The 137,605-nt window shown below is 67.1% G+C and overlaps 3 protein-coding genes across 4 annotated transcripts; 1 reads left to right on the top strand and 2 right to left on the bottom strand.

Annotated features, from left to right (window-relative positions):
* Nucleotides 1-65,188: 65,188 nt before the first annotated feature.
* On the bottom strand, nt 65,189-85,979 carry FBXO31 (F-box protein 31; the record flags this gene model as incomplete). Its single annotated transcript, XM_084257312.1, is given in 12 exon segments — nt 65,189-65,600; nt 67,053-67,390; nt 67,754-67,907; nt 68,242-68,351; nt 71,181-71,255; nt 71,765-71,932; nt 72,998-73,074; nt 76,270-76,285; nt 76,290-76,352; nt 77,838; nt 77,840-77,909; nt 85,646-85,979. Coding segments are annotated over 12 exon segments (1,629 nt in total). The 3' UTR covers nt 65,189-65,377.
* Nucleotides 85,980-91,222: 5,243 nt separating this feature from the next.
* MAP1LC3B (microtubule associated protein 1 light chain 3 beta) lies at nt 91,223-97,389 on the top strand (the record flags this gene model as incomplete). Its single annotated transcript, XM_084256637.1, has 4 exons — nt 91,223-91,262; nt 95,038-95,093; nt 96,691-96,797; nt 97,215-97,389. The coding sequence occupies 4 exons, from the start codon at nt 91,223-91,225 to the stop codon at nt 97,387-97,389; spliced, it is 378 nt and encodes a 125-aa protein (XP_084112763.1).
* Nucleotides 97,390-102,350: 4,961 nt separating this feature from the next.
* ZCCHC14 (zinc finger CCHC-type containing 14) lies at nt 102,351-124,217 on the bottom strand (the record flags this gene model as incomplete). 2 transcript variants are annotated; one of them, XM_084257572.1, is made up of 13 exons in its annotated part: nt 102,351-102,406; nt 103,081-104,523; nt 104,598-104,738; nt 105,317-105,444; nt 105,625-105,716; nt 107,003-107,264; nt 107,960-108,014; nt 108,095-108,189; nt 108,374-108,483; nt 110,320-110,391; nt 111,535-111,608; nt 112,331-112,454; nt 123,651-124,217. In XM_084257572.1, the coding sequence occupies 13 exons, from the start codon at nt 124,215-124,217 to the stop codon at nt 102,351-102,353; spliced, it is 3,219 nt and encodes a 1,072-aa protein (XP_084113698.1). The 2 variants fall into 2 exon arrangements, with proteins under 2 accessions (XP_084113698.1, XP_084113697.1); XM_084257571.1 differs by lacking the exon at nt 102,351-102,406 and having other exon boundaries at nt 102,999-104,523.
* Nucleotides 124,218-137,605: the final 13,388 nt, after the last annotated feature.

Genomic DNA, 137,605 nt, shown 5'->3' with positions numbered 1-137,605 from the left:
TCCGTGGCAGTGCGAGGTGAAGGTGAGGCCTCTGCCCCGGGACACCCCAAGACGCTACTGCGCCCCTCCCGCTGGCGAAGGGGGCCCGCGCGGCACCTGTGTTTGCAACTCTGCTCAGCGCCCGTGGCCCGTGGCCCGTGGCCATGCTGTGCTGAGCCCCGCTCCCGCCATCTAGAAGCGCCTCATGCACAGGCATGACTAGCGCAGCTGGGGCCCCGGGCCCCCCGGCGTGCAAAACAGGCACATCCGGGTCAGCCGCCTCCTGCTGGGACCCCCCCCCCAGGCGCCCCCGCCCCATCTTTCCTCATCACAGATGGTGCGTCGTCAGCTACTCGTGCCACGGACGTCTCCCCGCGGGGCACCGCGACGACACTGAGCTCATGGTGGCCCCACTGCCGCCCGACGCTTAGCGAGCACCCCGTGCCGCCTCCCCAGGGGAGCCTTGGCTGAGCCCCAGGTGAGGAAGCCGAGGCTCGGGAGGCGGCTGGCCGCTGGTGAGGGCAGGGCTGGGCCGCAGCTGCTCCCGGGACCAGGCCTGTGCCCGCGGCCAGCCGGAGGCCCCACCACACCGCCGGGCGGGGGGGCGCCCCCCAACGTCCTGGGATTTATGGGCTGCCAGTCTGGAAATGCTGCTTACAGAAAATACATATGTAAAGTTTTGCTCAAGAGCAGAATGTAAAATAACCATAAATAAATATCTCCCTCCCTCCCCTCGGCCTCCGAGGCCACATTCACCCTGATTTATGGACACGGCTCCCTGCAACAAGACACGCTGGAAAGTTTGAGGTTGACTCAAGAAAAACGTGGAGTATGTTCATTTCAAGGCAAATTAATTAAAATGCAACCCAAACTCTGGGCAACAACACAGAAGCAGCATTCAGGGTGCAGCGTCCGTGCTCACCTGCGCGCCGGCATCGCCCCCTCGGCTTCTCCACCCTGCAGCTCGGGGCTGGGTCTGGCCCGGCCGCTGTGTGGCTGCGGAAGACCGGGGTGGGCTGAGCCGGGGGGCACGGGGGAGGGGGAGCAGAGCCCAAGGGCAGCAGCGGGCGGGGCAGCAGCCCCATAATGGAGCAGGGGCTCAGCTCCTGCGGGGGTGGCGGGGCAGGCGCCAGACCCCAGGAGGTAGCAACCACCCCCGCCCCCTTGCCAAGTCCAAGCGGGAGCCCAGAGTGAGGAGCCCTAGCCTGGCCCAGCCAGTGGCACGGGTGGGGGCGTCCCCAGGGCAAACACAGACCCCTGCAGGTGGCGTCACCCACCCCCATGCACGCGCCGAGCCAGGGACCCCGCTCTGAGGCCTGGACGTCCCTCCTGGAACGTGGAAGCGGCTGAGCCTGGCGCTGGGGAGGGGCTCACGGGCTGTCAGCCGGCCCTGGCCGTTCCCGTGGAGACGAATGAGACTCAGCTGCTGGCCGAGGGCCCCTACCCTCCCGCGCTCCCCTCACCCCGGAGGCCTCGTGCCACACGGTGCCCTCTGCACCCGGGCGGGGGGGGGCGCAGTCCTGGGGTGTTCCATCCTAGGTCTGGGAGGGTGAGGCCGGCCCTCCACAACCACAGCCAGGGCTGAGAAGGGGTGTCCCGGGACAGCAGGCCATGCTGACCCAGAGCGGGCACAGCCCAGGCAGAGGCTGCAGCCCCCGACCCAGCCGGAGGGCTTGGGGGGCACAGGGCGGAGCTCCCAGGAGAGGACAGGCCGAGCCGTCCTGGAGCTTCCAGAAGGCCCAAAGCGTCACGTGTGGAGAGCTGCCCCCGACCCGTCCCCGCCGTGACCTCCCACTCCCGTCACGGCCACACAGACGAGGGTTAGGGTCACACTCGTGCCTAGAAACGGGCCGTGCCCGCACAAGTCCGCACTCCCGCCCCACTCTCGCCTAACAGAGCCCCCGCGGGCTGGCGCAGGGCACACGGCCCCCCGCTCCTGTCCCCGAGGGCGCCCGCCACCCAGGCATCTCGTCTGCCCGCTCCGTCTTTGGAGGTTGGTGCTTGTGGGAAGCTGGCTTGAGGCCTGCAAGTCTGAGCCGGCGGCCCTGCTTCTGGGTGCACCAGGCGGCACGAGGACGGGCTGCCCACTCCCGGGGCGAGGCCGCCAGCCCAGACGCACATCACAGCCCCGGGGATCACCCCTGGGGCACCCCGGCCCTCACCCACAGCCCGCCCCAACTCGGCAACGGGGAGCCGCACCATGTTAGAAATCCGTCCTGGTTCTGCTCGGCCCCCGGGATGTGTCGACACGGGGACACGGCGGCAAAGGTTTACCTGGTCTCCGCGGAGGCCACACGGCCCCGGGCCGGCGGGAACCGTCATCTTCTGGAAGCACAAGCTGACCCCGCCGCACTCGGGAAGCTGCCCTGCCCTGGGCCAGACCACGCCTGGGCGGGCAGAGAGGAGCTGGGTGAGGGCAGGGGGTCCCTGCAGACGCCTGAGCCTCCCGGGCTGTCCCGACCCATCCTCTAGCTTCCCCGCCTGTTTATCGGCCCCAGGGGCAGCAGGTCCCGCCCACAGAGCGGGTTCTCTGGGAAAATGGGCGATCGGGCCTCTCTAGTCCACGCAGCCAGCGACGGCCAGAGGGGCGACAGCAGAGAGCCGGGCGGGCCCAGGGCGGGGCACGCCCGCTGCTGCCTGCACAACCTCCCCTCGCGCATAGGGCCCACAGCCACCAGCTCACGCCTCACTCTGCTCACGGCCGTCACGCGCCCAGGCCCCACGCGGGCTGACGGGCATCATGAAGAGGCCCCGCCCAGGGCATGCCGGCCGCACCAGCCAGCAGCGACGGCCCCACAGGCGAGGACGGCACAGCCAGGGCAGCGCTGACCAGAGGCACCGGCACACAGCTGGCTGGGGCGGGCCCGAGAGGGTGCCGGGTGCCGAGGGAGCCTAGGCCCAACACGCACCCGCCCCCGCCCTGGCCTAGGCCCGGGGCCCCTCAGCTCCAGCCGGCCAAGGCATGAGCCCCACCCACTTGGCGGCCCTGGCGCCGGGGCGCAAACGCTGGCCACGGGTAGGCCTCGGCGACCAGACACCTGCCTCCCGCCAGAGGGGCCGACTCCGGGCAGCCGAGCAGAGACGGCCGCCCCGGCCCACAGGCCCCGCCCCAAGGACGCGGACGCCCGCGGCTGCCCTCCCCTCCCACCTCACCCACGCTGTCGCCACTCGAAGAGGGCCGCCGCTCTCCCGCGCCTCTCCCTCGCACCTCCACCGTCAGCTTGGCGTGAGCCCCACGGGCGGGGGCGGCAGCCCACCGTGCACTGGACGTGGGCCCTGAAGACAGTGCTGGCAAGGGCGGCCTGGTGGGTTCCAGCCCTGGGCGAGCCTACTCGGGCATGGAGGGCGCCCGGCCCGCGCCAGCCTGCGCCAGGAAGCGAGCCAGGCTGCCCGCTGGGGAGGGCCCTGGACGCCAGGCCCGGTGATCTGTTTCTCATTCCAGGCGCTGCAGCTGACCCTCCGCCCGCGGCCCGCACGCCTCCGGCTCGCACGCTGAGCACACGCTGTGGCCACAGCCCACGGGCAGGACAAGGCGTTCCATTGTTCCCCGCTGCGGGCGAGAGCATCTCCGAGAGGCCGGGAAGGAAAACATCCCCCAGGCCAGGTCTCCCACCAGGCGGACAGAGCCTTCTGGGGTGGGGCCCGCCGTCACCAAGCAGAGCTCTCGCCTCCCTCGGGGAAATTAACCTCAAAATGGGGGCGAGTCCGAGGGGCCGTCCACCCTGACTCCCCGGGGAGGCCACGCTGCGTGTCGGGACATCCGTCCCCCCTGAAGACCCCAGTCGCTGGATTTGGGGTCACCCGGCCCAGCAGGAGCTCCCCGTTTCCAAACAAGACCCTACCCATGGGTTCTGGCAGTTATGATTCTGGGGTGACACCCCCCCCCCGCACCTTCCACTCAACCGACGTTCAGACACCAGAGGCGGGTGGTTTCAGAGCCAGCCGACACGCTGTTTTCAGAGCCCAGGCTGGTGTGAGTGGACAGCGGCTAGGCCGGGCGGGAACTAGGGGAGCGGGGGCTGGGGGACGGCGGAACCGTGGGGTGGGGGCCCAAGAACAGCAGCTCCCTTAAACCGCCTGGGTCGCCCACGCCACCTGGCAGCTGGTGAGCGGCCTGCAGCCTCCCGTGGCCCTGGCCACGAACCCCCCACGACAGCGTCCCCCTTGTGACAGCGCTGTGACCGCCACCTGGGGCCTGGAGGGGCAGGGCCTGCACCGCCCCAGAGGCAGCAGCTCCCATGCCACGCACCTGGCCAGCCCCTGCTCCCTGACATGCACCAAGTCCCAGGCCACACTCCGCCAGCCTGCAGCCCCAAGGCAGGCCGCACAGCGCCAGGGAAACCAATGCTCTCGCCCACGCGTGCTCTGAGTCCTCGCCCACCAGGACTCCCGCCACGCGGTGGCTGCCTGGCTGAGGGCAGTGACGGCACAGGCATCCTGCAAACCAAGGCCCTTCCCTGGGGAGGGAGGCGGGGAGGGGAGGCTGCTGCAGCAGTGTGGCCAGCCGTGCGTGGTGAGGGGCAGGGGCGTTCCCCAGGAGCCCGGCCTGGAGCACGCCGGCTCCCACGCATCCGTGAGGGGGGCTCAGGCCTGCGGAGCAGAGGGGCCTGGGCTCGGGCCTGTGTGCGGCGTCCACTCTGCACTGCCTCGAGCCTGACGGTGCCTGCGCCCGTGCAGCACCCCAGCAAGCCCACAGGGTCTCTTGTTCTGCATTGTACAGGAAGGGAGAGGGCGCCCCGAGGGCTCGAGTCACAGATGTAAGTCCCAGAGCCGATGCAGGGGCTCCTGGGCCCGGCGTGCAGATGGGCAGCAGGACGTGGCACCAAGGCAGCCACCCCAGGCAGCTCCGTCCTGCCCCCTGAGCCACAGGCTTGTCACCCTTGAGTGGGGAGGCCGTCGGGAGATCCGGGCTGGCCACTGCCCTCCAGGCCGCCTGGCGGGAGGGCAGGAGGGGGAGCCATAAGTCAGGGCGCCGGCCTCGAGGGTGGGGGCAGCCCGCCGTTCTGGAGGGCGGGGGATGTGGGGCCATGGACAGGGACAGCTCCCACACGCCCGGGGCCCGGCGCGGCGCTGGGAGGCAGGCAGGCCGCCACTGACAACAGGCCCGCTCCCGGGCTCCTGGGGCGGGGTGGCCGCCTCCCTGCTCCTGCTGCCCGGCTCCCGGCCCTGGCGCCGGCCCTGCCTCAGGCTCTGAAAAATGAGAAAGGGCTCGGCTGGGGAGCCAGAGGCAACTGAGCTCTTTAAAGCAGCCGGAGCTTTTTTTAATTGAAAATTAAAAGTAAATCATCAGCAACTTCGGAAAAAAAATTCTCTCCAATCCAGAGATTCTTCACCTTTGGGAGACCTTGAATCCCTCTGACATCTTACGAAACCAAAGAGCTCCTTCGAATGTTTTGAAATACCTCCCACTCGCCGGGTGCCACGGGAACAGGACATCGGAATACCGCGACCGGACGCTCCGCATCGGGGCGCACCCCGACGTGCTCCTCCAGAAACACGGCCCCAAGGAGCCAGCGGCTTCTCCCCGGGCCATGGGGCGCTGTGAGGAGGACCCCGCAGAGCCCCGGGCCACCTGCCGGCCGCCTTGCCCATGATGTCAGGAATGCGAGCTCCAGCTAGGGTTACAGAAAATGAAGAGGTGGTGTTTTCCACCCAGGTTCATGGATTCCCTGACTTCTCTCCCTGGACGCCGGGAATGGGGCCCACTCCCCGCCCCCTCTTGCGTGGAGCCAGCAGGGAGCGGCCCTCGGCGCACCAGAGACCTCCCCGTGGGTCGCTGCGTGACCCTCACCACCGCCACTGAGGGCAGCTGGCGCGGTCCCGAGGCCAGGCCTCTGGGGCTCAGCCGGCCCGGGCAGGGTCTCGGGGGCGGACCTCAGAATGGAGACCGGGTGCCGTCCCATCTGAAGGCTCGACCGGGGCCCAAAGACACACTTGGGGGGCCCTTGCAGGGCTGCCCGGGGCCCAAGTTTCTCTCTCCAGCCTGACCGGCTGCGTCCTAGAGGCCGAGATGCGGGTGACGTCCTGGCCTCCCTGTTTGCCTGCCCCGACTTCTGACTCATAGACTCAAAATGCAAACTTCAGTGACACGACTTCTGGCAGCTTCCAAGACTATGGCTGTGGTTCCACGCTGGGCTGAGGTGTGAGTGAGGGAGAGAGGCTCCCTGGGGCCCCGGCAGCCCCAGGGAGGGGCGGAGGGGCGCCAGGACAAGAATCCGAGCAGAGGGACACAGGCATGGAAAGGCCGGCACTGGGCCGAGGGCTGACGCTAGGGCCCAGGGTCCAGCGAGGAATTCCGCACTGGGAGAGGCCCGGCCTCCTTCCAGCTGGTCCGCTGTGAGCCGGTCAGACGCGTGTTTACTTGGGCTCTGCCTGCGCGGGGCCTGGGGCCCACGGGGCGCCCCCATCATCCAGGCTCTGACACGCCCCTCGCGGGGTCCCGGGGCAGCCACGGCCTCCGCCACTTCCCCAGACACGGGTGTGCCGGCCCCAGCGCGAGGCTGGGCGGGTCGACTATAACAGACATGAGGATTCTTCTTTTCTTGTTTTCAAAACCCGAAACTTAACTTCTCCGAGGCCCGCTTGCCTGCTGCGGTTTATCACTATCGGAGCGTTTTAGCAGCGTTCACGCTGAACCCGTCTCATGAGGGGAAACCTCCAACGCTGACGGCGCGGAGCAGCACCGGGGAAGCCGCCTCGCCTCCCTCGGCCTCCGCCTGGCCGGCCGGGCTGGTCCCCTGACTCGTGTTCTGGGACTGACTTTTCTCATTCGATGCTGATTTGTCAGTTTGGGGAGCTCGGGGGCCTCAGAGTGCCGGTGCTCACTCCTCAGCTCAGGCCCCCTCCCTGCCGCCCGCTCGTCTCTGCCAGGAGCCCCGCGGGGTGGCGCTCCTGCACCCCCCGCCTGCGGGGCTCTGCGCTGACCACAGGCGGGCAGGGCCCTCCGCAGGGCCCCCCAGTGCCTCGGCACTGCTGCTGGATCCTGTGGGCCTTCCTTTCTCTTTTCCCAAGGAATCCTGGTACATTTCCACTGCAGCTGCAGCAAATCCCACCCCCACCACCGTGGGCGGCCCCAGGCCCTGGCCCGCAGGCGCGGCAGCCCCCCCCCGGAGGCTGTTGCAGGGCACAGGGTCTCTTTCGGGGTCTGACAGGCGCTCGAATAAGTGACGCCTCTTTCCTCTCTGAAGCCCGCCACGCTGCAGATTCGCAGGCCTCGAGAGCCGACGGCTGCCCCGCCTGTCACCCAGGGCAGCCGCACCCTGAGTGGCTCAGAGGCGCGTGTCTCTGGCTGGACGCAGTGGCTTTGACCGCTCCGAGCTGCGTGTCCGCATGGGGTGCACAGCTAATGCACCCTGAGACGCTGGCAGCCCCACAGCACACAGCTCACCGCCCCACGTTGCCCCGCAGTGCACAGCTCAGACCGCGGCCCAGGCGCGCGGGGACTCGCCACCACGAGGAGAACACGGCCGCACACCGGGGCGAGCACTCGGGGCCGTGCAGCCGCTCCCCTGGGGCAGCCCCCTCTTATCACACAGGCCTAACAGGGACGGGGGCTGTGGTTCCACCACCCTGCGCCGCGCAAGCTGCCACCACCACCCGTCCTCCCCCTAGCGCCCCCCAATCACCCACCTATCATTTCCATTGCCCCCCAACGGCCCCCCGTCACCCCCCACCACACACCTACCGCCCACCTACCTACTGCTGAGGGGAGGTGGCCCCCCTGGAGGGAAGGGACACGCAGGCCCAAACACATGCATCAGGGCCCGCAGGGAGCACGCGCGCCACGCCAGCAACGACCTAAACGATGGGGCAAGTCACCACTTTCCTCCTGCGCCTGCCCTGCGCCCGGCCACCCACAGCGTGAGCGCACGTCCCAGGGGCACCAGCCTCTGCCCTGCGCCGCCCCGGCTGCCCTGGGGTCTCACAGCGGCCCTCAGCCCGTCCGGGAGCTGCCTGCAGCGGGGAGGCTCACCCCCAGGGCCGACGGCGCCTCTCATCGGAGGGCCAGGGGCCGGGCGGCCGCTCTTCTGGCCCCGCCACTCCTCGCCCCGGCCACCCCGGCCGCCCCGGGCCCGCTGAGGACCGCCCCTCTTGAACCCTCTCCGAAGAAGGGGCTGAGGGCCTGTCTTCCCGGCTCCTGACACAGCCGAGCACGCCCAGCCTAACCCTGGGCCGCCGCAGCCTGGAAGCAGCGGGTGGGATTCCAGAACAGCTCCAGGCCCCCCGCTGGCCAGCACAGCAGCCTTGCGGGCCACACGGGTCGCAGCAGTGTCACAGGGGGCCCCGGCATTGGCCCAGGCCCCAGGAGCCGCAGAGGAGGCGGGCACGGCTGCTGGGCCTAAGTGAGCCAGCACCGCCCTGGCCAGGCCGCTCGGCCGCCCCCTCTGGAATCCCCAGCCCCCGACCCTCAGGCAAGTGGAGCCCCCAGGGCCCGGGCCTTCCGCGTGTGGTCAGGCCGCACGGCAGGGCACAGGGGATGTGTCCAGCGGGGCGAAAATGCCGGACCCCGAAGACGAGTCTCCTGGAAGAGGGGGGCTGGGACAGCTGCTTTCATTGCTTCTGAGCTCGCGCTCCCCCCGCGGGGGAACAGCTTTAATCGAGCTGAGGCTGCCCTGGTGGTCCGGGCGGGGGCCACCTCCTCTCTACCCTGGGATGGAGCTGCAGTTGGGTCAGCGACCGCTGGTGGAGGGCAGGAGAGGGGGCGGCTCAGGCTCTGCTATTCCCGCTGCTCTCAGAGGAAGGCGGCCCCCGCCAGGAGGAGGTGAGGAGGGGAGGGAGAGGGAGGGAGAGGGAGGGACAGAGGGAGGGAGAGGGAGGGACAGAGGGAGGGGGGAGGAGGGAGGGGGAGGAGGGAAGGGGAGGAGGGAGAGGGAAGGAGGGAAGGGGCAGCAGACAGTCCCTCCAGAACACAGAGCTCATTTCCACCAGGTGTAAACTGCCCCGAAGTCCAGCTGGCAAGTGGGCGAGCAGAGCGTGGCGGCCACACGGCGGAAGCCGACGGCCACTGACAGAGAAGATAGTGGGCGCAAGGCCACGGGCCGGGACACCTCAGGGACGGGGCAGGCGAGCCGGAGCAGCCCTGAGTCCTGCTTTGGGCGGGCAGAGGGCCAAGGGCCCGCAGAAGGTGACAGGACTGCTCCAAAATGACGCCCCGCTTTGCACAGCCCCATAAAGCTGCCCAAACCACGGGCTGGGTCACTTTGCAGGAGCTGCGTGTCCTGCGGGCAGGGCAGGGCAAAACCCAAGTTGACCACTTAAAAGCTGTGTGACCCGGGGCAGGGGACTGACCTCTCTGCGCCTGTATTTTTTCACCCTGGAAGGAAAGCGCCCAGTCCTCTGAGGGCCCCTCTTCTGCTGAACCCCCCACACCCCAATTCACAGGTAGCAGAGGCTGGCGTCCAGCCACCAAGCACACGCCTGCGTCTCATCGCCTTAGGGAATAGCTACGGGGCGAGAGGACCCTGTTTTTGCTGCACCCAAGTTCACAGGGAAAGTTAGAGGCACGCTGGGACTTAAATTCAGGTCCCCAGCTCCCCCTCAGGACCTGTCTTAACACTCGACTTCCGGTGGAGACCCCAGCCAGAGTGGCCCACGGCCGCCCCGGAGCCTCTTCGTGCGCAGACCCAAAGGGGTGGGGGCTGCAGAGACACTCGTCCAGGAAGGGCCCCGAGCCGCTGCATCCTCGGGTCTGAGTCGGCACCCGCCGCCCCCCTCACCCCGGCCTGGGGCCCCAAGGCCAAGGGAGCGTGAGGGCTCGCCTGGCTTTAGGACAAGCCCCAACGGCAGCATTCCCCGGGCAGGATGCAGGTATCTGAGGACACCAAGAGGCATCCCTGGCCCGTTCTAAGCGGGTGATCCTAAAGAGCCGGGTCCCGGGTCCCGCGGGGCACCTTCCCGGGGATCCCACGTCGACAAGGACAAACCAGCGACTGGTTTGGAGGATTCAAGGGGACGCTGGAGACTTCAGCAGCTTTAACTGCTGCTCTCAGTGAAAGCAACATCCTCGAGTCCAATCAAGGGAGCAGTTAAAGGTTCCTGGAGAAAGGGGGGGCTGCGGGGGGCCGTGGTCACTCTCTGCTCCGAGCTGTCAAACTACTCTGCTCGGGGAAGGAGGCAGTTTCAGGGGAGGCTGTTACTTCTGGGACAGCGGGAAGTAAGGGCGTGCTGGGCGCCCACCAGGGCCGTGGCGCCTACTGCTTAACTGCTGGTGTGGCCGTGGACTGCGAGGGGTCTGCCTGGCCCCCGCCCTGCACAGCCTGGCCCCTCGAGCCTTCCCCTTTGACCTGAGCAGATACACAGGCTGCTCGCCGGGACCAGGGGCTCACCCAGAACGGCCTCTCCTCTCTGCGCCGGGACCAGGTGGGTCCTGGCCCAAAGGCCAGCGCGGGACCCCTTTCCATGGCAGTGGTTCCGGGAACACTGGGGCCGTGTGATTTATTATGTTAAACATTTCCCCTCCCTAAAAAAATAAATTGTGGTGGAGGAAGCACCGGAGCGCGGGGCAGGTGGCTCGAGCGAGCAGGCCCAGCCCAGGGCAGCCAGGGAGGGGCCGAGGGGCGGTTTCAGATGTCTTCAGATTTTTCCAAAGTGAGAACAAAGCAAAGTTTTGAAAGTTCCCTGAAGACTGGGGGACTGGCTGGATCACATCCTAGCTGGAGGCCGTGGAGGCCGAGCAGGCCGCATGTGGGGCTCCGGGCCCAGCAGGCCAGGGCGGGGCGGCAGGGGCAGGGAGGCCGTGAGGACAAGGACGCCGGACCCCCCGCACCCCACAGCTGCAGCTGCCTGTTTTGTTTTCATATCAGATTCTGTGACGGGTTTCACTCGGAGAAAGTTATCTGGGGCAAACAAAAGTTTAAAAATGTACGTCTTCTCCGCCCTTCTCCTTTTCCAGATGAAGAACATGAAGTCGGGGGGTGGGGGGGGGGTGACGGGCAGACCGGGGAGCCTGGGGCCGGAAGGTCACATACTTGTTCTCCACGTAGCGTGTCCCGACGGGTCCTCCCATCCCCTCCTGAGCCTGGTGACAGCGCCCCAGCGGCGGCCACACACCGGGCCCAGCCCACCGTGTTGTGCCTCTGCCAGCGCGTCCCTGCCGGCCAGACCAGAGGGCCCGTGGAGACGCAGACGAAGCCCGAGTCCCCGAGGGGCCGTGTGGCGCAGAGGTCAGGAGCAACAGCACGGCCATCTTAAAACCTCCAGGCTGCACGGAGCCCGGAGATCGCCCTCCCGAGCACTTCCCTCTGTGGGCGATGCTCGGCGCTCAGACGGTCTCTAGCTCAATCGGCAGGCAGCAAACAACTGAGAGTTTATGCCTCTGTTTCCTGAAACCCTGGTGGAGCGTCAACACGGTGCGTTAAAGCTGCCACCCCGCATGCCCGCTGACGTATTCATAAGAGCAGAAACGCAGCGGCCAGGACACGGGGGACAGGTCAACGCTCGGTCACGAAGCCTCTGAGACAGTGGCCACCCATCACAGCCGATGGCCGAGGGTAGACAAGCGCCCTCAGACTTGCTTCTTTTTGGCTCATCGTGCCCCTCCCCATCCACGTCACCTCTTGGTTTCCACGCGTCTATTTCCTTCCTCTCTCATTAGTTCACCCTCCTGTCGATCAAGATGCCCCGCCCTCCATGAGCGGGGGCGGGCCCAGGACGCCAAGGTCCCCGGCAGCGCGGCCCCCTCTGTCCTGGGACTCAGTACAGCGGCCGAGTGACAGGCCCCGGCTCTGCCCTGGCACGTGCGCCCTGGCTCCCCGTCCTCTCCGAGTCGGAACGGCTCAGCTGCGCCCCTGCTCCCCCCAGACCCTCCCGTGCTGTTTGCTCGCTTTTCTTGAAGTTTCCCGAGTTCGCTTCTATTCCTTGCCACGACCATGAAAACCAGAAGCGGAAGGCCAAGGCCTGCGTCACAGAAAGGAGAGCTGCGGCCGGCTGGCTGACGCACTGTCAGAAGGCGCCGTCAGAGGCGCTGCCGGGTTTAAGCCTCTCCCCGCTGCCAGCAGACGAGAAGCCGCTTGTCACCCGGCCACCGGGAGCCGAGAGCCGCCCAGACCCCTCGCCCATCAGTGCGGCCACGGCTATCAGGTGTGGGAGGCTGCCCTCCGGGTGGTGGCCTGTGGGGGCGCACACCTTTCACTGTGCTTCTCAGTGAAAAACTCATGCGTGTAAATTCTTTAAAAGGTTTTTAGTTTCTTTCCCTGACCCTGTGTTCAGTTTCTCTGTGCTCCACACATGGGCGAAGCCATCTGGTATTTGTCTCTCTCCTTCTGACTTACTTTGCTGAGCATCACCCTTTCCAGCTCCATCCATGGTGCTGCACCTTTTTGATGGCTGAGTAGTATTCCATTGTGCAGCTCCTCACCTCAGATCCACTCACCTGGGGGCATTTAGATTGTTTTCATATCTTGGTTATCATTAACAGCACTGCAGTGCAGTCCAAAAATTGACAGCAATGTAAGAAAATAAATGCATTTTAAAAAATAAGAGATAAAAAAAAGAAAAGATCTTCAGTTTCCCTTATCACCAGACGACTTTTACTCCTTAAATCCCCATGTCAGAACTCGTCTGTGACTGCGGGTCAGTCACCCACAGACCTCTCGATGCCTGTTGGCTTCTCGGTGGTGGATATGACTCCATGGGCTGGTGTGAGTGTTTAGGGTGCACGCCCTTCCTCTTGGCATCCGTAGCCCTCGGCACATGTGAGTCCCCTGCAGGGAGGCTCCCAGACGCGACGTCGCTAGGCCAGCAAGCACAGGAGTCATCGCCACACGTGATGGGACCCATTCCCCTGGCGGGTGCCCTGGTTCGTGCTGAGGGAGACGCAGTCCGAGGAGGCTGGCAGTGGCCGGGCAACGTGAGAGGCAGCTGGGGGGGCGGCTGGGGTGGTGGGTGCTGTGGCCAGAGCGTAGGTTCCCTGCCTTTGCCCATGAAATGCCAAGGCTGCAGCTTTTGACCACCAGGACCCAAGGCATGGGCCCCGAATCCGTATAACAAACAGGGGAGCCCAAACAAACATGCCCCCAGCCCGGCGTGAGCACACAGGGGCTGGGAGAACGCTGGCTTGGATTACCGGAAAGCAACGTGGGCTGTAAACAGGCCTGAGACTTTTTATGAGGAAGCCATGGGATGCTTTTACTGCCCTCACAGCAGTAAATGTCCACATCGATTTCTTTATGTGCTGCTTCCCAGCCTGCCCCTCCCCCAGAGGAGCAACACCGGCCTGCGCCCCGCCCGTGGGCCGCCAGGGTCCTGACCCAGCGTGGGGGGCGCCATCCCCACAGAGGCCTGACACGGGGCTTCCAGCCAGGGCCCCAGGCCCCCCCAACAGCCTCCCATCATTGCATCACTGCCAAGTGAAGCTGCAACTCCCAACACACACGCACACACACGCACATACACACGCACGCACGCACGCACACACGTGTGCACACACATGTTCTCCTCTCAGCTCCATGACCCTGGGAGGCGGTGGCTGGCCACCCTCACTGTCGGGGACTGGGGCCGGCGCGGGGGGAGCGGGGCGACCTGGAAGAGGCGGGACACTCGCAAGGCCTGGGCGGGCGGCCTCCAGGCTCGCTCACCAGACGCCCAGCGGCCCGCTCGGCCGGCCACCGTGCAGAGTGACAGTCACACCTGCCTCCGCGCCTCCCCACGCTCCTGCAGCTCCCCTTGGGGCCGCCGGAGTGACAGTGACTTTTGGAAATCGGGGGGTTGGCTGCCGTGGGCCTTCATCCCTCCCCCCCACGGGGCCGGGGGACAGAGGCTGAAGCTACAGCCGAGTCCTGCCGCCCCCACACCTCCTCCACCTGGCCGTCCTCAGCGACGTCCGCGCCCCATGAACAGACCCACCAGCGGTGGAGACTTCGAGGGCAAGTCCAGGCACAGCACAGGTGACCCCTGGAACCGCACAGCTGGCGCCTGGGGCGCAGGGAACCAGCCCTCCCCGGGGACCTGGCGCTGTCTCCACGAGGAAGGGGTGGGAACTGGGCGCGCTGCAGGCCACCCAGCGGGGTGAGAGAACCGCCTGGGGAGGGGGACCCCCACACACCGGGAGCGGGGCCAGGCCCTCGGGACCGCCGCACTGCCTGAGAGTCTCTCGCCCCGGCTCCCGCCGGCTCCTGAATCTCTCTCAAGATTTTTCTCGTATGTCACCTCAGAGAGGCTTCGGGCACCGTCCTGCCGGAGCGGCCCGCCCTCCCGCCCCGTGCTCTCTCCGCTTGCACGCCTGCTGTTGGCTCCCGGCGCGAGTCACCGGGACACGCGGTACACGGCCTTGACTGCCTTTCCTTTGCCCCCAGGTTTGTTTTCAGTTTTGCGTTTGCTCCTCGACACGACTCCTGCGGGTCACAGAGGCAGCGCCAGGCGGCTCGGGAGGGTGGGCAGGGGTGACAGAGACACTGCAGCAAGCGGGCCGGTCTGTGCCCACCCCACCCCAGAAGAGCACATTTCCCAGGCTCCCTTGCAGCGAGGGGGGCCATGGGACCGATTGTGACCAATGGGGTGTGGGCAGAGGGTCCCGAGCCCCTCCCCGGCCTTGTCTCTGAGCTCCCCCCCCCCGCAGGGCCCAGCTCTCCCCCCCCCCCCCGCCGCTGCCGTGACCTTGGCGGCCCCCTGGCCAGGGCGGGCGGCCGGCGAGCAGCTGGGTCCCTGACCTGAGCCTGCGCCAGAGCGACGTGACCAGGGAGTCTGAGGCTGACGTGACGCCGGGCTTACCTGTCGCCGCAGCCAAGCCTCGCCCGTGTGGCTACAGCGCGCAGGGGTGGTGTGGGGAGCGCACGTCAGAGCCCGCCTCTCCGCGCGCTGAACCCCCGCCCTCTGCCAAACCGCCTAACAGCACCACAGGCTTGTAAGGAAACGTGGGCTGAGCTTGGCTCCCAAACCTTCATCAGGGACGCGCGACGGAGCCGACGACAGGAGCCCTAAACGGCGCCACAACCCTGAGGAAGACCCGAGCTTGCTGGGGAAGGGGCTTCAGAGGGCGGCAGCCGCCGAGTTCTCACAGGGGTGAAGGCAGAGTGTCTGCATTCTTCATCTAGAAGGTTCTAGAAAGTTATGTATGAGCCCTCGGGCCAAACTGGACACACGTATTTGGCAAATAAGCCTGTTCGTTCGCATTTTGTCTACGGCTGCTTCGCCACACGCCACCCTGGCCACGGCGGCAGCAGAGGCAGCAAAGCCTAAAACATTTACTCTCTGGCCCTTCACTCTCTGCCCCCGGGCCCCCGCGGGGAGCGCCACCTCCACACCCCGCTCTGCTGGGAGTGCGGGGCCCCGGCCGGGTCTGCGCCCTCCAGCACGAGCAGGGAGGAGGTGTGGACACACACACGCTACGGCCAGGCCTCGTCTGCGGTATCGGCCAAGCCCCGCCCAGGCACCGGCCCACATCGGGGGTGCCTGGCTCCCCACCCCACGCCAGTGCCCTCGGGTCAGCCCACGCCCACCCGGCCGGGGCGCACTCCAGTGGGCGCTTCCCTTTCCCCTTCCTCCCGGGGGACGCCCCGGACGCCCGCCGTCTGGGGGCTGGGGGCGGAGGGCAGGCCGTGCGCGTGACCTCGAGTCAAGTGCAGCCCGCCCAGACTAAACATCCTTAATTAAGCCCCACGGAGGTCACGCGGCCACGAGGCTGCCCGGGCAGGGCTGGATTAGGCCGTCTGGCCCTTGACCCTCCCGGCCGGGGCCCCTCCCGATCTGAGCCCGCCCCAGCCACCCACTCCGGTTTCCCAGCCGGGCCAGGCCTCAGTTTCCCAGCCCAGGGTCAGGTCCCCCTCGGGAGCTGGAAACAGACATGACGGCGCCACCCGCCGCGCCTGCAGGCGAGCACCCAGGAGGGCGAGAACACCGCCAGGCAGGATTGGCCCCTCGGCCCATACCCGCGGCCCCCAGGTGCTCCCTCGGAGTAGATGCCAGCTGCCCCGGCACCCCACAGCCCCCCTTGCCTGGGCCACCCTGCCCCTGCCAACGGCCCTCCTCACTTAGGACGAGTACCAGGGCCAGAGCCCCAGGACTCCCTGGCCGCTGCGCTCAGCGCGACAGCCACTCTGGGCAGATCTCCCGGCCCACGACCCGACTTTGCCGGCTCTGCTTCCTCCGCGGGGGGCTGCGCCAAGACATCGGCTCAGTCTCTGCGCCCAGCCCATAGCACCTGCCTCTCGCCTGATCCTCTTCCAAAGCAGCGCACTGCGCGCCCCTGCCCAACCCCACACGGCACAGCCGCCCCCAGCTGCACCCACGCTCCCCCGTGCCTCCCCCAACAGCGAGTCTGCTCAGAAGCGCCCGCCTGGGCCGTGCAGACACAAGCGTCTAGGAGCCGGGGGCACGAAGGGCTTCTCCCCGGGGCCCCAGTGACCAGCAGTACCCTTTGACAGGCAGGAACCAAGTCTCAGGAGCTCGGGGCCCAGGAAACAGCAATGAAGTGGTGGGATTCAAACCCAGGCCGGGCGGCCCTCACCTGGCTCTCGCCCACACGGGCGACGGCGGCCCCAGCGGGCCTCAGCGCTGGTCACTCAGGCACGCCCACCCGCGCTCGGGCCCCCGTACTGGGCCCCCCGGCCCGGCAGCGTGTCTCTGAGGTTCCGCACGCCCCGCAGGCAGGACCTGTTCTTCTCCACTGAACGCCTAACGTGGGCAGCCTCCAAGCATGGACGGAACACCACGCAGGGCCGCTGCAGACCCAGGAGACACGCTGCACTGGTTTGCCACGTGTGCCAGCATCCTTGCCCTGACACCCGCAGTGAGCGGGATCCCCACAGGCCACCTCGCCCTTGAGCCTCACCCTTGAGGCCTGGCAGACAGGGGCCGCGTGACAGTCTCCCGGGCCAGGCTCCCCACAGCAACAAGGGCCACCCGTGACGGCAGCTGCCCCGCTGTGGACACCGTGAAGGCCTAGTGGGGGTCTTGGGTGTGCCCTGGCTGCTCCACTGCCCAGAGCCGCTCCCAGAGCGGGAGTCTCTGCAGACCCAGCTGCTGGCAGCCTGCACTGAGGGCCGTGTGCCACGCTCAAGGCTGGGGCCTTCTGGCCACACACACGCCACATGACCACCTGGGAGCCCCTCATGAGCACCTTTGGGGGCACCTCTTTCAGGCCTGGGGGCGCCACACAGTCACCGTTTAGCAGAACAGGCCTGCAGGCGCTCAGTGACCAGGCCCGGGCTGGGCGGGCAGACCCGAGTGGGGGCTACAGAGGAGAGGCAGAGCAGAGGCCCCCGGGCAGAGCAGAGGCCAGCGCCTGCGCACCTGGAGCGGGGCGGGAAGGACAAGGGAGCCGCTGCTCACACGCCCCCCCCCAGCGTCGGGCGCCAGGAACCCCCAGTGGGGAACACCCAGTTTGATGCCCTCAAAGGCCCAGTCCTCCTCCCGCTGCCGTGACCTCTCACCCTGCTGACCAACGGAGACCACCAGGGAAGCGAGGTCAGCCAGCGAGGGGTCGCAGGGGCAAGGGCACTTCCAGGAGGGCGCTTCTGGGGGGTCTCTGGGAGGGGGCACTGGATGTCACAGGCAGGGGTGGGCTCCGGGGCCTCTGGAGGGTCGTCCCTCAGCCTCTGGCTTCCTGCTTCTCGCAGTGCCTCTGCTGGGGAGGCCAGGGGGGTGGAAGGCCAGGACACACAGAGGAGCGGACGGACAGAAGCAACAGAACATAAAGGGGGGCCCTCGGGGGAGACACAGCAAAGGGGGGCAGACCAAGGGGCCGGTGGCGGGAGAGGCACGGCAAGGGAGCTGGGAGGAGCGAGCAGCCCTCACAGAGACCCGTGCGGGACTTCCCCAGGCTGGTGGAGGAAAGCCCAGGGCGCCAGCTCACAGCACCCCAGCAGGACAGAGCTGCGCCCAGGCCCCCCACGGTCCTGTCCCCTCCCACCCCCTCCTCTCTGCCCCCTGCCTCTCAGGTGAGGAGGGGCCGAGGGACAGGGGCGGGGGGCGGGGGAGAGGGAGGAAGCTGGCGGCCTGCTCCTCATTAACTCCTCGGCCTCACGACCCAACACTAATTACGAGGAGCACGTCACGTTATTTTGATTCATATTTCCTGTCTGGAAAACAGACTGGCGTGTTGGGCCCTGGGCCAGGGCGAGGCCAGGAGGGCAGGGCCGCGCCTGCCCCGCGCTGACCAGAGCCCTTGCAGGAACCGCTTTCGGAGCTCCCTGCCTGTGGCCACCCCGGTGCCGGGAAGGGGCGGGGCTGCCCGAGGCCTCTCTGTGTCCCTGCCCCGAGGCCCTGCCCGCAGCACAGTCGCGGGAGCGCAGGGTCCGGGGTCCTCGCCCCACTGTTGCCCAGTAGCGCCCCGCGGCAGCGTGGAACCTCAGCGCCACCCCTGCAGCGCCTCACGGTTGGCAACGCAGCCCAGCGCTAACACCCCGCCTCCGCCACCCGCCCTGCCGCCTACCCTCTGCCCACCATCCGTGTATCCGTCCACCCCCAAGTAAGCCCATGAGCCGCAGGCCGCTCGGCACGCTCATGGCGGGCGGGCTAAAGCAGCTGGGACCTGACGGGACTGGGTGAACCACGGGCCCAGGCAACCTGGTGTAGACCCACCTCGGGACATGCCGCCTGCGTGGCCTCGAGCAGCTCCCGCCACCCCACTGTGAGGCAGCCGTGTCCCGCAAGCCACCGACAGGCCCTGGAGAGCAGAAAGCACACGTGGGACAGTGGCCCTCGTCAAGGCTGTCCTGTGACCCACCTCAGGGGCAGCCCCTCTTTCCAGAACCCCTCGCAGGTGGAGTCCGCTGCAGGGTCTGCATGTGGGGTCTGCGGCGGGCGCTGGAAGCAAGAGAAAGGCCGGCTCTGATTGGCACCTGGGGCCCACCAGGACGGACGCCAGGTGAAGGCTACGCGGCCAGGCCAGCTGCCGACGTGGGGGGCGGGCCTTGGGGACAGTCCTGCCAGTCACCCCTTCTGACCACGCAGCGGCTCTTAAAGATGTCCCGAGGCACCCAGGAAGCCCCCAGCGCAACCCAGGCACCCGGAGGGGAACCCCAGGGCGCAGAGAAGCGGTGCCCAAGCCGGGCGCCCTCCTCCTCCCTGAGTGGGGGCAAAGACCTCATCAAAGCCACACGTTGAACGAAAGACGCACATTCAGTGTTTTGTTTTTTTTTTTTAAATTTTCTAGAGGCATGTCTTATTTATTTATTTGTTTGTTTGTTTGTTTGGTTTATACCAGCACTGGGTACAGTCAGAAGCGCGGGAGGGTGAGAGAATTCACCAGAGCCAGAGCGGGGAGCAGAGCAGGCAGAAGGACCGAAGGACACTGCTGAGGGGAGCAGCGGGCGGCAGGAGAGGTCTGCGCGCCATGGGGGACCCTCCTGCGGTGGCCGGGGAGCAGCCGGGGATCGAACCGGCACCGCAGTGGCCGCGGGCAGCCTCGCAACCCAGCGCTCAACCGCTGCGCCACATTCAGTGTTTAGTTACAGCGCGGCTGACGGTTTACGGGCCGGGCTGAGCCTTCCTATGTGCTCACGACGTGGTCCTTCCCGCCTGCCACACCAGGCTGCGCAGGCACGGCCGACGCCGAGTGATTAACAATTATTACCTTTACAGTCATTTTTGGCCCCAGCACGCTTTTTTGGTGGCCTTATAATTTCAAAACAGGGGCCTTTGAAATCGAACCCCGAGGCCGGGGGCCTGTGGAGGGCACTTCCTCTCTCCGAGCGGAGTCCGGCGGGTCCCTTTGTGAACAGCCCTCCACCCCGCAGGCCGCAGCGCGCACGGAAGCTCAGGGCCTGTGGGACAGACCCGCGTGAGGCCTCGGAGGTGCTGGGGGCAGGCCAAGGACAGCACCAGGTTGGGAGGGACGGGCTCAGCAGGGACGTGGGTGGCCTTGCTGTCATCCCCAGGCTGGCCTGAGAGCACACAGAGCCCCCACAAGACCCCTGGCCCTCAGCCCCACGGCCTGGGCACCCGCACAGAGCGCCCCTGAACAGGGCGGCCTGGCTCACGACCCAGGAGGGCACAACCAGACCAGGGTGGGGTCCGTGTGTGCACACGGGTGTGCACGTGTGTGTGCCCGAGTGAGTGCAGGGTGGAGAGAGAGCTCCTAACCCCCGGTTCTCTTGCTGCTCCGCTGCCTTTAACATCTATGTGGAAGATCAACGGGAAAAAAAGCAAAACCTGCTCTTCTTCCTTTCGGGCCCTCGGAAATCAAGCGCTCGGCTCCGGGCGTGGGTGCTCCGAGGCCGAGCCCGGGTACGGGGGCACAGTCCCGTTTCCTGCCGCGACTCGGCGCTGTCTGAGGAGCTGCTTGTCAGCGGTGACAGCGCCTGAATCCCACTGCAGGACGAGAGCGGGGTGTGGCAGCCCTGTGGTCATAAGAGGGGGCGCTGGCCTGAGGCGGAAGACCTGGACTCGGGTCCCTGGCGCCAAGGAGGGCAGAAAGTTCCTGGAAGTCACAGGACCTGCCTGTGGCCCTGTCTGTTCACCCCACCCCTCCGCACCCCAACGAGGGTGGCCAGGGGGCGGGACATCCCCGGAGGCGGCGGCTCTGGGCTGGGGCTGGGCTGGGGCGAGCACGGCCAGCGACAGTGCTCCAGGCCCCCAGTCCTGGCCGCGCCATCACCTGAGGCCCAGGCAGGCCGGGCTCCCTTGAGGGGCTCTTTCCTGTCTGTGAAGCGGAGGACGTGCGTGGAGTAGGCGAAAGCACCGCCCAGGGGACATGGAGTCCCTGGTCGGAGGCCTCGGCCGCTGCGCGGGAGCCCTGGGCAGGCCCCGTCTGCGCTGACCTTGCGCAGCAGGCGATCGGCTCCAGGAACAGGCCGGGGCTGGGGGGACAGAACAACAGCGCCTGCACCCTCGAAATCAAAAGGCAGCATTTCAAACTGACCAACGTGACGGGCAGAAAAACAACCCCCGCGGCGTGTGGCCAGCCCGGAGCAGCAGAGCAAGGTCGTTCCTGGCGAGAGCACGTGCGGGGAGAAAGCGGGGCTTCCAGCCCGTGAATACAGCGCGTCCTTCTGGAGGCGATGATTATATACAGGAAGGCAATTAAGGTTTTAATAATTTAATTACCTTCCTGCACACCCATCAGGGGAAAACATGGAGTGAAAACACGTCGGAGGCCGGCAGCCACGCGGCGGCCATCAGAGGCCCTGAGACGGCCCTGAGATCGCGGGCCGCGGGCAGCTGACACATGGATTCTCGGGGCTGACCAGCGCCATTACCACAGGCACGAGATGAGAGGGCTCCCCACGGTGGGGGGCCACTGCTGACGCCTGATGCTCCGGCAGACGCAGGTTGGCTTCTCTCTGGAACCTGCCGTGTCGGCCGTGACCTCCATTTGGCTGGGCCGGGAGGCTTCCCGGGGGGGTGGGGGGGGCGCCCGCTGGGGCGGCCGTGTGGGCACATCAGCGAGAGCCCTCGGGCGGAGATCAAAGGGAGTCCAGCCGGGACCCGCGGCACTGGCGGGCGCACGCAGGGGGGGGACCCCCAGCCGGGCCCCCCGCCACCCCAGCAGGACGTCGGCCACTTAACACCGAGAGCGCCCACTGCCCTGCCGAGGCGCTGCTGTTCTTACTGTCGCAAACACGCGTCTGAAACTCGCCGCTTCCAGGGCCCGATCACCTCTGCCGGGCCTGCGTCCCCTGCTCCCCGGCGTCTTCATCCTGAGACAGAGCTCCAGGGCACGGCACGGGGCCGCCTGGCCCCTCCCCAACCCCCGTCGGCCCCGGGGTGGGGGGGACCCCACTGCCGTCTGAGCCGCAGCGGGTGTCTGGAAGGAAGCCTGGAATCGTGGTTGTCTGCAGAAAGTGCGTCCCTGCCTCAGGCGGAGAACCACCGACCCCGAGACCCTGGAGATGCCCCAGTGCCCGGGCACCTGCCGCACCCCTCACCTCGGCCAGCCGCGCCCGTGGGAGCGCCGGCACCTGCCCCGTCTGCCCGCCTTTCCCTCCAAGGCCACCTCCCGGGGGTCCATCTCCCTGCCCTCCCCTCTGTCCTTTGGAGAAGTTCCCGAGGCAGAAAGGACAAGGATGCAGCTGGTGGACGCAGGACTGGCCACCGACGTGGACTGGGCCCCAGGACACGGCCTTACCGGGTCCGCTGGGATTCACTTCCCGTCGGCGCGTGAGCTCCCGCGCCCTCCTCACAACACCGCTCCCCGCACTCCCCGCAGACAGACGGGCGGGATGTCCCCTGCTGCCATCAGCCAGAGCCGACACCCGAGCCTCTGGGACCACCCGGACCCGCATCCGCCCCTGGGCCCGCCAGCTGGCGCTGGGAAGGGCCGCACGTCCACGTGGCTTTCACTCGCGATCCCCGGGAAGATTCCTGCCTCCACGTCTCAGGTGAGGGCCAGCCTCGGGGAGGCTGTGGGGCTGCACGGCGGGGTGCAAGGCCAGGGCTCGCCCCTCGTGGGCTCCGTGGCCAGGACCTGTCCCCACCCCTGCCGCCCAAGGGCGAGTCCCTCAAGGCGGGGCTGGTCCTGCTGATGGAGTGGAACCTCCTGGCAGACGTGCCCCCCAGGCGCCCCGCCTGAGTCCTCGCGTGGCCGCCAGCACGCACAAGCATCTGCGCAACTGCTGGCTGGGACCCTCCCACCTGCCCCCGGCGCAGCCCAGCACGGGGGAGGCAGGGCAGGACCAACAGCCAGGTCGTGCTCCCGCACCCCGGGACCCCACGGCTCTGCAGCTCCCCAGGGCCCCCTTTCTCTAGGAGTCACAGTGGGGCCAAGGACGACCTGTGCCAGCACTAAGGGCATCAAGGGGACCAGAGAACGGGGTGCTGACTGACTGAGCACGCAGACCTGGGGGTAACCAGAACCACCCGCCAGCTCCGGGCTCAGGGCCGGCAGAACACCCCCGCAGTCCCCCGTGGCTTTTCAGGGTGTCGGGTGCCGATCGCAGGTGCACAGAGTGTCCCTGGGACAATCTGGGCAGTCCCTCCAGAGCCCGCAGGACGCACAGGAGCAGGGCCCGGCTCAGCACTGGGGCGAGGAAGGGCTGCGGCTCCATCATCGCTCAGAGGCACACGGGGCGCCCTCCACGGGCAGCCTGCTTGGAGCCGGCAGATCCACGTGCCCCCTCACCCCTCCTCCGGGCGGACCCCCAGTCCTGCTGCCCTGGGCCCAGCCCTGAGCTGAGGTGAGGTGGGGTCATGGAGCTGCAGCTAAGCCTCCCTCCCACTGGGGACACTGCCCCGGGGATAAGCAGATTCCAGAGCCAGCTCCCCGCCCAGCTCCCTAGGAGCCAACAAACCGCTGCCTGGCTTCTCTGTTCCCCTCCGAGTCCCCCGGCCCACGTTTGCTGAGCCGGGCTCTGATGCCTGCTTGGGCTAAGGCTGAAAGTTCAGGCCCGGGAGACGCTCGGCTTGCCCCGGCACAGGACCTCTCCCGCGCCCGGGAACCAGCGAGGGAGCGGGTGAGGGAGGGCGGAGACAGGCGCGGGGCAGCCCCAGGGTCACGCGCTGAGCCGGGTAAGACAGCACCGCCGGGACGGATCAGGGCCCAGCGCAGGGAGCAGGGAGAGGAAAGGGGCGTGAGTCATCTTGCCACAGCTGCCTTCCGGGAGGAGCTGTTAGCTGCAAACGACGGAGACCGTCTCTGGTCAGCTCAAGCCCGAGCTGGTACTGGCGCGGCAGCAGTAACCTGCCACACGGCAGTGCCGCCCGGGGCTGCGCCCTGCTGGCCCCTCCCAAGAGCGCACTCCTCACAAGTGCGTCAGGGCCCGTCATCATCTGAGGTTGGAGGCGCGGCCCAGCAGTTCCACCCCCTCGTGGATGAGCCCTGGGAAGTCCGGGGGTTCCATCAAGGGGCATCAGGACACAGGAATCTCCCTAGCACCATTGTTGGCAAACACTAACCCACCCCGTGACGGTCAGCAGCAGAACGTACCGCGGCACGATGGAATATTACGCAGCCCAGAAAATGAACAAACACTAGGCACGTGGCAGCCACATGGAGGAATCTCATGGGTGGCATTGGCAGAAACATCACAGAGCTCATGTGCGTTCCACTTACACAGGGTTCAAAACCAGGTCAAGGCCCACTACAGTCTCTGGGGTCAGAGATGTGGGTGGCCAAAGGCACAGGCTCCAGGCCAAGTGGAACTGGAGGGGGAGGGCAGGAGAAGGAAGGGGAAGCTGGGGGTCAGGCTGCATAGTGCAGAGGGGCATCTCCATGCCAATGAGAACAGAAGCCTCCTGCCAGTCACACAAACTCCATGGGATTGACAGACAAGACCACGAAGGCTGCCCTGTGAATGTGCCTGGGCTGTGCAGTGCGCAGCCTGTGCAACTGTGCTCAGCAGCCTAAGCAGCCCAGATGCCCCGGATGCTGAAGGAAATCAGCTGGGCCCGCTATGAGGCTTTAAAGTGTTCAAGCAGAACATGCACAAGGACCTCGGCAGCTGGAGAGAGTGGAGCCACGTCCGTTAATGGGGGGCATGAAATGCCTCCATCTCCCTGGGACACAGCGTGGCAGCTCCTCCAAAGGCTGAACACAGAAGCACCACATCGCCCAGCAACTGAGGCTCGTCCCCAAGAGAATGCAAACAGCGGCATGAGGACGCTCGGCCCCAGAGGCTCACGTGGGCTCCCGGCCCGTCTCTCCCGGCCTCTCCCTTCTCCCCCAACCGTTCCAGGGTCCTTGCACAGGGCAGCAAGGAGCCTTGGCAGCCCCATGCCATGTTCCAGCAGAAGAGCCCCCAGGGCTCCCTGCGCTCGTCCAGGTCACAGGTCAGCTCCGAGCAGTGTATGGGCAGGAAGGTGCCGCCCCTGGGTCTCCCGCCCGCTCCGCCAGGGGACTGGGGGCGAGGGGGACGGGCAGGGAAGAGAAGTCCTTGAAGTGAATTCAGTGCCACTGGCAGGAGGTGGGGGCGCGGGATGGGCAGTTCCCCGGGAGGTGCAGCGAGGCCGCCCGGCGCGGGAGGAAGAGTGGTTTAGCCGGTGCCAGCTCACAGCAGGCCGCGGCCTCGCTGCAGAGAAGAGTGGGTGCCCCACGGCGGCCGGGGTGAGGACCCAGCCCTCCTGACTCCCCTGAGGATTAGGAGCCGGAGGGTCACCAGGGAAGCGAGCCCACCCACAGCCTTCCGGCGAGCAGGAGACGCTGGGTGGCCTGCGGCAAGGTAGCTGGGCCGCTGTTCTCACAGGGCCTGGAGCCAGCCCGGCAGGGGCAAAGGTCGGCCCCCAAGAGCCCTGGGTTTTCATTCTTCTCCACTGACATCATGAGGCGTCTTCTGGAGGAGGAAGGAAGCGGCTTCCCCGGACATGGCCTAGCGGTTTCTGGGGGAGGCAGATGACGGGCTGCAGGGGGTGGGGCGGGTGTGAGGGGTGTGATGTGCTGAGCTGCCGCGCGTGGGGGCCGCACGGGAGGAGGAGGAGCAGGACACTTAGGTGGTCTCAGCTCCTGACCCTTGGAGCCGAAGCCCACCAGTGCCCCAGCCGGACAGGGCAGGGAGGCGGCCACTCAGAGGGGCCCGGGCCCAGGGAGGCCTGTGACGCCGCCCGCACAGCCTCTGGGACTCAGACCCATGTCTGCACCATCCCAAAGCCCGGCCTCACCCCAGAGCCAGTGGCCCCCTCCCTGTGTCTCATGGAGGACGAGGACAGCGCCGAGGGACCACCGGGCTGGACTCCCCCCACCCTGGGCCTCCTGGGCCACCTCTCCGTGCACCCCAGCTCCGGCCCGCAAGAGCCCGGAGGCACTAGAGGCTGCGGGTCCCCACCCAGGTCCGATGGTGCTCCTGGCCCTGGGCCCCGCCCCAGCCCCTAGAGAGACGCCCCCTGCAGACACCCATGTGACGCCATGGGAGCGCGAGAAGGGGGGGGTGATGGCCGGTGAGGGTGAGGGGGCTCAACTCAGGAAGCACAGGCCACGGCCGTGAGGCTGCACGGGGGAGAGACTGGGCTCAAGTTGAACATCGAGGCAAAGGAGGGATCTGCAGCCAGGGGCAGGGGTCATGGAGGGAGATGGGGAGGGAGGAAGCCGGGGGACGGGTACCGGCCGCACCCACGGAGCAGGCTCTTGCTGGAGGCGGCCTGGCCCCCTAGTCTGGGGAAGGAGGGGATGAGGGGGTCCAGCCCACCCGACTTAGCAGGGTTCTTGCTAAAACCGGGGTCTGGAGGACATGCCCCAAGAGGAGGCCCAGAGAGGAGGGAGAGGAAGGGGAAGGGAGAGGTGAGGCGAGGGGAGGGGAGGGGAGGGGAGGGGAGGGGAGGGGAGGGTGTTGGGGGAGGCGGGCGGAAGCCAGGGCTGTGCGACTTGCCAGCTCCCCGCTGGCCAATGGCGCGGCAGGAAACCAGGGTCAACCATTCCTTTCCCCATCAGCAAGGAAATGCCTTGAAGCCTAGAAGCCTGGGCAGCCACGCCCGCCCGCTCGCCTGCTGGGCCCGCAGAGGCAGCTGAGCCCTCGCGCCCCATCCCGGGGAGCGCGGCTCCTCCTCATCACGCAACAAACCCAGCCAGAGCTGGCCTGAGACCAGCTCCCGGGGCAGCGGGCGTCTGCCCTCTCGTGGGCTGGGCCCGAGCCCCTGCTCCTCGCCCCCTGCCAGCTAAAGCCGCCAGCCAAGACCTTGGGGTTACGCTCACGTGGTGGAGGTAGCCTTGGCGAGTCCCGTGGCTGGCCCCGAGCCACCGGCAGAGGTGCGGGCCGGGACGGCCCTGGGGCAGGCGGGAAGGAGGGTGTGGGCGCTGGCAGGGACGGGCCACAGGGCGGGTGCCCTCTGGACAGGGCGGCCGCCAGCAGACATCCTAGCCAGCCAGGCAGCCGGTCTGAGCAAGCAGGCGGCCGAGTCTTGACTTACAGCTTTTCTTGGCCCTTCAGGGAGAAAGCGGCTGCTTGAAAACAGGGCCCTGCCGGGGGTGAAGAGCACCCCGAAGGTGGCCTGGGCGCAGGGCCGGGCGGGAGAGCTGCAGCCTCAGCAGCTGCAGGGACATGCACCTGCCTGTGGCCTCTAGAACCTTCTTCTTGCCGCGTGCCAGCAGCAGGGCGACCAGAACCCCTCCGCCCTCCGCCTTCCACCCTTCACCCTCCGCCAAGGCGCTGGAAAGAGCCTCCCAGGCAGCTGGGAAGACGCCGCAGGCTCCAAGCCCCTCTTCCCGGGCATCTGCCCAAGCCTGGGCTGGAGGACGCTGCCACTGCCGGGCCCAGCACCCGTGAGCGGCTGTCACAGGTGTAGGGGTGGCTCCCCAGCTCGGCCCCAGGCATTTTTCGAGGCTGACACAGGCCCTGGGGCGGGAGACTTTCTGGGGCTTCTGAGAGTTGCCCCTGCCCAGGGGTAGGCACCAGGGAGGAAGCTGGAATGTGGACTGGAAAATGCAAATCTCTGTTAATGAGGAGTCAGAGCAGGTGGGAACCCGCTCTGGAAGGGGCCTTGGGGAAAGCCAAGCTCAGAGTGGCTCGAGGCATCATCCATAAAATGGGGGGGTGGGTGGAGGTGGTGCCCGGTCCAGGCCACCCCAGGTGTGAACCAAGGAGAGCCAGGCTCAGACCCCTGACCCCACCCAGGCTCTGCCCAAGCCCGGCAGCTGCGCAGCGGGAGGGGCCGGGGAAGTGTGTCTGCTGCCCGGGAGGGGTCTCAGCGGCCGACCCGCACCTCCGACCCAACCTCCTCCATTGGCGGGCAGCATTCTGCGGGGCCCAGGATGTGCAGTGTGTGTGTGCACGTGTGCACGTGTGTGCTCGTGTCGGGTGCAGGTGGCCGGCCCCAAGCCCTGGAGGACGCCTAGGTGGTGACTGCCCCCGAAGACACCCTGCTCTGGGGCCCGGGAGGTGAGACACAGCAAAGAAAGTTCACGAAGAAGAAAGTTCACGAAGGAGAATGCAGAGCTCGAGGACCGCAAGGAGCGTAGATGCGGAACAGCAGGGGCCCGAGGCCCTGGAGGGGCAGGGCAGGGCAGACAGCAGGAGCCCGGGAGTGGGGCGCCCCACGCTGCTTTCAGGGAGAAGACTGTGCTTTCCCGTGTGAGGCCGCGGCGGGCGCAGGGCGGACGGCCCAAGGCGGCCTGAAGGGCAATGCAGCTGTCAAAGGGTTCCCTGGGCTGAACCCCAGCACGGCCTCCCTCCCTCACCTGCCGTCCCCACCTCCCAGAGGGTATGGGGCGCGATGCTCCAAGTCCCCCTGGCCTGTCAGGAAGGCCGAAGGACCCTTGGGGAAGCAACCAGCAGGAAGCCCACCACCACGCAAGGGACTTAAGCCCCCACCTCCCTCAGGGCCAAAAGCAGCCCCCAGACGCCCGTCTAAGCGGCGCATGGAGACCCAGACAGAAGAGTGCTTGGAAGAAACGCCTGAAGACGGCCTTCCCAAATTTTAAGGAGTTTTTCAACAAAAGGTGGAGGCACAAACCACAGGACAAAGTGGGCACATCGGGGTGCCGGGGGTCGCTGTGAGAACTCAGTCCCGGCAAGTCATCCGAGAGGGCCTGTCTCCCCGACCCACGTGCCAGACCAGCAGGGAACACACGCCGCCCCCACGGGTGCCAGGTCACACCCGTCGCCGTGGCCACGTCGGCACAGCGCTGGCCCTCCCGCCCTGGCCCCGCCGGCTCACCACACACTCCGCAGAGCTCCAGGAGGCCACTGGGGTGCAGGGCTCTGCAGGGCGGGGGGCGCTGAGTCCGATTTCACACGACCCTGTCCTCACGGGCTGAGGGAAAAGCTTTTCCCTAAGTTTAGAGACACAGACCACCGCTGACTACTGCCCCAGGGCATCGTCACACCAGCACGAGGTGAGCCTGCTGGGAAGGGCGGGGCTGCACCGGTGGGGAGGGGGGGGAGGGGTGGGGGGGTAGGGAGGGGCGCAGGAGAAAGCTGTTTTTGCAGGTGGAAAGGGATTACATTCCGAGCGGGATCGGGTTCCGCAGGCCGTGCCAGGGCTCGGCGCCCGCGTGGCACACATTGTGGCTGGCCCACTTCCTGCCCACAGCCCGTTCTGCAGCTCTTTGGATATTAAAAAAAGGAAAAGAAAAATTCACAAGATAAATTCACAAGATAAACTCAACTGGAACCCACACGAGCAGATCCACTCCCGGCCCCAGGCCGCGCGAGGGAGTTTACAGCCGGCCCCGCGAGTCCTGCACGCGTCTACTTGCAAGCGCTGCCAACTTACCCACCAGAATTGACCGCGTGGAGCCCGCTGCGAAGCCCCATCTAGGGACTCACAGCGAACCAGGCAGTGAAAGGCGCGGTCGGCACAGACGTGGCGGGTCCGCCCCCCGTGTCCCCCCACCCCCCAGCCCCCCACTCCCCCACCCCCCACGACCCCCCACCCCCCCTGCCCTCCCCACAGGGCTTGGCCTCCTCCTGCCACGCTGGCCGGCCCGTCCTGCGCAGGAGCCAGGAACCGCCGGGCGGGGGTGGCCAAGTGAGGTCTGGCGGCGAGAATGGAGGCTCCCTGCTCCAGATGCCCTTTGCAACCCACAGACTAGCCAGCCCCTCCCGCCAGCCGGGAGCCTCACCGCAGCCCCGGGACAGGGTGTCACCACGTCACAGATGTGGCACAGAGAGGCCAAGCACGCTGCCCACAGCCACGCGGCCAGCAGGCGGCAGAGCTGGGTTCTGCCCGGCCTCCCGTGGGTGCCCGCAGCAGGGCCACACCTGGAGACAGGTGCTCTGCTGCCAGCAACACGGATGACAGATGGACCCATTCCCCCGACACAGCCCCCTCCCTCCACACACAGCAGGCGGCGACCACCCGTCCTCGGCCCCCACGCGTTTGGCTTCTCCTGAGCCCTCGCAGGAGGGAACCCCGAGTGCTCTCGGCATCTGGCCATCCTGCCTCACGTGCCACCGCAGGGCCCCCCCAATCCCACCTGCCGCCTCCCTTTTCTGCAGGACCCTGGCCCCTCAAACGCGGCCTGACCAAGGCAGCACCCGCCCACGCCATCATCCTTGGCGCCGTGGCCTCGTCTGTCGAGTCGTCTTTCCATTGCCCAGATCTGCAGAGCGAGGGGCAGGCAATGCATGTGCCGGGCCGCCCAGCTCCTGGGGCCCCAGAGGACTGACCCCTGTGTCTGCAGAGAGCGAGGCTGGGGCGGGGCGAGCGGCTGCTGCCCTGCGATCGCCCCACAAGGGCGCAGTTAGAGGCGCCGTGACCTGGGCTGGGCACAGCGGGCCGAGACAGAGGCCAGTCTCCAGCCCACGCGGCAGCCCCGGGCGAGGGAGGCGCCCACCTCTAGGGCCCCCGGGAGTAAGCCCCGGGCAAACCAGCTTTTTCCCTGGAGTCCTCCGATTCTTGGGGAGACTGGGGCAGCACAGCAGTACTTCTGCGCCGTCCTCCAGCCCGCAGGCTCGGGGCTGGCAGTGGCACCCAGCGTTCCCTGGCCCAGTGCCCATGGACGGCGCGGGCGCAGCCTGGGGGCGGCCCCGGGACACGAGCTGTGCCGCCTCTAGGACAGGAGCGCACCCAGCAAGGGCTGGAGGAGGGCAGGGGTGCCCGTCCCCCCCAGCCCGGGCCAGCAACACGGGGTCACACACAGCCGTGCTCAAAACCAGGCAAGGGCGGTGAACTCCGGTATGGCACGCTCAATGAAAGACGGCACCTTAAAACCAGCTCGTTTACTTCACAGGCAGGTGAAAGGCAACCCCATGCCATAAAACCACAGCACTCCCCACCTTCGGCAAAGCCGCACCGGAGCAAGTGCGGAGCGCGTGGCCCAGGCCAGGGCAGGACGGGGCAGGCGCCGCCCTGGGGGGCCGGGAGGCGTGCAGAGAGGGCAGGGAACCCTGGCTGGCTGCTTGGGCATGGAGACGGCTCGGAGGCCCCACGGGCTCTGCACAGGGCTCTGCCGGGCGCCGCGACAGGAACCGCGCAGCCACCCCACGCGGCCCCCCGACCGCCGGGCTCTTCTCTGAACAAACGTCGCCCGACAGCGAGCCTTTGGGAATGGGCTGATCCCCCGGCGCCAGGGCCGCCCTCCCGAGGCCTGGGTCCCGCTCCCGGAGGCCTCCCCGCCCCTCCCCCGGCCTGGGCTCTTGCGCGGGTCGCACCTGCTTTCCCAACAGGGCGCGCGCCGACCGGTTGTCACAGACCTTTTCAGGGTGAAACCAAAGGGCAGGTCCCGCGTCTGCACAGAACAGCCAACGTGGCCTCCGGAGACGGCGGGGGCTGGGGGCCGCTGTGAGGGCACAGCCCTGGAGGGCATGTCCACCTTCGGTGATTGCCCCACAAGGGAGGCGGCCCCCCTGCACATGCAGAGGCCGCAGCCCCAGACCGCAGCCCCGACCCCTCCTGCTGGCAGAGCTGGCTCAGCCGAGGCCGCCAGCAGCCGGGCCACAGGGCCGAGGAACGGGCCAGCTCACTGGGGGGGGCGGGGGGCGGGAGGCATGGCCGCTGTGGAGGAGGGAGGAGTCTCGCCATCAGGAGAACCTGGGATGCACCCCGAGAAGCAGCCGCTCCGGCAGCCAGCTCAGGACACCGGCCAGGGCGGGGGCAGCGTCCGGACCACGGGCTGCTGGGCTGTGCCCTGCCCTGTGGTGACGTGGGCCCCTGGCCACCAAGCAGCAGAAAAGCCAGCGGGGCCTGGTCCCACTCATGACCTATTGTCTGTGCTCCCGACTCCTCCCGCCGCTTCATGGCGCGGGAGGGACAGACCTAAGTCTAGGCGGAGCTGGGGCGCGGCTGCCTGGTCCCTGGGCGAGGGACGGTCTCTTTGGAGGGCATCTCGCCCGGAGCCTCCTTCCAGGACCTCGCCCTGCAGACACACCCCACACAGCCCACTGCCGGCTTTCGGGGTCCCCTCGCGGGCGGCAGCGCTGTATATCAGCATCCAGTACAAAGTGGGGCTCGCTTGGGAGTGGGGGGAGCAGTTACTGGGGAGGTAGCCAGGCCGGGTGACCAGGGGCCATTGCCTGGGGGCTCCACTGATCCGCTGGGCAAAGCGCACTGCCGCTGGCCTCTTCCCAGCTGGCTTTCTGCGACCCCTTCCCAGCAGGTATTCCGCTGCCTGCGGGCGAGGGGCTGCGTGCGGGGAGAGGCCGCTGCTGCTGTATTTGCTCAGGAGGCGGGGGGAGGGGTGGCCCCCCAACCCACCGCACCTGTCGGGAAACACGGACCCCACTGCGGAGTCTGGATTTACGCGGACTCTGTATAACACCTTGTAAAGGGGCCGCTGCTGCGCGGGTTAAAGACCCCACGAGGTCGCGGCCTTATTTCTTCTGGGACGGAGAGGGCTGGAGGCCGCGGGAGGGCGCCGAGTTACTGGCTCTGCCTTGGGGGCCAGGCCTCGCTCCCAGAGCCGCCCCCGGCAGCACCGGCGGTTTATAAGGTGTAAATGTTGGGGGGAGCCAGCGCCCGCCGGAGGGAAGCTCGGGCAGTCGCACGGGTCCGAATGGAAAATCAACGCCCATAAAAGCTCGCGAGGCCGCCTGGCCTGGGCCCCTGGGACGTGAGGCCAGCCCAGCCCCACGAGTCCCAGCCTCCTGGGCGGAATGTGTGTGGAGGCCCTGCCCTGCGGGGCGGCCTGTCTCTTTATGGAGATCTGCAGAGCCCTCCCGAGCCCCGGGCCTGCGCTCCAGGGGGAAGCAGCCCCTTTGTTGCTGGCCGCTGCGTGGCTGTGTGGCTGCGTGGAGTGGCGGAAGGAGGCATGTCACGCCGGGACTGGAGGGCGCGGGCCCTGGGCCCCGGGGGCAGCTCTGGGCCTGTTCCCTGGGCTTTGGGGAACAAGTGGGTCTCAGCAAAGCCCCCGGACCAGCAGGCACAGGAGCGCCTGGAGCCCACGGAGCCAAGAGCGGGGGCGCTGGCGACGCACGAGGCGGGCACCCACCACGCAGCACCGTGTGCCCCTCGCTCGCCGCCCGTCCTGGGCGTCCTCTGCCTCTGGCATTCCCAACAGCGCTGCAACATGCGCACGTTAGTGTTCTCGTGTCTTGCAGTAAGTTCCTGGAAGCGGGGTGAGGGGCCACGGAGTGGAGCTATCTACGTGTCCTGAGGGCCCCCCACCACCTCCCAAAGGGCTGTGCCCAGCAGTGCGCCGGCCCCTTCTCCCCACACCCTCAGCAGCACCTACTACTTCTTGACTCCATGTCGGCGCCGTTGCAACGGCTGCTGCCGCGTCCCATCCCACCAAATGCTTTTGAGGATCCAAACGCGCATCGTGGCCAGGTTACGCCGTGCGGGCATGTCCGGAATCACCACAAAGCCTCAGGGAGCCATGGGAAGTCTCCAGTCAAGAGACTCCTGGGCTGACCTGTGACTCGTAGACGTGCCTTGAGGCAGAGGTGGCGCCTGCCCTGGGCTGCCTCCTCAGTTGCTCCTGAGATAGGGTGCGGAAGCGGCAGCCCTGAGAAGACTCGGGGAGCTCTAAGCACCACGTGACTGCCTAGAAAACGTGCGAACACCTCCCCCGCGACGGGCCGAGAGGACGGCGGCAGCACGACCCCACACACGAGAGACAGAGCCGAGCCTGAACCTCCTGTCGCGTGTCCAGGCAACCCCCGGGGCCCCCACCTCTGGGGCCGACTGTGTGCTGTGGACACGAGGCTTGTACATGACCAGCCCTCAGAGGAGCAGCAGAGCCCCGGCCGGCAGGGACGAGCGTCCTGTGCCTGCGAACCAGCGTGGCCTGGCGAGAAACACCTCTCGCCCTCCGCGGCCAGAGACGGCCTGTGCCTCACGCTCTCCTTTGAGCTGCCGTAACATCTTACTGTGCCCTAGGAAATCACTCACGGGTGTTGCCTTCATGTAACGCTGCACACGGCTAACTCGGAGGGGCGCGGACACAGCTGGACGTGGAGAGGGCCGGAGGTGCCGGGCTGGGGGCCGAGCACGTCAGGGAGCAGGGCCGGAAGCGGCGATGGGTCGAGGAGAGGGCCCAGCGGCCAGTGGCGTGCAGGATGGGTCGGCTCTTGTATTGGTCTCTGCTGACCCCGAGGACAGAGCAGAGCAAAGCCCGGGCCCCAAGTCCCAACGGCTCCTTCCGCGCCTTCGGCCGCCTTGGGCTGCACGCGCGTCTGGGGACGGAATTAGTTCAGCGTCTGGTGAGCCTCAGGCGGGCAGGTCGGGCTCAGGTCTCTGCAGGCCCTGGGGTCCCTGCCCGCGAGGGGCCAGCAGGCTGGAGGCGCGGCGAGAGCGGGCGGGTGCATGCCGACCTGGGCAGTGGCAGTAGAGGGAACCAACTTCTTGCCTTGACTTGGACGAAGTGTCCCGAGTGTGCTCGAGTCCGAGGCAGTGTGAGCCCATGTGCTGGCCACGGCGGGCTCTGTTCCTGACGCATCTCTGTGGTCAGTGCCATGCTCATACCATGACAGCTGGACAGCAGGGCCTGTGGGCTGGTGGCCGGCAAGGGATGTGGGCGCTGGGATGTAGGGCTGGGGCGCTGCCCAGAGGCCGTCCTTGAGTCCACCCGGGCCTGAGCCCCAGTGCAGGAGAAGGAAGGGTCCCCGGGGCAGGGTGGCAGCTCCGGGGCCAGGAAGTCGCTTCCTGGAGAGCGGCAGGGTGGGCGGGACCTGCACCGCCTGGTGCCCCAGAGCAGCTGGGGGTTCCCCAGAGGTCCCTGGGAGGCCTCTGGTCCCTGTACCCACCCACCTGCACTAGAACTAAACCATCTGTCCCGGAGACCAGACCCCAATGCCCGCTGCGGCACCCCAGGACCCTGTACTGAGAGAAGCTCCATGCGGGCGAGGGGACGCGGGGCAGAGGACAGACTCCCGCCGGGAGAGACAGCCGCACCAGCCACGGTGGGGGCCACTGAGATCACAAACCGCTCTCCGGGCCCGCTGGCAGAGGCCACATCTGCCTGGTTTCCGTTTGCGCAGGAGGCACCGGCCATGCAGCGTCGGCCGCGACTTGACTGCGTGCCCGCGGGCGCTAGGCCACTTCTCGGGCACCGCGGCCCCTGGGGAGCAGGGAGGGAGAAGCCCGCGTCTGCAGAGGGACAGAAGCTGCGCCTGTGTCGGCTGTGGACGCCGGGCCCAGCTCAGCTCGGCCAACAGAAGGCCCTTCATTAGGCTCTCAGGAGACGGTGCAAAAAAAAAGCAAAGTCAGGCAGAGCCTTTCAAAGAAACGTCAGCCCTCAGCAAAAGTTGGCTTCAAAAAAATTTTTTAATCAATTTTTGTGCTCTCAATAAAAGCAAAGGGTTCTGTGGTTTTCCCTCAAATTTTTCCACCATGTTCCATAAAAACAAAAGCCAATGTTTGAAACAATTTTTCCCCCAGTGAAAGGGGCAGCGCTTTTGAGTGTCCAGAAATACCTGTTAGGGTAAGACAGATGATCCAAAACTCCAAAAATCTTTGCAGCGAAGGCTTAGGAAATTCTTGATGAAACAAAGTTGGTTTTTTTTTTTTTTTTTCTTTCAATAAACATTGGTCAAGCGCCTCTCCGTTACCGGCATGGGCGGCGGCTCCGTGAGCAAGAGAGAGAAAGACTGACCCCGGCAGAGCCCCAAGGCCCGGGCCCGGGCCTCAGGAAGGAGAGGAGCCCAGGCCGGAGGCTGGAGCTGACGCGAGATGCAGCCCGGCCCCTCCCGGAGCCGGCTCCCGCGAGCAGAGCAAGCAGACGGCCCCCTAAGCTGAGCAGCTAATGCAGCCTTTAGCTCCGCAGGTGGCGTGGGGGGGGCCTGGCCGGCGCCGCCCGCTGGCATCCTGGGCACACGCTGGCGTCCGCCGAAACGCTCCTGTCGAACCAGCGCTTTCCCTGGAATCGGGGCCACGGGACAGGCTTGGGGTCTAGAACACGAGTTTTCTGGGTGTGGTGGAGAGCGGCTGGTTGCACTATGTTGAGATCATCTTAGTGGTGAGCGCGGGTGGACCTGTGTAAGGAAGACTTACTGGGACTGTTTCCCCCCAGGTGAGAGCCGGCAGGTGCGCGCACTCTCGGGCGGACTGAAGACTCGGCTCATCGGGAGTGGGACTGGGGTCCAGGGAAAACATCTCGCGCCTGCTGAGTCTGCCGAGGCTGCCTGTCTGCCCTGCTCCTGGGAACGGTCGGCTTCCACAGAGGAGGATTAACCGCCGCGCGCGGCGGACCCGACTGCCCCGAGCCGCGCGCCGGCCTGGCGTGGGGTTAGGCTCTGGCTTTATGTGACGGCCCGAGAGGAAACGGCTCCAGCCGCTGCTCGAGAGCGGGGCAGGGCCCTCCCGCGCCAGGGCTGGGATGGAGCGCGCGGGACAGAGACACCAGCTTCCCGCGGGCGCCCCTCCGTCCGCGTGCCTCTGGCTGCACCACGGGGCTGGGCCTCCCCAAGCTGACACCAGGGCAGAGGTGCCCTCGCGCTGTGGGCGGCGCCCAGGGCCCGGGGGCACCGTCCCCCCCTTTCCAGATGAGGCGGCCAGGCACTGCGAAGGCGAACATGCCGCCCTCCCTGCCGCGAGCTGGGCCTGGGGGGGGACGGGACGTCTGCGGGAACGGCCGGACATCCAGACGGCGGTGAGGCTGGGCTACTGCCAGGCGCTGGGCCGAAGCCAGGGGTCCCGTCTGAGGTCAGGTCACTGGTGCAGCAGCCTGAGGCCTGGCGAGCTGGGTGCGGAGGCAGCTGTGGGCTCCAGTTTGAACATAGAGCAATGAAGGCGCCTCCAGGAAGCCCACGTGGCGGGCTGGGCTGACCAGTCCTCGCAGGACTGGGTACAGACGGCACAGGAGGCCCATAAGGCGTATCTGACAGCACACGACGCTCCTGAGCTGCCCTGTGGAGTGGCTGACTCGAGCGGGCTGGGGGCCGCGCCCCATGTGACACTGCGACCCCCGTGACACTGCCACCCTGGCCCGGGGACCCTTCCTTCTCCTGCACTGGGGCTCAGGCCCGGGTGGACTCAAGGACGGCCTCTGGGCAGCGCCCCAGCCCTACAGGGCGGGAGCTTCTGCAGGAAACCCAGGACCCAGCAGACGAGCCCCAGGGAGGCTGCTTTGGGGAGCTGACCATATCCAGCAGCCCACCACGCCCTTCCCTGCCCAGCCCCCGGGGGCCCACCTGCCAGGTGGGCGTGCTCGCCCCTCCGACCTGGTGTCTTCATTCTGAAGCACTGCTTCTTCTTGATGCGTCACAAACATGCCCCGCCACCCCTTTCCCGGGGTGTCTCCCCAAACTCTGCTCTCTCGGGGGCTCCCCACGCACATGTGTGTAACCCAGAGCAAATGTGGCCAGAGGAGCCCCAGCCGCAGTCTCCACAAAGGGCCGGGGGAGTGTGATAGTCCAGGGACGTGCGGCTTGGGGAGAACGGCGAAGCAGCCCCCCGCAACGGTGCTTCCAGACCCCCACGTGCAGCCCACAAGGCCTGGGGTCCGCTCCTTGGAAGCCTGCACCGAGGCCCACCCAGGGGGACGAGATCACCACAGCGCGCCAGTGCCACCTGCAGAGACGGCGGTATTAGCTACGGCTGATCTGGGTGCTTCCGGGGCTGCACGGACGGTGTAAGCACAGACCCCGCACCCACAGCGCCGGGGCCAGCGCGGCAGCACGGGGTAGGCGGCCACACGTTCTCTGGCCTGCAGGAGATGCGCCTGCTGCCCCTCACCTCACACAGCGCCACAGGCCCTTGGTTGTGGCCACACCCCTCAGGCCCTGCCCCATCCTCAGTGCCCCCACAGTGTCCCCTCCTCTTAGATGGACACTGATCACAGCTGCCCAAGTGATCTCAGGTGAACCTGATCGTGGACCCTGCTCCCAAGCAAGGTCCTCTCCCGGGCCCAGGGCCAGGACTGAGCGGACAGCTCCAGGGGCCGGCTCACTCTCAGTCCTGTTTGCAGAAAATAAAGCAGGAGAGACCCGGCTGGGGACGGAGGCCCAGGCAGGCCACGAGCGAGGGGCCAGCCCCTCAGGCCCCTGGAATCCCGCCGCCCCCTTCCCCTTCCACGGGGCTGCGTTGGCAGCTGAGACTGAGTCCCCACGAGCCCCGCGGCCACAGGCCCCACTTGGGCCACCTTCTGGGCTGGAGCACGCGTCCAGCTCCGGGGCGAGGGCCCTTGGCAGTCGGGCTTGGCAAGAAGTGGACACGTGTCCAGCGTGGCTGCCCCTGAGCATGGCCTGTTTCCCGCCCCAGCCGGCGGCCTGCACCCGCTTCCACGCCTCTCCGAGCGCTCCGGAGACACTGCAACCCCGCCTCTGGCGCTCCGGGCTGGTCCCCCAACCCCTGGTGCCCGTGGCTGGTCTTCAAGGCTCTCTTGTCCCTCCCCTTCCATATCTGATTGGGGCACTCGTCACCGGGGCTAGCGTGCACCCAAGACGTCTCCCAAAACCTTTAATGGCTGCATTTGCAAGAATGTTTTTTCCAAGGAGGGCACACTCACAGCACCCTGGGGTGAGGCCCCGTCTTCCTGGGGATGCCGCTACCCACTAAGGACCCTACCCCACAGCACTCTGAAGCCTCCCGCAGCCACAGTCCTTCCTCCTAAGTCCCCGGCCTCCAGGTCGGGAGAGAAGGCAGGGGCGGCTGCTGGTCCCTTCCAGCCTGAGATGGCTCCAGCCAACGGCTCCAGGGCACCTCGGTCTACTCTCCCCCACCCCAGCCCGAGTCTGCCTCTGGATGCACCCCCGGCACAGGACATCATCGGTGTGAGAAGCCTCTGGGTACACTGACAGAGGGCCGGGCCATCCTGCAGTGGCAGAGGGAGACAGGAGGTCCCCCGGCATCCTCACAGCCAGCGGGGATCCCAGCCCTCCAGGCCCCCAAGGAACAAAGGCCTCCTTGTTAAGCCAGCCAGGGCCAGGCGCCTCAACACGCGTCTGCAAACAGCTCACTGACATGCCACCCCCGCCCCACCTCCCCACCCTCCCCCCACCCCGGTGCTGCAGGGCTGGCCAGACGCGGCCACATGCTTGGAGAGCTGGGGACAGCCCTGGGCCAGAGCAGCTGACAGCCGCTGTGTGACGGTCCCCACGTGGTCGGCGCCCCAGCGAACAAACACAAGCCCACCCCTTGCTCCCCTGCCGAGGGCCTGGGAGGAGGCCCCACACTGCCCAGCGCCCTGCTCTCCAGACCCCTGGCAGCCCCAGACACCGGGAGGCTGGGGTCTGGCAGAAATGGCGCCCCTGGGACCATGCAGTGGCCCCACAGAGGCTGGCAGTCCTGGCTGAGGCTACTCTGCTCCCACCTGAGAACAGGGACCCCAGGGTGTCCTCAGGGGCATGTGAAAGTGCCACAAGTCAACGCTGCAAGGCCCCGGCGTGCAAGTTGTTACTTTCATTCTTGCTGTTACCCTTGAGCTTTGAAAATATTAATGCCCTTTGACCCAGAAATTCCACCTCAGGGGTCTGTCCCTAAGAAAGCAATTCCAAACGCAGGGCCAGGGTGGTTCCTCGTCACCGTCCTCCTGTGCTGGGCGGCAATGTGGAAAGCTGGGGCAGCCCCCCGGTGAGTGAGCCGCAGCCCCCGGGAGCGGAGTACTACGCAGCCAACAAAAATAAAGGCGGTGAACATCTGAGGAAATGCTGAAGGCAGGGGGAAGGCAGATACAAAACTGTACTTAGCAAACTAGGAGGGGGGGTGTATGCACTGCAGGGGTACTTCACATCTATTGGGGTGTACCTGGCAGTGCATTTCAGATGGAGGCGCCTTTCTTTAATGAGCACACGTGCTGCACACAGCAGGCCACACAAAGAAAGGCCCCCACCTGAGAAAATCAAATGTAAAGTTGTAACGGGGGGTCCCCAGGGAAAGAGGGGACTCCGGGCCCCAGGCCCCACCAGAGGGGGTGGAGCCGAGCAGGGAGGAGAGGCCGGAGAGGAGGCTGGAGAAGGGAGCAGGAGGACGGGGAGCCGGGAGGAGGCCGGAGGCGGCGCGTGGCAAGAGAGACACGTGAAGACGCGCGTGGGCTTCTCGGCCTCGGCCTCGGCCCGGGACGCGGGGACGCGGCGGGAGACACCTGCAGAGACGGACACTGGGGAGAGCCCGCGGGGAGCCCGGCAGTGGCAGCCTTTGTCCTGATGTCGAGTTCGCGCTTTTCCTTGCAGATGGCCTGGCCCCTCTGTCCCTTCCTGCGGGCCCCGCCGGCAGGTGCCTCGGAGGCGTGGCAAGGGTGGGAGGGGCACCGCAGGCTCCTTCCCACGGGGGGCCTCCCGGGTCACGCCCCCAAGCCCCTCCCACCCCGGGGCTTGCTCAGGCACGGCCCACCCGGCACCCACTCACACCTCCCTCCTTCGGGGTCCACCAGCACCTCCAGCGGAGGCCCCTTCTCCAAACGCACACACCGGCACCCCACCTCCCCGCCACTCTGGGCCGGTGGTATTCGTGAGCCTCGCTGGCCTGGGCGCTGCAGGAGCAGGGTCTGGGCGCTGCGGGCCCCGGGCCGCACTCAGGAGTGACACAAGCACCTCCCGGGCAGCTCCGTGGAGCACAGGGACGACCACGCGTCACGGGCGCCGGGAAGACCAGCGTCGCAGCCCGCCAGCCCTCTCGCTGTCCAGACGGAGCAAGTGAGGCAAAGTGAATCCACACTAAGGACTAAGCTCTCTTTTAAAAAGTGTTTCAGGCCTCCCTGGTGGCGCAGCGGGTTGAGCGCAGCGCTGTGAAGCTGCCCGCAGCCTGGGTTCGATCCCCGCCGGCCAGGAGAATCCCACATGGCGCAGCGGAGCTCTCCTGTCTCCCCGCTGCTCCCCTCAGCAGTGCACTTCGGTCCTTCTGCCTGCTCTGCTCCCCGCTCTGGCTCTGGGGGATTCTCTCACCCTCCCGCGCCTCTACCTGAACCCCAGTTCTTGTATAAATAAATAAATCTTAACCAAAAAAAGTTAAAAAAAAATAAAAAGGGTTTCAGTGACTGATGTATTTAATTAGCACCGAAAACAGTAAAGTTATATTGTCCGTTTTACGCGCGCCACCGCAGCACACGTGTGCACATCGCCTCTCCGGGAGCCGCGGCGCTTTCACAATCTGCTTTCAATATCTCCCCATTGTTCCCACGTAATATTTTTGCTATTAAAATACGTAATAAAGTTCTAGAGAGCAAAAGTCGCTTAAGCAAGTAGAAGCCGGAGCCGAAGGGCCTGTAAAACCACTTGTTCCTCTGTCCTTGACGAAGGGAGGGCGTGAGGTTTACTCTACCTCCTGGATGATGAAAACGTGTCGAAACCATTCTGGACCGGCCGAACCTGGACTTGTCGGCTTCTCCCTGCAAGTCCAGGGGCTCAGCCCACACAGCCCCGCGGACGGCGGCACAGGAGGCATCTGAAAGGCCCGCCCTCCCGGGAGCCCGGCTCGAGGCCACTGCCAACCGCCTGGGTGTAAACTCCCGCGGCGGCTGACGTCAAGCCGCCGACACAGAGTGCACAGGCTGCACGCAGGCCACACCCCAGGCAGCCCGTGGGCACCCAGCTCGTGATAGGGTACACCCAGGGCCAGCCAATTCCACCCAGACGGCGCCCCGATGTCAGAGCCAGGGCTCAGTGGCCGCCGTTTCTTTAGTGATTGCTCTGCAGGGCCGGGCCGGCACCGGGGCCTCTGCACCCTGTCTCCCAGGCTGCCCGACGTGTTCTGAGCGCAGGGGGGCCTGGACAGAGCGACCGGCACCCCCGCCTCTCCACGGGCTAGATTCTGAGTCCCGCTCATCTCCCTGAGCCTGGGGCCCACATGAAGCAAAGGCCCCCCGCCATCCTGGAACTGATGGAAGCTTCTAGAGACTCAAAAGTCCCCATTAGAGAGCCCAGCGAGGTGAGGCTCCACGGGCGCTTCCCCGGGCCTGGAGCCAGCAGGCACAGCTCGCCCACGCGGCAGGCCACGCAGACCCACGCGGCAGATGCCCATTTCTCAGTCTGGGCACCCGAAGTCCCCACATGGCCCACACAGAGGCAGCAGCGCTAGGTCCTGTCCCCGCCTTTCAAGGACGCTAATGCCATCCGCGACCCACCCTCACGAGCTTGTCCAGCCGGATCGCCTCCCGAAGGCGGCACCTCCAAACCCCGCCACGTGGGGGAGACCCTTGGGGAAATGGGAGACACGAACATGCGGCCCATGATGCCCGTCGGCGTTTTTAAAGTTGATCGCAGGCTGAAAGGTGAACATTTTGGCCACGTCGGGTTGAACAAAACAGAGTATTAAAGTCGGTTTCCCTTCACTCTCCAAAGTGGCCGCGGGAAGTTTGATTGTTCTGCCTCCTCTGAGCAGCACGGTGCGCCCGCCCGCAGGGTGCACTGCTGGCTCCACTAGCGAGGAAAGTGCGCTTCCCTGACGCGTCACCCGGCGCCTCACCGGCGAGCAGCCTCCGCGCGGCCCTCCCGGGACAGGGGGAGCCGCTGGCCTCGCTCCTTCTCGCCTCTTCCCCTGGTCCTGGCAGTCTGGGGGCTCCGCGTGGTGACGAGACTGGCAGGAGACAGGAGGAAACAAGCTGGAGGAGGAAAGGCCCAAAGGACACTCGGCCACCGGCGTCAGGCGAGCGGGACCCAGCGTCCACCCGGTGTTTCTGTTCACACACACACACGCACAGGTGCATGCACACGCGGGCGCACACACGCACAGTGCACTCACATGGGTGCACACGGCAGGCACACCCTGTGCACACACGCAGAGGAACCCATGCATGCTCATGCACACGCGCGACAGATACACGAGTGCACAACTGTGCCTTGGCACACACTGTGCACGTGCGCTTGGGTGCACACACACTGCACACAACGCAGCCGAGAAACTCCTAAAGCGAACAGACCCCAAAACGAAGGTCAGGAGAGCAGCCCCCAGGACCCGATGGTGTCTGCGCCGGGTTCTCTGCGTGTGCTTAAGCACTCGGCCACGGACAGCGGGGAACAGGCTCTGGGGAGCGGCTCCGTCACGCGCGCAGAAGCCCCTGCCAGACGGCCGCCCCAGCACCCCCGCACGGTCAGTGCCTGTGGGCTCGCCGGCCCCGCTCGTGGGGTCACTCTGGCTCCAGCGATCAGACCTCAGTGCCGAGGCCCATCACACTCAGCGCCCGCAGTCCAGCGGCCGAGGGCCGGGCCCCAGCAGCAGCACGCCCGCCTCCCCGGGCTGGGCTGGGCCTCTGGCGAGTGCCAGCCTCTGGGCCCTGCGGCTGGCGGCGGCTGTGCCGGGGGAGCCAGGGTGGCTCTCAGCAGCCCGAGGAGGGCACACACACGAACCCGCGTGCTCTCAGCAGTGCCTACCCCACAGCCCTGACCGTGATGGGGGTGCGAGGCTCAGAAACGCCGCCCCAGCCCAGACCCACCGGCCGCAGCTGCGGGCGCGGGAGGAGCGGCCGGCGGGAGTCACCTGGGCGGGGAGCTGTGCCCCGGGTCCACACACGGGGCCCTGGGCTGGGTCTTCCTGCTGGCCCGGGTCCTGGGTCCCGAGTCCCACGGCGGGCGGCAGTGCGCCGGCCGAGAACACGCTGTGCGGGGGAGCCTCTGTAGCTCCCAGCCCCTTCTCGCCCCTAGGACGTCCCGCTGCCGGCAGCAGACCCCCACCTCCGCCGCCCCGACTTCCCGCAGACCCCTCTCATGGGTGGGCCGACAGGCGCGTCCTGCTGGGACCCCGCAGGCACCAGCCGCTCCACACCCAGCTCCCCCGAAGCCCAGGCGGCCCCACCCTCGCCTCGTTGTGCCGAGACAGCAGAGCACCTGCTGGACGAGGGAGGCGCCCAGCCTGGCGCCCCTCCACAGCTGCGGGCAGGTACAGGCGCCGACTGTGCGCAGCGTGGACGCAGGAAGGCCCCGGAGTCCAGGAACCCGTGCCTCCAGCTTGGACCGGGTCTGCCATCGCCCCAGAGGTCCAGGGCAGGAACCTGGCACTCGGGTCCTTATGGAGGGCCCAGAGTGGGGACGGCAAGGACCTCACCTGCACTGATGCAGCCGCTGCTCCTCTGCAGACCCCGGGGTGGCCACAGCCCTCCCAGCAGCGCCCGGACTCCTGCGTGAAAAGACGTCGCACGGCCACGGCGTCGGCGGCCACCTGCCCCACGGGGTGTAAAGCCCTCCTCGGGCATCAGACCTGCATCTGGGCTTCACACAGGAGACCGGCTCGGAGGACACAGCCGGCGGGCGAGCTGGTCACTAGGAACCGGGTCGGGTCCTCAGCCCCGTCAGCCTCTCCTGCAGGCTCCAGACCGCAACGAAATCCCCTTTCCAGCGTACCCCGCGTGCGCGGAGCCCAGACCTGCCGCAGGCCCCAGCGGAGGCCAGCGCGTCTCCAGACAAGGGCCCCGAGGCGAGGCGAGGCAAGACCAGACTCCCCGCCTGGGGAGAAAACGGGACCGGACCGCGCGGCTCTCCTAGGGGCGCGGCGCGGGGGGACAGCGCCACCTGCTGGCCAGCGGGCGCAGGGCGGCCAGCGGGGAGGGCCGGGCGCGGCAGCCCTGGGACCCTGAGCAGCAGCCCTTGTCTTTCCCTGGGAGGGCAGGGAAGGAGCCGGGGGGGGGGGGGGGGGGGCTCGCTGCGCTGCTGTGGGGTCGGGACCCCGCAGGGCCTCCGGGCTGCCGGGCAGTCAGGCTGGGCCGCCGCCCCAGGCAGCCCAAAGAGGGCGGCAGCCAGGCCCAAGTTACCCCGACCCTGCAAAGCTGGGGGGCCCAGAGCTCCCCCTCACTGCCCAGCAGGGGACTGGGCAGGGGGCGGCCCCCACCGACCCATGAGCCGCTCTGGGGCGTGCCGGGCGCACGTGAGGCAGCAGCGCCCCATGGAAGTGGGGGGGCTAAGCACAGGCAGAGGTGAGAGGACCAGGGAGTTGGTCGCCGCGGGTGGGGGCTCCCGGCCGCCTGCCCCTGTAGCCGGCACGCTGCAGGCCTTGACGGAGGCGGTCTCCCCGCAGCGGGACATCAGCCCCTCTTTCTGCTTGCTCTGGGGTCTGCTCTCCACACACAGCCCGAGATTCCTTTAACAAGGAGGTGGAAGCCGGTGCGCGCGGAAGAACGAAGCCGGGCCCGGCCTCACCCCAGCAGATGCCAGGACGACCGCCGCGAGGCCTGAGGGGAGCCCCGCCTGCCGACGGGGGCTGCCGCGGCTGGAGCGGGCCGCCGAGAGCACAGGCAGCAAGAGTCGGGCTTCGGGCTTGATAAAATGTGACGTTTCAAAGGACACACGCGAATGGCGAACAGAGAACCCTCCTGGCGAGCGGTGGGAGGGGCCGTCGGCACAGCCCCTCCGGGCACGGAGCCGCCCGGCCCCTCCCGTGGGCCTTCTGCCCCTGCCACCTGGCGCTCGGGCGCCACGCACGCGTCCCCGGGTGCGAAGAGGGCTGGCTAAGGGCAGCCCTGACTCGGCGGCCTGGGGGGCTGTGCCCTGGCCCACAGGCCACACACTGAGTCTCAGGGGTCCCACAGACCCACTCGCTGTCGCCAACGGTGGCCTGAGAAGTCCACGCTGCTCAGTCACGCCTCGCGCTGCCCACCAAGCAGGGCAGGGGTGGGACCCGCCCCTTGGTGTGAGTCAGACTCCAGGCGTCGGGAGCTGGGGAGAGGGGCCGCGTCTGACAGGGGGAGGACAGTGCTGGCTCAGGGCGAGCAAGGGCCCCTCTCCACCCGCCCCTCCTCCGGGGCCTGAGTCGGCGGCAGCCAGGTCTGCACTGCGGGGCGGGGCGCAGGGGCAAGGGCACGAGGGGAGGGCGGGGGCTCAGTGCCGGCAGAGCGCCTCCCGCCCGCGCCGCCGCCGCCTCCCCGATCGCCAGGCCCCTCCGCCACGAAGACACAAGGGTCAGGAGAAAGCGAGGGCTGGCCAAGTCCACAGAGGCCACGCTGGCCGGGGGTCCGCCCCCGACCTGGTCAGGTTCTCCCGGGTCTTGAAGGCTGAGCGCTCACGCAAGAGGGGGCGCGCGGCATTGTGTGAGATGGCCGTTTCTAGAAATCAAAATATCCCAATTAATTTGGGAAAGCTGACTGCAGAAAGCAGAGACTGGGTGAGGGAAGGCGGTGAAGATGGTGTGGGGGCAAGAATTTTCCAGAAAGAGGATCTGAAGGGATGGAATTAATGGTTTCGGATTGTTCATTTATTTTAACGAACCAGCAGGACCCGGTCACCGGAGCATTAAATAAGCACCCACAGCCTGAGCCAGGCGTGGGGTGCAGGGGAGAGAGGGATCTGCCTTTATTCCCTCACAACCAGCCTTTCCTCCATTTCACATGTGAGGAGACCGGAGCTCGGAGAGGAGGCGACGCCGGCTCCGTAGGGCCCCCAAGTCCGCAGTCACGGGACCCACGGGCACGTGGGCGACTCCCGGGCCGCTCAGGCGCGTCAAGTGCAAGCTCCGATGACCCGTGGGCGGAGAACGTATCTGCTGCGTTGTCAGCGCTGGCCTCGAGACAGAGGCGCACACGCCACCTTCAGCCGCGGAGCCGCGGAGCCGGGACTCCGGCGAGCGCCGGCTACAAATACAAACTACAAACGTAGAGACACACACGTTTGCGGTAAGAGATGATCGTGATGACAGACATCAGGTTTATCCCGCCGCCTTGCAACGTGAGAGAGTCACGCCCGAGGGAGGAAAAGGGCGGAGCCCCACGGGGTGAGCGCACGGCTGCAGAGCAGCAGGTTCCACAGAGCGGAGACAAGTGTCAGTGCACTTGAAGACTGGGGAGCGCTTAAGGGGGACGAGGACAACAAGGAGGAGGAGTTTCCAGCACACTTGGGACGTCACAAATAACCTGAGGTGCGTGTAACTGAGACCCCAGGAGGAAAAGGAGAGAGGTAACAGCACTAGGAGGAGACGGCTGGGAATTTTACAAAAGTAAAATTTCACAAGATATCAAGCCTTAAACCCAAAAAGATCAGAGAACCCCAAGCGAGTTTATTAAAAGATAAAAGAAAAAAAAAGTAAGACGCATCATATTTAAAACACTGACAAAGGGGAAATCTTAAAGGAGCGCTTCAGGCACAAGCGTAAAGGTGGCAGAAACGACACAGCTCAGAAGAGCGCGAAGTGTCTGTCATCTTGAAAGTGCTGAGTCAAAAATAACTCAACACAGAATTCCACCCCAGGGGAAAAGACGTTCATAGTGAAAGCAAAAATATTTAATGTTTCAGAAAAACAGAATCTTGAAATACGACAAACCCAGGAGACCAGGGTTGACCCGGGTGGCGGACCCTCACCTGCGGAACACAGGACACCACCCCAAAAGCAGGGACCCGGGGAAATAACAAGAATGGGATTCATTTACACAGGGAGTGAGAAAAGGGAGCGCTGGGCGGGAGAGAGTGTTCACAGGTGGGCTCACGGCCAGATGCCGGCTGTCCACGCCGCTCAGCATCCGCCCGGCAGAGAACGAGGTCCAAGCCAAAGCCGCGGGTGCTGATACGGCGGCTTCTCCACAGACACCCCCCTCACCCGCGGTTTATCTGTCAGAAGCCCAGAGCTCAACTGCCTGAAGACCAGGCCCGCTCCACCTTCCATCAGCCCCTGCTCGGGGAGCGGGGTTGGAAAGCGCCTCCGTCTACCGTCCAGGCGGCTCAGGCGCCACCTGCTGGCGGGGGGGGGGCGCGCGTCCCCTCTCCCCTGACAAGCAGAGGCGCCATCGCCTGCGGCCGCGCTGCAGTGAATCCGCTCTACGCTGCAAGAGGGCACGGGACGTTTTTCAGGTAGAAGGAATTCGAAACCAGAAAGAAGCTGCACAGAGAAATGAATTGCTCTGGAAACTGTTAAAATGAAGTAAAGTATAGAAGACCTTTTAAACCACTAAACTACTGAGTGTCCACAGCAAAAACAGAAGCCAAGAACTGTGGACTTCCAGCATGTGCGGAAGAAAATGCACACCACCACCAGCACGGCCGAGGGGGCACCCTCTGCAGGAGACTGCTCAGCTCTCACATGGCGACGGGGCAAGAAGCGAAGAACAGACACGAGAGATGCGCCAGCCCAGACAACAGCATTAGCTGCTTCCCAAAAACAGGACGCCGACGTCCTGCAGCGCACAGAACACGCGTAGGAGGGAAACACAAGGAAACAGCGCAAAGGTCTTGGCCTCCCTGACCAGCCGCGCACCTCTGCAGAACGGGGCTCCCGGCGGCGTCCTGAGGACAGCACGGCGGGGCCGCACCTGGACGGCACCGGGCCACGCCTGGCGGGCAGCAGTGCTCGGGGAGTGCTTGCTGCCGGGGTCCGGGCGCGCTGCAGCCCACATCCCGTCCTTTATGTAACAGAGTTAGGCTGTCTTGTCAAGCAGAGACCTACACACACACACACACACACACACACACACACAAATCCAGCCCTGGATGCAGATGTCTGGCCCAGCGCTCACAGGAAGTGGTGAACTGCCGCAGCTCATGTCTCCACAGCCCGGTCTGTAACATAATCGTGACCCCCCTCAGCCCTCACCAGACCCAAGACATGTTTCTGTGGGCACACCACGTGTAACACATCACCCCAAAACTCAGCCATGTGAGGCAGTAAGTGCTTTTAAAATGTGTGTGTGTGTGCGTGTGTGCATACATATATATATTTATTTATGCATACAAGAGCTGGGGTACAGGCCAGAGGTGAAGGGGGTGAAAAGACTCCCCAGAGACAGAGCGGGGAACAGAACAAGTGGATCCACTGAAATCCACTGCTGAGGGGAGCAGCAGGGAGACAGGAGGGGTCTGCTGCGCCCTGTGGGTCAGCTCCCTGGCCGGGGATGGAACTCCTGCCACGGTGGCTGCCGACAGCTTGATAGTGCTGAGACTTTAGCCCCTTGTGCCACCAGGGAGGCCCCAGTAAGTGCTTTTTTTCTCACACAGATTTTGCTGGTCAGAAATCCAGGAGCGGCTAACCCAGGTGTTTGTGGCTCACAAGGCTGCGGTCAAGTTGACCATTAGGGCCATGGGCATCCGAGGGCTAGACGGGCCCGAAGCACCCACTTCCAGACCCACTCGGGTGGCTGCGGAGGTCTGAGTCTTTACACGCAGCCGCCGCAGAGCTGTTCCTGGACGGCAGCTGGCCTCCCTGGGGCACGAGAGTGGGTGGGGGGCGGGAAGGCAGCCAGGGAGCACCACTTCTGTGGACATTACCGGTCACAGACTGGCCCTCACGCAGGAGTGAGCTCCAGGAAGCCGGGGCTTGCGAGCAAAGGGGAGGGCCTCGCTGACACCGGGCTCTCAAGGAGCTGCAGGGTCATGGCCGCCGGGCCCCGCGGTGTGAACACCTCCGCCAGCCCGGGGCAGCGACTCCTGCGCATTAGCAGGCTGGGCCTCCCCCGCATCTCCGGACCTCTGCCAAGAATCAGGTCGGCGGCCAGGCCTGCCAGTCACTTCAGGTGTTCTTAGGGTTCATTTCAGAAGGAAGAGCTGGGGACTGTGCAAACGGGGGCCGCCTGGGCCTGCACAGGTCTAATCAGCTTTTTTCTCACGTGGAAGGACGGAAAGAAGGAAAGTTTAGAAACGTTCAACAACCTTGGCGTGAGAAGCGGGGAAGGAAATAAGCTGTTAAACAGGAAAGTAGGCAATGGAGGGGCAGTGGTTTTGATTTTAATCTCTGAACCCTTTACAGAGACAGAACGTAACCGCCTCTGGCTTCCTCCCACGTGCGCCCACAGAACCTGGGCCCTAAGGGGAGCCCCAGGGATCCAAAGCCAAAATGTCACAGTGTCTAGAATAAGTCGCCCACAGGGAGCAGGTGGATCCACAGGGTGGATGCGTCAGGGATGGGTGGAAGGGTGGGTGGTAGCTGGGTGACGGATGGATGACGGACGGAGGATGGCTGGACGGAGGGTGGGCGGATGGACAGGAGGATGGCTGGACGGAGGGTGGATGGACAAGAGGGTGGGTGGATGGATGGTGGATGGAAGAGTAATGGGTGGGTGGATTCATGGGTGTGGCGGTGGGTGAGTGGACGGACGGACAGGCTAGTGGGTGGGGAGATGGTGAGAGAGACAGGTGAGTGCACAGGTGCACTGGCTGACAGATGAACACATCGGCGGAGGGGGAGCAGCATCGCTGCTCTGCGTGTGACGTGCTGCCTCCTTCCTTTAGGACAACTACTGGAAATTTCCATCTCTGCTTTCTGCAGTCTTTGACCACAGTTCCACACGAGAGTAAGCTTGAGCTGTGAAACGCCTCTGCTTTTTCTGTGGAGAAACACCTTTTTCTTTCTTGCAAGTGACGCAAAACATTTCACACAGTCACAAACAGATCTGGCACCTCGGGGTCAGGAGCTGGGAACTTCACCAAACACACACATCATTGAGGTTCCCCTGAAATTACAGTTGCCGCTGCTCTGTGCCCGGGAACAAAGCAGTAAGCAAATACCGAGGCCGAGACAGCTCATTACCCGGGGCTGTTAAGTGGCGCGGGAAGACCAGGACTCTGTTTGAAACCAATTAAGAGGCCTCGCTCTGGGTGTTGGAACCACACAAGGGGCTGGCACATTCCCCAGCACGTAGTAGGCACCTCGTAAAACAGAATCCCCTGCCCCAGAGATCAGCTGACCCGCCAAGGCGTCTGTCGCAGATCCCAGAGCCCGCCGTACCCGAGCCTGCCTGGGACGCGGGCGCCACGCTCCGCGCTGCGGACATGCGGACAGTCCAGGCCACGGCAGAGGCAGCGGATCTGCTGCTTCCGTTCCTGCTCTTTACCGCACGGTGCGCACACATAACGCCGACCACCTCGGCCATTTTTCAGTGTACAAAGACCTCGCCCACGGCCCCGCTCGTGCGCACAGGCCGGCCCCTCCCTGGCACCCCCTGGAGAAAGCTTGCGCCGCGCTGCCAGCCACACTGTGCAGGGCACGGTCAGCATCTGGTCCCGGGGCCGGATCCCAGGGGGCGCTGCCCAAGGCGGGGAGAAGAGGCGCACAATGCAGGGGAGGGCCCGTGAGGAAGGCCGAGCTGCCTCCCGCCCAGAATGACTAGAAAACTGGACAGACCCCTGCAGCGGCTTTTCTAGACCAGTCCCCTGACGACTGTGGGGGAGAGAAGACACTCGGCACGGGGCAAGCTATGCAGGCTCCCGCCGTTATCCAGGCTAGGGCTGGTGTCTGCGCCCCACCACCCCCTCGCAGCCGCGCGGGCACACGCAGTCCGGACTGTCTGGGCACCTGAGCAGGCAGCCGGGGCGGGCCAGGCGGAAGCGAGGGCGGGTGGGCGGGAAGGCCTTTTCCCAGCTGTCACCCAGACGGAGGCAACAGGAAGCAGCCAGGTGAGGGGCGGCCCCAGGGGGCGGGTCTGGCACTCTGTGGGGATGGAGGAGCCAGGAGGGGCACACGTGGGAAACGAGGGGCCTAGGCCGAGGTCGTGCTTCCCCACGCGGAGGCGCGGCGGGGGCTCAATGCCCAGCACTCAGCCCTGACGCGGGCCAGCATGTGGACGCGGGAGCGGCTCTCGCTTGGGGGCAGGGCGATGTGGGGCTTGGGAACAGGCCAGGAGCCGCCCCGCCCGCCACTGTCCATCCGCGACGTCTGCGGGGCTCCGGTGGCGCTGCGCGGAGCAAGAGTCCAGACACGGCAGCGTCGTCCCGGGGCGCCCGGCTCGCTCCCTTTATTGAACCGCAGGCAGGGCCTCCCCGGCCCGGACTCCGGCCGCCCGCCGCCCCCGGGTGAGGAGCGGGGCCAGGCGCCCACTCGCCGGATGGCCGATGACCCTCAGGATGGCCTGGACGAAGCTCCGGAGGCTGAGGCCGAGGGGGGCGCCGCGGGCCGGGGGGCTGGCTCCCCAGCCCGGTGCGGGCAGCTCCTGCTGGTGGAGGGCCTGCAGCTGCCGCCACTTGCTCAGGCGGAGCCCGGCCGCGCACACGCGCCAGCGGTTGTAGCGGGAGCGCTGGTCCAGGCGGTCTAGGCAGGAAGGAGGAGTCAGCAAGGCGGGCGACGGCGCCGCCCCCGTCTGCCCCGACCCAGGCCCGTGAGGAGGCGGGAGGCGGCGGGCGGCCCGGGTGAGGCTGGACAGCCCAGGACAGGACGGCGAGCTGGCCCCAGGCTGTGGTTCCGCCTCCTCCCCGAGAGCCCCCGTGGCCGCCACTTCCACGAGCGTCTCTGTGTAGCGTGGGGCGCGGAGGGCGCGCCCGAGGTCAGGCTGGCGGAGCTGATGCGACGGAGCAGGTGACGGGAGCTGGGGTGGATCCGAGCATTTGAAAGTTCCCGCCAATAAAGGCAGCAGCACCCCAACACGGCCCCGGCGTCTGCGCCCCCACCCCCAGCAGGCTCCAGGCTGCTCCGGCCGACGCGTCGCCTCCTGCGGCCCCGTCCTCCGGCCCTGTCCTCCTCCCGCCGGGGGCTCCTCGCCATGAGCGCAAACGCCCGCGCCGGGCGTCCTGACGCGAAGATGCGCTGTTGAGGTATTTCCCTTATTAAAAAATTCTACCACATGCATATCCACCATGGAGTATCACTCAGCATTCAGAGAAGACAAGCACACGCAGTCTGCAGCGGCGCGGATGGCGCTGGCTGGGATCATGCTCCGCGAAACAAGCCAGAAAGAAAAAGAAAAATACCGGCTGGTCTCACTCAGAGCAGGACTCTAGAAAACCTACATAAGGGACCAGAAAAAAGAACAACTATAAGAAAGAAAATATAAAAAAATCAACAAACAACTATGAACCAGAGACCCACTGGGGGGAGGGGGGCGGGGCAGGGAATGGAGGGCAGGGGTCAAAATCAGGGGGTTGCAATTGCACGAGGAATATAAAAATTAAAAAAAAAATTTTTTCACTAAAAAAAAAGTACCTTATACTGTTTATCAAAAAAAAAAAAAGAAACAAAAACAGCGTCCTTAAACATACCATCCCGGTTTCAAAGATGATAAAACTGAAACCCAAAATATGCATCTTAAAATGGATGGACGACCGCCCTGACGCGTGCAGAATTGAGTGAGTAACCCAGGTCGAATCCTGCACGTGTCATCCTGAGCTAATCATTGTAATTTTCATTGTCTTGAAATTAGAAAATAAAACCATAGGACTTGCAGAAAAATAAAAATTCTACCACAAAAGCATAGAGAGGACAGGACGTACACCCTGTTTATAACGAAGATAAAAGAAATACAGATTTTTCTCTCTAACATGGGTCTGCGTAGACGGAGGCCGAAGGGCCCGTCTCCTGGAGCCGGAGGACGCGCGTGAGCTCGGGAGGGCACCGCAGTCTCCCGGGACCGTGGGCCCTGCCCTAACCCCGTGCTGCACAACCTTGTGCGGGTTTGCGGTTTGAGACAGCCCGGGAGAAGCGCCTGCAGGATGAAACCACGCTGGGACAGACGGTCCCCCCGCCCGCCAAAGCGCACAGGCCGGCGCGCGCTTCCGCAAGAAGCCGACGGGCTCCGGGCTCTTCCTCCCAGAGAACTCACACCCCAGGGTCGCCGGCAGGAGCACACCATCACGGGCGGCTCCGACCCGACACACGAGCTCCTGCTTCTGTTTGGTCATGAAGCACCCCACACCCCCTCTTTGTGGGGTCTTTACCACCCCTTCCTGGCCTGCAAGGTCCCTGCGTCTGTCAGCTCAGACATGTGCCGCCGACACGGGACTTGGGCCCTGTAGGCGCCCGACCGTAGTCTCGTCACAGCTCCGCGGAGCCTGCCCTCCACGCCGTGCACCCCGGGCACCTTGCCAGTCACCCCGCTGGTGCACGCACGGTGTCTAGCAGCAGTGTCCACGCAGTGACAGATGCCGTGTCCAAAATGCGCCCCACTCTGCCCACTTGCCCACTGAGAGACATGGTGCTTCCAATCTGTGGCCGTGGAGTCCCCGCTGTGGTGGGCGTGGGGTGGAGTCTCCAAGACAACACCCACGAGCGGGTCTGCTGGGCCTGAGTCGCGTGCATTAACAAGGGGACAGAACCTTCCCAGAACCCACAAATGCCGGGACAGCAGCGTGACGAGGTGGGTGTGGCCGGTGGGGTTCATCCCACGCACCCCCAGGCCACCCACGCCCCTTGGCTCAGGGCTCAAGTCCCTCGTGCTCTCAAGCCCCATGCCCGTCATCCGTTCTGGCATCCGTCCACCCCCTCGGGTCCTGCCGCAGGGACGCGCTACACAGAGCCGCGCCCAGCAGGCCCAGGGGAGGGCACGAGCCCATGAGCCACACCCACGTGCAATACAGGGAGAGCAGGCGTGTGGCTGGTGGCGGCGGCGGCAGGACGTGACCCCGGAGCCAGCGCCCCTGCTCGCTGTGGAGACAAGGAAGGAAAGGCCTCTCGCGTGATGCCTGAGCACGGCGCCCGCGGGAACACAGGCGCGTCAGCACACAAGCAGTCTGCCCACACGGACCGCGCTGTGCATGTGCGTGCGTGTGGGCACACGTGTCCTGGGCCACGAACAGGAAGGGGGGGACACACTGAGTGCTGAGCGTGTGTCAAGTGTGTGCGTCACAAGCACAGACTGCGTTGTGAATGCGTGAAAGGAAGAATGTGGACGGCGTCGTGTTTCTATAAACACACGGGCTGGGAAGTGATGGCAGAGTTTTCTGGGGCTCCCCCATCTAGCGGGCAAGAGAGCAAAGCCACCTGCTGCTGACCAAGGAGCCAGGTAAAGGGGCCACAGCCACAGCCACAGACACCCCACCGGGGAGTCTCGGCTCGCGCACTCCAGAAGGGAAGCCAGGAGACCCGGCCGGCCCCGCCAGCACCAGCAGACCGCAGGCAGGACCCCCCGAGCCAGATGCCCCGTCGAGGACAACCACGTCCTCGCGCCTGTGCCTGCGGCTCCTGCCGCGTCCCAACTCGCACTTGCGGCACAGCTCTCGCGGGGCAACCTGTCCGCGGCCTCCGGCCCAAGTCCTCACCTGCCTTCCCAGTAACCTCTTGCCTGACCGTCACGGAGCCCATATTTCCAGGCAGGGACACAGGCCCTCAGCGCACACGCGTGTCGCCCCACGCCCGCCATGTGCACACCGTGCCGCGAACCACAGAAGGGAGCCGCGAGCACACACGTCCCACGGCGTGGCCAGCCCGGCGGCAGAGCCCGGGCCCCCTGGGGTCACTGGGACAGACGTGGGCGGGCGAGTGGAACTGCCTGGCGAGAGAGGGCTGGGACGTGTGCCCTCTGGGCCGCGCTCGGGGGAGAGAAGCCCCCGCCCACGCTGTGTCCGCGGGGCCCCACCTTCCTGGGGAGGCGACAGGAGGAGACACGGCGCTGAGTTACCTTGGATGTCTTTAAAACTCTGCTGCCTCTTCACTGCCTGGAAGAGAGAAGGTGGGCAGACGGGGCCAGCCCAGAGGTCGAGCAGAAGGGCCCCGGGGTCTGGCGTGGACGCCTAGGGGAGGGGCCGTGGCCCATGGCGCGAGCCGGCTGGGTCTTCCTTCACGGCAAAACCAGCACTGGACGCGGAGCAGGAAGCCTCGCACGGCTGCAGGACAGGGAGCGAGGACGGGGCCCGAGGCCGAAGGCCTTCCCCCCCACCTCCCTGGGGCTTCCAGCGCGGGGGAGGCAGAGAGAGGAGGAAGCAGGGGCAGGGGGCGGCTGGCCCCTCAGAGCACTGCAACCCCCTCTTCCCTACATCACTGAGGACTATAGCAGGGAAGGCACCCCGCACCCCGCCCACCCTCTGGGCCCCTCTCAGGCCTCCCTCTTACCTTCCTGGGTGACCTCAGGACCGGAGGCACCCAGTAGGGCATCGCAGCCTGCCCCCTAGGCATTGGGAGGCAGCCCCCGAAGCGGTGGCAGGGGCAGCGGCACCCCTTGGTGGTTTTGGAGACGTGACACCGCACCGTCTTCTGGACCTAACGGAGGGAAGAGAAGGCCCCGAGGGGAGGGCCTGCAGCACCCCCGCTCCCCCCGAGGCACACTCCAACCACTCGCTGGGCTGGGAGCAGGGGCAAGGCCTCCCCGTGGTGACATTCCCAGGGCGGTGGTGCCGGGACTGCCTGGGCTGTTACCCCTGTATGCGCCCCAGCAGTGGGACCTTCAGGCTCTGTCCTGAGCCTGGCTGTGTCCGGGGGAGGCCCCAGGCCCCACACGCTGCCCCGAGCCTCAGCTCTGGGCTGGGAAGAAGACTCTGACCCACATGGGTCAGCTCTGAGCAAGCAGTCTGACCCGGCGACTTCCCCACTGCATCCCAGAGCCCCAGGGACTGTTGCTCGGGACACCAGCATAAGAAGGTTCCCTGCAGCACCGCAGCTGACGTCCCACAGGAGGGCGCGGGAAAGGATGGGACCTGGGCCCCGGAGGAACTGGGGCGCCTCTGCGGAAGACGAGGACAACCTGTCAGAGCTGACACGGGCGAGCAGAGAGGGGTGCGAAGCGGGACCGCAGCCTGTGAGGACAGGACGCTGCAGTGGCCATGAGTGGGCAGGCCGTGGGCCCCGACCCTGATCCCTCCCAGCAGCGCTGCAGGGCCTCCCGGGCCGGCCCTCGCCCAGCCGGCGCCATAGGAAGAAGCGGGGCAAAGCCTCGCTGGGCGGCCACAGCCACTCTCGCACCTCCGTGTCGCCACGAAGAGACCATGCCTGGTCAGCCCTCCGCCCCCAGGTCAGGGACACGTGGGGCCAAGCAGCCCGGCCTGGCCCGGCACCTCGCCCTCAGACGCGAGCGGGAACAGCAGCGGTCACTGCAGGCCAGTGTGACAGCACTGGGGCAACTAAACACGCACCGCGAATCCCACAAGGACACAGGGGGGGAGCTGAATCGTGCTCCCCGCGCCCTGTGCCGCTGGACCCCAGCCATGTGCTCACACCACGCCTGAGAAGGGGTGAGAGGACCCACGAGGCAGGAGGACTGAACTGCGGCAGGGGCTTCCAGGCCCAGCGGAGGGGGCTCAGAGGTTGGGCCAAGGAAGAGGCGGCCCCTCCATCTTTGGAGCTCCCACCACCAGCAAGGCTTGCCTGCGAGTCGGTGACCGGCCCCCCAGCTCACCAGCATCTGCCGGGCCCACCCCAGGGCGGCGCTTCTGGCAGTCGCCGGACCGCCCTGCCCACCGCCAGCGCTGCCGAGGGCCAGAGGACAAACACCAGGAAGTGGGGGAGCAGAGGCTGCTGAGAGAAGACTCCAGGGAGGGGAGGCTTTCTGAGAAGGTCACAGCGGCTGGCCTGGGAGAGGCGGGCGAGCAGTCATGCCTGTTGCAGGCCTTGGAGGATGCGGGCAGCCGCGCCCACCACAGGGGCAGGTGAGTCGAGAGAAATGAGGGGATTAGAGCAAACACAGAGGGCGCGAACCCCAACCTGCATCAGGAGCCCAATGCAACAGTGAGTTCACAGTGCAGCACCCACGTACACGTCGGCTGTAAGCAGCTCCAGAGGAAGCCTCTGGCCTCGGCCTCAGCTCAGACCTCTCGGGCTGCGCGGGGACAGGCCCACGGAGCGAGGTCAGGGGGAGGCCATGCCCAGCAGCTGCACGTCGTCAACTCTTAGAATTTCCACTCCTTGAAGGGTTTTGATCAGAGAATAAGAACATGAGCCAGAGACGTGGAGAAACATTTGCAAACTGGGTTTCTGAGGAAGAACTTCCGTCTAGAATCGGCGGAGAATGCTCAAAAGTTAATGAACAATAAAAACCCTGATTTTTCTAAGTGACCAAAATACTTGAGCAGACACACGTCAGGCAAGACACCAGGCGGTGGGAGGATGTGAGGAGACTGCGCCACTGCTGGTCACCCCGGAGACACCCGCTGCACAGGCCCGGGAAGGCTGGGCAGGCCGGGTGTGAGCGAGCGAGACACCCTGCTGCGGGCCCCCTGGAGAAGGGCTGAGCAGCCTCACAGAGTTCAGCCGGCCACTCCAGCCCCACACCCACGCGAGAGCGACGGGGCCAGGCTCACGCCAAGAACAGCACGCAGATGTCCACGGCAGCTGCATCTGCGCAGCAGAACCAGGACCGCCAAATGCCATTCCCTGCACAGACGGATCATGAGGGCTGGTCACACGCTGGGAGCACCACCTGTGAGAAAGCAGTGGGCCGCCAGGCCGCAACCACATGGGCGAGCCCCAACATGCCGCGGGGAGGGAAAGCCAGACAGCGTGTCTGTCCAAAGTGCCTCCCAGAGACATCAAAACATCCCCACATAACACATGGCTCTGAGGGGTGCCCGGTCCCTTGAAGTTCACCCTGAACCCAGGTGAAGACCCCCTGGGCCAAGTGACTTACCTGCCTGCGGGGCCTCAGCGACAGAGGGACCCAGTAAGGCAGCGTTGCCTCAGCCCTGGGCACAGGCAGTCGGCCCCGGAACCGGGCCTGGCACTCGCAGCAGACGGGCCGGCGGTGAGCAGTGCTGGTCATGGGGCACATCTGAGCAAGAGCAGAGAGACAGGGTCAGCCACTGCTGCAGCGAGTCCAGGGCCAGTCTGGGGCAAGGAGGCAATAAATCAAGGCCCCGCTGCAGCCCAGAAAGAGAAGGCACCTCCAGGGTCCACAGAGGGGACCGGGAGAGCCCCCACCAGGTGCGCTGTGACTCACAACCACTCACAGCAAGGTGCCTTCATGGGTCAGGTCCCCTCGTCACTGCAGAAGTGTGGCCTACTCTAAGGGGAGGGGACCGCGCCGTTGCTAGTTGTGTGTGTGGATCAGGCACTGTTCACTCACAAAAGGGTTCCCCATCCACCCTGCGGGGTCTCCCCCCAACTCTCCCCATCCACTCAGGTGGGATGGAGCAGGGAGGCGAGCTCCCTGGGCAGGGAGAGATGATGCCCAGAGCAGGCATGTTGTGGGCAGCGCTGGTTCTCCCAGGTCTCCTGAGTAGCTGGGGTGAGGGTTAGTGGGTGGATGGGTGACCCCACACAGAGAACTCTAGGCCCAGGGAAGGCCCCCTCAACCACAGACACCTGTGTCCGGCACATCCTCTCACAAGCTGCCGCCTCTAGACCCACACTCCCTGCTGCCGCCATCCCACAAGGTGGGCTGGGGTAGAGCGGCGCAGAGTCTGCTCTCCTCACCAAGCGGTCAGTGAGGAACTCTTCTTTCCCAGAGGTCTGAGGTGAGCTCTTCCTAGAAAAGAACAGAAAGTTTGGAAAGTGGGGGAAGGGCAGCGAGGCAATAAATCAAGTGGGGGCAGGAGCACAAGCCTTCAACTCCAGGGCTGTAAAGGATTGCCCCGCTGAGCCAAAGAGCGGGCAGGGTGACGTTAGAAGCAGGGGTGTGTGCTTCCGTGCCAGCCCTGGGGTTCCAGAGCTGCAGCTGTTGGGGTACACCCCAGCCAAAGCCGGGGTGTAGGGATGGGCTGACCCGACAGCTTCCAAGAGGGCACTGCCAGCCGAGGCACCGCCAGCCAGGGCAGTCTCCCAGGCTGCTGGGAAGGCCCGAGGGCGGCTACAGCTCTGCAGCAGCAAACTCCCCCCACCCACTTGTGGGCCGCTGGCCAGGCCAAGGACATGGAGCTGAGCCAGTGTCCAGGAAGCACCGAGTCAGGGTGATGGTAACTGTCAGGGCGACGCTGTGCCTTTGGGCTTCCCGGGTCACAGGAAACGCAGCAGCCATGGCTTTGCCAGGGGACAGCTTTGGGCCAGCACCCCCAGCCGAGGCTTGAAGACAGAGGAGGGGCTGAGCCCTGCGCCCAGTCCCAGGCCCTGCTGATGCCCCAGGGTTTTCTGGTTGTGGGTGGAATCTCGTTCCCAGGCAGCCCCTGCTCGGGCCTGGAAGCAAGACCCCTGATCTCAAGGGTGCAGAACGGCGCCCCCACAGGGGGCGAGGACACTCGAGTGGGGACAGGACTGAAACAGGGAAAGAGAATCCCTGTCCTGTGGTGGCTGCAGGCCTCGGGGTCTCGGCAGGCCTCACCCCGAGGGGGACCCGGTGAGGACAGCAGGGCTGGCCGCCCCCAGCCGCGCCTAAGCGGGGACTGCTCGGAACCGCCCCCCGCGGGCGGCTTCTGTCCTGCCAGTGAGGCACAAGCTGCAGGGGGGACAGGTGACTCGGGGTGGAGCGCCAGAGGCGGCGGGGGGGCGGGGCTCCCCGGGTGACTCGGGGGCGGGGTTCCTCGGGTGACTCGGGGGCGGGGTGCCGGGGGCGTGTCCGAGCCCCACACTCAGGGGTGCCCTTGCCTGTCATGACGCGCGCGGGCTGTGGGTGCGTCCCACAGACCGCACGGACCCCGAAGGGCCCGCCGCGGCTCAAACAACGTCGCGGGGACGGTGACGCTGACGGTCGCGACAACAGCGGCCGCCGAGGGGCGCGGGGGCTACGTCACAGCCCCTCCGCCCGAGGCCCGCCCCTTCCTCGCCGGCCTCTCTGCGCACGCGCCGCTCCGCGCCGCGCGCATGATTGGTCCGGAGTCCGCCAATAGACTCCCGCCGTCTAGCCAGGTGGGCTCGAGTGGCCGCCGATTGGCCCTGCCGGGTCACGGGGCCGCGCCCGTCGAGGGCCGCGCGGGGATTCGCCGTCTCCGCGGGGTGGGCGGTGCGACGGGAGGGGGGGTCTGGGCTGGCGCTGCCGGCGGGCCCCGCTCGGGCGTCGAGCGCGCGGGCTGTGGGGCGGGGACGACGGGGGCGACCCGGGGGCTGGGGTCGGGGACGAGGGGGGCGCCCCGGGGGCGGGGGCACCCCCACCGGCGCGCCGGGGCGAGGCCGAACGCAGACGGGACGTGCGGCCGCCCGGGGCCGCGGGGCTACCGCAGACGCGCCCCCCGCTTGCCCGTGTCTTCGCGCTCGCGCCGCACGCCCGTGAGGCGGAGCTCGGCCCGCGCCACGGCCGGCAGCGGGGCCCCGGGGGGCGGCCCGCCTCCGAGGAGCACAGGGCCCGGCCGTCAGGACCGTGGGCAGCAGCGCCGCGCCCGCTGGGCCCTGCCGTGGGGGCCGCGGACGTGCCGGACCCCCGCGCGGGTGGGAAGCGCCTCGTGGCGCGGGACAGAGATCCCGGGGCCCGTCGTGACCCGGCCGGGCCGCGGGCGACCCCCCACCCAGAGCGCTGGGGTGGACAAGGCACGGAGAGGCCATCCTGGGGGGGCGCGGCCTCAGCGACACCCCGGGACCGCGCTGGGCGCCGCCGCCTCCCGCTCCCCGACATGCCTCCCCTGGCCTTCCAGAGCTGGCCCGAAAGCACGGCGGCCAGCCCAGCCCCGTGCCGAGCCGGGGAGGGAGCAAACGCGCCCGCGCGCCGTGGGAGTGAGTGTCGCACGGGGACCTGACACACTCGCTTTGGGATCTCACGTCCCGAGGGGCTTCCTGGGTCTCTGAGGGGTGCGGTCCCTTCCCAGCCGGGGGCCCCACACTCTGGGCCAGGCACTCCCACACCGTGTTCCTGGTGAACGCCCGTGGAGTGTCCCGTGATGGGTCCCCACTGGGGGGCGCCACTCTGCAGCCCATCCCCTCCCCGCGGGGCCAGGGACCTCCTCGCCATCCCTCACTCTACCTGCCTCTCGGGCCGCGACATTCCCGAGCTCTCTGCTGAGCGCCCTGGCCTCCCTTCCCCTCTGCTCTGCGTCCTTCCACAATCTGTGGGAGACACGATGTCACCATCACCCTCCTTGTCATCAGCGCCAGGCAACCAGCCTGTCACCGCAGCGGGTCACTGCCCTCCCGCGCCCCTGTCCCACGGCTTCCCCTGCCAGCACCAGAGCAAGCCAGAGAAGACACGGGCTCTCGTATCTGGGAGCTGCCTCCAATGGAACCGTGGAATGTTGGGACAGAGGGGAGAAGCTCCGTGGTGATGAGCCCCCCACTCCCACCCCACCCCCCTGGCTCAGGCAGCCTCTGCCCCCATCCTGGTTCCTGTAGGTCCAGAGCCTTGAGGGTGGCGGGGTCTGGTGAGGGTGTCCTGGGCCTGGTCAGGAGGCCTCAGGGTGCACCTCTCCTCTGCTTCCTGGGCTCCCCGGGGGGCACAACTGTGGCCCTGCACACCCTTGCCTGCTGTCCACGGTGATCACGGCTGCTGTGACGTGGACTCCAGGGCGGAGCACCTAGCAGCCAGGACCCCCAGAGCCAACCGCCTGGGGCACCCAGAGACAAGAGCAGAGTCAGACCTAAGCACCCCCCCCTTCTCCTGTCCTCTCACCCCCGCCCAGGACTCCCCACCAATGTCAGTCCAGAGCATGTCCAAGGCCCTGCCAGCTCTCACCCAAGCCCCTCCCAGTGCCACAGCTCCCCAGCCGCCTCATGCTGCAGCCCCTTAACCGGCAGCCACAGCCCCTCTTGGCCTCAAAGCAATGAAGATCTTGTCCACACACAAGACCTGCAGAGCAGTTTTTTTTTTTAAAGATTTATTTATGCATACAAGAGCTGGGGTACAGGCCAGAGGTGTGGGGGGGGGGTGAGAGGATTCACCAGAGACAGTGGGGAGCAGAGCAGGCGGATCCACTGAAATCCACTGCTGAGGGGAGCAGCGGGGAGACAGGAGAGGTCTGCTGCACCCTGCGGGTTGCGCCCTGGCCAGCTTGGGATCGAACTCGTGCTGCAGTGGCTGCAGACAGCTTCACAGGCTGCGTCTTAACCCCTTAAGCCACTAAGGAGGCCTAGCAGAGCAGTTTAAAATCTCCACTGGGAACAGCCCCAATCTCCACAGCAGGAGTGCAGGCAGTGTGCCCACCCCAGGGAGGCTGCGGGCGGGCCTCTGCACACTTGGCGTGGCAGGCGTGGCTCTGGGAGCGAAGCAGGCTCAAGTACCTATGTGCACCGGCTCGTAAGCCACCTGCTGGGATGTGGCGTTTCACGGGGGCTTCCTGGAAAGCGTCCGGGTCTCCTGGGAGGAAAGGCTGACTCGCTCTGGAAAGGAGGCAGCCGTGGGGGCTGGAAGGGCCTGTGGCTGCCGGCGCGCCTGGGTGACATCCTCCGCGGATGCTCAGCCCAAGAGGCACGCTTGCTACAAGGTGACCGCGCGCACAGGAGGCGGTACCCGCCCAGTTTTCAGGTCGGCCTTTCTCACCCAGGGGCCCCCCGGCAGTTGCTCAAAATCACCTGCCCGGGTACCCTCCGGTGGCAGCTCCCTTGCGGCTGGGCGCCCGGCGGGTCACGTGGGCAGTAACCCGGCATGTCCACTAGAGGGCAGGCTGCAAAGACAGCTCGGGATGGGTCGGTGCGCTGGACCAGGCTCCCGGGCGCCGCGGTCCCAGACAGGAAGGGCCCACCTGGGGGACATGGCGTCCCTGCGACCCCACTCAGCTGCGCTGGGGACAGGGACACTTACCTGGAGCTCAAAGGGGGCAGTCAGGGAGTCGATATTGGGGTCCCCAGGGGCCACCCAACACCCTGCTCCCTAGCTGGGCCAACAGAAGGCTGAGTGTCACTGGCGGTGTGAGACGTGCCCCCGCCCAGATCCCCCAGTGACCCTCCCTCCCACATCCACAGCCTGCGGCATAGGACCCGCCCCACCTGGGTCCCGTCCCAGGAGACAGAGCACCAGCACAAGAGGTTTCAGAAGCTGATCTATGGAGAACAGACGCCGCCCGGTCACGCAGCAGCTCCCGGAGGCCCATCCTTCCCTGCACCTGCCTGACAGCGAGCCAGGACAGCTCTCCTGGGCGTGGGGCCCAGCACCCGCCCACCCCCAGAGCGCACTCCTGGGCCCACAACCCCTGGCTCCCTGCCGAGTCCCCAGCCCTGCAGGCCCCCGCCACAGGCTGGCAACGCTGTCACTGGATCCCCATTCATGCCAATGGGGTTGTGGTGGAGGCCCGCTGAGCGCGGCTCCTCAAGCTCACGCCCCGAGGGGGAAGTCTGGCTGACGTGGCCTGGGGGCCTCTCTCTGGCCACACCAGCGCCCACCCACACGTGCCCTGGAGTCAGGCCAGGAGGGCAGGCGGCAGGACGGAGCCCTAGAGAGCCCATGCGGGCCGGGGCACAGGCGCCAGGACGGGGCGGCTCTGCTCCCGCCTCCCTGCAGGAGACCGTCAGCAACGGCCGGGTGGCTCAAGGGGTCTCTGCCCGGTGCCGGCGGCGGGGACTGCCTGTCCTGAGAAGCCAGCCTCCGAGCCCTCTGCTGGCCTGCACCTGGACAACGGTCTGCCCGGAGGCCTTCCTGGGACAGCAGCGGGTGGGCAGCTGCAGAGCGCGTGCAGCCACCTGCACAGGGAGACGGGCGGAGGCGGGATGGGGTGCTCCTGCCTGGAGGCGGACGCCCGCGGGCACCGCCAGCCCATCACAGGGCTGAGGAAAACGAGGCCACTGGCCTCAGCCTCGCAGAAGGGCCACCCCAGCCCTCACAGCTCACTCATTGACCCGCTGCCCCCTGGGTGGCCCAGGGTGGACATGCCGCGCTGCAGCACCTCCCACCAAAGCCAAGGGGACTGGCTGTCGCAGGCAGGGGCCGGGAAGGGCTGTGCCAAGAGCAGGGAAAGGTCCCAAGACCCCTCCCCACTCATGTTTCCACCTGCCAGTGCCCCGCGCAAGCACCACAGGGCAGCCGGTCCCTAAATCAGGTCATCCGCCCTCACTTACCCAGCTCCCGGTCGCCTCATGCTCCACACAAGCAGCGGCTCTGGAAGCCCCGCCTGCAGTGTCCACGGTGGACACCAGAGGCCGCTGGGCTGTGCCAGGGAAGAGCAGGCCCTCCGCGCCCCTGCCCACCAGGAAGCCAGCGGCCAAAGGCACATTCAGGAGTGGACGAGCCTCAGCCCTCACCGCTGCTGGCCAGCCTGCAGCCCCAGCCCCGCACCGACGTGGACACCACCCACAGCCCCGGCCAGCCCACGAGACTGGCCTGCTCGTACATGGAGCTTTCGTCAGCGGCTCACCTTCCAGGGCGCTGAAGGCAGCCTGGCACCCCGGACGTCCTGGGTAGACACACCTGCCTCCGCCCCCTCCTTCCACGACGCTGCTTGCGGGGCCAGGCCGCTGGGCACGACCAAGCACTCAGGCTGGTCTGCAGGGGGCCTGCTGGAGGAGCCCCTGCCCCCCTCCGCCGGCCACCACGCAGCCCAGGCCCGGGGATGTTCCGTTTTGAAAGGCCAGTCGGGGAGAAAGGGTCGGCACACCGGGCACCCGTCAGGGCCCCAGGCTGGCCTCCAGGAAGGGCCCCTGCCCCGCAGGACAAGCACCAGCGGGGGCGCAGCCTCCCGGGCACAGTGAAGCTGCAGCAGGCGGGGCCACAAGGCGGCTCTACACGTGGGGGCTGCGCAGGACAACCCGCGCCAGGCTAGAGCCGGGCCCCACGGGCATCCCCAGTGGGCCACCTTTCTGGAGAGCTGCGCTCTCGCCAGCAGACGAGCCTCCGCGGCCCCCACACGGCCACGCGGGCACATGACACTCGCGGCGCCGGCGTGTGGACGGACCATGCGGCTCTGGCCGGCCGAGGGCAGGGTAGGGGCGGGACGGCCGTGCAAGGTCTGGCTCTAATGCTGCGGCGTCCCCGCTCCAGGCCTGCACCGACCTGTGTCCCCCGCCTCGGCGGCGATCTCAGGCCGGGTGCAGCGCTTGCTCCAGATTCCAAGTGGGCGGGTAGGGAGCAGGGTTCACGCGGGGACCCAAGTCCAGCACCCCCGGCTCCTGGGAGCTCCCTCTCCACCCGCCGGTCACTGACCCTGGACCCCGGAAAGTGGACCGTGCAGCCGGCACATGCGGACACACGCGCGCACATGAGCACACAGCCACACACACAGGCACACAGCCACACGCACACCGCGCACACCCCTTTCTCCTCAGGCCACAGCAAGACTCTAGCACAACATGAACTTCCCTAAAAGAGGGTTTTGTTTGCCGGACAAACGCCACCAGCCAAGGACAGACCCAGCATCTGCTACTCGATCACGGACACAGCCACGGCCGGTCCCGACGGGCCTGGCCTGGTCCCGTGTGAGAGAAACGCTGTCCGTCTCCACCGCGCCGCGGCGGGGCCGCAGCTGCCCACAGGGGGGTCTGGTCAGTCTCCAAAGTGCATGCTGCTCTGGCCCGCAGGCCCGGGCCATCAGGAGGTGAGGGACTGAATGTTCTTGAGCATCTCCTCGAAGGCCTGCGGGGACGGCGCGGCCGCGTTCCGGAAGCTGGCCTGGACCCTGCTGTACAGGCTGAAGGACTTGAGCTCCAGCCAGATGAAGCCAAAGCGGTCCTCGTCGAACAGGATGAAGACCCCGGGCGTGCGCTCAGGGCTGGTGAAGCCGTGCCCGGCGATGAGGCCTGTGCCATAGAAACTGGGCAGACAGGAAGGAGGGCATGGGGGGTGGGGGTGAGCGAGGCCTGGGGCTGCGGTGCCCCATCCAGCCCATGTCATCTGCGGGGCTCCCCACACCCCACCTCATGCCGGCTCGGCAGACAAGGATGCCCCGAGACCTGCCTGCTCCGCCAATGTCCCACACTGATCGCCTGCGTGGGCAGGGGTCACCTAGAGCTGGCCGCAGCACCCAGCTCACCCAGCTAAGGGGCGGGGCTCCGTCCCCATCAAGAGGCCCAGGTGGCAGGTCCCAAAGGCTGGGAGAGGGACCCGCAGGGCACAGCCATGCCACCGTGGCCAAGGCCCCGCCTACCCCTCCCAGAGATGGCACTTCCGGGTCAGGGGCCGGCCTGAGTCTCACAACCCCAGGAGGGCGCTCAGGCCCAGCACCGCGGCCCTGCTGAGTAGAGACCAGCACCCCACATGGAGGGCTTCTGGGCCCTGCTCAGCAGGTGGCGCGAGGCCAGGACGCAGGCCAGAGGCCAGGGCAAGGCGCTACCAGCTCTCAGCTGCTGGGGAGGCCCAGAGGCGCCATCTGTGGGCCAACAGCTGCTGAGAGGGATGTGAGGACAGCTGGGCCATGTGAGGACCCCTTTGCACAGCCTCTCCTGAAAGCCAGAGCTGCTCCACTGCAGCTGTGCAGCGTGAGGTGAAGGGGTGAGGCCCAGCCGCTGAGCTGTGTGGGCACCTAAGGGGGTTGGGCATGCCACCCCCTTCCACGGCGCACCTGGATGCCCAGAGGCCCTGCAGGCCAGGATGCCAGGAGCCTGACACAGCTCCCTTTGCTGCCCCCAGGGTGACTGCACTGATGGAATGTTCCAGACCTGTGCTGTCCAACACAGTAGCCATGGAGCGCCTGAAATCAGTCCCAAGCCTGAGGACCTCAGTTTCTACTTTTTTTCGTTTCAGTCCTTCTCAGCTAACACAGCCCCAAGGTTGGGAGCTGGGCCAAGGTCTTGCTCACGGCCCAGACAGCAGCCCGCAGGGAGCGGCAGAGACCAAACTGGCAGGACAGAGCCAGGGAGGGGAGGGCGGCCGCGTCGCGGCTCAGGGACCCTGCTGGACGGGGAGTGGCGACACCGGCCCTTCCCACACCCTATCTGGGCGGCAGAGACTTCGGGAAGGCAGTGTGGGCTCCACAGGTGGGTGGGCCCCAGCTCCGGCAGCAGCAGGAGCAGGGGGAAAGCTTTCTCGGGGGTCCTTCCTGGCCACCGCCGTGTCCGAGGGAGCCAGGGCCTGACCTCGCCACCTTCTACCATCCTGGCTGCGATGCCAGGACCCCCTGCACCTGGCGTTCCTGATCACCAGGATCTGAGGCTCCCCGGGGTGAACACGGGGCCCCGTGAGCCTGAGCCTGGGCAGAGCAGCCGTCAGGACACAGCCACGTCCCCGCAGGCTCCCCGGCGCAGGCTCCCCGGCGCCCCGCCCTTACCAGGCCCTGTAGGTGCGGGGGTAGTCCTCATTCCTCGAGCTCACGCCCCCAGGCAGCACGAAAGGCAGCCCCTGCCCAGACTGGGCCGGCTGTTCGGCCGCAGCCGCTTCGTCCTTCTTGGCGAGCAGCTCCGCGCCGGGCTGGGCAGTGCCCCGGCCCTCGCCGTCCTGGGGCCCGGCCTCCTCCTGCTGCTGCTCCTGCCGCGCCTGCTCCCGCGCCTCCAGCACGATGCGGGACAGCTCGTTGAAGCTGCGCAGGTTCTCCACGTCCGGCAGCTGGATGCGGCGGGCCAGGTCGATCTCCACGGTCTGCTGCCCGGCGGGGATGTTGGGGTCACCCTGAGGAGTGAGGGCTGGCAGTCAGTGCGGAGCGCGGCCAGCAGCCGCCTCTCGCCATACATGCTCGGCCCACGCTGCCACGGCTCCCAGCCCCTCGCGCAGAGCCCAGGGCCCAGGGAGCCCATCAGGGAGGGCTCTTTGACAGGGCAGCATCCACCAGTGCCCCTGGCCCCCAGGCTCTCTGGTCAGCCCACAAGGCCGTGCCGCATCCATGGGCCTGGGACAGAGGCGCACAGAGGCCAGGGTGGTGGTAGGGGGGCCGGCAGCTGGTTCTGCACTGGCAGCAAGGGCCTGGGCACAGCGCGGCCTGGGCACACTGAAGGACTAAAATGAATAAAAGCCCTGGGGGCAGCCCGGATTCACCGTGATCTTGGTGCCCCGGGCCCGCCGCCCGTGGAAGCTGAGCATGACGATCTCCAGGCCGTGGCTGCCGTAGGTGCCTTTGAAGAGGCCGGGCCTGATGAGGTCGTCAGGGTGGCTGGGCGGAAGGTAGATGCGGCGGTAGGTCAGGCAGTTGCTGCAGGGCAACGGGTGGCGTCAGAGTCCAGAGAGCTGTACCGGGGCACGCACACAGGGCCACGGCAGGTGCCTTGCTCAGTGTGGGGCAGGGAAGCCAGCCCTGCCGTGACCCCAGACAGGGCCCCTGCGAGGGGGTGCCCCATAGGGTGCTCGGGGGTCCCTGGGGAGATAGGGCTCAGGGACAGAGGCCAAGGTCCCCAGGCAGGGGAGCAGCAGCCCCCGCTGGGACACAACCCCGGCCCCGAGCGTGCCGCTGGCGAGAGTGGCGCGAGACAGAGAACAGGTGCCAGGGCGGGCGGGGACAGGCCCTCAGGGCCGCGCTGGGCACCTACTCGTACTGACTGGTGTAGATGAACTTCATCAGGATCAGCTCCTGCATGTGCTCGTGGAAGATGTCCTCCAGCGTGCGCCCCCACTCTTCCCGCAGCCATGTCCGGAACTCCTTCAAGAGAAGGCAGGGCCGTGGCTGCGGGGGGCAGACCAGCAGCGCGGCCCTCACGGGGCGGCGGCGGGAGAAGACTCCAGGCCCGTGTCCTGCCTTCCCCCACCGAGGCCGCAGCTCTGGGCTGCCTCCCACAGCACAGGCCCAGGCCCCGCAGAGGCGGCGGGGATGCGAGCTGCCTGGAGCCAGGACGGCAGCTGTGGGGCCTCGCACTGGGCCCGCGTGGCAGGACACCACACAGCCTCAGAGCGGCTCCGGGGCGTCCAGGAGTGGACACACAGCAGGTCGGTGGCCCCAGTTGTCCTGTGCAGCTGCCGCCAGGAACAGTCTGCACCGGCGCGGAGACGGGGTTTCATTTTCCTGTTCAAACGCATCTTCGCGGCCATGGCGAGTGCTGAGCAAGCATCTTCGCACAAAGGGAGCTTTTATGGACAACGTGTCCCTGAAGCCCAAAAGCCCATTATGGGATCAAACAGAGGAAGGACATTCGGTGCTCAATAGTTCCATTCTGCACATTTAACGTAATTCATCCAGAGCCCCGAACTCCTCACTCAGTACAGTGTTTCTAATGATTATGCAGAATTAGTTCCACGAGCAGAGGCAAAAGCAATTTGCCAAAAAACCAAGAGCCGCATCCACCAATTGTTTTGATCGTCGCTGCCCAAACTAGTACCGTGACCGACTACACAACTCTCAGAGCTAACAGGTCAGGGTGCAACTCACACATGACCGCCACCGACACAAACCAGCTGAACTTGCACACGAGCAGCACCTCCCACACGCAAAACTGGGAAATGAAAGTTTTTATATCTGACTTACAGCAGACTCCAAAACCACAGAGTTTCGAAATAAACACTGCACCACAAGGGCAAACCACAAGACACAGCGGGAAGGAAGGAAGACGTCTGCACCGCGGTCTGGGCTGTGTACGGACCAGGAGGGTGGGTGCTCATCGGCAGCTCTCTCCAAACTGACCCCCAGGGCCTGCGCCGTGCCCAGCACACCCCCACCAGGCTTTCTGCAGGAACCGTCAAGATGGTTCCAAAATTCCCGTGGTAATTAACAGAACCCAGAAGATCGAAATTAACCTCGCAAAAAGCAGAGCCGGGCCGGAGGGCCCACTAGCTCACGTGAAGACTACGATAAACTCGCCCGGTCAAGGAGGGGTGGCCGGCCGGCTGGCAAGCGCAGCCTGGAGCAGGGAGAGACACAGGCTTGGCTTGTCAGGTCCCCTGACCGTCAGCCAGGCATCCAGGCCTCCCGGCGGGGAGGGACACCTTCATGAAAGGCGTATGAACAACTGGACACCCACACAGAGACACAGGCCCAGTCCCTACCTCAGCCACACACGAAATAATCCACAACGGGTCACAGAGCCAAACAGCGCATGAACACACCAAACACCTGCGCGCCGTGGGAGCGGCAAAGCGCCGGAGGACACGCAAAGCTGTAAGCGTGAAAGAAAAACTTGAGAACTATTTGCCATGAGGTGAACTCATGAAGGAGAAGCCCCAGAAACTTCACACAAGTAAGAGGGCGCAACAGAGGTTAGCGCAGGGCTGTCACGCTGCCACGGCGAGCAGCGAGCGAGACACAGGGCATGAAGTGGGCCTGGGAACGGTCATGGTCTTCCCGAGTGGAAAGGTCAGCGCCATCAGCAATGCCAGCCAGACCCGATCACTCAGAAGACAGACCTTGGACATAAATCTGCTGTGACGCTACCGCACAGACACAGGCAGGAGAAACCCCAGTGCTCCGCACAGAAGTTGGGCTGACTGACCACTCCCGGGCTGGGCTCAGCACACCCCTCATCCACTTTCACCTGCGCAGCTGCCGGGAGATGGGCGCTGGCACCTGCCCTTTCTAGAGGTTTGGGGCTTGGCATTGGGAAACCTTTCCAAAGTCACGCAGCTAGTGGGCAGCAGAACCAGAGCTAATCCAATGTCCACATGCTGATCAGTCTTGTACCCCTGCCCCTGAGGCCAAGGTCAGGGCTAGGGCTTGGCCATGGCTCCCCACCGCAGGGCTACGAAGGAGTGCCAGCATAGTGACTATATTGAGGGCCTCCCCTGGTGGTGCAGGCGGTTGAGCGCCACACTGTGAAGCTGTCTGCAGACTCTGCAGCGCGGGTTCGATCCCAGCCAGCCAGCGAGAATCCCACATGGCGCGGCAGACCTCTCTTGCCTCGCCTGCTGCTCCCCTCAGCAGTGTATTTCGTCAGTCTGCCTGTTGTGTTTCCCGCTCTGTCTCTGGTGAATCCTCTCACCATCCTGCGCATCTGGCCTGTACCCTGGTTCTTGTATAAATAAATAAATCATTAACAAAGTGACTATATCGAAGAACAGCGAGGAGCAACCCCCAAGCCAGGGGGGTGGCATGCACAGCAACTCGATGGTGAAAGGTGGAGCTTCCCAGATGCCACCCCTGCGCAGGTGCTGCTGGGATAGCAGCTGAGCTGCTGCGGTGCAGGCAGCGGAGAGGGTCTGTGGAGAAGCCGCGAACCTGCTGCGTGTGGCTTCAGCTTGGACCTGGGTCTCTGCTCAGCGGAAGCTGTCTGGGGCAGGACAGACGGCCTCCGGGCCATGCCAGCCTGTGAACTATGTCTCTCAAGTGTTCTCCCTTTTCTCACTCCCTGTGTAAATAAACCCTCTAGTTGCTGTTTCTCACCATGTGTCTGATTTGGGGTTCCCGTATCCCTAAACACGGAGGTGAGAACCCACCAACAGTGTCAAATGGGTCCCCGAGGTTAGTCCTGCTTCAACCTGGAGCATCTCCCGACCCTTCCACCCAGCACCTCCAGGCTGGGCGGCCCCGAGCACTCCAGCACACCTCCTGCCTCCCGCCAGGCATCCTGTGGTGGTCCGTCTGGTTGCACTTGGTGGAGAACTCGTCCTTCTTCACGATCTTGAGCATCGATGACAAAGGAAAAGGGGAAGAATCAGCTGCAGCACCCCCAGCAGGCTGCACCCCCATCCCTCCCTGCTCCCCACACCATACTCATCACAGAAGCCTAAGACGCTGCCAAACCGTGGCTTCCTTCTCAGAAGGTGCATCTAAGAGTCCTGTGTGCTAACCGGGGGGTATGTGAGAGCAGCGCAAAGGGGCTGGCACCTCTGGGGTACAACTGAACACACACTTGCTTATCGGGGTGGCATTCCAGACCAGTATTGGTCAGCAGGGCCTCTGAATGCAAGCTGGCTGCCAAGTACAAACGCTCCACCCGCGAGGAGACTGCGCTGGGCTGCAGTGGGGACTCCAAGGAGTCACATCCCAGCATGGAGGCAGGAGGAGCAGGGAAGGGGCGGGGGCCAGTCTCCATCCCCAGTGACCTGCGGGGGGACAGGTCTGTTGCCAGGAAAACCACAGCGAACCACCTCCGGGCCTGGCCCACCCCACCGTGGCCCGCCCCTCACCTGGATGTGGCCGTTGTGCGGCCCGCGGTGGCCGTACATGCACTCCACCGTGGCGGACTTCCTCTCCATCAGGTGGATCCTAAACAGAGGCTTGAAGCGCATGGGGTCGTCCACGTGAGGGTCGTGGGGCGGCAGGTACATCCAGCCGATAATGAACAAGCCATCCACCTGCATGGGAAGGGGCCGGGGGCCGAGCTGACGGAGGCGCCTCTGCCCACTGCCTCTCCCCGCCATGTGGGGCGCCACATTGGGGCGCCTCGCCCCCCACACGCCCTGGCTGGCGACGCTGTGTAGCACTGAAATCCACTGAGAGTGGAACTTAAGTCTCCTCACTCAAAAAGGCTGTAAAACGAGGTGAGGGGTGTGGGAGTTAAAAAGACGGGGCAGCTCGCCGTGGCGTACATGAGCCCTGCACTACACCTCGTGGTCTCACGGCGTTGTCAGCGGCACCTCAGTGAGACTGAACCACCTTCTTTTCCATGGGGGAAAACTGAGGGTTGGGGTCAGAGAGAAACAGCAGAATGATCTGGCAAGTGAAACGCCCGGGGGGCAGCTGACCAGAGAACTGGGGAGAGACCTGGGAGGCAGGACAAGAGCCGCTGGTGGGGCCAGCCCGGCCCAAGACACAGCTGGGCGCGGCCACATGCCCGGGTGACCGGGCGAGGACACGGCAGGAAAAGACCCACATCGCAGGGAGACAGGGCTCGACGCAGGCCGGGCCGGGGACGCTGCAGGACCTGCGAGGCCTCGTGGGAGACCTGCCGCACCGCATGCCCCAGGCTGCGGGACCGTGGGTGACACGGACACGGTAGTGGGAGGAACTGTGTCCCTGTCTCAGGCTCTCCGAGGGTGGCACCCGTGAGCGGGGGCGGCCTGCAGGCCCACGTAGTAGCCAGCCGGTCTGCCCGGCAGGGCCTGGGTCCGGGGCTTGGCAGCAGGGGAGGCCTGAGTGCGGCTGGCAGGCCTGAGCTGAGAGCGTGTCAGCACTGCCCTCGGGCCTCCTCCCCCTGGCCACCTGCCTCAGCGGCCAGCCCCCCTCCCTGACTGTGCTGGGGGCTCGACCCCACGGGGCGACTGGAGCGAAGCAATTCTTCATGGGCGCATCACCAAGTTGTCGGGGTGAAGGGCCTGACTCCCCGAGTGCCGCCGGGCACAGTGCCGACAGACTCGGCGGCAGCCTGTCTCTGGCAGGACGGACGCGGGCCTCCCACCGCGCAGCCCCCGCAGACTCACCACCACGTTCAGCAGCCCTCCATACGGCCCGATGTCCGGCTGCCACAGCCCCAGGATGTGTCTGTAGCGGTGCAGCACTGCAGGAGAGAGCAGCCTCAGCACAGGCGCAGCATGGGGGGCAGGGCGGACACAGCATGGGGGGCAGGGCAGACAGCGTGGGGACAGGGCGGACACAGTGTGGGGGGCAGGGCAGGCCCAGCGTGGGGGCGGTGACGCCTGAGCAGCCATGCTGGGGGAGGCCGCCCTCCTGGCTCCTGAGGACTCCTAAGCACGGGGTGTCATGAAAAGCCGTGAAGAGACCAGGACCCTCCTGCATCTGAGGGACGTGGTCAGCTCCACGGTAGGGGCCTGCCGCCCACGTGACACCCGGGGTGAGCCTGCGGTTGGTCCGCACAGCCCAGGTGCGGCAGGCCCAACGCGCCGCGGGACCGTCCAGTAAGATCTACGCCGTCCCCCATTTCAACAGCAGCACCCCATATTCGCTTATGCGGCCGGAGAACAAGAACCCCAGAGGCCCCGAAACGCCCTCACAAGCGAGGCTCCTGACACACGCCGGGAAAACGCCCTCATGTGCACCTCCTCTGCGCGCTGCTGAGCCTCGACGCCAAGCCCACAGATGGGCCAGCTTCCAAGGAGGTGGGTGTGGGCCCGGCTGCAGGTGCCCGGGGAGACGGGGGCAGGCAGCACCCAGACACTCGGTCCCACGTGGCACTGCAGCCCCAGGTTTCTGGCTGAGACGGACCCCGGACGGCGTGCTGTGTGGGGCAGGCCGTGCAACGGCCGAGGCCTGAGCAGGAGCAGGAGGCCGCCCTCGGGCCAGCAAGAAGCCTCCTCCCGCCTCGCTCTGCGGGGCTGGGACAGGCTCCTCCCGGGCTGGGTCCTGCCTGCTCAGTCTGAAATGGCACCATCGCTCCCCGGGGCCTCCGGCCACAGACTGGGGCGTGCAGCCTCCACGGTGGGGGCCCGATCCCTGGCAGCGACTTCTTTGTGTGAGGAAGCTGCCCCGCTGGTCCGGAGGGCCCGGGCAGCACAGTGGGGGCCATGGACACCTCTGAGCCCCGTGGCTGCCGAGTGCGCCAGACTGCAGGGGTGACCAGCCGGCAGGCCGAGGGGCCTGGCAGTCTCCCCTCCCAGCTCGTCGCCCGCGCCCCTGCCCCACGAGGCACACGAGGTTTGCAGGGCTCCCCGCTCAACTCGCCCGTCACTGCGTCCTCAGCCCACGGCCCGGCCGCCCGCACCGCCAGCACCCTCGGGTCGGCACCCAACACCCGAGGCCCGGAGGAGTCACTGAGTGCTTCGCAGCCTCCAGTGGGCACAGCACGTCCGAGGCATCAAGGCCAGCGCCTCCCTGCCACAAGCAACTGCAGGGCGCCAGAGGCGGGACCCCCAGCAGCTTGGCCACCGGGCCGCGGAGGTCCATGTGCCGGGCGCTCGGCCTCAGGATGCTGCTGCGCTCGCTGGACAGCTCCCCGGCAGGAGCACACCGAGGACAGCAGGGACCAGGGCCCAGGAAGTGGCGCGTGGCTGGCAGACGGGGCAGCGCCGGGTACCAGCCTCGGCCCGGCCGCCGGGCGTCCCTGGGAGGCGCGGCCCAGGTCAGAGGAGCTGGCGGGTGCGGGCCAGGCCCATCTGACTGGTCACTGCAGTTTTCTCTTCTCATGCAAGTGAGCTTTTCTCCCTGGGGTCCTGGGGGCCGTGGAGGGACAGACCCTTGCGGTCCCACCGAGGCGTCCATCTGGCCACATTCACCGGACATGGGACAGCTGTTCTAGAGCCAGGCCCGTATCTCAGCGAGACAGACGCCAGCCCCTGGCGGTTGGGCAGATGTCACAAATGTGGCCCGAGTCTGGATGCTCTGGAAGTGGCTCCAGGAAGCCCCAACCAGTCCTTGGGGAGCGCAGCACCCCTCCTGCAGGAGGCTGGACTCCACCAGTGCCCGCCGGCTGAGGTCCCAAGGAGCACAGTGGCCCCAACATGTCCATCCGTGTTTAAAAGCCGACCAGGTGGGTCCTCATCTGCAGGGCCCCGGGATCCATCGAGGGTCCTTGACCCTTCCCTCTGGTCAGTGCTCGCCCTGCCCAGGAGCTGCCCCAGGGCTCACAGAGAGCACAGCACGCGGCTCTCCCCGCGGCCCCCGGCTCCCCACAGTGCTCGCCCACAGGGCTCACTGGCCCGTGCAGCGCAGAGGGGGCTGTGCTCGCGCCATGGAAGGAGACGACCCACTCAGGTGCCAGCCAGAGCCCAGCCCACAGCCCTCCACGGCCTCCCTGCAGCGTGCAGCCGGCTGCCTCCCGCGTCGCCCTAGGCTGCAGACCCTGCCCAGTGACGGCGTCCGTGGGTTCTGGCTCCTGCGCCAGCCGACTCGCGGCCTCCTCAGGCATGGGGCATGCCAGGCCCTGCTGTCCTCCCGGCAGCCTCGCTGCACCTCCGTGCCAGCCCTGGCGTGCAACCCTGCTCTGCGGCCCAGCACGTGTCCAGCCACCCTCCAGCGCAATGCTGTGGCATCACCGCACGCCGGCACCAAGTGGGCAGGTGCGTGGTGCTGGGTCCTGGGGCTGGGGCAGGCACCAGGGTGGGCTGCCGGGCGGAGGGGCAGTTCCACCTCAGGGGTTTGAGGCAGGATTGGCACAGCCTCACCATGCCCGGGTGTGCGGGCTGGGGTCAGTCCACGGACAGCGCTGCCTCCCCTGCTGGCGGCTCTGCTAGGAGCAGGGAGGTGGGCAGCGCGGTCCCCAGGCGGGCGGGCGGCCCGTTCTCCAGAAGCCCAGCGAGGACCCAAGCCTTCGCCCCGCGACCAAAGGGCGCTCTCCCTGGCATCACCCTGACACCGTGCATGGAGCTGGTCCTCTTCAGCCTGGCACGCAGCTCGGGGCAATCTCCAGGGCGCACGGGACACCATCGACCGAGGCTTAGATCCTGAAACGCTTGAGCCTCTGCGTCCTTGGCCAGCGTGGGCCGGGGGGACGCCGCTTTCTAAATTCACATTTACCATTAAAATGTCACCGCCGGGCAAAGCCTACAGGGCTCATGCTGCCGGCGCGTCCCTCTACCTCGGTGAACGACGGGCGCTAACTCGCACCGTCAACAGAGGCCCTGACGGAACACCCCAAGCCCCGCACCGCTGCGGAAACAGCCCGGCCCCAGGCAAGCCGCCCTGGCCAGACACAGCCCAGGGCCAGAGGGCAACGGGCGGGGCAACAGGCCTGAGCGGGGAGCTGGGGCCTCTCCATGCAGCCCGGCGAGCGCCAAGCCCCGCCCGCAGAGGTCCGGACGGCAGGTGTAAACGTCTGTACTCCATGTGCTCGTGATCGGGGAGGATTTTCATGACACGTCCCGACTTCACGAGCGGGTTTACCTGAACAGACACAGCGGGGGGAGGACTGGAGGGGCTCCCACAGCCGCGCGGGCCTCACGACCACCCGCCCGCGCCCGGGCCGGCCCTCCAAGGGGAAGGGACTTGTTTCCTTCTGGCCACACAGGACACGGCAACGCCCACTCTTCCTCCACCTCGGCTCTGAGTCGCTCTGAGTCTTTCGTTATATCCGTCACCTCCGAACGCAGACCTGCCCGCGCCCAGGCTGCTGGACCTGGCCCCAGGGCCGAGGCCGATGGCGCCCCACCCACTCCAGAAGCAAGCGCGTCTGTCTCCTGGGTGGGAGTCTGCGCAGAGTCCCGGGGTCCTGAGCAGAACGAGGCAGGCGCTTCCGTTGTGCTGGGGCAGAGCAACAGGCAGCGGCGTCCTCCGGATTCTGCCGTCACTTCCCGGGGCCGGGACCCAGTCCGTCTCCACGCATCCTCCTGGGCCAGTGCTGGCTCCGGTGGGTGCTGAGTCCACCCGGCCCGGCCCCACAGCCCGCCTCCCCCGGTCCCACAGGACAGCGGGGCCGGGCCCAGGCAAGCCTGCACCCCAGCTGAGCCGCGCTCGGGGGCCTGTTCCCACGAGTGAACCTTGGGGCGCTGGGCCGGCCCAGCACCTGCAGCGGGAGCAGCTGCCTCTCTTCTGAGCAGCCACGACTCCGAGAAGCCATCATCAGGAGGCCGACAAGCTCAAGAGGCAACGCAAAGACAGCGCCCGGAGCAGGCGCTCCCAGGAGCCTGCAGGCATTTGCGGAGCCTGCTGAGGTCCCGACCCGAGCCCCCGCGCCACCGGCAGGCAGTTTCCCCGACTCCACACTCTCAGGGCTTGGACACCAGGGCCAGTGCTGTGGGGCTGGGCCAGGCGCCCACTGACCGGAGGGCAGACAGGACAGAGCCAGCCTCCTACCCCAGGCTCGTGGAGGCGGACATGGGAGGGCACCGCTCCGTGAGCCCCCCGTCCGGGAAGGAAGCTTCCAGCACTCGAGCTCACCCTGAGCAGGCCAACCAGGCGCTGGAGCACAGGGACTACCAGGCGAGGCGCCCACTGCTGGGTAAGGCAGGGAAGAGGGAGCACCTGACTCAGGAGTTCACTGGGAACCGGGCAGAGAGATGAAAGATGGTGAGAAGCAGGATCCGGGGGTTTTCTGAGAGGTGAGAAGGTCCACTCCAGCCAGAGAGAACTGGGCCCCTGGGCCACCCGGGCCCTGCTCCTGGCCGGCAGTGGACCGGAGCCTTTCATAGCCGCCCGCAGCCGTCGAGGCCAGGGCCAGGGGATGTTTGGGGCTGGGGACACTGAGCCCAGGGGGACGCCGCCCTAGCCAGCCAGCGGGGGAGCAGAGGGGCTGGGGCGGCACACCCCCCGGGAAGGGGGGAGCTGGGCGGTGGGAGCCTGGCTGCTCGGGGCCACGCAGCCTCCAGGCCGGGCGGGCCAGGAAGAGGGCCCGTTGTGGAGCCCAGGGCGGGGAAAGGCAGGAGGACTCACGCTTGGCATAGACGTCTCGGCAGGACACGCCGGCAATCTCCAGCTTCCGCAGGTTCTCGCAGACGCCATACTCTGCAACGGGAAGGAGGCTGGAGGGTCGGGGAGCCACAGAGAAGGGCGGGGCAGCGCGGGCAGGGGCTCCCCATCACAGCCGCTGGGTCAGGCCACGCCCAACCCCGGTGGGGCCGTTTTTCTACTCCAGAGAACGTCACTCTCAGGAAACGCTCCTCAGCACTGTTCCCGCGGAAGCGCTAGAAGCCTCAGAACACGAATCCTGAATCTGACAGCCCCTCGGGCTCCCAAGGGCCCCAGCCCCAGGGGCCGGCTGTGCTGCCGGTGCTTCCCGCGTGCCCTGGCCAGCACACCCCGCGAGGGCCCCAGCTGCCGTGTGGGGCCCCGGCCAGACAGCACCTGCGACAGACGCGAGGCGGCTTCCACCAGCATGGGCCACGGGCGCAGCAGCCACGGCCACACGCTGACACCGGGCCCATGGGGCCCTGGGCCCAGATCTTCCTTCCCCCCCGGGGGGCTGGAGGTGGCACCCTCAGGCCCTGCACACTGGGATAGGCGTGCCCACGTCCACGCTCTCGCTTCCCGTGGCACCGGTTACCTGCAGCCCACCAGGGCCCCGACGTGGCTGGCAGGAAGACGCCACACAGAGCCACGGGCCACACGGCCTTCACCACGGCGCCTGCTGTCTTCTGACGCGCATGCCAGCCCCTCCGCGGGCACAGACGCGTGCTGCAGAGAACCCGCACGCTCCCAGGCCCGTGCGCACAGCGGCTCCGGGCAGCGCTGGCACCTCACAGGTGAGCTGGGACGGCCAGCCGAGCCCCCACAAAGCCCCATTAACAGGAAGATCTCGGCGGCGAGGGGGGCCCGCGCCCGCAGGCCGTAATAAACACCAAAGCGGAACAACGAACGACGCGGGCCGTTCCCGCGCGAAAGGCTTGGTGTTTTCCACACGATGGAAAATCTTTGTCCTAAATAGCGGCTGAGAACAATCCCACCTCCTCTTATTGCCCTAAACCTTCCAGAAGTCATCAAAGGGCAACTGCCCTTAAAATAGCCCGAAGGCTGAGCGCTTGCCAGCACCCAGCTCCGTCCCTCCAGGGGGAACAAAGTCCGGGCCTGGCTGCGCCCGCTCGGGGGCTCCTTGCTGAGGCGGGCACCGAGGAAGCTGGCGGAATTCTTCTTTCAGCGCGTCTACCCCAAAGATGGCAACGGGCAAAAGGGAAAGCGGGGGAGGGGACGGGGGAGCTGGACTTGAGAAAATGCGTAAAAGTAAACAGTCGTGCTGTGGGGAGCACGGTGGCTCCTCAAAAACCCTAAGCGGGGCTCCCACGTGACCCAGCAACCAGGCCACCTGGGGTGACACCACATTGCTGGGAGCAGGGATGGGCCAGAGGCTGCCCCGCAGCCTCAGCCTCGGGGGAGGCAGGGCTGCCTCGTGCGGGCTGCTCAGCTTTCAAAAGCAAGGGGCTCCGGGGGCGCAGGCCGGCCGGGAGCCCCGCAGGCGGCCGGGCCAGACCGGCGGCCCCAAGGTGAGGGGGGGCGAGGGGCAGCGAGGTTGGGGCCGCGGGAACAGTCTGTCTGGGGCGAGGGAACAGTGTAAACACGCTGAGTGCCAAAGGGCGGTGCTGGGAACTCGGCGGGGAAGGCCACTTCACGGCAGGCAGCCACGCCACAAAACTCAACCTGCCCTTGGAGTCCTGCGCTTAAACCCCCCCAGGGCCATCTTGTCGGGGACGCGGGAAACAGCCAGGAGAGTGGCCTGGTCAGGCCAGCGCAGTCGCCGCCGAGGCGCTTCCCACAAGGCCAGGCGGGGGCAGCTCGAAGCAGCCGGCAGCCCCCACCTGCAGGCGCTGGGCCTGACCACCCCCACCGCCACTCCGCCTGGGGCAGGCCCGCCTGGGGCAGGCCGGCGCACCCCAGCTGCGCAGCCTCGGGGCAGACCAAGAATGTCCAGTCTTGGGCCTCCCTGGTGGCGCAGGGGTTAAGTCTCAGCACAATCAAGCTATCACCAGCCACTGTGGCCTGAGTTCGAGCCCGGCCACGGAGCTACCCACAGGGCGCAGCAGACCTCGCCTGTCTCCCCGCTGCTCCCCTTAGCGGTGTGTTTCAGCAGAGCTGCCTGTTCTGCTCCCCACTCTGTCTCTGGTGAGTCCTCTCAGCCCCCACACCTCTGGCCTGCACCCCAGCTCCTCTATGCATAAATAAACCTTTAAAAATAAAAATAAAGAAAAGAATGTCCAGTCTTGACCCTCACGAGGCCCCGCTGGGAGCGGGGGAGGGTCTGCGGCCCCTCCTGGCCAAGGCCACCTGCAGGGGCCGTGTTCCTGGGAAGACAGAGCCAGGAGCCTGGAGCGGGCAGGGCAGGCACTGGGCACAGGCGCGGGGCAGGGGGCACCACTGAGACGGGGTATCGGAGAGGAGGGAGGGGGAAGGGCTGGCTTCCCGTGAACTTCAACTCACAGGTGTCTTTTCTTCTTTTTAAATCTGATTTTTGGGCCTCCCTGGTGGCGCAGTGGTTGAGCGCTGGGTTGCGAAGCTGCCCGCAGCCTCCGCAGCACCGGTTCGATCCCCGGCTGCTCCCCGGCCACCGGAGGAGGGTCCCACATGGTGCACAGACCTCTCCTGCCGCCCGCTGCTCCCCTCAGCAGTGTACTTCGGTCCTTCTGCCTGCTCTGCTCCCCGCTCTGGCTCTGGTGAATTCTCTCACCCTCCCGCGCTTCTGACTGTGCCCAGTGCTTGTGTAAATAAGTAAACCTTAAAAATATATATATATATATATACACACAATAAATAAATAAATCTGATTTTTAACTTTTCTGACTTCTTTCATTTTTGACACGAGATGCTCCCAACTCATGGTTTCTAAATAAAACTCAAAGGCAACGCTGATCAGAAAGAAGGCATTTTTGTTTACACTCGATGAGGGGATAATTATAACCCTTAATAGAATATGGGGAAACCTTTAACTTCCAGCTGAATGAAAGACGTTTCAGGGCATGGGGGGCTGGAGGGAGAGGGGAGGGCAGGAGGGGTGGGCGGCAGCCCCATGGCCCCCGAAGACCAGCCTGCTGATGTCAGAACCGGCTGCTGCTCTCAGCTGCCACGGTAGCTGCACAAAACACTTGTTCTGAATCATCTGGAAAAGCCCCGTGCAGCCGGGAAGAACGTGGAGACCAAAACCTGGACACGGCCCATAGGTGTCCCCGCGAAACACCCAGAACACTCGGGGCTGAACAAGCAGTCCCTGGAGCTGGCACCGCCCACGTCGTCAGTGCGACTCGTCCCTGACAGGCCCGTCTTTCGTCTCTGCGGGGATCGAAGCTGGCCGGCCTGGTGCCAGCGGGGGCGGCGGCCCTGCCTCCAGCTGGAGGCTCCTGACCCGGCAGGCTCCCTCTGCACCCTGGCCCAGGGCCACCCCCTCCCCGAGGCACCTGGGTCAGCCCTCCCCCATCCGTCCCGGGTGCGAGAGCCCCTGTGACCCCGGGTCTGACGGGCACGCGCCCACCTGCCCCTTCCCACCCCACAGACGCTCCTCGCCGAGGACAGACTGCTGCCCCCCGAGCCCGCTCGCCACGGCGGCAGCACAGGGACGCTGCTCTGGCACGGGACGCGGGCTCGGGGGCTCCCAGGCCACCTCCCGGCCGGCGCCCTTGAGTCTGCACGCCCTTTCCAGCAGGAATGACAGGCCCAGGTCCGCAAGCGCCTTACGTCATCACTTTGGACACAGCGCGCCGGGAAAACAGCGGGGCCTGGCCCTCAAACCGCCAATCGACTCTTTTTGGCCCCGGGACCTGTGCAGCTGAAGCAGCCAAGCCGGAACCGGCCCTCGGCGCTGCCCGGCTCCGGCTGGCGGGCTTTGTTAAGGCTGGAAAGCCTTGAAAACATCCCCGGGAGACGCACTGTTCCCCTCTGCGCTGTCCTCCGCCCCCATCGAAGGGGCCGAGCTGGCTCCAGAAGGCAGCACAGTGGAGTCAATTTCCAAAACCAGAGACGGCTGCAGTCCCTGAGCTGGCACAGCAGCAGGGGAGAAGCCACGGCCCCTGCAGAGCCCAGGCCAGTGGGCAGGCGGGGCGCACCGGTCTCCTCTGCTGGGGCTCTCCGGTGGGCTCAGCTCAGGAGTCTCCAAATACCCTCGAGCGAGCGGCGCTTCCGACCGGCCACCTGCCTGTCTCCAGGACGCCCCTGCCCGTGCCCCCAGGCCCGTCTCTCGCGCCCCCTCGCAGGCCTGGCGCTCGGCAGCGTGTTCTCCGCTGCAGAGACAAAACGCAGCGCTGGTGTCTAACTGCGTTTCGGTCATAAAAGTGAGACGTCACGGGAGACGGTGTTTCTAGTTCTGGCGGAACATAAGCCCCGAGTCCCACACCTGATCAAGACGCCGCCAGCACGACGCCGCCTGTCATCAGACTCCACTGCCATCGCGGGAAGAAATGGGCAAATCACACACGAATTCTGGCCCTGACATCTGCAGCCACAGGCTGGAGCCCAGGAGGCCTCGGATCCTGGCGCTGTGGGGTCAGCGTGGGCAGCAGAAATCCACCCGGCGCTCTTCCTGGAGTCACCGCAGTGAGTTCACCCACAACCACGGTCTGAATTTTTAACACTCAGGAGCCTTCGGTCGCCTTCACAGAACACGGCCGAATGAACAGTGCAGGGGGACTGATGTTTCCAAATCCACCCACCAAATGGTGAGGTGTTGACTGAGCAGAGCGTGGCGGGGTCAGAGGCAGAGGACGGCGCCGGGCGTCCACCCTCGGGCCGCAGAGTGCTGACTTATTTATAGCCCCTCGCAGGAGCCCAGGAGGCCTGGAGCCAGAGGACTCCAGCATCAAAATCGAGTTGGCCAGGAGGGCCGGGCCCCGCAGCGGGGAGGCAGGGCTGGGCGGCTTCCTGGAAGGGGGACAAGCACCGTCCGGCGTTCACCCGCACCGCCGGCCCTGAGAGCGGGCACAGACTGGCCGCCCCTCCGTGGTGGGTCGCCACGGCTTCTCGGTGTCCTGCACATGGACACTGAGGAATCCTTTTCATCCCGCAGCCACGCGGCGCCGCAAGACACCTCATTGCAAGTTTCCACATAGACCGCCCCCCCCCCCAAGCGGATCCTATCATTGGGAAGAACTCAAAACACACGCGTGTTCCCACCTGCACGTCAGCCACGCCCCCGATTCTTTAAAACAGTCGGACAAAGGGGTGAGGGGCCCTCATCCCAATCCCACTTTTGCCACTGCTTTCTGTTCCGGGGAGTCTGGGCCCCGGCAGCAGGTAAGCGTGCAAATGCCGAGTGACCAAAGAGGCCACCCGGAGCCCAGAGGGCCACGTCCCCAGCACCTCGGGGTGACAGACCATTTCTTAGGCCCAAACCTCAAGACTCACAGCAGATCAGCACGGCAACTTCACTTGCTATAATGAAGCAAAAGAGCAAATAACTGTAGACGACGAGAAATGTTTTGCATTCTCAGAAATCTCCCAGATTAAATAACTAAAACCCGCCAAAGAAGAGAGGGAAAGAAACAGAGAGTAAGAAAGACCCAAACCACCAATAGCTGTTACATGTTCATCCCCACTGGCTCCAAGCACCTAGAAACGTAAATGAGGTTGTTTCTCACCCCGATTGGCACAGACTGTGAAAGCTGGATTGCTGAAGTCAGAATTCAGAGGCTAGGGGCCTCCCTGGTGGCGCAGGGGGTAAGTCTCAGCTCGATCAAGCTATCGCCAGCCACTGCCGCAGGAGTTCGATCCCCAGCCGGCCAGGGAGCTGACCCACAAGGTGCAGCAGACCTCACCTGCCTCGCCTGCTGCTCCCCTCAGCAGTGGATTTAGTAGATCTGCCTGTTCTGCTCCCCACTCTGTCTCTGGGGAACCCTCTCATCCTCCCACACCTCTGGTCTACATCCCAGTTCTTGTGTGCATAAATAAATAAAATAAATCTTACAAATAAATAACTCAGCAGCTACTGGGTTCGATGAGGCCTGAAGCTGCGGAGCAGGGCAGCAGGGGCTGTGGACATGGCCCGTTCCCGCCGCAGTCAACAGGGCAGGCCACAGGCCGCTGGGCAGCACTGACTGCAGGCGGCACACCCCGCAGCCCCCGTGGGCTGGAGACACTCCCTAAACTCCAAACACAGCGGCAGGCCCAAGGAAACACGGATGAGGCTCTCACCGCCCCTCCAGGCAGGATGAGAAACTGACGCGTGACAGGACGAGGCTGGCCCCTCTCGTGCAGAGCCCCTACCCAGCGCCCACGTGGGCTGGCAAGGACAGAGCCCGAGACAGATCGCACAGAAAAGTGCTCGGTGTCCCCGGAGCTGTACCCCCACATGGGAAACCTTCCTTCACAGTATCTGTTCTTGTAAATGACCCCTGGGGGCGCTTGGGGGGTGTAGGGGGAGCCGAGATATCTTCTTTTAAAAAAGGAAAAAAAGGAGAGAGGCGCCCAGCAGGCATGAGAAAAGGCTAGCAGGTCCTTGTCGGGGTGACCGGAGCTCTGTCTGCTACTCACTTGCACCTCCCAGGTCTTTAATTCACAGAAGGAAAACTGCAGGTCAGGGGGCCTTGGCGCAGGACCAGGGCCTCCTGTGGGGCCGCTGCTGTCCCAGGCCACCGCCGGGCACACACCTCCCCGAGCGCCCAACCTCTCCCCACACCTGCATCAGCACTTTTTATAGGCAACTCTGGCCTTCCGCTCCCTCTGCGCCGAGTCTGAGAGCCTTTCACCGACACAGTGGAGCCCCGCCAGCCTCTTGCTACACACCCTCCAGCTCCCCAAAGACAGGCCTCGGGCACTGTGGCAGCCTGTGCCGGGCGGGGCCTCACAGGCAAACAAAACGCAAAGTCCAGGAAAAGGCGCAGATCACAGAGGAGGAGGAACAGCTTTTCTGCCTCCCTTTAAGATGTGGAAAGAAATGCACCTGCCACGCTAAGGCCCTGATGCTCAGAGGTCGCACACGAATGCCAGGTGGACTCCGGAGGAAAGAGACCCTCGGCTCTCCACAGGAGCTGAAAGGAAAGTGGCAGAGCAGCCTCACAACCCAGCGCCCGCCCGGCGGGTGGGGAGAAGCCTCTGCTCGGCCATCTCCCACCTCGTCGGCCTCAGCGCTTCCCGGAACACCTGGCGGCCAAGGTCCAGCCTCTCCCAGCAGATAAACAGGCCTGGGCCTGCTGACCGCAAATCCAGAGTCTTGACCCCTGGGCTCTAAGAAAGGGAATGACCGCGCCCCGCTCCCCGCCAGAGGATTTGGGGATCAAGCCCATCTCACGCGGCCTTCCAGGGGGTGCAAACCCCAGCAGCCGGGAGGGTAGCTGCTGTGTCCCCAAAGCACCACCACCCCGCTTCGGGAAGCAGACCCTAGGAACGCAGCCGCAGCTGCCCTCAAAGGCCCGCGAGCTCGGGAAGGCCCCCAGGGCGGCAGGCCGAGGTCCCCCCATGCGGACAAGGAACGGCGCGGCCGCGGGGTGCCCGTGGCCCTGCAGCCGTGGGCCGCCTCCGCGCCTCGCAGAGCAGCCGCCCCGCTGTCCCGGGGGCTGCGGCGAGACGCCCCTGGTTCTCGCCACGCTGCCTGGGGTCCCCCCTGCTCCCCAGTACACAGCGACGGACACCGGGGAGCCGCCCGCCTCGGCAGAGCCCGGAGCGCCAGCCGGGCACAGCTTCCCGGGGCTGGTCTGGGAACCGCTCTCCGGGGGACCCCGCGCCGCCCGGGGCTCTGCGCCCCCCGCCGCTCGCTCGGGCGCCCCTCGGGGGCCCCGCCCGCGCCCGCCCGCGCCCCGCCCGGCCCGCGCCCGGCCCGCGCCCGGCCTCACCCTCGCGGCAGCGCCGCCGCCAGATGGTGTCGGTGTGCAGGATGCGGCGGAAGCGCGAGCACACGCGCGCCAGGCTGGGCAGGTCGGTGCCGGGCAGCGCCGCGAAGATCTCCACGAGCAGCTCGGGCGGCAGCTCCAGCAGCGAGCGGCGCGGGGGCGGCGCGGGGCCCGCGGCCGCCCCGGCCCCCGCGCGCGCCGCCTCGATGCGCTCCTCCTCGGGGTCGGTGTCCGCCCCGCTGTCGGCCGCCGCCGCCTCGGCCGGGTCCCCGCGCTGCTGGCGCCGCCGGCACCCCCGCGCCGGGCCCACGCCGCAGAGCCGCGCGCACACCGCCATGCCGCCCCGCCGGCCGCGCACGCGCACGCCGCAGGCCCCGCCCCGCCGCAGGCCCCGCCCCGCCGCAGGCCCCGCCCCGCCGCAGGCCCCGCCCCGCCGCAGGCCCCGCCCCGCCCCGCCCGCAGCCTCGGAGCCCCGCCCCGGGCCGGGGCGGAGTCGTGGGTCTGGCCCCGCCCCGGGGCGGAGTCCCGCCCGGCCCCGCCCCGGCCCGGCCCGGGGTCCCGCGGAGCCGGCGAGGCCCACGCGGCGCCCGCGCCTCCACCCCGCAGGCGTGCGCGTGGCAGCCGGGGCGCGCCGCCCCGGGCGAGGGCCGGACCCACCGCCGCCAGAGGAGGGGGCCCGCCGCCTCCCAGAGCCCAGGACCTCCGCAGCCCCCCAGGACCCCACACGCCCCTCGGGGTGGCCCCCGGGGCCCCCCGCCACCCATAGGAGGACTCCAAGGACCCTTCCACCCCACTCGCTGGTCCCCTCCCCAGTGCCCGAGGGCGGCCCGGAGACCCCCGGCCGGACCCGCCAAGGCCACTTCGCCGCGGGGCAGGCTCCGGTGGGCGAAGCCGGTGGTCAGGGCCTCGCGCCCGGGAGCCCGGCCCCTCCCGCCGCCCTGGAGCCGGACCGCGGGCCGGGGCTCCGCGGGCGGGAGCTGTTGACCGCCGGGCGGGACGCAGCTGCGGAGGGTGCCGGGCGCTGTGCCAGCCGCGCCCGGAATAGCTCGTGGAGCCGTGGCTCCCGGCTCGGGGACGACCGAGGCAGCAGGGGCCTCGCCGCACCTGCCCTGACGCCGGCTCGGGACCACCTGCTGGAAGACTGGGCCAGGGAAATTGGTCCCGGCCCGCGGCGAGGGCCACCGCCCTGGCCGCGCACCCAGCGACAGGGACGGCATCTCCTGGCAAGAACAGCCACACCTCACACCTTAGCTCGCCCGGCCACCTCCCCGCCCGCACGGTGACTGACGACCCAGCCCTGAGCGCCCGCCCTGCACCTGGACTCTGTCGCTCCACGCTGCGAGCCCAAGCCCCTGCCTTGAGGGGGACGCTCTGCGTCCCTCACCTGTTTCAGGGCAGCTGACGGCCCCACGGGCTCCTGTCGGGCCAGTGCCTGGCGCCGTGGCCCCGGCCCACGGCCTTCACCCGTCTGATGCCTCAGCCGGTCACTGGCCACGCTTGTGCCTCTGCCCAAGCCGGCCCCCCAGGACGGCCGCCCAGGCTGTGCCGTGCCCAGCGGGGTGGGGACGGGGCCTTCGGGGCGGCATGGCCCCAGAGTCGGTGCCCACATCCACCACCCCTTCCTTCCGGCCCCGAAGAGAGCCCCTTCCGGGAAGGAGGTCCCTTGTCACCGCACTGTCTCCGGGCAAACACTCCCGGTGCCGGCCCCAGCACACCCGCAGCACACCCCCAGCACACCTCCCCGCCGGCGCCTGTGCACAGTGACTGCAGATCTGCCGCGGCGCCCGAGAAACAAGGGACAGATACACGTGCTCAGAGGCGGGGAGCACAGACCCAGCGGGCCCCAGCCGACGTGCAAGTGCAACAGGGTGGTCCCCAGGAAAGGGGGAGGTTCCCTGCCCCACCCAAGGGAGGGTGGAGCTGAGCAGGAAGAGGAGAAGCTGCAGAAGAGACTGAGGAAGGAAGCAGGATGGAGCCAGGAGACCTGGAGGAGGCGCGTGGAGCCTAGAGACACGTGAAGAAACTGCACTTGTCTTTTGGTCGTGGACGGGGTGACACAGATGTGGGTGAGACCCGTGGGGAGGTGACCATGGCAGCTTTTATCTGGATGTTGATTTTGCTCTTTTCCTTCCGGGCTTGTCTGGTTGTTTCTGGCCCTTTTCTGTGGGTCCCCACTGGAAGATGCTTTAGACTTGGGGCAGGCTTTGGGGCCTTGCTCTGGGCCGAACCCATTTGGATGGACTTTTACCCACGAGGGGACGGGTCACTTTGGGTGCTTCACTTAGAAACTAGACTCTTTGCCTTTCCTGTGTTGTTTCCTAGTTTTATTAAAGTCCCTTCCCATTACAGTCTCCTATGTTTTGTGTGGATGCGGCGGATGGCAGAACCCATGTAGACCAGGCAGGTTTGCGGGGTTTAGGCTGCCCCTCTCCCTGTCCTATAACACAAGCACAGAAGCCCGGAGGGTCTGGACGCCTGGGCGGCCCTAGCACCGTGGGCCCGCACCGGGGCGTCGACCCGCCGCCGACCTATGTGCCTATGTGCGCGGGGCCCTCGCCCTGCTAGGCGCCTACTCGGGTCTGGGCGCGGAAGTGCCGGTGGAACACGGCTTTCCTCGAGGAACGGAGCTGACCGCCGCGCGCACAGTCCGGCGGGGCTTCCGTCGCCCGGGAGGCCGGAGCTGCCTCTGCAAGGGGCCGCGGGCCGCGGGGCTGGAGTCCAGCGAGTGGCGTGGGCCAGCGGCACAAGCGGCAGAGGCTGGCGGGAGGCTTGGGCGCCGCGGCCCGCGGGTGGGGTGGGCGCAGCAGAGGCACAGGCTCGGTTGGGGGCCTTTCCTGAGTCCTCACCGCCGGGGAGAGCTCGGCAGCTGAGACTCGGTCTTCCCCGGGGAGCTGAGAGAGGAAATGCGGGGAAGACGGGCGTGTTTTCAGTGGGTCGCCCCGAGTCCCGCAAGGCCCACTTCTCCGGCCCGAGGAAGCCGGGCGAGCCTGCGGGGCGCTGCGAGGAGCCCGGCGTGAAGAGCGGCTCCTGGCCCCTGCCCAGGGCAGTCGGGGGTGGGGACGCCGGGGCGACGCTCCAAGGTGGAAGCAAAGGCGCACGGTTTAAGGCACAAAGGAGGCCCCCAGCGCCTCGGCCCCCCCAGCGCCTCAGCCCCCCAGCCCTGGCCGGCCGTGGGCGCGCGCTGGAAACGCGCCTCCGAGTCTGTTTCCATTGAGCGGGCGCCGAGCCAGCGCCGCGGCGGGGCCGCCTGCCGGGCTCGGGCTCCCCGGAGACCCGCCTCGGGCCTGGGGGGCGCCGGCGCGCCCCCCCGCCGGTCTCCGAGCCGGCTCCCCGCCCCCGCCGCGCCTCCGGTTCCGGGAAGACCGTCCCAAACCCTGGAGCCCCCCCCCCCCGCGGGCCTCCGGCCCCCGCGCCCTGCCCCGCCAGCTCGGGAGCGAGGCTGGTTTGCTTCCTGGCTCCGCCGCAGCCGGGGCGCGAGGCGGGGCGACGGCGGGCGCAGCGGCTCCTCCGATCGGAAGGGGCGGGGGCGGGGCAGCGCCGGCGGCTGGGCGCTCGCGGCCCGGCTCGCTCCATGCTGAGGGTGGCGGGGCCCCGCGAGCTCCGGCCCGCACAGCCTCCCCGAGCCGGCGGCAGCGCGGGCTTCGCCGAGCGCGGGGCGCCCGAGCAGCTCGAGGGGGCGGCGCCCCCCCCGCCCCTTCGCGCGGCGAGCGAGGGAGCAGGAGGAGCGGCGGGAAGGGGGCGCCGCTGACCTTCCTGGGAGAGCCTCGGCGCCTAAAGCCGCCTGAGGTTTCTGGAGAGCACGGGGCGCGCTGAAGAGAAAGGGGGCGTCCTGTGCCTCCGCCGGCGGGCGGGGCTCGAGGGCAGCCCCTTCGCTCCAAGACCCGCCGCTGGACGAGGCCAGCCCGCCGGGGGCAGCCCCGGGCTGCGGGGCAGCGCTGTCCTCACGTGGACAGGGAGAGAACGTCCACGGGGCGGGAGCGCCCCCGCGCGGGCTTGCCGGCCCTGGCCCGCGGGGAGCTCGCCGTGACCCCTCGCGGCCGCGTGGCGCCCACCCCCACCCGGAGGTCGCCCTGGGAAGGCTGCGCCCAGCCTGGGGCGATCTCCTGAGACACCTCGGGGCTTGGGCCCGAGCGGGCCCTCCGGAGGGCAGGAGGCCCGCAAAGGCCGGCCCGGCGGGCGTCACCAAGCGCGGGCGCCAGCGCGGTCCGGGCGGGCCCCGCAGGCCGGGCGGAGTGGGGGGCCCCGCGGTGCCCGGGGGGGACCTGGCTCTCCCCTCCGCCGCACCCCCAGAGGCGGAGTGGCCGCGGCAGGGCCGTCCCTCGCAGGGCCGCGGGGCCGCCAGCCCGGGCGCCCGCCCCGGGGCGGGCTCCGCCGGAGGCGCTGTGGGCGGGAGGCGCGTCCAGGACCTGCCGTCCCGTCTCCACCCGGAGGGAGGCCTCGGGGCGCCGGCCGGGGCTCCCCGCACTCCCTGCTGTCGCCGCGGGCTCGGGGCGGCCGGCGGGCTGGTGCCGCGCGGGCTCCCCAGGGCGCCGGGGCGGGTGCAGGCGCCCGCGGGCTCGCGGCCGGGGCATGAGATACTGAGGAGCACGGGGGGGGGGCGCCGGGGCCGGAGGGGGGTCCCCGCGGCAGGGCTCGGGCGGGCCTCGGCCCCGGCTGCCCCGCTCACCGGTGGCGGCTCCGTCCCGGACCGGACCAGCCGACCAGGACCGGCCGACCGGCGCGGGCGCGTTTCCGGGAAAGCCGCGGGGCCGCTGCGCAAACACGGCGGGGCGCTGAGGGGCGGCGGGGCGCTGAGGGGCGCTGAGGGGCGGCGGGGCGCTGAGGGGCGCTGAGGGGCGGCGGGGCGCTGAGGGGCGCTGAGGGGCGGCCGGGCGCTGAGAGGAGCTGAGGGGCGGCGGGGCGCTGAGAGGAGCTGAGGGGCGCTGAGGGGCGGCCGGGCGCTGAGGGGCGGCGGGGCGCTGAGAGGAGCTGAGGGGCGCTGAGGGGCGGCCGGGCGCTGAGGGGCGCTGAGGGGCGGCCGGGCGCTGAGGGGCTGAGGGGCGGCGGGGCGCTGAGGGGTGCTGAGGGGCGGCCGGGCGCTGAGGGGCGCTGAGGGGCGGCCGGGCGCTGAGGGGCGGCGGAGCGCTGAGGGGCGCTGAGGGGCGGCGGGGCGCTGAGGGGCGGCGGAGCGCTGAGGGGCGCTGAGGGGCGGCGGGGCGCTGAGGGGCGGCGGAGCGCTGAGGGGCGCTGAGGGGCGGCGGGGCGCTGAGGGGCGCGGCGCGGCGCTGAGGGGCGGGGCCCCGGGGCAGGGGCCGCCTGGCGCGCAGGCCCCGCCCCGCCCGCCGCCGAGTACGCACGCGTCCCGGCCCTCAGGCCCCGCCCCCGGCGCTGCGTGCGGCCCGGCTTCCGCCACGCCCGCCATGGCGGCGGCCGCGGCCGGGTTGGCCCCGCCCCCGGCATGACGCGCGCGGGTCACCTGACCAGGCTGCGGGCCGAGGAGACACAAGGGAAGTCGCCGTCGCCGCGGTCGGACCTCGCCTTCGCCGCCGGAGCCGCGGACCCCGCCCGCCGCCGCCGCCGCCCGCCGCCCGCCCGCCCGCCATGCCGTCGGAGAAGACCTTCAAGCAGCGCCGCTCCTTCGGTGGGGGCCGCGGGCGGGCGGGCTGGCGGGCCGGGCCGGGCCGGGCCGGGGCGGGCCGGGGGCCGGGGGGTCGCCCAGCCGCGAGGCGGGCGGGACGGAGGCGCCGCGGGGCGGGAGGGGCGGGAGGGGGAGCCGCGGTGGGCGGCCGCGCCCCAGGACCCCCGCCCGGCGGCGCCCCGCGCCCCCGCCGCCCGCGGTGGGTTCTCCCCGCTGGACGCGAGCCGGTTGGGGTGCGGGGCCGGCATCCGCGGGGCCCGGGAGCGCGGCCCGAGTCCGGCGCAGGCCCCGGCGCCCGGCGTCCCCGGCGTCCAGTTTCCTGCGCCCGGGAGCCCCGCGTCCGCCCGGCCGCGCTCGCCCCGCAGGCGCCGTGGGGGTCCCGGCCCCCGCTGCCCTAGGGGCGCCCCGGGGCCGCACGGGTTCGCGCCCGACGGCCTGCGGGGCCCGTGACCTTGGCCGGCCCCCGGGGCTGCGCTCGGGGCCGCGCTCGGGGCGCCCGCGTCTGGCGTCTCCTCGGGCCTGGCCCTGACAGCTGCGGGGACCTCTGTGCAGCGATGCCCGTGTCCCGTGCCGTGTCCCGTGCCGGAGGCCGCCCTTGCCTGCCTTTTGCTTATTTTTAGGTTATTCTGGAAGAATCGGGAGAGAGTAGGTGGAGACAGTAGGAAAGTGACCCCGGGTGCTCAGAGGAGCAGCAGGACCTCAGGTCCCTGGACGTGGGCCCGGGTGGGACCAGCCCTCCTGCCCCCGCTGCCTTTGGACAAACCCTGGCAGTAACTTTGCAGAAGAGCATCGGCTCGGGGGCCACGCTGACATCAGAGGCTTCAGGCCGGGAGCGCAGGCGAGGGGCCCCGCTCTGTGGAAAGAGCCTCTGTGTAGAGTGTGTCTGATCCAGCGTGAGCAATTGGGCTCCCTCACCCTTGACCGTGGCTCTGCCGCCGTCTTCTCCCGGCCGGAGAGGGTGGGAACGGACCTTGGGGCTCACCCCAAACCACCCCTTCCCGTTGCAGCTGAGGAGACTGGGTGGGGTGCAGAGAGGTGAAGACTGGTCCACCTAGTGGCGATGCCTGGGCCGGAGCACTGGCCGCGCCAGCCGCCCGGGAGCCTCCGCCATCACTGGAAGTCCAGAGGCTCGGGTCCCCTGCAGACATTTGGGAACCTTGCGAAGCTCAGGACTGAGCTTGAGTGCATCGCCTCCTCTGTGTTCCTGGGGCTCCCCAGCCTAGTCCCTGAGCTGTCTCCTCCCCGGGCACTGGTCTGCTCAGTGGAGGAGGGTGTGGGCTCGGCCTGGCCTCACCTGGCCATGGCTCGGAGGACACTTGGTGGACCAGAGAGTTTGGGGCAGACGGGTGGCTGCGGACCTGCGCCGTCCCTGCCAAGGTGTGCTGTCGAGCGCTTGGAGGCAGGTTGCGGGAATGTTTAGCAAGCTGGAGTTTCACGCTGAGCCAAATGCCAGAGAATGTAGGTGAAGTTTTCCTGTAAATGCCAGGGGGGGGGAGTCTCTTAGCAACTTTGCAAGTGGTGGCAAAAAAAAAAAAAAAATCTGATGCTTCAACTACATCTTCTGTGTTTGTCCACAAAGCTTTACGGATAGTGGAGAGGAGGGAGCGGGTGTGTCCCCACCGCAGCTCTCCTTCATGGGGCCCTCGGCGTGGGGCCTACGTGGGGGTGGAGGGATGGGGGACCGTGACCAAGCCCGGCTGGGAGGACAGCCCAGCGCAGCTGTACCGAGCGGGCCAAGTAAGGGAACTGGTCTGCACCCCCGGGGACCATTTGGGTGAGCGTGGGGAGCATGCCAGGCCCCGCTGCCATCCTCGGGTTTCCACGCAAGTGGGCCGCCCAGTCCAGGCGCCCTGTCAGGACACGCAGGGAGCCGGGCCTCGCCTCCCCACAGCAGGCATCTGCCTTCAGAGCTGTGTTTTGGGGTGAAAACACGAGGAGGAAGCCTTTCGCGCTGGTTTCTGATGGAAGCCTCAGGCGGGCCCGTCGAAGTCAGTCTGTTTATGTGCATAAACCCTCGCCCCCTCTTGCCTGCACCTTTCCACGGACGCCTCCTGGGTTTACTGGGACAAGCTTTGGAACGTGAAACGGACTCCGGGCAGCGCCGAGGAGCGTGTGTCATTCATCTGCTAGCGGGGCACATGCGTGCCCCGGGCTCTGAGTTCGGGGGGGGCTCTGTGGAGAGGCCTGGTGGGGAGACAGGCGCGGCCGGGTCTTTATGCTGAGGAAGGACCTGGTCTCAGCAGCAGAAGGTTCCATGCCCCTCTCCGTGTCTCCTCTGCTGCTGACGTCAGACTGGGCGGCCAGCTTCACTCAGTTCTGTCACTGGCTTCCCGGGGGCACCCCCTGGCCCCTAGCGCTGCTCCCTCCGCACACACACGCAGTTGAAACCTGATTTGAAACTGACAGCCAGGACACGGGGGTCCGGGCCCCCGGGCTTGACTGGGTCACGGCAGTGCTGCACAGAGCCCTTGCCTGCGGTGCTCTGCTCGCGGCGGGGGCCCCGAGGTCAGTGCTGTGAGCACCGGAGCGCGCGCCCACGTGCAGGCCGCTGTGCGCTGCCCTCCAGCACCTGACCGTCTCGGGACCCATCCTGCTGGGTGTTTCCGGAACCCCCGACCCAACAGCCTAAACCGACCGATCACTGGAACTGCTGTCTCCAGCCCTGACCACGGTGGGTCCCCGCTGGCGAGGCCTCTCCCGGCCTCCGGGGATGGGAGGGCTGCAAACAGCAAAGGCATCTGCTCCCTGGAAACTCCTGGGCGGGCTCCGCCAGGGCCACACGTGCACCTGCTGCGGGTCTCGGCCTCGCTCGAGCGCTGGACCCGGCTGCCCTCGCACCCCTGTGCGTCTCTCCCGCGCCTTGCTGGTGTCCGCGCTGGGAGTGGCCGGGACCTCGGCCTCATGGCGGGGCACCTGTGCTGTGGAAGCTGGTGTGGAGGTGCCGGGCGGGAAGACATCACGCCGCCTCTGTCCCGTGTGATCGCGGGGCTGGGTCCTGGCAGCCTTTTCCGAAGAACGTTACCGAAACATTTGCTCAAAATAAAGCTGGCAGCTCTTCGCTCTTGTGAGGCGCTGTCCTAACCTGTCTGGCCGCGGCTCCGGCGCCTTCTCGGGGAGCCGACGACATGGCTCAGCATTCTGGGAGCGCGCGGGGGTGGCTGGAGGGAGTGGAGGGCCCCGGCCGTGGTGGGGGGTTGAGGCCGTCTTGGCGGGGTTCACACCCCTCCTCTGACGGGCTCTGCGCCTCAGCCTGGCGGGGCTCCACGCCTGTGCGCCCCAGGTCGGCCTCAGGCCTGGCACGGCTGTTGGAGACGTGAATGAGAGAACACACGGGAAGGGACCCCAGCAGGCTGGGCCTCCCGCCGCCTCTGTGGGCGCGGAGCAGACCAGTGCCGGCCCGAGCAGGACCCGCTCGTTTCTCTCGGGCGGCTGCTTTCAGGCTGGAGGTAGCCAGGGGACAGCGCGCCGCGCCGACGAGCCTGCGGCCAGCTGCGGGTTTCTGTACCGACGTCGACGGGGAGACTCGCGAAGACCGACGGGCGGGGGGGAGACGCGCGGGGCGGCCGATGCCTCGGAGCCCTGGGTCCTGTGCTGGCCCCGCCGGGTCGGCCCTTCCTGCCCGCGACCGTGACGGCGAGGCCTCCGTGCTTGGTCTCCGGGTTCTGGGCGGGGTGGGGCCCCGCTGCGTCCCCCAGGCGGTGCGTCCGGACACGCAGTCACGGTACGAGCAGAGGACGCGCCGTCTCCCTAGTCACGCCCTGTCTCCCTTTCGTTGCAGAACAGAGAGTGGAAGACGTGCGACTCATCCGGGAGCAGCATCCTACCAAGATCCCGGTGGGTGGCCTCAGACGCGCGTCTCCGCGGCACACGTGCGCGGCCCGCCCCTGGCAGCTTCCCGCGGGGCACTGCCGGCAACAGCTGTTGCCGCCATCTTGCCCCCAGGCTGAGCCCGCAGTCTTGACGTTTGCGCGTCCCAGACCCGAAGTGTTTATATTGGGCGAGGGGCGGGGGCTGAGCTAGGTGCTTTATTCCCAGAAGGAATAGCGGGCGCCCCTGGGGGGGGCCACCGGGCGGGGGAAGACACTGCCCCTCCCTGTCGGGTGAGGCGCGGGGTCTACAGAGACACCAGGAGGACTTCTGGGTCAGGCCGAGTTCAGGCCAGCAGTCCTGAGTCGCCGGCAATCCCGAGCCCCTTACTCGGACCCGCAGGGAGCTGCGTCCTGTGCGCTGGGGTGGGTGGGAAGGCGGCACGGTCCTAGGCGCATGGTTGGCAGAGTCCGCGAGCTCCACAGCCCGCTTCAGCGGCAGCTGACGCCAGGAGGAGCAGACGTGCGCCAGGTGGGGCTGGCGTCGTGCAGCAGGTCACAGCTTCGTGGGGCTGCGGGGAGGTTCCCATCTGTCCAGGTGTGACAGGCGGGACCCCGGCGGACCTCCTGGAGGTGTCCTCTCCTGCGGCTGCTCTCCACCTTGACGCCCTGGGCGCCTCTCTGTGAGCCGGCGCTGCCCGCAGAGGCCAGGGGCAGGCCCACAGCCGCCAAGGTGTCCTCGCGTGACTTTCTGCTGGCAGTGCCAGGTGGCCTTGTTCTACCTGGAGTCTTAGGGAGAGGCACACTTTTTTTAAAAAGATTTATTTATACAAGAACCCGGGTGCAGGCCAGATGCGCAGGAGGGTGAGAGGATTCACCAGAGACAGAGCTGGGAACAGAACAGGCAGATCCACTGAAATCCACTGCTGAGGGAGCAGCGGGGAGACAGGAGAGGTCTGCCGCGCCATGTGGGATTCTCGCCGGCTGGGATAAAACCCTCACGGCAGGGGCTGTGGACAACCCTGCGCGGCGCTCAACCGCCTGTGCCGCCAGGGAGGCCCGGAAGTCATACTTTTACACGTGTTTGTGACACCTGAGCCCTTGGGGTCGGGCTCTTACTTGCTGAGAGCAGATGGACAGACGGACGGTGCAGGAGGCGCGCGGGCTGCCAGGCTTGTGCCTAGGCCGCTTTCCCCTCTGCTCCTGTGCCAGCCCCGCCTCCCGAGAGAGAGGTTCGGGAAGGCACTCTGCGGGCGCTCTCTGCTCTCACCCTAAGACCGCCTCTCCTCAGCCAAGCGCGAGGTGGCTCTCCACGGAGCCGTCCCGGTGCCTCCGGCTGCTGTGGCCGCCGGCCATCCTCTGCAGCCGCACCTGGGGGCCGTGGTGGGGGAATGACAGTCCTCAGCCTCTGCTCAGTCAGGGCGCAGAGCAGGGTATGCCCGCGTCCTCCCCCGCCCACCCAGTGCCACAGGCGTGTGACCACCACTCCCCGGACGGTGGTGGGAGACAGCACGCGCTCTGTTCACCCCGCGTGGGTGGCCGTGGCCCAGGTGCCGCAGCAACCCGGGATGCTGCTGCTGCGTTGTCCGCGCCCGCTTTTCAACCCCTTCCCGGCCCTCTCCTAGGTGATAATAGAAAGGTACAAGGGCGAGAAGCAGCTCCCCGTCCTGGACAAGACCAAGTTCCTCGTGCCCGACCATGTCAACATGAGCGAGCTCATCAAGATCATCAGGTACCCGTGGCCCTGCCCTGGTGTCCAGCTTGGCCATGCCCTTAGTTTGCTCAAATTCTGTGCAGATTTACTTGGACGTGTCATGGCAAAGTCTTTAAATCCCATGTTTCACTGACCTCGCGTCACGTCTGAGTCTGTTGCTATGACGTCACGGTGGTGTCCCTTCATCAGAGCAGTGGCCGGGTTTGCACAGCAAACTGGCAACACTCACAAGGGAAGGTGCATGCTTTGCTCGGCTTCCCCACCGAGGCAGGGTGGCGGCGCCAGGCCGCGGGCGTGTGAGAGGCCTGGGAGCGAGAGGGTCTGCGAGGGCTTGGACGCTGCAGCTGGGGCAGCGTCCGGCCCGCCTGCCCCGTCAGGGAGGCTGTCGGTGGCCCCGCGTGCTGACCACCAGCCCGTGTCCTGTCCTCTCCGCAGACGACGCCTGCAGCTCAACGCCAACCAGGCTTTCTTCCTGCTGGTGAACGGACACAGCATGGTGAGCGTGTCCACGCCCATCTCCGAGGTGTACGAGCGCGAGAAGGATGCGGACGGCTTCCTGTACATGGTCTATGCCTCTCAGGAGACTTTCGGCGTGAAGTGGTCGGTGTAAGACTAGGACGCGCGGCTCTTGTAGAATTTTTAAACCCTTACCGAGGGAAAAAGGGATGTTAGCAGCTGAGGTCGATCCGCTCATCTAATCACAGGTCAGCGCCACAGCAGCGCCCGGGTAGGAAGCCGTCTCGTGCTTCAGGCAGGCAGAAAAACTGAGCTCCCGGGAGCACACTGGGGTTGGGAAACTCTCATTTCACCTAGGCTGTCTTGTTTTCAAGTTTAGAGGTTTGAAAATAAAATACTTTGCATTCTAAATCGCCAGTCAAGTAGGCCTTGCGGTTATTTCAGCGCCCCTCCCCCAGCTTAGGCCCGCAGCTCCCGCTCTCAGGCCCGTCTTCCTGCCGGTCACAGGACCTGGCCGCACTCCCGGGGGGCTTCTGCGCTAGAGAGGCCTGTCCAGGGGCTCTGAGTGCTGCTGGTCAGCCCTTGCCTTCAGCCCCAGCCGAGAAAGCCAAAGGCACGTCTGGCAGGACGTCTGGTAAATGGGGCCTTGAGGACACTCAGCTGCTTCCCGCAAGAACCCGAAACAGCTCTGCTGCAGTGCCGGGCGGTTCCGACCTGGCTGGCTCCAGACAACTGCGCACAAAATCTCCACTGCTCAGCAGAGCCTGGAGTAAAGGGTCACTAGGGTATTGCTGCCCAGGTCAGGGGGCAAGTGGCGTTTCCCCTGCTCTGTGTCCCCAGAGTTCCGACGTGCCTGCTCTGGGTGACTGAGCCGTTGGCTGAGTTTTGTTTCGGGGGCAGGACGCCGAGAGGGCACTGGGGCCCGGTGTGCCCCTGCTTCCTGCTGGCAACTGCAGTGGGCCCTGCTGCGTTCCAGAAGCTCTCACACTTTAAGAGGAAGGCCAGTCGCCGCGGTTGAGGTCGACCAGCCCTGCCCGAGTGCGCGCTCAGCATGAAGAAAGTGGCAGGAGGCAGCGGCACCATCAGTCCAGAGTTACCTCCTTGGCCTCCCCGGCAACGCCAGCCCCTGCCCCCGCGGGCCCTATCCACGGGGCGAGGCACAATGCCCACCCCGGCCCCCGCCCGCCACCATCTGGGCTCTGCACGGCTGCACACACCCGTGCCAGGGGTTCGCGGTCAGCAAGTGCGCCTCCCTCTGGCCCAGCCCGCCGCGAGCTGTCGCTCCCGGTGCTCTGCAGCTTACCTGAGAGCCCTGTGAGGGCCCTGCCACTCCCATCCCGCTGAGGCCCACCAGGCGTGGGAGCTGGAAGGCACGACTGGAGCTGTCAGAGCTCAGTTCTAGGTCATCTCTGGGCACGCGCCCCTGTGCACCTTGCAAGCCCCAGAGGGTCCTTCCCTCCCAGCGCAACATGGGGGGGAGGGGCACCTCCCTTTGCCCAAGGCCCTGCCTGGGGGCTGCCCTTAGGAAACCGAGTCAGGGCTCCGGGCACTCCCCAGGGGAGGGTGGCAGCGGGAGCCGGCCCTGGAAGGCGCCTGCACGAGCGCACTGGGCCGGAGGGCGAGAGGCGTTTCCTGTGCGCCAGGTGAACCCGAAGCCTGACCCGGCCAGAAGGGCCGGCATCACTCCCGCGGCGCGCTTGGCCCACGGCTCAGCCAACGGCTCAGCCAGGCAGGACGTCTGCGTCTGCCCGCGGTCCCTGCTTGCCCAGCCGCTTCTCAGCAGAGCCCGGGCGCCTGGCGGTGGGGCCAGCGCCCCTCAGCCCGCACCTCCCACGCTGGGCCAGGCGGCGGGCGCAGGGCACGTTGGCGAGTCTGGAAACACGGGAAAGACACGCGATCTGTCTGTGGAACCGAAGCTGGGACGACTTTAGCCCAGGTCCAAACCTGCCACCTGTGCCACGGCAGGGTCCTGTCCCTCGCAGACCACGGCCCACTCGGGAAGGCGCGGCTCCGCCAGGCAGATCTGGTGACCACACCGCCTTTTTTTTTTTTTGGTTTTTATTTTCAGTACATTAAATTTACTCATAAAAACATTCTAAAAATGTACAATTTTTCCTTTTTAACAAAGTATAATAAAACATAAAAACCCCAAAAACAATACTTGACATTTACAATTCAAAATCAAATTAGCAGAATATTAAATATTTACAAAACTATATCTTTTAAAAATATTTATAAAGATACATGCAATTTTGTAGAATTGACATAAAAGAATGGCTCAAAAAGGGGAGTTTTCCTTCATTGCTAAATGAAAATTCTGTCCAGTAGAAACTGTAGGAGTCTAGAGCACACGAGGCCCCCAGTCCCGGCGCCAGTCCGTCCTGGAGCTTGGGGGCCCGCGAGGCTGGGGGCTGGTGGTCCAGACTGGGGCCGGGCCCCCCAGCACGGCCATGTTCACTTCCGGCCTCCACCCACACAGCGCGGAGTTTCCCGAGTGATGATTCCAGGTGCTCCCCTGCACCCAGGACCTCGCCGCTCCAACAACGGGGCCTCTGCGGGACCCGGGGCTCCAGACACCGCCAGCACCGCCTCAGCCGCCACAGGCCCGCCCGGGAAGGGGTGGTCGAGCAGGGGCCCCGCTCCCGCGCCACCTGAAAGACTCAGCAGGTACCGCGCTCAGGCCGGCCGGGAGAGACCGGAGGCCCAGGAGGGGCTGCCGGATGGCGGCCAGCTCGCCCCGGACCCCCAGCTGCGCAGCAGGCCGACGCCCAGAGTCTCCCGGCGGTGGTAGATGATGCTGGTTTGTAAATACCCAACCACGTATCTGCTTGCAAGGAAATAACCGTCTTCACCGAAAGTGCTACCTCCCGTGTCCTCTGCTCTTCGGCAGCTAGGAATCTGAACTCGTCAACACTTCCCCATTTTCATTATCATCACGAAATAAAAATTAGAAAGGAAGGTAGAAAATTGAGCGTTTGGCTTAAAAAAACCAAGGGAGGTTCAACAGTCAGCCCCGGCACTGCGCGGCGCGCTGCCTGCGGCGGGCGTGCTGAGGCCCGGCGGGTCCCCAGCGGGCGCAGGGCGCTGCCGGCGACGGACTTTGGTTGCTTTCAGAGGGAGCCATCGAGGCAGCGCTGCTGCGGGCCCGTGTCCACCGGGGGCGGCCGCCTCGAGGAGCCCGCCCCGGCCAGGGGGCCTCACCGCCACCTGAGCGTCACGACCAAGCGGAAGTGTCTGTTCTCGCCTGCTGCTGGGTTTAACCTCCAGTATTTATCAAAATAGTTACAAGGGTAACAGATAACTTCCATTCCCCAATACTGACCACTGAAACCAAAAACCTAAAACGCTTTCCTTTGCTCATGAGACAGTTTTCAATAACTTCACCGTGTGGAAACAGGATTTATTTAAAATATTTCTTTGTTTAAAAAAAACCAAAAATTTTAAAAGTTTGGCTTTCAGCACATATCCAGGCCACTGAACGGCCTCAGAAATATTAGTCGTAAACATCAGTGAACCCACAAAGTCTTCCTTGAACGCGATGCCAGTCCCGTCTGGTGCTCTTTAAGGCAAAGTAGTGTCGGTTCCCACTGTGACCCTCGTCGTGTTTGTGGTTCAGATCACGTGACACTCCCCAAGAAGCTGCTGCGCGTCACTAACACCTTCACTATGTAACACTGTGCCGGGGGATACAGAGCTGTCAATTCTGCATTGCATAGAAATAAAACTCTACTAAAATAAAACTCTAAAAAATTCTACTAAAAGCCTTTTATAAAAAAAGTAACAACTTTCTGCTTTAAGCTTCCACGAAGCAGGGACGGATCTCGGGATCTGAAGCTTCATGTCACGAGGCCTCGAGTGCTGGGGGGTTCTCTCCATTAACATCAATTCGCATGAGGCTGATTGTGCACTTTTAAGAATGGCGTGGGTCTGTGAGTCTCATTCTTTACATGAATGTCCACCTGGAAAGATCCCTGGGCAAGGCCTTATCAGCCAACATCGGAACATCGAAGGCTTTAGCACTGACAATGGCGACCTGGGCAGAAAACCCCCTGCAGCCCTTGCACGTCCCTGGACTTAGGTGTTCTCGCCGCAGCGGCGGCTGAGGGCTGCGCGGTGAGGCCAGACTGTGCAGGCTCCTGGCTTGGGCCTGTGCCATGGACCCTGGCGGCGGCGTGGCACTCCCCGCGTGGTTTCCAGGTGACTGTCCACGGAACTGTCCACCAGCCCAGCACAGAGGAGTGGCGAGGAGGCGGCTCCCGTCCGCCGCCCGTGAGGCAGGACTGTCTTGCCCGTGCCTGCTGGTCAGCCTCGGGCCATGGAGTCCAGTGAGGAGGCCTCACCCACGCTGCTGCGGACACGGCATCGGCTGAGCAGCCCGGGGGGCTCCTCTGGGTGGAGAACGCAGGGTGGTGCTGCGGGGGGCCTGGAGGAGGGCTTCTCGGTGCTCTGCCCACTAGGGCGTCTCGGGACTTGGACCCTTAGAAATCATCTGTTGCGAATGACTATTTCTATTTCTATTAATGTAGTATCATTTTATTTGCGGGAAAAAATTAAAGACCTGAAATGCTACAAGTGTCTCAGCGAGGGAAGGACACTCAGCCTCTGCCGCGCTGGCCCGAGCGGCCGCCAGCCCACGTTCTCCTGCGGCGCGGCCCTCGGGAGGCCGGAAGGCGGTGCCTGGCTGCCTCAGGAGCACAGCGAAGGTGACAGGCCCCAGCTGGGGTGTCGCGGCCCGCGGCGGCCCCACAGGCAGAGGGCTCCGCCCCTCAGTTCCCGACCGTCTCGTAGCTGCCCTGGAATTTCGCGTGAGCCTGGAAGGACTTGGCACGGCGACGTTCCCCGGGAGACGGCGGGTTCGGCGTGGCGACCACCGCGGCCGGGCGCCCTTGTGGAGATGCTCGCCCGCTAGGCCCATCCCGACATCAAGCTCCGACCTGGATTTTGGCAATAAACCGAGTTCGCTGCACTCCTACGCTAGGTCTTCCATCCAGTCTATAAAGTAAAGCACCTTTGGATTAAAAATATTAAGCTCAACAGCAACTAGACTCTCAGTTGTGTATTTAATTTTCCGTATGTCTCCATGGCTTATTTGTGTTCTGCTGCCAGGGAAAAATATCAATCTGTGGCGTCCAGACCGTCTGCGGGAGGGGCGTATTTCAGCCTGAAAGTACCTGCAAAGGGGGGAAAGATGACACCTGAGTCCCCGTGACGCACGCGGAGCGCACTGTCCAGGCTACGTCCCGAGTCACTGCCACCGTCGGACACGGGACCTGGGCCCCCAGTCCGCCTGCCCCGGCACCCCCTGCCTCCCCACCCACACCTCGGTCAGGGGCGTTGGCTGGGGCTCAGCCAGCACAAGGCCAGGGGCCGGGGGTGGGGGGTGGGGGGTGAGGCCCCCAGGGCCCACGCCCCCCAGCCCCGCCCCGGCCCTCAAATACCTAGAGGCTCTGGAAGGGGCCGCGGGCACCCCAGCCCCGCGCCGCCATCTCCACACCATGAGCGGGACAGGGGGCCTGCTGACAGCCGCAACGCTGCCGAGGTCACCCGCTGGCAGGGCTGGGGTGGGGAAGAGGCGGCGGGCGGCCACGGGCAGCGGGCACACACAGACACTGCGGCCCGCCCGGCCGGGCTCGGGAAGAACAGGAGGCCCGAGGCCGAGAGGCAGCCGAGAGCCGGACCTCCCCACGGCCTGGGCAGCGTGTGGGTCCCAGCCCGTCACCCATCTCGCTCGTGCTGTCCAAGAGCGTTCAGAGTGGTCAAGGTTGGCGTCACAGCGCAGCGCCGGCCGTCACGCCACGCAGCCGGCCCGCCTGTCTCCGGGGGCGCTGCCCGGCGGCCGCGTTACCTTGCCGGTTGAAGTCCATGGGCGGCTGCTTGCAGTCCTGCGCGCGGTGGCCGGTGGCCCCGCAGTTGTAGCACGACAGGTTGCCGCTCTTCTTGTGGCCGGAGCCGCCGCCCCCGCCCCCCAGCCCCTGGGCCTGGTACACGCCCGCCGCCCCCGCCATGAAGCTCTGCAGGGGGGGCACGGCGAAGGTGGACTGGCCGCTCAGCACGGGCTCGGGGGGCGCGGCGCCGCTGTAGGGCGAGTGCACCACGGGGAAGGCGCCCCCTCCGTACTGCTGTGCGCCCACGTAGCCGCCGCCGCACACGGGGCTGAAGGGCAGGAAGGGGAAGGGGAAGACCGAGGGTCCCGAGAAGGGGTGCTGGAAGTAGTTGGCGTAGCTGACGGTCAGGCCGCTCGAGCCGCAGCTCCCGCTGCAGCCGCAGGACGTGCACACCACGCAGCCGGGCGGAGGGGCGGGCGGGGCGGGCGCGGGTGGCGGCGGGTGGTGGTGGTGGTGGTGGTGGTTCTGGCCCGAGGCAGCGATGTTCCCAGGGGAGCCCCCACCGCCGCCCCCTCCGTAGAAGCCGCTGTCCGGGCCGGAGGAGAGGGCGGGGCTGGAGCTGGGGGCCGGGCAGCCGGGCCCCGGGGCCATGTTGGTGAAGGACGCGGAGGGGTGGGTGCCGGAGGAGGCAGTGCTGCTGCTGGCACAGAAGCTGCCCTGCAGGGGGCCCAGGGCCGGGAAGGCCGCTTTGGTGCTGGCGGTGTACAGGGCCGTCCGCGGGCTGATGACTGCAGGGGGCACGCTGATCTGCACGCTGCTGGCGCAAGACGTCTGCCCCGAGAGGGCGGCCTCCGTGGGCGCAGAGGAAGACACCAGGAGCTTGATGGGGGGCCGGGCCACATGGAAGACGGCGCCCGAGGAGCCCGCGGAGGCGCTACTGGTCTCCACCACCAGCGCCGGCGGCGGGGCCGGCTTCATCGCCCGCTCCAGCGTGGCCGCATGCACGGCTTTGGCCCGGGGGCCGAAGGAGACGGCGGGGGACATGGCGCTGCTCTCGGCCAGCCCAGAGAGGACCGGCACAGGCTGGTGGGGGGTGGGCGTGGGCAGCACGTCCATCACGGCATTGCCAAAGCTCTTCTCCACCTTAAGGCCGCCTCTTGGTCCGGAGACTTTGCCCCTGTCCTCCAGAGACAGCAGCGAGTGCACGGAGGACGACAGCAGCTTCACGTCAGCGCTGCCCCGCTCGGCCTTGTGCATGGCGGCCAGCATGCGCAGGGGCGCCGCGTGCGGGGCAGCCGGCAGCATCTGTGCGGGCAGCGCGTGGAGGCTAGACGGGGCAGAGCCTGCCTCGTTCTGCACAGGCAGGACCTGGGCCGTGGGGCGGGCGGAGCTCGACGGGAAGTGGCTCAGGAGCATGACGGGCTTCTCCTTGTCGGGGGGCCCCTCCAGGCGCAGCTCCACACCTAGGGCAGGAGCACAGCGTCAGCCCGCAGCGCGGGCGGGGCCGAGTGGCGCACGCGAGCCCGCAGCTCCTTACGTCGCTCGTTCTCCTCGGCGCTGTCGGAGCTCTCCTCCCGGGCCTGCACCCCCATTGGGCTGGGCGAGGAGCTGGAGCACTCAGAGGAGCTGCCCTCCCGGGCCGTCTGGTGAGGTGGCTGCTCCACTTCCACCCGCAGCGCTGAGGGGACACAGGCCGAGTCACCCAGGGCGGCCTTGCACAAGCTGCCACCCCACACTGGAACGCTGGCTGCGGGGCCAGCAGCAGGAGGCAGCGCCTCACCCCACACCCAGGGCGGGGGTCTCGGGAGAGCAGCACTGGGCACAGCGGGGGCCGCCCCCACCCCACAGGGCCGTCGGGCCCTCCGCTGCCACAAACCCCAAGACCCCAGCTGATGGGCCGAGAGCAGAGCTTTGGACAAACCACCACCGAAACGACTGCTGCGTTTCCTCCCCCGCCAGTGCTGCTCCCGCTACTGCCCCTGTGTGTGTGGGATCAGCACCGAGGCCGGCAGGACGGCGGGTGCCCACGGGCAGGGGCTGGGAAGGGACAGGCTGCTGAGCCCCCGCGCCCCGGGCTGGCTGCCCAGTGTCATGTCTTGGCCCAGATGGCTGCCGGCAGCCACCAGGCCCTGCTCTCCCCGCAGTGAGGCCCGGGCGAGAGCCGCCAGCAGCGTGGCCCGAGCGCTGCGCACGGCTGAGGACGGGACCGCGGGGAGCCGGCCCGAGAACCGCACGGCAACGCGGACGCGGACCCACCTGCGGCGGGGCTGCCCCGCACCGGCTGCACGGGCCCCACGTGGCTGGTGGGGGGCACGCGGGCCACTCCACTGCTGGGGACCGGGGGCGGCGCCGAGGGGTTCAGGCACCGCTTCTCAGACTTCTCCCTGCAACGGCACACATGGGACGGGCACGTGAGGCTGCCGCAGAGGTCGTGGGCCGGACGCCCGCCCTGCCCTGACCCAGCACCGTCTGACGGGAGGCGCAGCCAGGCAGGCGCAGTGGGCGGCGTGACCGGGACCCAGCGCCCCGCCTCGGGGGCAGAGCCACAGCCAGCTCGGACTTACTTCTCCAGCTCTAACTGAGTCTTGAGCTTTTTCTTTGCTCCCATGGTGAGAGATTCAAATTTATTCAGGTCTTCCTCAGTGAGGCTCAGGAACTTCCAAAGAGGAAAGAAACGACGTTACTGAGGACTTGGGGAGCTGAGGGGAAAGCACGTGGGGCGTCTCCCCGACAGCAAGGCACAAAGCCGGGTGCAGGAGGCACCTACCGCTGAATACGCCGGTGCCCACAGTTCAAGTCAAAGACACTCGCCCTGTGGGGGTCCAGGCTGCATCCCCACAGCCTGCTCCCCCCGGTCGCCCCCCCCCCCCAGGGAGACCAGACCCTGGGAGGGCAGGGCTGCGGGAAGCGACTGGTGAGGGTGCCGGCCCCCCCAAGTGCAACCCGTCTCTCCTGCAGACAGGACAGCCTTCTGCTAAGGGCTGCGTCCCCCCAGTCGCCCTTATTTTAGGGACAGAAGCGACTGTCGGTAGTCAGTGCCCCAGAAAGTGGTGCCACCCACCACCTGACTCCCTGATGGCGCCTCCTCGGTCCGCAGCCGCTGCCCACACAGTCAAGGGCTGTCTAGCTGGGTCGCAGCCCGCACACTGGACAGATGGAGACTAGTGACGCCTGCGGCCTGTGAGACTTACGAGTCCTCAACAGAATAGGAGCAACTCGGGTCTCCCTGGTGGCGCAAGGGGTTGAGCACAGCACTGTGAGGCTGTCCGCAGTCTCTGCACCACAAGCTTGACCCCCGGCCAGGGCGCTGCCCACATGGCATGGCAGACCTCTCCTGTCTCGCCCGCTGCTCCCCTCAGCAGTGGATTTCAGTGGAGCCTCCTGTTCTGCTCCCCACTCTGTCTCTGGTGAGTCCTCTCACCGCCTCCCCCACACCCCTGGCCTGTACCCCAGCTCTTGTACGCATAAATAAATAAATCTTTCAAAAAAAAATAAACGAGTAAGGGTAACTCACTAAACTGTGCTTTCTATTGCTGTGAGCGCCCCACCTTGGCAGGCCCACACCGTGACCAGTCAGCTGCTGGCCCAGGCCCCGCCCTGGCCGGCAGGGGGCGCTCCGGGTCACGCACAGGGTCACTTTACTAGGGATGCCCTGACTTAGGCAGCTTCGGTGTCTGTAACAATGAAATTCTGCCCTCCTCAAACTCTCTACTGTGAAACATAATCTCCATCCTCCTGCTTGAAAAGAGAACCGTCCACTCCCTCAGCCACGCAATGGTGAGTCCAGGCCCGCGGGCAGCCCTGCGCTGACCCCAGGCCCTGCTCCCACTGCCCTGGCTTCGCTTTGGCGGCGCAAGACCCTGGCGGGCACCCACAGAGGCACAGGCCAGGGCGCGAGCTCACGCCTGGCTCCTCCCGGTGCAGCAGCAACCTGGGCCTCACCTTCTCCATGGTGAGCTGCTTGAAGACTGGGTAGTACTTGTGCAGACGCAGCTTCCGCAGCCAGTCCAGGATCCCGTTCTGCTCCTGCGTCTGGGGGGTCTGCAGGCCGGACGGCAGCAGGATGGCGGGCGTGGCGTCCATCTGCGTGCGGTAGGCCCCTGCGTGGGAGCAGTGGGCCACGGCGGGGGCACTGGCCGCGTGCGGCAGGTGGTGCTGGGGGCCGCTCTGCGAGGACGGGATGCCGGCCACACCGCACACAGGCCTGCGGGCAGCACAGGGCCCTCAGTGGAACGCGGCTCGTGCACGACAGACCCCCCTCCCTGCTGCTGCCTCCCACCCACAGGCTGCAGGTGTGGCAAATGGGTGCTGCAGCTGGAGTCACTCCTGGACTTCAGGACAAGCTGTTGCTTCTGCCACGAGGTGATACTGACAATCACAAGTGAAAAAGGGCCCCAAAATCTTGAACGGCCAAGTAAGTGGCTTTGGAAGACTTTCTATTCTCTCCGGCCCCTCCCTGGCGCTGCAGACCCACCTCCACCGGCGGCCTGCTCACTGACGGCCAGCGAGGAGGTGGTGACTTGCTGGCCTGATGGGCACTGCCACATGCCCAACGACAGCGTTGACCAGGTGTCGGCCCCCCATCCCTCAGATGCCCCCTCGCCACTGGGCACCGCCGTCCAGCCTCATGCTGACGGAGGACCCCAGGGCAGTAGCCCTGACACTGCCCAGCACGTCCCCCTGGGAGCTGAGAGCCGCATGCACCAGAGCTCTGGGTCCCGGGTGGCCCTGAGCAGGCCTGGGGATCCACCCCCTCTGTGGGGACTCAGGGAATGCGCTGTCTTTGTCCAGCGCAGCTCTGGACAGTCCTGACCCCAGGCTGAGGCTTAGAACGACTGTGCCCTCTAGAGCAGGGCCTCGGACACGGCTGGAACGGTGCTGGCGCAGGCCTGGCCTCACCTTCCAGACACGCCCACCACGGTGCCCACTTTAGGGAGCGGGGGGTTGCCGGGACCTGCAATTGGAAAGGAAGATGGCAGCGCCCGCAGGCAGAGGAAGCACAGCCGTGCTCCCGCAACCACACTCTACACTCACTTGGACTCTGAAGCTGTTGGGCAGGAGACGACGGGCTGAGAAACCTCTTGACGTGGTCGTTCTTCAGCACGTGGGAAGGCAGGGCAGCCAGACACCTGGGGAGCAGAGAAGGCGACGCCGCTGAGACAGCGCAGCGCCGCTCGGGAGGGAAGGCTTAGTCTCAGGGAAGAGAAGCAACCACGGGGGAAGCAGACGGCGGTGGGGCCGCACGTCCTCCTGGCCAGCCCAGCGGGGCGGGCCCCGTCCCGCCCTGTCCCCCGGCTCTGGCGTGGGTGTTACCTCAGGTCGGGCTCCAGATCCCCATGGTTTCGCTCTACATAGAAGGCGTCTGGGCCGGCCAAGCAAGGAATGAACTTCTCCAGGTTCTCGTCGGGGTACAGCTGAGACAGCTGGGGAGCAGGCACAGTGGTCAGCTCACCGGGCCGGAGGGTACAGCTGCAGACCCTCGACAGGTCGCACGGCAACTGCTGGGACGCTGCCAACGCTGTGCCGCCAGCGACTTGGGGCCCTGCCTCTGCATCCCAACGGCCCCCACCATCGCATCGGAGGCAGCCTGGCCACCCACAGTCCCTAGGCCCGCAGAGGGCGCCTCCCCACAATGACCTGGGCGCCACAGGACCCGTCTGGAGAAGACGGACGGTGCCGCAGTGGTCCAGCGTGGGGGCCAGGCTGGCGACAGGAGGTAGCCAGTGGACATGGCCCAGCGCGGCCACCACGGGGCCCGACGCTTCCCCGAGGTGCCAGGGAGGGTGAAAGGCTCCTGCTCCGAAGACCTAGCCAGGCCCTTGTTTCTGGGGGGAAGGAGCGGGAGGGCAGTCACTTCCTGCCAGTGGGGGAGGGGCAGGAAGGCCTCCTGGCAGCAGGCCACGGGCGGCACCGGCCACTGGAGGAGGACAGAGCAAAAGCCTTCGGGTCCCAAAAAGCCCTGCCAGGCCCAGGAGCCTGCAACCACACGCAAGCACGGTGGCGACTGCCAGCAGGCGGGCAGATGAGGTGCGGGGCAGGCCCACCCGCACAGGCCCCATGCCCGACTCGGCCTGGAGCCAGACCGTGGCTGCCGCGTCCCCCAGGCCGCAGCAGTCCCTGGGGAAGCTGGCAGAGGGCAGCTGAGAACTGGCGTGCAGGAGGGCACCGGAAGGAGCCTCTGACACTCCAGGCCCTGGAGACTCAAGCAGGAACCCGAGGCCTGCAGTGCACGGGAGGTCCCCACAGCAGCAGCAGAGACCGCCCAGCTCAGTCCTGCCCACTCGGGCTCCAGGAACGCGGGGTCTGGTGACACAGGCAGCCCGTGTCCGAGCCCAAGCACATGTCCCCAACCTGAGGCCCAACCTTCTGTCAGATACGAGACACGCCAGGAAGAGCACGGGGGGCAGACACCACCGCGCCGTGACCGTCGGAGCACTCAGAGCCACCAGGCGCAGCCCGCGGGCGGGGTCGGGCACTAACCGTGGCGACGGGCTGCGGACGCAGGAGGAGGGCAGCATGCACGCACACACAGGGTGCCGCGGAGAGGTGGGGACGTCACCAGAAGACAGGTCCAGAGGAAGAGAGAGGAAAAGCCAGAACCGAGGCCGCGGCAGTGGAGGAGGTCGGCACGGGGCCCCGGCTCCGCAGCCACCGACAGCACAACCGGGCGAGGAGCCGGAGCACCCGGCGGCCAGCCCAGGCCCGCGTGCGCGAACGCCGGCCAGGAGAAGACAGCGGGCAGAGGAGATCACGGACACGAACACCCCCGGGCAGCAAACTGGACATCTGGGAAGGCCAGCGCTCCCAGAGCATGGTGAGCACGGCCCCAGCACCCCAGACACGACCGGGCCCAGCGGGGCCCTCCTGACGCGGCGGGAAGCCAGGCGCTCGGCACGGTGGGGGCGGGGGGCCGAGTGTCCCCAAAGCCTGAGGGGCCGGCGAGCTGGGACAAGCCCCGCCCCCGCTCAGCACCCCACTGGGGCCACGGCTGACACGCTGGGATGCACCAGCGCCAGCCCCGCCCAGGACGGAGGCGGCGGGACACGCGCGCACACATCCAGGGGCCTTCTGCCGAGGGGACAGCAAGGCCCGGCGCGGGGAGCGAGAGACAAGGCGGGGGCAAGTGCCCCGGCCCCGCACACAGGAGCAGGCCTGGCGCCAGGGGTGTCCGGCAGGAAGCCGGCCCTGGACCCCGAATGGGTGGGCCCCGTCAGGGGAAGGAGAGCCTGTGGGTGCACTAAGAGCCCTCGCCACCTTACCTTTGAAATAAATTCAGTCACTTCAGAGGAAGATTTGGTTACTGATGTTATTGAAGAATCAGACCACAAGACCTTAAACACAAACAAACCAACCAACCTTAAACACAGACACACACGCTTCATCCTCCAGAACCTGCGCAGGCGCCGCCGGCCGGCAGGAGCCCAAGTGCCCTGCACGGGATTCGCAGTCCCGGCCGTGGAGGCGCTCCCCAGGCTCGGGACGCTGACTGGGGCCTGAGCCAGCCTCGTGCCCGCACGCGAGCACCCCCAGCACGGCCAGGGTGAGTCCTGGCCACATCCCCGCAGGCCCTGCCCGCAGCTCAAGGACTCTGATGTTGGAGCCGCCCGCGGCCTGGGCTGTGCACTGTTCCAAAAGCGCGAGCTGCTCAGACAACCCGGCCTTTCCTCAAGCAGTGCCTGCGCCTCGCTGCCAAGCGCAGAGGCGTGGGCGCCCAAGCCCCCGGAGGTGGAGCCTACAGCCTCCCGCCCACGCTCACTCCGGCAGGCTCCTTCTTCCAGTGCGAAGCTGAGGGGGTCGGGGTCCTCCCTTCCCAGGCCACAAGCGACCAGTCCAAGGGCTGGGAGCAAAGCAAGGCCCAGGGTGGTCAGGTGGGCAGGGGGTGGGCCGCCCGCCCAGGATGGCCACTGCTGGGCACTTCTCAGACAGGCAGCCCCCAGCCGCCCAAGGCCGCGAGGACAGCAGGGTGCTCATGGGTCACAGCATCAAAAACCTCCCCAACCCATGTCGGTCTCCCCCACACTCAGGGACTCCCCAGAGAGACGAGGGAGGGGACCTTGGAGGTGGTGGACACTGACACCCTGCGGGGGGCTGGGGTGGCATGTGGATACGGGCAGGCGGCCTCTGAGGGCCAGAGCTTCCCTGCCCCTTGAGGCCTGACCGGTAGAGAGGAGGTGGGGCGTAGAGGCAGACCCTGCTGGGTGCGGAGCTGTGACTCGGGGCAGCTCCCCACACACATGTGCGGCTCCCGACCCTCCACTGCCCTGGGCGCCGGCGACAGGAGCAGGCTGCCTGGAGCCCTGCCCTCGCGTGTGGACGCTGCTCTGAGGCTGGGGGGAGTGCCCCCAGGCCAGAGCCCGTGCGGGGCCGGGATGAGGCTTGGTAAAGACCCAGCTTTTATTTAAAGAAAAGCACCTGTCGGGGTAAGACGCCCTCCCCGTGCCTCCGGAGAAAAATGAAGACGATGTGCGGCTCACCTCAAAGGAACACTCGATGTTTCTTTCGTTCTTCTTGTGGGCCAACCCCTTCAGGTCTATCTTCTCGACGGTCACTGAGAAAGGGAACAGCAAGCACTGTCACGGGGGTGAAGCGGACCCTCCGCACACGTGACCCGCCGGGCTTGCCGCCTCGAGTCCTCGGCTGCGCCGCCCCCCTTGCAGAGACCAGCAGCCACACGAGGCCCACGCGCCAGGACCCACGGCCCCGCAGGACGCAGCCGCCTCCACCCACACCGGCCACCGCGCGCGCGGCCGGGCAGCAGGCTGGACAGACCCATCTGCAGGGGAGCCTCTCACGCACCAGGCGCTCTCAGAAGCCTCCCTAATGCGGTGAGGCGGCATCAGGGTCAATACGCCCTTTGGGAGACACCCGTAACCGTTCAGTTTGCGGTATTTTAAGCTTAAAAATAGCACCTTCTAGGAAAAAAATACTCTGAAAAGTAAGAACGCGCTTCCTTCCTGGCCAAAGCAGAAAACACAACGCGCAGAGGTTGCTCAGCCCCGTCTGCTCTCAGTGAAGCAGCTCACTGCGCCTCTCGCTTCCTCAGACGGAAACAAACAGCTCTGACGTCTCCAAGCCGGCGGGCTCAACACCTGGCCACAAAGACATCCCCGTCCTCTTGGAAGCAGCAGAGCCCCGTCGTGAGTGCGGCTGCTCGTCCCTGGCCAGAGAGCAGGACGGGCCAGCCCCGCCCCTGCCACGAGAAAGGCCACACACAGGCGGCCGCTTCCAGTCAGTGCCCGGGGCCCATGCCCGGGAGCCCCGGCCGCTCACCTTTGCAGTGCTTCCCCGCCGACCTCTTGGGCAGCGCCTCCTCAGGGGGCCGCGCGGACGTGTGCAGGGCCTTCTCCAGGCTGTTGCTGACGCTGCTGACGGGGGTCTCGGTCCGTGGAGTGACCTGAGGACAGAAATATCATCAGCTGGTTTCCCCCCACTCAGTTCCCAGGGTGACGGTCAGGATGCGGCGGCAGGGCAGATGGACGCCAGAATGGGGAAGGCAGGGCAGGGGGAAGGGCCACGAGACCAGACGTGCGGGCAGTTGGGCAGCTGGAACGTGCCACCCCACGTCCAGAGGACACGGCGGCTGGTGCTTTGCTCCCCTGGTCGGCGTGCAGTATGTGTCGAGGTTCTCGGGACACAGAGCAGCTGTGACCATGCCTGGCCCCAGGTGGGCAGGCGCTGCTCTGTGCACACTTGGGGGCCGGGGCTGGCGCCGGGGCCGAGCAAGGCCGAGCAGAGAGGCGGGGGCACACCACGCAGGGAGCCCCGAGCTTACAGAACAGAGGACACCCCCACCCCGAAGGCCGCTGGAAAGTCAACCCTTCAGATGAACTACCAAGACTGCACCCAGCAGCCAGTCCTGACACTGCACTGGGCCCTGTCACCAGGGGGGCCATCCGGCTGGGAGGCCCCCAGAACCACTCTCAGGAGAGGCGCTGAGGCCATGGTGGATTCTGCCCCACTGGTCTGACCCCTAGTGGGCTTTGGACCCCGGCAGTGAGCCCTGGGAGTGGCCCAGGGTCCTGGTCCCAAGACGGGTAGGGAGCCAAGGGTGTGGTCCCGGGCCTGCTGGGCCGCGCCAGCCCCCTCGCCCGCATGCCAGGCACGGGCCCGCGGCTAAGCCTCCGTGGGGCCCCGGGCCTTGTCCAACCCCAAGCCCCACACACCCACCAGGACCTGGGGGGTGGGTGTGTGCACGTTGTGAGAAGCCCCCGGGGCGGGTCAGTTCCCAGCCAGGACCAAGAGGCCCGCGCGTGCCAGGTCACCGCTCCACCAAGCAACAGGAAAAGCCACAGGCCCAGCAGCTGCAGCCACAGACAGGAGGGGCCCGTGGCCACCCTTGCAGACCTCGAGGCACAGGACGGATGCAGGAGAGGCATCCTGAGTGTGACCACTGGCGGGGAGCCCGCAGCTGCTGTTCTCGTGGTCTCTCAGCACCTTTCCTCCCCACGCGCCAAACGCTCTGCATGATTTATTTTATTTATTTATGCATACAAGATCTGGGGTGCAGGCCAGAGATGGGGGGTGAGGGCTCCCCAGAGACAGAGTGGGGAGCAGAACAGGCAGAATGACTGAAACCCACTGCTGAGGGGAGCGGCGGGGAGACAGGAGGGGTCTGCTGCGCCCTGTGGGTCAGCTCCCTGGCTGGGACTAACCCTGCGCCCCAGGAAGGCCCCAAAAGCTCACTTTTGGCCAAGCAGGCCTGGGTGCTCACCCTGCTCCTTTGTTTACACTGACCACCATCTTCGCCTGCCTTTCCCAGAAATGCTGTTTTGGGTTATTTTTGGCTGCTTCCCTCACCCACGTGACCCGCAGTCCAACCCAGATGCTCTGACTCACGCTCCCAGGCAGCGTCCGCCGTCAGCTGGACGGACACCACAGGAAGACCTGATCACTTCCACATGTCGCCTTCCTCTGTGGCCAGGGGCAGCCGCCCCGACTCTGCCCCTCGTGAGGCGCCAGCCCCTGGCTTTGCTCCTCAGTGGACGCGCACGTGCGCCGTACCTGCCGGCCGGTCTGCATGGGCAGCGGCTCCCAACCTGCTGCGCCTCCGCCGCCCCCACGGCCGCCCCTCGCCCTGCTCCAGCCGCGGCTCTGTGGCGCTGGGTCTCGTACTGCCCAGGCCTTGAACCGGCCGCCACCCCGGCGCCCACAGGGCCCCCCATGCCACGCCTCCAGGCCCCGCGAGCAGCGCAGGTCGGCGCCCACAGCCGGCGCCCCAGTGTCCCACACGTCAGGGACGCAAGGAGCAAGCAACAGCGGTGGCAGCGCGGTGGGCCCTGGTCCTGGACGGCAGCTCCGCCTGGTCGGGCGTCCATCTCCCCCGCCCCCAGCTTCAGCAGGGCCGGGCCCGGCCATCCACGTGGGGTGTGACTGGGAGGGTCTGGGGAGGGGCCCCAAGTGGGGCTCCCAGGGGCTCTGCAGCACCTGGTCACAACCACACCCATCCCAGCCCGGGGTGGGGGGTGCGTCCCGGGAGCCGGGCCTGGGCAGAACCCAGAGCAACCAGCTGCCGGCCCGGGGCCAGGAGCCCAGAAGAGGCAGCCGCGGCCTGGGGCACCGGGGCCAGGGGGCCCCTCCACCCAGCACCCCTCAGATAATAATGTTTTTCAAAAAGGTGTTTCTTAGTCCAGGATGTCTGGTGAGAGAGACCTGCCGTCACAGGTGCGCCTTTAGGTGGCGTGCTTGAGAATGTTTTAATGCTCCGGGGCCAGGGTCTTTTTGAGGAAAATTTCTGATTTTAAAGGTCTGTTTCCTGAAAAGCCCTCAAAGCCACAGGGGGCTGCTGCGCTGGCTGGCTGGACACTGAGCCTGGGGGCGGGGCTGGTCCAGACCCTCACCCCACAACGGGGGGTGGGGGGGTGTTGGGGGGCTTGCAGCCAGGCTGAGCCAGGCCCGCCAGCCCCCTGGGGAAGGCCACTGCCCCCAGGAGCAGGTGCTAAATGCACAAAATGCCCACATGAAGCCACAGATGAAGCCAAGGCCCGCCGTGCACACTCACCAGAGGTGCCGCCAGCACGCTGAGCACAGCCCCGGGTGGCTCCACAGCCGCCCGCTCGGGGCTCCGTCCCCCAGACTCCAGGACCCGCCTCTGCTTCAAGATGGGCTTGCCCGGGATGGGTGGTCAGCTGCCCAGACCCAGCGCGCACCTGAGACGGCCCATTACGGGAACCAGAGCCCTTCCAGGTCGGCGCTCTGGCCTACCAAGAATCACTGCAGGACGCGCGACGGCGTGGGGCACCGCTCAGGAGCCCAGTGGGGGGGTCTGTGCCGGGGCGGACACTGCACCCCAGACAGCGTCCCCTGCGCAGTCGCCGCCTCGGGGAGACGGGAGAACTGGGGTGTCCCAACTCTCCTCCAAGAACCGCGACTTCTCTGATTTCTTTAAAAGTTCAACCTGGGCCTCCCTGGTGGCGCAGCAGGTTGAGCGCAGCACTGTGGAGCTGTCCGCAGCTTCTGCAGCACAGGTTCGATTCCCGGCTGGCCAGGGAGCTACCCACATGGCGCGGCAGACCTCTCCTGACTCCCCGCTGCTCCCCTCAGCAGCGTCTTTGGTCCGTCTGCCTGTTCTGCTCCCCGCTCTGTCTCTGGTGAATCCTCTCACCCTCCCACGCCTCTGACCTGTACCCCAGCTCTTGGATAAATAAATAAATCTTTAAAAAAAAAAAACTGAAACCGTCAAGTAGTCTGGAGCATGGACCTGGCCTCAGGTGGGCACCACGAGGGCAAAGAGCAGCATGGCTGGGGCGGACGCCCACACATGGGGGCCTTCAGGGGCAGCAGTGCCCGCCCCACCCCAGCCACCCAGCCCTCGAGGGGCACCCGCAAGAGACTGCCCACCTGCCCGCCTGGGGCAAGAGCTGCAGGAAGAAGGCGCGGCTGGCCCGGCTGCCCTGCAGACCGACCTGGGAGGGGACCCGGGCTGCCCGTGGGCCCACTGCGTGCGAGGGGAGACCACACCAGATACTCTCAGGTCAACAGGAAAACACATAAAATCAACAAGAAACGTCACTGGTAAGCATTTTGCTAAACTGGTAACCGCACGTCTCTCAAAGCCAGAACGAGACGCTGAGACAGTGCAACAGCGCGAGCTCCGTGCTGGCTGGGCCGTGAGAGCCGGCGCCACCCCAGCCGCCCCGCATGGCCTTCCTGGTGACGGCCCTCGCCCTCCTGCTCTCGCTGGAGAGGAGGCGATCCCTGCCCAGAACCTCAGAAAGAACCTGGCCAGGTGAACCCCAGCGCATTCCACCAAGGGGCGCCGTCCCCTGGGGGGCCACATCAGAAACTCCAATTCTAGGCCCCCCCAGAACCAGGCAGGGGTACACAGCACGGCTCCAGGCGGGGGGCCGGCCAGCTCCCACCAAGGGCAGACCCTAGCAGGGGCTCCTGGGGCTCCAACCAGGACAGGCCGAAGCACAGGAGGGCTCGGGAGCGCCCAGAACAGAGCCCGCGGCGGGGACATGCGGGCAGGGGCGGGGGGCACGGGGGGGGGGGTCAGGTGGGCTGCGGGGCCACCGGGGCAGAGGGTGCACTTGGGCTTGGCACCTGAGGTGACAGGGGTGACTGTCTCAAGACGCAGGCAGGAGGGGGCGCAGGCACAGGCCACGGGCAGTAGCAGGGGGCCCACCGGGGCGGTCGCCTTGTCCAAGGCACACGCCTTGGACATACACGGCTCACGGGCGGAGGGCGCTGCTGCCAGAGGGCAGGAGGCTGCCGGGGAGAAATGGGCCAAGGGGTCAGAGGGTGAGCCCAGCAGAGACCCCAAAGGGCAAGTGACCATCACGCGCTGGGGGAGCCCGAGGCCCCCGCTGGGTCTTCTGAAACCAACAGGATGGAGGCCCCAGGCCAAGCACCCCACACGCGTGTCTGGGAAGTCAGTTTTCTCTGAGAGACCAACCCAGTCAACAGGCGCCGACAATCGCAGGACCCGGCATCAGGCCAAGCCCCTCCGTAGCCGTGTGGAGTGGGGCCTGAGCCCACCCAGGAGACACCGGCGGGCCAAGGGGAAGGGCCAGCTGCCCAGGCGCTGCTCAGGGCCCGGCCACACTGCTCGGGGGCAGCCCCTGTGGACCCCAACGCGGCGACAAGGAACCCGCTGTGGACGGGAAACCCCCCTCGGCCACATTCCTGGGGGACCCGCCCCTGCCAGCCGCAGCCGGGGTGGACAGGGCGGACCTGCCTTCCGCAGCTCCACGCCACATCCCAGCCCGGCCTCGTCCCCAGAGGGGCCAGGACGTGCCGGGCCCTGAAGTGTGACTGGCCAGAAGATGCAGCCCAGGATTGTGGGAGGCGACAGTGGCTGGAAAGGCAGAGGGGCCCCGAAAGGAAAGCCCCGGGAGCCGGCCACGTGGACCCGCACAGTCTCGACTGGGCCCTGCAGGGGCCCGACCCACCCCCGGCACGCAGGCGCCCACGCCCCCGCCCAGCTGAGGGCGACACCCAGGCGACACCCACGTGACCACACACACCAGAAGCAGCCACAGAGAAAATGGGGTGCAAGGGGACCTGCAGGCTGGAAGCGCCCAGAGGAGCGGGAACGAAGAGCCAAGTGGAGCTGCCCAGCAGACGAGGACCGGCGCAGCGCGGGGGGCCCAGCACTGCCCACGAGGCCTGGCGGGGCGGCCGCGCGCACACCGGCCGGGCGCAGGGGTGTGCAGACAGGGAGACGGGCTGCGGCCGGCGGCGCCAGGGGCCACAGGGGCGGCTCTGGGGGCCAGGGAGCCGGACGCTCTCGGACGTTCCAACAACGAAGTTGGCAGCGGAGGTTCTCAGGGGAAACCGTGCCACGTCTGGGGGCTCAGAGGAGCGTCAGCAGGGACGGCCAGTGGGCAGCCTGGGTCCGGGGGGAGGGAGGGCAGGTTCGGGGTAAACGAGGAGCTCACAAAGCTCGGAGGCCGGGGTGGGGGAGCCAGGCGGAGGAGGGGTCCGCGCAGGGGGAGGCTCGGTCCATGCGGACAGGAGCCCCACCAGGACTGGGACGCCGAGCTGAGGGCCGCGGGAGGGGCCGCCCCAGCACCTCGCCCCACCGGAGCCGCTATGGAGAGACAGGGCCTGGCGGGAGGGTGGGAGCGCTGCCCGCAGGCCAAACACCGCGTGGGGGGGGAGGGCGCAGTGCTGGGGCCACAGGCAAGGTAGGGACAGTGGCCTGACCCTCCCCAGGGGCGAGGGAGCGGAGAACACCTGGCGCCCCAACCCTACGCCAAGGAGCTGCCCGGATCACTGATGGGGAGAGGCCGACTGGAAAGCCCAAAGGAAAAACGGGGCGAGGGTAAAGATGAGGGGTGGGGGTAAAGGTGGGGGGCGGGGGTAAAGGTGGGGGGCAGGGGTAATGGTGACAACTGACTGGGAATCTGGGGGCAGCCCCAGGGCCGCGGCGATGCGGTGCTTGTGCTTGTCAGAGCTAAAATGGTTTAAAAAACCACCCAATGAGACCCTAGAACCGGGAGCGTTTCCCAGGAGGGCACTTTCCGCTGCCGAGGCACACACGGCCCCCACAGGGGAGCCCTGGGGGGGGCTCTGCTCTTGGGGTCCACACAGCCCGGGCTCTGACACACCCTCGCGCTCTCCCTCTTTAAATGATGAAACATAAACCCTCAAACACGCCCCAGCCCACGTACACACACACACGTACACGCGGCCCCCCCGCAGGCCGGCCCCGAGCGCCCGACTGGCCTTTAGAACAGAAACTGGCCTGAAGCCTCGGAGCACCTGGGCTGGGGCCTGGGCGGGGGGAGCTGCCCAGAGGGCATTATGCAGCCTCGGGCCGGGGGCACCCACAGCCCCCACCCCCAGGACTCCCCAAGGACGGGGCAGCCGCCCTCAGCCAGGGCCGCTCTGTCCCGCGCGCGGACCTCAAAACGTCCAAGAGCCGGAGGGAGCGTGTTCCTTCCGCGTTCATCCATGCTCTCCCGCCTTCAGACAGCACCTTCTGCAGGCCTGGACTCCGACGTCGCTAGCAGCTCCCGCACGTGCGAGTTTTAATTAGATTCACCGTGAATCAACGCGGAACCCGAGGACTTACTACGTTCTTTCTAGCAACTCTATTAAGCCTTTTGCGTGGAAGTCCCAAGTAGTCAGGAAAGGATTCCACAGCACTCCCTTCCCACGACCCGACGTCCCCGTCCCCACCGTCCGAGAAACAAGAACTTCGCTCTAGCTGGGGGTACGGAAGGTCACGCAGACGCTGCACCACCACGGCCAGAAAACACACAGAGCCGCGGTGCTGCCACAGCCCGCGGCGCCCCCAGCTCGGTGCGCGCGTCCACAGGTGGTGCAGTCACCTGGGGGAGGGCGGCCAGCGCGAGCTGTGACGCACCAACTTTTGAAAATAAGAATCCAGATGCTGCGATCGCCGGGGATCGCAGCCACATCCGCCAGGGGAGAAACTGCCACGAGGGGGGGGCATTAAAGGAGAGCAGAGCCAGCCAGGGCTCCCGGAGACCGCGGGACAGCGAGGACGGAGGCGGCTGTCCGGCCCGAGCCTGCCCTCAGAGCCTGCCCTCCCCCGCGCCGGCAGCAGCCTCAGGACGCAACCCCGAAGGTGGGGCTGGCGGGGCAGGAACGAGGAGGACGGAGGACAGGCTCTCCAGCCAGGACCCGGGAACAGGAGCTGGAGCAGGCGCGCAGCATGTGCAGGCCGAGGAGCAGCCCAAGAAGGCCACCGCCCAGGCGGGGACCAAGGGCCGGTGGACACGAGGAGCCAGGCGCCCTGGGCGACAGCAGACAGCTGGGCAGGTCCACGCCGCACAGCGGAGGCACCAGGACACGGGCCGCCCGGGCCATGCCTGCCAGCCATGCGTGCCACGGCAGAGGCTGCGGGGCAGAGGGAACAGGGTGTGCAACACGGCCGGGGACGCGGCGAATCACTGATGGGCCCGGGCCAGCCGGCCCTCTGTCTGCATCATGCCACAGGCGACGCCAGGGCAGCAGGGGAGGGCGGGTGTGGGTCCTGCGCAGAGGTACACCCGGGGAGACGCACGTGGGCCACACACCACGGGGCCGGCAGCCCCCACCGCAACCAAGAGGCCACACCCGACAGTGGCGAAGGCGGTGCCCCCTGCGGTCTCCAGGGCACAGGCCCACCTGCCGCAGGGTGCCAGGCACACCCCATGTCAGTGCAGCAACGCCTCCCCAGGCACAAGCCCGCCCGCCATGGGTGACAGGTGGACAGCTACCCCACGGGGAGACCGGGCACCCTCCCGCGGGGTGGGGCAGGATGGGCAGTGCCCTGCGCTGGCCGCGCCAGGGCCCACAATGGCAGCGCAGGGCCCGCCTAAGCACGGTCTCCCAGAGGCTGGGCCAGGGCAGAGGGGAGCTGGAAGGGCGGCTGGGAAGGCAAGGAACTCGCCTCCCGCTGACCGTGAGAAGCAAGGAGAACCAGAGAGTAATGGGCCCGTGGGGGCAAGAACTGGGGCGAGCAGAAAGACAGGAAGAGCAGACTCCGGACGTTCCCGGGGAGACAGCTGGGCCCACACCGAGACAGTCGGCAGTGCCCCCGTGGGAGGACACCCCCGGCTGCGCGGCAGAAGAGGCCAGCACAGCGCTGGGCCCGGGACAGGCACCCCAGGCCCCTTCCTGCTGCTCTATCAGGGACTGGCGTCCCTGGAGCACAAGAGCGACCCCGTGCCACGGTGGCCACCGGGCCACCCGACCACTGCCCGCCGGGCCACCCGACCACGGTCCACGTGTGGTGCTTTCGGTCCCAAGAACTCATCTCATGGCGCCCCGAGACGCCTGCTCTGTCCACTCCTCACCCCAAATGACTGCAGGTCCGGTACCCAGAACAGAGCCCGTGCCAAGGAGTGGGTCTGTGTCACCACGCCCAGCGGCAGGTCCACTCCTGATGGGGGCTTCTGAGCGAGCGCGTGGGCACAAACTGCCACCCACCCCACCTTGTCAGTTTGAGGCAAGAGCCCCAAAGGGGGACCCTCGGGAATGTGTATAAAGAGCCGCAGGGCAGCTCTCCCCGGGAGAGGACAGCGCCCGGCCAGGTGGCCGGAACCATCCGCAGCACCGCCCGGCTCCTGGCACGGCCAGACCTCCGTCCCCATGATGCGGCCGCCACCGCCGAGAGGCTTCGCCCGGCAGGGGGGCGTCTCCCAGCCAGGCGCCCCCAGCAGCCTGCACGTGGTGAAGGAGCAGAGGCGCGCCGCAAGGGTCCCCGCCAGCCCTCAGGCCCACCACGGGCTCCACAGGCAGGGCCTCGCCTGCCACCCACCGGCATCAAGCCGCCCACGACGCGCCAGCTTACAGGGCGAGAGGTGCTGGGGGGTCTACTCGGGGTCGGGAGTCCCACCGGCCCCTGCTTGCCCTGGGCACACACAAAGAGCCATGGCAGAGCCTCCCCCCACCCTGGAGCCCCACTCAGCACAGCGCCGGAGAGAGCCCCCCGGAGGCACCTCTTCTCACCCCCGCCAGCGCCTGAGGCAGGCGACGGGCACGGGCGCCCGCCAGAGCAGCGATGCCGGCAGCCGCGGAGCTCCATCGGCAGCTCTGCACCCTGGGCCAAGCCAATCCCGCCGGGCCAGCGACCCACGGGGGCGGCTGGTGCCACCCCGCCCCCCCCCCCAGCCGGGGGCCGCCAGCACGCAGGGCCGTGTGCTCAGAGTCAGACCTGGGGACCCGACGGGCGCTCGCCAGCCCTGAGGGGAAGAGGCCCGGACACCAGCAGCCGCGGCAGCCGGGCGTCCGCTGGCACACGGAGGCTCCCGGGACGGAAGACCCGCCGGCCCCGAGGAGGACGGCACCCGCCGCGGCACAGAAACCACGCGCGAGATCTCTCCCGGCGGGGCCGCGTCGCGGGCAGCCCGTGGCCGTGAGCGGGACGACGCGGGACAGGGCTTCCTGCGCCTCCGAAAACCTCTCGAAATTTGGCAGCCGCGGCGGTTGCAGAAGTCAGGGGGTCTGTGAACCGACTCGACGCCGCGCGGTGCGGCACCGAGGGGCGAGCTTTAGGATTGAGGATGAAATCTCAATAAAGCCGTTCCTAACAGCTGAGCCCGCCGACGGCGCGCGGCCCCCCGCGCCGGGCTCTTCCATCTGCGAAGAGAGGCCTGCGAAGGCAGCAGCTGAAGCCCGGGCCCCGCCCGCCCCCGCCGGTCCCCGGCAGCCTCTCCCGCTCCGCCTCGAACCTCAGAGCAGCAACGACTTGGAAGCGCCTCAGCGAAGGGCAGCCGTGAAGAGGGCGCGCGGGGAAACACGGCTAAGGGAAGTCGGCGGCCGTGGGGGCCAGCCCCTGAGGTGGAGGGAGGCTCCTGAGGCACCAGTCCCAGGCCCCGGAGCCCGCAGGAAGGGAGTCCTGCCAGCCCAGCCCGTGGGGGCGCCCCCCTCACCTCACCTCAGCACAGTGCCCGCTGCACACTCCCAGGGGTCGCCCCCCGGCTCCCCCCCACCCCGTCTGCTCTCACGAGGGGACCCGATGCGGGCTGCACGGTGCAGGGGACGGGGAGGCCGCAGAGGTCGGTGCCCACGCCTCCCAGCAGGACACGCGCGCCACACTGACCCGCGGGACGGCCAAGGGGCACCCGCAGGCACCCAGGCTCAGAGCCCACACGGCGAGGCTGGACCTGCGCCCCCGTCCACACAGGCCCGGCGTTCTGCTCGGGACACACCCCGGGACAGCAAGAGCCCCGTGGCTCCGGAGAACGGCACCCCAAAACACCTGAACAAACCCACCCCTGCGGCAGCACCACAACCACTTCTGACAGGAAGACATCAGGGGAAAACCGCAGCCGGGAGAGGCGGCTAGAGCCACTGCCACCGCAAGCCGCCACCAGGCTTCCCCTCAGGGCTGGGGAGCCTCGCCCCCAGGAAGCCCGCTGCGGCCCCCGCCCGTGGGCCCAAGAGCCCCGCTCGCTACCCGCCGGCCAGCGAGGCCTGTGCTCCGGGAGCGCCGTCCTGGTGCCAGGCTCCCCCGGGGCCGGTAAAAACAAGCCGGGGCCCCAAACCCTCGGTGTTTACGTAGCCACGGAGCGCTCAGAAGCCCATCTCCCGCGCTGCCCGCCGCCCTTCCTGCCTAACCCGAAGACTGACATGTGGAAGCGGCCGGGCTCAGGACCTGCTCCCGCAGACGCACCGGCCCGGCCCTGCCGACAGTCACCTGCAGACGCGCACCCCACCGCACGCGGCGCCCGCCCCCAGCTCCCCGCGGGACGGGGCCAGAGGGGCCGCAGCGGGGTCTCCTAAGCTCCCAGGGCCCCCCCATCGCCCCTGGCCGGGAGCTTCCTCTCTGCCAACACGCTCCAGATACTTGCAACGCCCCAGCCACACAGCGCGCGGCTGCTCTGTCCCCGGAGAGCCCCACTGGGGACAAAGGCCTGATGGCCTTTCCAGCGGGGATGTCCAGGCAGCGTGCGGCCGCGAACTCTGACCCGGGTTCCTCCTCCGGAAACGCAAGGCCTCCCCGGGGCCCTGGTACCCGCTAGGTCCAGGCCGCGCCGCTGCCCCGGGCCGGGCGGGCGGCCGCGGGGGGAGCCTGGGCCGGGACGGGGGTCTCGGCGTGGGGTGCGGCCGCGGGCCGGCCGGGGGACAGCCTGGGGCGCGGGCTGGGACTGGGGGAAGGGAGGCGGCCGGGGCGACAGCGGGGCGCACGCACCTTGTGGCAGGCCGGGCAGGTGGGCAGCGCGCCGGGCCCGGGCGCGCCCTTGCCGCCGTGGCCCCCGCCGCCGCTCAGGCTGCTCTGGATCTGCGTGAGCTCCTGGCGCAGCACCTGCTTCTGGTGGAAGCTGAAGGCCGGGTGGTTGGAGGCCATGGTGAAGAGCAGCAGGAACTCATCGCCCGTGCGGCCCTCGTTGAGCTGCAGCCCGTAGTTGTGGATGATGGAGTCGATGTGCGTGAGCGTGCGGTACAGCACGCCCGCCGCCTCGCGCTGCTCCGAGCCCAGCAGCGCCAGCGACACGAGCAGCTTGCTGCGCACCACCTCGTCCGTCAGGTTGGTGAGGCTGCCCAGGTCGGCGGGGTTGTTGGCCTTGATCTCCGAGTCGCGCAGCGAGTGGTAGTCCTTGCGCGCCAGGTCCTCGAGGCACGAGCCGAGGAAGCGCAGCTCGAGCGGGATGCACAGGTCCAGCAGGCCGCACAGGAACTCCACGCGCTGCGGCGAGGGCAGCTCGGAGAACCAGCGGTACACGCCGTCCCGCTGCAGCGCGCCGCGCTTCTCCACCATGCTGCCGCCCGCGCCGCGCCGGCCGCGGGGCCCGGGGGCCGGCCGGGGCCGGGGGCGCGGGCGGGCGCGCGCGCGCGCGCGGGCGGGGGGCGCGCCGGGCGCGGGCGCGGGCGCGCGCGGGGCGGGCGCGGGCGCGCGGGCCGGGCCGGGGGCGCGCGGCGCGGGCGGGACCCCCGCCAGGGGCCGGCGGGCGCGCGCGCGCGGGGCGCCGGGGGGGCCCGGGGCGGCCGGGGCGGCCGGGGGCGGCGAGCGGCCGCGGGCCCCCCGCTCACGGGCCGGCTCCTGGCCCGCGCCCGTCCCCGGCGGCGGCCGGTGCGCGGCGGCGGCGGCGGCCGCTCCTCGTCGTCGTCGTCGTCGTCGCCCGGGAGGCGGCCGCCCCCATCGCCCCGCGCGCCGCAGGGTCTGTCACTGCGGGCCGCCCCCCGACGGAGCCGCCCCGGCCATGCCGCGCCGCGGCGCCGCGCGGGCCGGGCGGCCGTTACCGAGGCGCGGAGCGGCGGCGGCGGCGCGGAGGGACACGCGGCGCGGAGGGATCCGCGGCCTGTCGCGCGCGGACGGATCCGCCGAGCGGGCGCGTCGCTGCCGCCGGGCGCCGGGACGAGGCGCAAGTGGGCGGGGTGGGCGCCTCTCGCGACAGCCGCGCCGGTCGGGCCCGCCCCCCCCGCCGATTGGCCCGCGCGCGCGCTCCGCGGCCGGGCCGGCGCCGGGCGCCCGCGGCGGTTCGCCCCCGGGGCTGTCGATCACGCGGGGCCCGCCCCCTCCGGCCGGGGGGGGGCGCGGGCCGGGGGAGGCGCGGGACCCGCGGGCCGGCGAGGCGGAAAACCCGGGCCGGATCCGGCGGCTTTTGTTCCCGCAGACCGGCGCGGCGGCGGCCAGGGCGGGCGGGGGCCGGGCGGCCGCCCCGCGGGCCCGGGCGTCACAATGGGCGGCGGCGGCGGCCGCGGGGGCCGGGGCGCGGCTCGGGGCCCGGCCGCTGTGTGACCTTGGGCCGCCGCGGCGCCTCTCTGGGCCGGGCGCCGCCGCCGCGCGGGGCGCTGACCCCCCCCCCCCCGGGCCCGGGGCCCCCCGCCCGCGCCCCCGCCCCGCCCCGCCCGCGCCCCCGCCCCGGCCCGGCCTGAGCCCGCCCCGGCGCGGCGGGGGGCCGGCGCGGGGACCCCGGCCGGGGCGCAGCCCGGAGTGACCCCGGCGCGCGCTGCGAGGCCCCGGCCACGAGGTCCCGCGGGGCGCCCCGGCCGGGCTGACGCTGCGGGCCTGGGGGGGAGCGGCGCCCCCCCCGAGCCCCCGCCCCCCGCCCCCCAGCCCGGCGGCCTCGGCCGGGGTTGGCCGGATGGCCAGGGCCGCGGGGTGCGGCTGGGCCGCAGCAGCAGCGCCCGTGGTCATGGCGCCCGGGCTCCGCTGCCTCCCGCTCCCCGGCCACCCACGCGCCTCGGGGAGCGGCGACGGCACCCCCGGCCCGGCCCTTTGTCTGCCCAGAAGCGCCTGTCCCCAGCGCTGCGCGCGGCACCGTGTGGGAACAGGGCCCGTGCAGACGGGGCTGCGGACACGGCGGGCGCAGATGGGGCGCCCGGCAAGAGTGGCCTCCCAAGAGCCGGGCAGGAAGAAGCAGGGGTAGAGGAAATGGACCCCTGGAGCCCCCAAAGCCCAGAGACACAAGCAGGCTCTCCCCCAAAGCCCCCAGAGGGGGCCCAGTCCTGGGGCCCAGACTCGGACTTCCGACCTCCAGGTCCCCAGGACACGTGTCTGTCAAGCTGTCACACAACCGGGGTCGCTGCTAGAGCTGCCACGCCCCCCACCGCCAGGGCCTCCGCTCACCCACCTCAAGGGATTCAGCCCCGCAGATGCTGAATCCCCCGTCTGCAGGACCAGCCCCACCGAGGGCTTGGGGACCCCGAAGAAGAGTGAAACTCAGCCCAACTCTAAGGGACTGAGGGCCTGGACTCTCAAGTCTAAAGCATATAGGGTGGGGGGCGTTCTCGGGAACCTGCACACTGCTCCCTCCCGGGGCAGCCTACCTGCCCCGAGCCCTAAGCCGTGGCCTCCGGGCAGGGTCCCTCTGGAAACGGCAGCCAGTCGCCTGCGCGGAGCTCCTCACTCTCCGGTTCTCTACAAAGGCCACCCTGGCTTCCCACAGAACTCGGTGTCTGCTCTGACCACTGCTGCCCCACCCGCTGCAGGCTGGGGAGGTGGGGGCACGGGGCCCCGGGGGTGAGGTGGGGCTGCTGGTAAAAGGGAGGTGGGCCGGTGTCTGGACAGGCGGGATCCCCCACACCAGCAAGTTCACCCCCTGATTGCCACAGGCCACGCTGGGGCGGCCCTCGGGGGCCTGTCTCAGAGGACAGGCTGTGCCCTCCGCAGTGTAGTCGGCCTCGGCCCCGGCCCCGACGGCCAGGGTCTAAGGCCCGGTGGAATGGTGGCTGTCCTGGCCAGGGCACCGGAGGGGCACCAGTCATTCTCGTGTGGCTTTTGAGAGAGACTTGAAGCTCTCCACAAACCCCCCAGACGGGTGGCAGTGCAGTCTGGAGATCCGCTCTCCCCAGGTGACTTTGGGGGCCTGAGGCAGTCACGCTGGTGGTCCCGGTGACCACAGGAGGCAGGGCCCGCCTGAGACGGAGGTCACCCCAGCCCTGGTCAGGAGGAGCCCGGTTGTAACTGGGGAAATGAGAGCAGAGACTTAAGATGGAGACCGATGGCAGGAGGCCCCTGGGACAGGCAGGCTGGAGCGCGGACACGGGGCACGTGTCTTCCTGGGCTGCAGCGCGGTCTCCACTTGGGTGCATACACCCAGTTTCATTTTCCCTCTGCGCTAGGCCCCGCGTCCCTGCCCCTGACGGGTAAGGGACCAGGCCCCTCCCGGGAGGTCTCCAGGAAGGGTCCCTGGCTTAGGGCCTGAGCCCGCGAGCCTGGTGTGGTGGCCACAGGCCCGGAGGCGCCGTCCCTCCCCCATTACAGAGGCCCACGGTCGCCCTGGGCCCCGGCTGTGCCGCTCGTTCGTGTTAGAGCCAGAGTCTGCCCCCAGCCAGGGCCCCCAGGAGAGCCCATGAAGGTAATGGCCGTTCCCTCGGGACGCCTGCCAGCTGGACATGCCTCGCCCATCTTCTCCCTGGACTCCTGCCGGTCACCTGGACAATCCGAGCCCCCCGGCCCTGCCCAGGGCTATGCTTGACCTCAGGCCTCGCGCTCCACTCAGTGGGGTTTTCCCAGTGGGATATGTCAGGCTCGGGTTTAAAATGCAGAGTCCCGGGCCGAGCGTGCTCTTAGCTCCCTGGCAGCCGGCTGCACCCTGGGACCCACAGCTGCTGTTGGAAGCAGGGCTGCCGCGTCCCTCTTGGGACCGGACAGCAGCCGTCACGACCACCCGCCACCGGCCCAGCAGCCCAGAGTCCCCGTCTCACAGCTGGGGCGCGGGCCACGAGAGGACACTTGGCCCCCGAGGCCGCTCGCGTGGCTCCTGGGCTCTGCTCCTTGAACCCTTAGCCCCACTCTGCTCCCCACACCGCGATGGTGGGGTCCTCGGCCTTGCTCCTCGCTCTCGAGTAGTTCTGCTCCTGGCGGGGTGTGTTTTGTTCCCATCTAACTAGGGAAGCCTCACACCCGCCCAGAGCTGAGAGGATGGCGCGGCGGGAGACCCCCGCACTCCCGGGCCTGGCACCCCTTCGCGGGGTGGCACCCAGCTCCTGGTCACACCTGTCCCTCCCAGTCCTCCTGGCACGCTCACGCAGCCTCTCGCGGGGGTGTGTGGGCGCGTGTGACTTGTCCAACCACTAGGTGCCGGGCGCCCCTCGCAAGGAGACCACAGCTCACAGAACAACCTAAGTCGCAAATCTCCCTCCTCACCCGTGACCCACGCCAGCCCCACCTTTCCCCAGGCATGGGTACTCCTGCACACCTGTTGTAACGGAAACGGCAGACTTCCCGAATAGGGCGGTCCTGCACAGGCTGGGGCCCCTTCTGCTGGCCCTGCATCCCAGGGGCTCGCCTGGGCACCGGCCCTCCGGAAGCGAGGCTCTCCAGCGTGGCCGGGGCGCTGGCTTAGAGGCCCGGGGCACTCCACTCATCCTGTTCCTGGGCGACCGGCGGCTTCAGCGAGCTGCGGGTCACGTTTCAAAGGGCAGCCCGGCCTGCCTGGACTTTGCACCGGGCTGAAACCCAGTCGCCTCCTCTGGCTCCCGCGTGGGTTTCCAAGAAAGACGAGCAGGGATGGCATGGAGCCGGACGGCGTCCTGCTTAGGGGGCCAGCCTCGCCGTCCTGTGTGACACCCAGCAGACCCGGGGGGGACGCCGCCGGCAGGCAGCGTGCAGGGCGGGTGAGCGGCGCAGCTCTGAACGGCCGACGGTGTCTCCTTAAACAAACACACCGAGCCCCCCAAGCTCATCGCCACCCCTCCTTCAAGGCGGTCGCCCCAGAGGGCAGCATCGCTAAGGCCACCAAACCGGGATGGCCTCGAAACACGCCGTGCCTTCCCCATGTGTTTCATTTCGTGAGAGATTAAGACCTAAGCGAATCTGTAGTTTTCAGTGTGACAGAATCCTGCTTTATAGCGCCGCCTGCGACTCGGGGTCCCGGTGACTGTTGCCCCCCCACGCCCGCCTCCGAAGCCCCGTCTTCCACCTCAGTCCATCGCCCCCCGACCCCCTCGCTTCTGCAGTCGGATTCTGGGGGCTGCTCGGGCTTAGGTGCGCGTGCTCCTGGCTCGGCCTCCCCTGCGCCCGCGTGACATCACAGCAAGACGAGTCAGACCACGAGCGCCTGTTCAAACAGCGGCAGATGTAAGTGATTTGGGGGTGAACTGCAGGCCACACAGCCTTCATGTGGGCACCTGCAAACACTCCGCTCGCTGAAGAAGCCGAAAGCAGCGGCGTCGGCTCCGTGTAGCCGGGACAGAAGCGGCCGACTCCGCTCTGGGGCGCCAGGTCCCCGGCCCGGGGTGTCTGTGACCTGCTCGCGATCCTTCAGGCCCTGTCCTGTCGGCGCCGGGTCTTTGTTCCCCTGGACTGGGACGCGGGAGGCCGGCGGCCCGCCACCTGTGCTCGGTGAGAGACGGCCTCCCCGTGTGTCGACCGCCTCTGACTTTGTGGGGTTTCTGCCTTGAAAAAAAAATTGCTTTTATTTTTATGTAGTTGAAATTCTCGATCTCATTGCCTCTGGGTTTTGAGACGTGGTCAGAAAACTTCCCTGCACTCGGGCCGCGGTTTCTCTGCTGCACACGCGACTCCATTTCTCTCCCGATCAGGCTCCCGGGGTCTCGATCCCAGGTCCCCTGGGTGTGCGACTGGGATCTGGCCCTGGGCCGGGGCACTGGTGCGGGCATTCGTCCCGGGCCGTGCTGCGGCTGCTCTAGGGGACGCTGCGCAGGGCTGAGTGGGGCTGGGGCCTGGCGCGGCGGGCGCTGTGGTCTGGGCCGGCAAGGCCCCTGCCCCGCCTGCCCAGCTGCGACGCACCAGCCTCGCCCCCTCTGTGCTTGACGGCGTCAGGATTAGCCTCTCTCCAACCTGCAGCCTCGCGTGACACCCACAGGGCGGCCCCTCCGAGCCTCTGCCCACCTCCCCTGTGTCGTGAGCAGTAACGACTCTCAGCGGGAGGTTGGTTCTCAAGAAGAGATTTGATTTATGCTGTGGCTCGGACACGCCAATCACACAGGCAAACCCACCCACAGCACCAAAGTTCCGTCCAGTCGAAGTCGCCGCAGGACGCCTCTTAGCCGAGTCTCCCCCAAGCGGGGCGAAGAGCCTGGAGGTTGTGGCGAGGCCTCGCGGAGCCATGGTCACGCGAAGTGCCGGCTTGGGGGGCGGTGGTCATGCAGTGTGCCAGCCCGAGAGGGGGGGTCGGAGGGCAGCGAGGCCCAGGGGAGCAGCAGGTCGCCCCTGGCCTGTCTCTCGGAGCCGAGCCCGGGCTCAGGGCGCTGGTCCTCAAGTACCTGTCTGAGCCCCCCTCTCTGGGGGCAGGACAAGCTGGGGGCGCGCTTCCAGCCCCACCAGCGCGCCGGGAGCTGCCCTCTCAACGGCAGTGTCACTCCCCCACACTCACAAACACGGCTGAGTGTTTTTTACGTTCTTTGCGCCCAGCTTGGCCTTGGCACTGCCTGGGGCCCTGCCTTGCCCGCTCTAGGCGCCTCTCCCCGGCCCTCCCACCTCTCTGTGGGCGGCTGTCCCCTGTGCACACCCCCTCCTGTGCGGCCCCAGGCAGGGGGCTCAGGGCGGGACTGGGCCTCACCTTAACCACATCTGCCGAGACCCTATTTCCAAATGGGGCCGCGTCCCTGCGATCCAGGCGGGTGAGGGTGTGAAGATGCTGCACGCAGTCCTGCAGCCCTGCGGCCCTCGGCCCACCCACCGCTGGCCCGCCTGGCCCGTGACGGCCGTTGTGGCACATGGCCGCGCTGCCTGCGTGTAGGTGGGGAAAAGCGAGGGCGTCTGTCGTTGAAAACGTCCTGAGAGGGCCCCCCTGGTGGCACAAGGGGTTAAGACGCAGCCTATGAAGCTGTCCGCAGCCTCTGCAGCACGAGTTCCATCCCCGGCCAGGGAGCTACCCACATGGCGCAGCAGACCTCTCCTGTCTCCCCGCTGCTCCCTCAGCAGTGGGTTTCAGTCAGTCTGCCTGTTCTGCTCCCCACTGTCTCTGGGGAGTCCTCTCTCACACACGCACATCTGGCCTGCACCCCAGCTCTTGCATGCCTAAATAAGTCAATCTTTAAAAAAAAGAAAAGAAAAGAAAAGGTCCTGTGAGCAGGAGGCTGTGGCACTGGGACTCTCAGTCTGCAGGGCCGGGCCCAGCTGTGCAGGTGACCAGCCCGAGTGGGGTGGGCACGTGTGTGGGGTGGGGGGGCGTGTATGTGGGGGGCATGGGGGAGCCGTGGGGGGGCGTGTATGCATGGGGGGGCATGGGGAGTCGTGGGGGGCGTGGGGGGAGCCTGTGGGGGGCGGGGGATGGCCGTGGGGGCCTTCCCCGAGCGGGCGGGCTGCCCTCGGCCCAGGGGCGCCTCGGCGGTCAGTGGTCTGCGGCGACCGCTGCCGGAGCTTTATCCCGGGCCCGACGGAGGGCGGCTGGGGACGCCAACAATGATGGGGGGCGAGGGATTTGGGGTGGGGGCCCCCACTTCTGCCGCCCCTGCGCCTCAGCGCCGCGCGCACCCCTTTCGGAAGGAGAAGCCGGCGCAGCGGCCTCGGGGCTTGGGGCGGCCGGCTCCGGCCTCGTGGGGGGCGGGGCCGCGCGGCTGCGGAGGCGGGGCCAGGAGACCTGGGGGCGGGGAATGACATCCGCGGAGGCGGGGCTAGGAACCTGGGGCGGGACCAGGAGGCCTGGGGGCGGGGCATGACATCCGCGGAGGCGAGGCCAGGAGGCGGGGGCGGGGCCAGGCGTCCTGGGCCTGGGGGCGGGGCATGACATCCGCAGAGGCGGGGCTAGGAACCTGGGGCGGGGCCAGGAGGCCTGGGGGCGGGGCATGACATCTGCGGAGGCGGGGCCAGGAGGCCGGGGCGGGGCCAGGAGGCCTGGGGGCGGGGCATGACATCCGCAGAGGCGGGGCCAGGAGACCGGGGCGGGGCCAGGAGGCCGGGGCGGGGCCAGGCGGCCTGGGGCCCCGGGAATGAGCGCCGCCCCTCGCTCCTGGCAAGCGGAGTGATGCGTTTGTGCCCGACCCCCGGGAACCCCGGCAAGGTCCCTCAGCGCAGCCACTCCCCCTTTGGGGCCAACGTCCCCCCCTAAAGTAGGCAGCGAAGTCCTTTGCCCGTCGCACTCAGCCTGGCCGGGGACCTCTCCCCCAGGGGCCCCTGCGCCGTCGGGGTGCGGTGGACGCAGGGGGTCCTGTCAGTGGGTGGCCGGGCCAGTCTCCTGAGGGTGAGCAGGGAGCAGGCAGGCTGGCCAGCGGGGCTGGGTGAGCGGAGCGGCCACGCTGAGGGCGGGCCAGGGGCCGCAGGGCCAGTCTGCCTCTGGCCGGCTGGGGCCAGGCGGGAGAAGAGGCAGGAGAGCCCCACCCTGGTGTCCCCACGGCCACAGGGCGCAGGCGGGGCACCCAGCCCTCCAAGGGGACAGGTATGGGCTCCTGACCTTCCCTCCCAAATAAACGGATGGCCAGTGAGGCTCTGCTGAGGGGTGACTGCACCCCCATATTTGTGGGCGGGCCTTATTTGGAGAGAGGGCCTTTGCAGAGGTGAGCGTGCGAAGGGGAGCGCATGGGGTGGGTCCTGACCCACAGGACAGTGTCCTTTGGGGCAGAGGAGACGCATGGGGACAGGCCACGTGGAGCCCCTGGCGATGAGGAGGGACACGGCCGTGAGCCAGGGAGCCGCTGGGAGTGGAGGAGCGGGAAGCACCCTCCCGGAGAGCCTGGGGAGCCTCCTGGTCTCGGCGGGGCCCGAACCCCCGACGCCGCGGGTCTGCAAGGCAAGGGTCACCGGGCTGGTCCCAGCGTGTCCTCTTGCTGTCCGGACCTCAGAGGCGGCACCCAGGACCTCTGCGCACGGCTGCCCTTGCCCCGGGAGTGACCGCGAAACCCCAGCCCGGGAGGGGTTTCTGGGAAACACCCGCTTCCCCCCGCAGGAGACTGTGCCACACTCTCCCTCCAGCCCTGCCCACTCAGTGCTTCCCTGAATACCGTGTCCTGCACCGGGGCCACAGACCTGGGCACATCACCTGACCCCGTGGCTGGTGCCCGGCTGCTCACACGGCCCGCGCGCTCAGAGGACCCGCCGCATCCTCTCCGGGGAGGTGGGCTTCCCGTGCCCTCTGCGAGCCCGCGTCTGCACCCCCCTGGTCGGCCTGCGGCGCCCTCCGAGGGGTCAGGGGCCAGGCCCAGTCCCGGATCACCTCTCCCGGCCCCACTCCCGCACGCGGTGGTCGAGAGGCCTCCGGGGAAGGTAGCTGGAGATGTAGGGCAGACCTTGCTCCGCGGGTAGTCGGGAGAGAGCGGTGACGTCCCGCGCCCTGAGGTAGCGGAGGCTCCACTCAGGACTCGGTTCTGTGACCTGCGTCCACAGGCAGGACTGTCCCCGCCTGCACGTGGAAGAGGCGCCTGAGGCCGCCATCACACCCTTCCCCTCAGGTTGTGTCCACATCCGGGCGTCGACACAGGTGAGCTGTGCTGGAGCCACGCGCGTGAGGGTGGGCTGGGGCCAGGTGGGCAGTCCTCGGGGTTCGTGCCTTCGGGGCCCCCTCTGTTCCAGAGGGAAGCAGCGAATCACCTGCCAGAGGACACACAGCCAGCAAGTGACAGGGCCAGGCCCCCGGGCTGGCCTCACCCCATGTGCCCTGCCAAGCCCGGGAGGGCTTGGGGACTTGGCAGCAGGAGCAGGAAGGGACAGAGCACGTCCACGCCTCGTTCAGCCCAGGTGCCATGCTTTGGAGTCCGCACATCGTTATCCTCACCTGGCAAGGGAGGCGGTGGGTCGGGCCGGCAGGTCGTGGGGAAGCGGAGCGAGAACAAAGGTTTCCTGACCCACACACTGTGCCGCGGCCCCGTCCCCAGAGGCTGGGTGGGCCCAGGCCCCCCCTGGGCGAGGGGGCCCCGTCGAGGGAGTCTTCCATGAGGCGCGGGGAGCCTGGCGTCAGGAGCTGACACCTGCGGGGGACCCGCTGGCCCTTTGCACGGTCATTTTTCCCTTTTCCTAGGGAAAGAGACCAGGGTTCCAGGAGGCCACTAGCCCGGGGCAGCAGCCAGCAAGGGAGGACACCGTGCCCAGTCCAGTCAAGTTAGGGGTTCCCTGAGCGAGGCAGGCCTCTGCCTTCCCCCTTGCAGAAGCAGCTCACGCGCACGCGCAGGTAATCCCCCCTGCTTTGGCTCAGGACTCCAGGAGCCATCTCTGGCCGTCGTGTCGGCTGCTGGTCCGCAGGTCGCCCGGGCTTCTGTCCACGCACTTGGCTCTGGGCACTGGCACCTGCTTGTTTCCACCCTGGAGCCGCCGGAGCCCTCCCTGGCTGCGGGATGAGGGAAGGTGGGTCGCCGTGCGCCCCGGTGGTGGAGTTGACGCAGGGACCGGGCGGACACCTTCAGTGGCGTCAGGGTCCCCGCTCTGGGTGGACGCCATGTGCTCCTGGCCGCTCATCACTCGCTGGCTCATGGTTGCCCCCTCCTGGGGAAGGCTCCCCCCCGGGGGAGCATTTTCTTTTGCAGAGGTTCTGGCGCGGTGTTAATTTCTCAACGCGTGGGCCGCCTCGTCCGCCGGTTATGATTTGTTTTGTGTGATTATGGTCCTGTCCAAAGTGGATTTTCCCTCAAGCATGGTTAATATTTCCTTGGACCAGAGCATTCACCCGAGGACAGGAAAGACTTGAGCTGGGAGCCTCGGTGGTCACGGGGGCTCACTTCTTCACCCATAGGTGAGGAAGGTCAACGTCAAGAGAAGGGGCTGTCGGGGCCGCCCCGTTGGTCACTTAGCAATGGACTGAGTATTGCGGGACACCGTTGATTCCACTCAGTACATCTTCAGGCTTTTGATACACTTGACCGTGCGCTTGACAAAATTTTTCCATAGTGTGTGTGACAGTATTTTGCAGCTGCGTATTCTACTACTCCCCGTCCGCACTGTCACCTGACATGCTGTTAGCAGGGCCTGGGTCGCACTCAGGGGAGGGCCACAGCTGTGCACACATTGGGGCGTCTCTGGCAGTGACAAGCGCTGCTGAATGAGGGGTTGCTGGAGCTTGGGCTGCAGCGCGGTGTACGACATGCTCATTGAGCCCAGCCTCCCACTCGCACGTACACTGGACGGTTTTGTCTAGTTGCTGCTGGATTCTAGTGAGAAATGTCCTCGGCTGGGACAAGCCCTACATTAGCCTGTAGGGCTTTATTTTTCTCCCATGACAAGAAATGAAGAGACGGGCAGAGGCCAGTGCTGCGCCAGCAGTGATGTTCAGCGACCTTAGGGCCGTACTCATGAGTCTGTCGGCCTTTGCTCGTGGTAGCAATGTGGCTGCCAGAGCTCTGGACATTGCACCCTGCATTTGATGCAGAAAAGGAGGAGAGACCCGGGCTCCCTCACACCACATAGGCACTGGCCCTGTCCCCCTAAGTCCACACCAAGCAGACCACATACGCCGTTTCACCAGAAGGTGGCATGGGGTGCACTGAACAGGCCTCGCCGACTGAAGGGGTGAAGGGCCTGAGGGATGTGGGGGGGTAGTGCAGGCGACACCCTCGCTGTGGTTGCCGCCCAGCATGTGCCTGCGGAAAGGACAGGATTTCCTTGCGGGGGGGCCCTCGGCCTGGAGGACGCAGACAGCGGGTGGTCTGAGGCGTGGCTCATCCTGTCCTAACACATCAGACACGTGCCTCAAGGAGGCTCCTGCAAGGAAACCCTGGGTGAAGAAAATATTCAAGCAAAGTCAATATGAGCGCAAGTTCGCAGCATGCGATGGCGGAACCTCTGCTTGCTCCTGGCGCGGAGCCACGGCGCTCCTGGCCGGCTGGACTGGGCTGGACGGCAGCGCCCTGGGGCCCACAGGGAGCCGGCAGCGTCTCAACCATCCTCGCCCCGCATGCTTCTGTCTCCAGCGGCGAGCTTGTGATGGTGGAAGGGGTCACGGTCGCCCAGACGTTTGAAAACACGGTTTACCCTCTCACACGACACTTTCGAGGGGCCTGAGGATGGTGCGAGCAGGGGCGCGTGCCAGGGCCCCGGCTTCAACACGCAGCCATTGTGGACGCCGGCGAGGGCTCGCCTGATGCCGCTGTGATCAAATCTTTGGGGGCTCCAGCCCTGCAGAGCTCAGGTCCCCGCACTGTCCACAAGGGAAAAAGCAAAACCCCCTCCAGAAACGGCCACGGCCGCGTGAGGGCGTAGGTTTTGGCGCCTCCGAGAGGGCGAGTCCCCGCGGGCCGGCGCGTGGCCTCCCTGAGCTCATTTTGCCCTTGAATGCCCGTGTCCGCGTGGGAACGAGCAGGGCCCCTGTGCCTTTCAGCACATGCCCAAAGGCCATGAGACCCAAGAGTCAGGGGCCGGCAGGGGGCGGGGTGGTTCTGGCCATGGGACCCGGAGGCTTTGCCTGCCTGGGGGACAGGCCGTGGGACCCTCCTCCTGCCTGGGCGTGGCGGCGGGCATGTGTCTGGCACCTTGAGGAGCTTGGCCAGCAGCTGACCGACTGCTGACCCTCCCTTGCCCCCAGCCTCCCGGGGTGGGGACAGCCACCTGCATCTCCGGAGGCCTCGTGATGTTTGCGGGGTGGTTTATTGGGGTCTCCCAGATTCTCCGCCTAATTCCAGAAAATGAGCAGGCTGGCCCTTGGGGGCTCCAGCTGCGCCCCGCTGCCCTGCTGCCCACCGCCGGCGATGCGCGTCTCCTTGCGCAGAGGCTTGGGGCTTGCCTGAGGGCGCCAGCATGGCCCTGTGGGCACGTGTGCCTTCGCCCTGCCTCAGCCCCAGTCTGGGGGCGGGGGACCTGGTCAGCCGGGCCCGGGCTCCTGGCTTTCTCAGCCCAAACACCAAGATGGCGCAGGACTGTGGGGACTGGCTGTCCCCGCTCTGGCTCCGTGAGGCCATCTCAGCATCCGTGGCCGCGAGCTGGAGCCTGCGCCCCAGGCCTGGCATCCTGGCCCCCTCGTCACAGCCGGGGCACCCGGCAGGAGTGCCTCTCCCCAGCGCAGTTAGAACGTGCGGCCGCACCGCCCTCCCCCACCCGAGACCTTGGCCCCTTCTCTGCGTGGATCCCAAGCACCGGGGTCAGGGTCAGAGGAGGCTGCAGGGCTTTCTCGCCTCGGAAGCGGGGGGCGGGGGACAGGAGCGCGCCCTCCCAGAGAGCGGCCGGCGCCTCCGCCCACTGGCTTCGCCCGCCTGTTGGTGGACATTCCGGCTTCCTAAGAGCTTCCCTGTGTCAGTGACTTGGTGAGGAAGGACAGTCGGCGGAGGCGCTGACCTTGGTGAGGTCAAGGTCACAGCAGCCTGTGACCTTGTGGAGGGACAGCAGGGGTCAGGACCCACCCCTCCCCTTCCTCACTGCTCTCATGGGTGGGGGGCACCCACCGGCGAAGGAGGGGCCGTGGCTGGGAGGCCACCTGGGCAGCCCGTGGTGGCCTACGAGGCTCGGGGAGCCTGGCACATAGGCTGCTCTAGGCTGGGGGCTCCCCACGTGGGCTCGCCCTGCCCCACACAGAGCAGGAGGCCCCGGAGGGACGCCCTGGACAGCCCGCCTGTGTCCACGGCGCACCCAGGCCCGGGAGAAGCGCGCTCCTTTTCTGGAGTTCCGGCCCCGGGGGAGGCTATTTTTAAGCGCCTGGAGGGATGGATCTGTGTGCTGGAAGGGAGCAGGGGGCCTGGCAGAGCAGGCAGGCGGGAGGCGCGGGGGGCTGTTTGCGCCCTAACAATGAGGCTGCGGCTGGCGGCTGTCACGCCCACGGCCACATTAATCACATCCTGCTGTGGCACCGAGGCCACGCCCGGCCGGGAAGCTCCAGCTCAGAC

The sequence above is a fragment of the Talpa europaea genome, assembly GCF_964194135.1.
Source record: "Talpa europaea genome assembly, chromosome: 16".
NCBI classification, from domain to species: domain Eukaryota; kingdom Metazoa; phylum Chordata; class Mammalia; order Eulipotyphla; family Talpidae; genus Talpa; species Talpa europaea.
Note: the sequence above shows the minus strand (reverse complement) of the source record. Positions and strands in the feature narration are given on the sequence as shown.